The following is a 144,179-nucleotide window of genomic DNA, read 5'->3' as shown; positions in this document are numbered from 1 at the left end:
CGGCATAAAGGGCGAGAGGAGAGCGAGAGAGACGGACACGCTGTGATACAACACAGACGTGGCCACCTGCTTTTCTCGAACTCTCTGTTCCTCACTATCAGAGCCTTCACGTTTCAACACCGGCTTGATGCTTTCCTGAAGGAGTCAGAGAAGAACAAAAAAGCCAGTTTAGGGAGGAAACTCATCAATCAATGATTGTAAGATCCATCAGATCATGACAGCACTGCAGTGCAGATCATACTCACCAGATAGACGTCACACAGACTGTGGAGCCAGAAAGAGTGCAGTGCAGACGTGACCGTGTGGAGCTCGAAGCTCTCGAAACCCTGCTCACACTGCTGAACTGTGCTGTAGAGACGCGAACATATCCACCTGTCCATGCTGGATAATGGATAGGTCTGAGAGACAAATTGAGAAAAATATTTAAAATCAATATTAGTAGTTATTCAATGTCGGTATTTAGGATCTACAGATTCAGTCAAATTTCAGACTCGATTTACAGTACTGTTACAAATTTTGGGGTTGGTAAGATTTTTTAAAATGTTTTTGAAAGAAATCTCTGAATTTATTTGAAAATTCAACTATACTTGAAAATGTCATTTATTCCTGTGATGTTAAAGCAGAATTTTCAGCATCATTACTCAGTCTTTAGTGTCACACGATACTTCAGAAATCTGTCTAATATGCTAATTTGCTGCTCAAGAAACATTTATTATACATTTTAAAGGGATACTCTTCTTTTTTTTGGAAATAGGCTCATTTTACAACTCCCCCAGAGTTAAACAGTTGAGTTTTGAGTTGGGTCTGGCGGTACCACTTTTAGCATAGCTTAGCATAGATCATTGAATCGGACAGGACCATTAGCATCTCTCTAAAAAAAATGACCAAAGAGTTTCGATATTTTTCCTATTTAAAACTTGATTCTTCTGTGTTACATCGTGTACTAAGACCGACGGAAAATATAAAGTTGCGATTTTCTAGGCTGATATAGCTAGGAACTATACTCTCATATAAACAGAAATTTGAACATTTAAAATTGTAACATTATAAATCTCTTTATTGTCACTTTTGATCAATTTAATGCATCCTAGCCGAATAAAAGTATTAATTCCTTAAAAAAATTAAATCTTACTGACCCCAAACAAAAAAAATATCACAGCAAATAAAGAATTCGCACAAATACTCAATGATTTCACTTAATATGTTCTCAAAATTCCCTTAACGCAAAATGTGCACTATAACAGGCTGCCAGTAGATTTTCTAACTGACATAATCACACTGTGGAGGAAACACAGTTATCAACTGATAATCTCAGTGAAGATCTGTCACTTCATCCTTCAAATGGATTTTCTGCCATTTGCTCCAACAAGTCATTTAGCACTGGCACTGTTCTTCTTCCTTTATGATTTAATCTCATTAAACCGAATGAAAGCAGAAGAAAGAATGTGAGGTTCAGGACAAAATACAGCATGAGATAAAGCGTTTTCTTCATCAGAACCTAAATTCAATCAGAACAGGAGGATGAAGATCATTAAATCATGTTGGTATTATGCAGTGAGCTGGATCCGTCTGAGATTCGACGGGTTGTTTTATTGTTATATACATTTGCTGTCGTACCTCTGCTAATGATGTCGGTAAACTTGCATCATGCAACGTGGCGAGGGTGAAGCGCACCGCCTGCCACATCTTATTACAGAAATGTCTACAGCTCAGCACATGAGACACAGACAGGCTGATGTCCTCTCCTGAGACAGGATTTGAACAAAACATCAGCGTAGGGAGTGAAGAACTCTGGGTATTTCTGATCGTAAGGTTTGATTACAGGACTCTGTAATGAGGGCGACTTACCCTGGGCTTTGTAAGAGCAGAGAGCAAACCTCAAAGCGTCTGTCCCGCACTCTGGAATCCCTTTGGGGAAATCTTTTTTCTGTAGAAAGGACAGGAAATGAGGTGAACCTGCTCAGTTGGGAACGACTGGATCACTGGAATAGAGAGAGCCTCGCACTGACCTGAGCCTCCATGGCAACAACGCTTTCTCTCGGATCCAAGTTTCCTTCTCTGACTTTCTCTTGAAGTCTCTACAGAGATCAAACCAAGAAAATGAAGTCCTCATGAATAAATGGTGATTAGAACATTAGCTGTTTCAAATAGTAAGATTTCACAATGGATTGGCTGTGCTTTCAAATTGAGTGGAGTCAGTTCTGCCCTGAGGCCTATTGAAGACATCTGACTGATAGCTGTTCACTGCCAGCTGTACAAAGACTTGTTATATTCATTAATACGTTTGAATTATTCTTTTTATTAATATACTGAGAATTTAGTGTTTGTAGGAACTAAAAAGGGAAAGGAGAAAAAAACACAGGCATAGAAAGGGTTTTAAAAGTTTTCAAATCAAGTGTAATGGCTATGAAACTACACTAATGTATAAAAAAAAAATCTGCCAAGACATTTTTTCCAAAATATATTCCTGTGATATGTGATATGTATTATTTATATACTAAAAGCTAGTTTTGAATTAACATTTATTGTTTACATTTTCAGTTTTTATTTTCAACTAAGTTTTAGTAATTTTATTGTGTTTTTGTAATTTTTATTAGTTTTTTTTTATATATATATTTCCCTTTAGCTTTATCTTATTTTTAAGGGGCAACTTAAACTTATTTCTTTTCAGTTAGCCGACAAGGCAACTAAACTTTTTAAGTTTACGCTTTTCATCTAAATAATATTTTGTTATTATTATTACCTTTATTTCGATTCATGAAAATATTTGAAATAGTTTTAGTCAACATTCACAACACTGGTCTATTCTCACTGAATATAAAGACAATTATTTATAAAATTCTCTGTAAAAATAGATTTCTCTGTTAAAATGGGAATTTTGAGGCTTTTAGTCCATGTTTTTTAGTTGGGGATCCACTAATATAAAAATTCTGGCTGATATCATAAGCCAATAATTATTTTCATGTTATGGCTAATTACCAATAAAAGGCTAATATTAAAATGTAATACTATTTTGTCTAAATAGTAGACTAAAATCAATCATTTAAATGCTACAAGTTAAATTAGGAATCACAACTTTATCATATAAAGAATGAAAATGGATATTTATTCTGAGATTTGCAGCAGTGTTGATAAATTATTTGCGTTTCTAAATATTAACTTCAAATGTGTTAAATGATGGCAAAGGTTAAGAATGAGAATGCACAATTAAATATAAGATATTTATAAACTAAAACAATCTTTAATATCGGGACAGCTGTATTGTGCATCCCTAGTATTAGTTTCGAGGCCATCCATGTATTAGCACACTCCTACTGTAAAAGCTGACTAAATAAAAATTTTGCAAATATAATCATTTAACATTTGCCTTCCAGAGACATGGACCAAGTTTATTTATGACTCATCGCACTCAGGCATTTTTATCCAGTTAAATGCTCTCCTGTATAAAAAAGCCCCTCCCACTAACACAACCTGTAATTAACTAGCAATAACAATAGCAAATTATGTATGTATTAATGAGATACTACTATAGTTTTTATTAATATTTTGAATCAGCTATTATTTCCCGTTTTCATTTTAATTGAGCGAAGTGGTTGACTAATCACAACACACTGGTCTAGCCGACCAATCAGAGCACACTGTGCTTTCGAGGGAGGGGCTTCATAGAGACAGGAACTAAACAGAGCGTTACTGACAGACTGGAAAGAGTCATTGTCAAAGTTTTGAACATTGAAAACCTATTCTAGTAGACCCCAAAAACAAAATAGGTATAATAGGTAACCATTAAAAAATAAGACAAGCCGTTTGATTTGCAACACCCAAAATTTCCAGTTTCAAAAGTACATGCATCAATAAAACATCTTAACATCAATATATGTTTTGCATGTGGTTAAAATAGGCCTTCAGGCTGAGAGTATGTGTGTATACCTCCAAAGATATCCCTGAGATGACATCAAGAGGGTCAATGACATTTCCTAAAGATTTACTCATCTTCCGCCCATATTTATCTCTCACCAGAGAGTGAAAAAGCACCTGTTTCAGACAGTGATGGAGAAGTGAGAGAAAGAGAAATAAAAGAGTCAGAGCTGCACTAAACTTTTAAGACATTTTGATGGCAAAATAGATGGTAACATTTCTCAGTGACATTTTGGATACTTTTGGTATATGACGCACAACGCAATATAAAATTTCCAATTCCTGCCAACCTTACGATATGACATTTAGAGTTATGAGCTCAGCAATAAGCCATCAACACAACCTGTTTAAAGGGCAGCTGGCCTGTCAGCTCTCTTCCCAGCATCACCATCCTCGCTACCCAGAAAAAGATGAGGTCACTTCCTGTTTCCAGAATGGAATTGGGGTAGAATTGGTTTAGGTCCTCTGTCTGAGAATAGAGAGTCAGATCAAAGCATGTTCATCTCCACATATTAAAATATAGGTGTTTTTTTCATGACGGTGAGAGAAAAATGGACTATAAAATGAACCTGCTCAGGCCAGCCAAGCATTGCAAATGGAAAGAGACCAGAAGAGAACCAAGTATCCAGCACATCTGGGTCTGAAACAAACAAACACATGGTTGATTTGTGAGCAAGTAATCAGTTTTAAGATCAGCTTTACAAAACGAATAATTCTGACTCTAAAAGTCACATTTGCAGTCATTGTAAAATAGTTGATTGTATAATATAATGTTTCATAAGAGTAGCCTAAATTAATATATTTCATGTCTTCTGACGCCATATGACAGATTTGTGTGATCAAAGTTTAATTTGTTGACTAAAAACTCTCAAATTTCATTCATGTGATTTGAATAAATGCATATTCAAATTAGGTGTGTCGCGATCAGCTGTATACAAAAACCACATTACTGAGGACAAACCTGATGTGACATTTTAATATGTGTGAACGTGAACAAGATTTAAAAGCTTGTGTCTGAAAATAAAAAAATATCAATGAATTATTTAACTTTCAGTAAATAATTTACATTTGTTTTCTTTTCACACAAAGCTGACAGAGGACTATATAAAGCATGAGTCATATAAACAAATTTTAAGGTACTTTTTGTCACTTGGGGCTTGACAGTCCTGGGTGACCATTCACCCTATTTTATGAAAAAGATCAGCTTGTATATTCTGCTAAATGTCTTTTTTTAGCTCCACGGAAGAACAAAAATCATACAGGTTTGGAACAACAACTCAAATGAGCTGCCATTCCTTAATATCTGTTCTTCAATATTTCTTCCATTACTGTAATATACACTAACATTCAAAAGTTTGGGTCAGAACAATATTACTTTTATTCAGCAAGACATTTATGATGTTACAAAAGATTTCTATCTCAAATAAAATCTTTTAACATTCCATTCATCATATAATCCTCTATCATGGTTTCAAAAAAAATATTAAGCAGCACAACTGTTTTCAACATTGATAATAATAAGAAATGATCCTTGAGCACCAAATCAGCATAGAATGATTTCTGAAGGATCATGTGACACTGAAGAATGGAGTACTGATGCTGAAAAATCTGCTTTTCTATAACAAGAATAAATAACATTTTAAAACATAATAAAATAGAAAACAGTTCTTTTTAAATAATAATAATATTTCAAAATTTTTGATTAAATAAATGCAGACTTGGTGAGCATAAGAGGCTTCTTTCAAAAACAGAAAAAAAATCTTAAAAGACCCCAAACTTTTGAAAAGTAGTCTAGATTATGAGTAGCAAAACAGAAGTGTGATTCATGTCAACTCTATGATAGTCACCCTGTGTGAGTGTGATGACATCAGGATTCACCCCAAACTTCACAGCCGCACGATGTCGAGCCTCCGCAGCACTCCTGCCCCAAACCCACTGCTCCTGCTCGAGACAGTAAACAACCGTCAAAGCTTTCGTCAAAACCTCACACAATACGATCAGGCCTAATCACGGACACATTATGGTGGAGCAAGTACATTAAAGGTCATCTTTGGGCTATAGATTCAGATTTTATGATAGTCCCCCACCTCTTCTGTGTCCTTTGAGTTTTGCAGAGTCACTCGATAGGCTGGAATCTGATGACCCCACCAAAGCTGTCTGGAAATACACCAATCACTGCAAGGAGATATAAATTAAGTTATAAAAAAATCGTATTCAAGCATGTAATTGAAAAAATATTACCAGAAGAGTATAACTGTTCATACAGACATGACCCTAAACCAGCCTAATTATACAGTCTCCTTAAGACTCACTGAGTAGTCAAATTCAGACAACCTACAAAATAGTCCATTTTAAAAATCAAGCTTTGCATATGTAAGAAAGATTTATGTAGTGTGGATATAATTAGGCTAACCTGATGTTGGACAGCCAGCTCTTCCACATTTTTGAATAAAAGTGAGGAGTTATCTGTAGATCCCCTTCTTCCACTGCCTAAAAAGAGTATTTACATGGGATGTCAGTGTGTAAGTTAACAAAATCATCAAAAAGAATGATCGCATTTCAGTGGCAAATTAAAGGTTTGTACACCATCATTGACCAGTAACAGGAATATGTACGCATTTGATATCGCTCGAGGGACTATGGACAGGGACAGTTATTAAACCACAAGCATGTCAATTCAAGGCCATGTAAACAAAACCAGGATTATGACATTTTAACTGTACATGTGCATGACTGTTCGATTACTTTGGTGAAGGTAATATTTTCAATGTTTTCGAAATAAGTCTCTTATGCTCACCAAGGCTGCGTTTATTTGATCAAAAATACAGTCAAAACAGTAATATTGTGAAATATTTAACATCCATTTTCTGCTTTACTATATTTTAAAATGCTTCTCAAGAAACATTTCTGATTATAATCAATGTTGAAAGCAGTTATGCTGCTTAATATTTTTGTGGAAACCATGATTCATTTTTTTCAGGATTCTTCTATGAATCTTTTGATGATTCTTTGATGTTAAAAAGAACAGCATTTGTTTGAAACAAATAATGATCTACTGTTACATTATAAATGACTTCACTGTCACTTTTGATAAATGTAATGCATCATGCAACCTTAACCCTAAACTTTATATAACTATGAGTAATATATAAATTATTAAATATATAAATGTGATTTAGTTATTAGTCTTATTATAATAATAATAATGTGTAATTATTAAGACATAGCAGAAAAACTGTATCCGTCCCACATACTGTGTGGTTTAGCGTATCAGCACAATTTATATCTGATGTAACCACACATTTAAAACACACTCACTCACTTGAACTGCTTTTTTGCCCATTTCCTGACAGCGTACAAACCACTGTTTCTTCAGCAATGGTTCAATGACATCTCCAGAGCGGCTATGTGGGAGGAATAAAATCAAGACAGGACATAAGGTCAAAGACTACTGGTATTTTTTTTAGTCAAATAATAATAAAAAAAGCTGCCAAAAATGTTTTAAAGGAATGGTCTGCGTAAGTACACAAAAATGTGGTGCAATATAGACAGATGATAATTCAGCAGCCTGTAATTATCTCAGAAGTGAGAAGATTGGGAAGAATTTACTGGTTTGGGGTCAAATTTACTGTGGTTTACCTGCAGATTGGTAATGACATGGGATGATCCTTCTTTCCTCTGAACAGATTCCTCTCCATCAGCGCAGTAATTACTCGTTCCCTGGCATCAAAGCGTTTAACACCCTAAAAGACAGATGCATACTTTACACGCTCAATATCCATTCCGTCAAATATAGACACACCTTAAGGCTAAAGCTGTCATTATCATTCATTTGTTGATGGCGATTAATCATAATGCATATAAATACAAAGAATGATTTAATTGTTATTTTATTTTCAGTGACTTCCCTATCATCTTCCAAAGAAGATCACTTTCCATTTAGTTTTCCTTTCTGGAACTCAGTCAACTCAATTATTACTACTAATATTATGCATAATTATATTATATTATATTATATTATATGTGACCCTGGATCACAAAACCAGTCACATGGGTCATTGTTTTTAAAATTGAGATTTATACATCATCTGACAGCTGATGAATGAATAAATAAGTAAATGTTTTATATATTTACGGTAGAAAATTTACAAAATATCTTCATGGAACATGATCTTTACTTAATATCCTAATGATTTTTGGCATAAAAGAAAAATCGATAATTTTGACCCATACAATGTATTGTTGGCTATTGCCACAAATATACCCATGCGACTTGTGACTGGTTTTGTGATCCAGGGTCACATATAATATAAATTTATATTATATTATATTATAATAAAATATTATATTATATTATACAATAGTAATACATTTTATGTGATCATTTCTTTACTTCTTGCAGTATTTTAACCCCGAGAAACCTAAGCATTGACATTAATAATGTATTTTCTTCTCAATTTAAAATTAATCTCAGGAAGTCGATAAGTTAGCATATTCAATATTGATTTTTAAGCACATTTAGGCTTTGGGTTGATATTGGTAACAGGTTTGCAGGTCTGCATAATTACAATCAAATATGCTTTAACATTCTAGACCAGTTTTCCTCAAGCCAGAAGGCTAAACTGTGGATATGTTAATCTCAGAGCCCTTTCAAACTTGTTAGTTTCATGATATTGACATATACATACAGCCCGCTGACCTCCTGTAATACAATATGTTAATGCATATATAGAGGCCTGCTCTACAGTACAGATTCTTTGACCTTTACAAAGTCTTTCCAGTGAACAAACCTTCAATATGTTCATCAGTTTCACGATCCTCACTGACCCCTGTAATATATACTGAAGATGCACATTTAGTTTGACCTTTTTTTTTTTTTTTTAAGTCTTGCAGCAAGCTATGTTTCTCTCAGAGGCCTCTAACACTCAAAACTGAATAGGTTTCATTGTGTGAATAATATAGATCAAAGCTGAGAACTAAAAGCCCATTCACACCAAGGATGATAACTACAGCGATAACTATAAGCATAAAATTGTAATAATCGTTGTTATTCCATGAGAATATGGAAGTTAACACCACAACTATAACAATAGTGACAGAGAGGAACAATATCTTTGGAATCACTTTCAGAATGTTTTTTTTTTAGCTGATGAATGATAAAAACATTGACATTAAATCAGAATCCATCCAAATTTAAAACTGCAAAGTGTGTTCTAATACAGTTATTATAATTATCGTTATATTTATAAGCATAGTTATTTACTTACCCATTCACACCAAGTTAAGCACTGAGTACTGTTTTTTTTTTTTTTTTTTTACAATTAGAAAAAATGTCTCTCAAGTTGATGTCTTAGGGGATATAATCATTTGGAAACACTTTACAATAAGATTCCAGTTGTTAACAGTTGTAACATGAACTAACAATAAAAAAAATACTTCAAAAGCATTTATTAATCTCAGTTAACGTTAATCTCAACATTTACTAATACATTTTTAAAATCAAATTTTTTTTATTTACTAATGTTTCCAAAATGAATAAATACTGTAACATATGTATTGCTGATTGTTAGTTATTGTTAATGAATAAACAAACAATAAATAATGGGACCTTTAGTAAAATGTTACCAACAAGAAACAAATTATCTACAAATACTACAAGTACTATAAGTAAAAATAATCAAATAATTACTGAAATTACCCAAAAGTCTTTACCCATATTAGTAGAATATACAGTAGATATTATTTATTTGCAATAAAAACAAGGGATCCATTTTGCTAATAGGTTTTAACATTTATGGTGGTCGGATTAAACCTTGACTGTGAAACAGGAAGTGAAAATAAAATTAACCCAAATGTGCACAATGATCACAGTCATCCAAAATTATCCCATGATCAATAATTCAATAATTGTAATGAGGTGGTTGTGTAATAATTCTGAGGACAAAGTCACCATAAAATCTAAATACACAATTCAACTTTTTTAGGGAATATTCCAGTGTTTATCATCAATTATTTATCCGTGTACATTATTATTATTATTTTGATTTATCATCCATCATAATCCTTGAACTAAATAACTTGCCCTCCCTCTTGCAACGACATCTCTTTTCTTCTCTGATGATGTGTTTACTGATGCGAAGGTGCGACAACCTGTCACTCACATGACACGACAGCAATAGCAAGCCACAACGATTTAATGATTCAATCAATATCAATTTCCAATGGACAAAATCAAGTCCTGCCCTACATTTTTTAGTTCCAGAAGCCATCTCACTCGGATATTCGTCACAATAGAGAATAAAAGGTTGGTAAAGGTAAATTATAAAATGATCTCTGTACCTCTAGCCATTGGCCACAGACTGAGGTCATGGTCCCATCTCCTCCAATCACAGTGAGGTGTGGGAGTGAATGTCTCTGAGAGAGTAGGAAGTCAGTGTGGTCATGAGCTGGTGTCAATTTAACAGCACCTATGAAGGCAAAGTTGAAAGACTTTTAATTTTAATAGTGAAATTTCATTAGATTATCAGGCAAAAAAGGTCCATTTTCCACTGACAATAGTGTAGTTATGAAGCACCGCTCACACAGAAGTCACATTTAGTCCAAGCAGCTTTCTGTTGGTCAATGTGACATATCCAGAAATATTTCACCCTCACAAGAAATTCAAGACACATGAATTCCTATTAAAAAGACGGTATATTTCCGACAAACATTCACTGAACAACGGTAACAGTGATTGCACCTTAAGGCTGTATTCACGCAATGTGAACAGTCAAGGTGAAAACTGTCCAAATTTTACATCAATATTAAATGATTAACTGATTTTCCTTTGGCGTATATAGTCTCTCTATATTTTATTTATAGGTCTCTTTTGGAAAACGCTATCACAGATTTGTTCTTTTGCTATTGTAGCAAATGGGAATTAAAATGTATATTTGCTGTCGTCTTGCATGGAAATGTGGAAAGGGCCCATTTAACAATAAATATCCAGTTATCAGCAAATAAAATTAACCACTCATCTCCAAAAATATCATGCATAAACAGATGAAATACCTGTGCCAAATGTCATATCCACCATAGAGTCAGTGACAATAGGTAATAACCGCTCTGTGAATGGATGCCTGCAGTGTTTGCCATGAAGATCCTGAAGAGAAAAGAAGATTTTGGGCTTGAGCTCTGGTTGTAAAATGAAAATATTCAGTATTCTAGGACACAATAGTCCAGAAAATGAGCACACTATGTAGTACAAAAATATCTCATTCGAACACAAGTACAGCCATGATAAGTAATATGTGACCCTGGACTACAAAACCAGTCACATGGGTAATTTTTTTGAAATTGAAACCTGAAAGCTGAATAAATAAGCTTTCCATTGATGCATGGTTCGTTAGGATAGGACAACATTTGGCCGAGATACAACTATTTGATCACAAATAATCACAAATATACCCGTGCGACTTGTGACTGGTTTTGTGATACAGGGTCACATATCATAAGAAGAGTTGACAAGAAAATCCATTTGAAAACCATTATAACTTTACTTTATATCGAGGGTCATCAGGATGGACAGCAATGGCCACGTCTCCCAGCATCGTCTCTGGACGAGTGGTTGAAACGGCAACCTCTCTTTCTAAATAAAAGAAAGAAATAAACCACACCTTAGGACTAAAGGGGTGAAACAAAATCTCAAGAAATCGAGCAAACAGAAACAAGTCCACTTACCCTGTCCCTCCAAAGGATACGCAAATGTAACCATGATCCCAAACTCCACTTTCTGCTGATAGCCGGGAACAGACAGAAGAGTCCTGCCAGACAGCTCCTTTGAGTCCACCTTAACACATCAAACCATGCCTTAGTCTACAAGAAATGTGTGGCATTGCTAATGTTGTCAGACATTTTTTTGGGCCCAGTGATGCACCTCTATATCTGAGATGGCTGACTCTAACGCACAGCTCCAGTTGACCAGACCTTCGGAACGATAGATGAGCCCAGAGTCACACAACCTGACAAAAGCTTCAGTCACAGCACTGCTGAAACCCTATAGAGAAAAATGTAATGCTTAATACAATTTTGTAGACAAAATGTCTCCTGAGACGGATGAAAACTGCAGTCGATAAAGAAGTGCGCTTAATTGTATTGAATGTGTACGTCAAATCTTAAAAGTATATTTGGTTACATTTTATTTTAAGGTGACAGTTACTTTGTACTCAAATAAGTACTGGGTGATATTAATTAACTACATGTGATTACAATAGAGTTACATTTAAGGTTAGTTACTTGTAATTATGCATAATTTACTGTTATTACTATGGTAAATACATGAAGTAATGTGTAACAACGTCACCTTAAAATAAAGTGTTGCCGTAGATTTTAAACAAATCTGTAGTTGCAGATGCTATATTAATGGAATAAATGGCACGCACTTTCAACATTGACTAAAGTGTACTTTGTAATCCTGTCAAATTAAAAGTTTTCCTTTTAAGTACATTTTAAATCACTAGTTTTAATAATCCTTTGTCATGCATTATAAAAGTACACTTATTTTGATGTCTTGACTAACAGGCACATGTAAAGTACTTGATTATAAATTTGACTGTATTATTCAATATTACATTTAAAGTTAATATATTTTAAATGTACTACAATTCAGCTTAATCATAACAAATGTGATATTACAAATAGATTTAAATAAATGACAAGCAAGTTTCAATAGAAATGAGATTGAAGTACAGTATGCTTTAATTTACCATAAATGCTTATCAGTGTATTCGGCACAATTTAACCACATTTCAAAGACAATAGAAGTAGTTATAATATTACAAACAATGGGGTCTAAAAAAGCCCTCTAAAGATCAGCTAATTGTATTTAATATAAATGTAACCTATAATATATTTTTGTTTAAATGCAATTAAATGTAATTAAGTATCAGAAAATATTAAAAGTGTGAACTGAATGTATGTATATTATTTACATATATTATTTATATTAGTATGCTATTCTAAAAAAAGCCAATGTGTGAACTGAGAAAGTCCTTTTTATTACCGGGTCCATCGTAAAACAGGCTCTGCTCCAGTCAAGAGATGCACCTAGTTTTCTCAGCTGATGATAAATCTCATCCCCTTTTCTGTGAAAAAAAGAAAAAAAAGAAAAAACATTTAAAAGAAAAGACAGGAGGCCAAACATTTAAGTTGAATTAAAAAAGACGTCCCTAAAGAGTTACTGTATGGAAATGGATAATGTAATAGTAGCAATTGTACCATAAACAGGCGCGGAACCACTGAAAGGCTCTGATATTTATGGAATCGGATAAAAAAAATACGGTAATTGCAATGTTTTATCTCACAATTTTTACTTTTCATGCAGTTGAGAGATAAAAACTCACAATTATGGCCCTTTTTCTCAGAATTGTGAGATATAAACTTGAAATTCTTGGAGTTAATTTCTCACAACTGTGAGATATAAATATGCAATTGCTAATTATAAAGTGTTCATTTGCAGGAATCAGTTTTTGGACTTTATTTCTCGCGATCTTGCAAACTGTGAGATATAAACTGGCAATTCTAACTTTTTCTTTGAGTTATAAAGACCGAATTGCAAGATATAAACTTGAAATTCTTAGAAAAATATTTTCTTGCAATTCAGACTTTTTGATACTCAATTGCGAGTTTATTTCTCACATCTTTTTTACTTTATTTCTCACAATCTCGCAAACTGTTTTCTCTCAGAATTGTGAGATATAAACTCGCAATTGTGAGTAATAAAGTCTGAAATTGCATTTTTTTTTTTTACTTTATTTCTCACAATCTGGCAAACTGTGAGATATAAATTTGCAACTCTGACTTTTTTCCACAATTGTGAGATATTAACTTGCAATTCTGACTTTTTTTCTCACAATTGCGAGTTCATAACTTGCAATTCTGATTTTTTCCCCTCATAATTGTGAGATACTTTCATTTGGAACTTATAGAGTCTAAATTGCAGGGGGGAAAAGTCTGAATTGTGAGATCAAAAGGCGCAATTAACCGTTTTATTTTTTATTCTGTGGCAGAAACAAGCTTCCATATAGATATTTAAAGAAAAGAAGGACAACAAAAAAGGAGAGACAAAGACTCACTCATTTTTCCATCTCCAGACCTGTTTGAGGAACTCCTCTCTACCGTAGTCCTGTCTGCACTTCCCCTGTTCCCTCAACAGCTTCCTCTCCACCACAGACTATCACACACAGGCACAACAGAGAGTTTTCTGAACAGCTAATACACATAGAAAATGAAATCTCAGCATCATTAACAGATGTAGAGATGGGATACCTGTGTTGCAATTCCTGCATGGTCACAGCCTGGAACCCATAGCACCTTGTAGCCCTGCATCCGTCGCCTGAATTGAAAACATCATATTTTTTTCAAAATATTATAATATCCAAGATAATATTGAACTCTGACAAAGTGTCCATTTACAGAGATCTTATATATATAAGATCTCTATAAATGGACACTTTGTCAAAGTTCAATATTATTGTGTATAATATATGTATTGTTGATGTATGTTATGTTACTGAGTATTAATCAAAGAGTTTCTTAAAATGGTACCAGCGAGCCAAAGCATCTTCTATAGCCACTGTCAGTGCATGTCCGAGATGTAAAGTGCCGGTCACATTTGGGGGTGGAATACATAAGGAGAAATATTTATCAACAGAATGGGGCTGTTTACTCTGAAGAATAAGACACACAAAAAAAAACCTTGGTTAAAAACATTCTAATATGTGCAAAAACTAAGAACACTAACAAATGTATGTCAAAAAAGTTTGTAACATGCAATAATACATCCGCTCTACTAAAAGAACAAAGTCGGCACAGCTTATGCTCACCAATGCTGCATTTTTTTGATCGAAAATAGCGTAAAAACAGTAATTTTGTGAAATATTATTATAATTTAAAATAACTGAATATATTTTAAAATGTAATTTATTCCTGTGATGGTAAAGTTGAATTTTCAGCATCATTACTCCAGTCTTAAGTGTCACAAAATCCTTCAGAAATCATTCTAATATGCTGATTTACTGCTCAAGAAACATTTGTTAATTATAATAGTTATTTCATAATAGTTGAAAACAGTTGTGCTGCTTAATATTTTTGTGAAAAGCACGATAATTTTTTTTCAAAGATTCTTTGATGAATAGAAAGTTTTAAAAAAAGCAGCAACAGCATTTATTTGAAATAAAACTCTTTTGTAACATTATAAATGTTTTTGCTGTAATTTTTGATCAATTTAATGCGCCCTTGCTGAATAAAATAAATAAATCATTATTTTAAATAAATCCATTTATATGAATTCATCATAAAGAAGCAATAAACACACTGGTTGAAGTGCTGGTAATAAAAAGTTTCAGACATACTTTAGACAAATTGTTTATAGTTTAGACTTCAGACTATTTTATTGGATTAACAGATTATTGAAGAAGATAATAATGCATATAACTACTATAACAAAGCTATAACTGCTCCCTTACATGCTGCTCAGGACTGAAGAATCCCTGTTTCTCCCACCACTGATACCAGCCAAACTCCACATATTCTGGGCTGTAGGATTGTGGGAAGGGCAGAGTGGTGTCTAAAAGAGAGGATGTTTGGAAGAGTTACAGAGATAGGGATGATAGCATAGGCATCTATAATACGGTAACTGCATTAGTCAAACATAAACCACAACAGTGGAAAAACCATTCAGAACATCAATGCACAAGAAATAATATGAAGAGAAGGAGGAAAAACATTGTTACCTTTCTTCTCTCCAGGTAAGAGTGCTTCAGTGTAGGTTATTTTCTCTTTATCAGACCAGCTCAGGTCAACATCATTCACATCCTATAAGGGTTAAAGGGTTATAAGGCTCGAATGGTTTTAAACCATATGAAATGTGCACTGTTTTCATTATGAATAACCCACACTACTGAGTATGGCCTTCTCCCTTGCTCGTCTGCGTTTGGCTTTCTCAGCTTGTGTCCTGGGATGATGTGAAGGCTGTGTGTTGGATGGGGTTTGAGAGCAGAGTCTGCAAGCCCACGTGCTCCAGGCTTTCTGTAGATCTCTGCTCCAGATTCTGGGTGAAACCACATGCACAGTCTTCCACATGTCCTGAAATCTGGAGCGCTTAAGCATGAAACTAGTGTAAAAAGACAAACAAAATTTGACTAAATCATTGTAAACAATGATTTAATTTGTGTATCACATTTAAATTCTTGAGTAATAAAACAAAATAAAATTCTCAAACATTTTTTAGACATGACACCATGGTATTTTTTGCCATGTACTTTGGAGTCAGTGTTGTTAAATAATTCATTGCAGTGACCAATAATTGGTCACTGCAATAAAGCTGAAATAAAATAAAATATAAATATTAGATGAAAAACTCAAACTAAAAAAATAATAATAATATATATATATAGGAAGCATTCAATACAATGGTACAACAATACATGAAACAAACATGCAGGATCAAAGGTGTTTGATAGTGCTTTAAGCAATCAATGAAAGTTCGCCTTTATGAAAATATTATTAATAAATGCGTACTGCAACTTTATGAAAGGCATCCTTTACAGAATTCACACATAATCTTATCATCAGAGAAAAACTGCATTTTGAAAATGACAGATAAAAAGGAAGGTACCTTCACTAGATGTGTGCTATCACTGGGCGCAGACATATTGCGGATACGGCATTGATTTTTCCCAATGATATATTTAGGTTTTTAAATTCTTTATGACTTAGAAACACAAATGAGTGAGAAATCAAAAAGCTGTCAACAGTTAAATTTATATTAGAGGGGATTATATTTCCTTCTCGATATACAAGTTCTTGTAGCGTCCGCTGTTTCCCATCGGATAGTTTTTAGAGGAACACTCAGTGGTTGCGTCTCAAAAGCTAATGACCTGCCTATCTAGACAGCATTGCTACGCGTCAAGATTGCGTTGCTCTGTCTGAGATCATAACATTTTTGACGTGTTTCGAGTAAACAGCGTATTTAGGTATACAATTCAGCTGAGCTGACTTAAAAGACTTCTACAATGCCACAAATCCAGTCTAGGTAGTCAGCTCACTAGTTTTTTTGAAACACAGTCAACTTCAGAATGTGGTCCGTCCGTAAATGCGTCCTTCCGAGGAGTGATTAGACCAGTGCAAATTCATCTCATGCATTCATCTCAGATGCATATAGCGTCTAGCTCGACATTTTGACGCGACAACCAGCAACTGAATATTTGTTTTCTAATATTCTCTAACTTGAGACCAGACTTTCATCGATCGAACGCCTCTGGGAAGGTTTATTCGGGTTTCATCAGTGCTATGGCGGAGGTCCAACGTAACGTTACATCGAGTGAGACGATAACGGAGACCGTTCAGGTTCAGACGGGCACACCGCCTCCACCGCAGCAGGTATCCTGCCCTATTTACCGTAGTAGACACCATCACTAACCACACTTGCTCGGAATGATTCAGCTACAAGAGCTGAGGCCTCTTGTAATTAACTAAGTTAATCGTTTTATAGTTAGCATATCGACTAGTTTAAATAGACTAGCCAGATACCAGCATACGGCCTGTTTAGTAATCAACATGTTCAGCTGGGTTTATGTGCTCAACTGGTTTGGCAGTGTGTTATGATCTTAAGTTAATCCCCATCACAACAAAAATACACCTGTTAATGTTTTAGCCTGTTATAGACCTTAGAAAAATGTACCATGATAACCACCGTTTTCAGTTTAGTTACAACAACTTATGTTACTGCCTTCAAAAATTATAGAAAAATTGTGAGAGCATTTTACTGCACTTACTCAAAAAGTACTGGGAATTGTACCAATTATAAAACCATAAAACAAACAAACAATAAACGTTACTGTAGTAAACATTAAATAAACATTAACTGAATAAAATAAAATTTTATTTAAAAAAAAACGTATTTTTTTTCAACTAGTTGCCATGTTGCCAACATTTCTCATACTAAAATAAAATAAAAATAAAACTGAAATAAAAAAATTCATAATGTTTGACAAATAAAATATAGTTACATACAGGTTATACCACAATATTGAATGATTATTACCATAATTATATACCATAATACATGGTATTCTACTACAGTAATTTAAAGAATACATGGTGTTGCTGTGGTGTATGTCAAACAGACATTGTTTTAACCAAGGTACATAGTAAGATCCTATGTTAATTTATTGTGTTTTTACAGTAGTAGTTTTATAGCAGAAACTATGGTTGCCGTGATAGATTTAGCTATCATCAAACCTATTAACGGTTGCTTATATCCGAAACATCATTTACTAATGTCACTAAGGGGCCGTTTACTTTACACAACACCATTTTTAACTAAAAACGGAAACCTTTTAATGCTTTTTTGGCTATTAATTTACATGACAGCGCCATTTTGGGGGCCTGAAAAGGCAAACTTTTGAAAATGGGATTCAAAGTGCATGTTTTTGAAGACGATACCATTATTGTCTCCGTGTAAACTACAAAAACGTGAATTTGTGAAAACGGTGATGTCATGCTATATGCATGTAGTGTTTCTATACAAAGTGTTATCGCCAACTACTGGCCTGACAGCAGAATACAGCATTTTTAATAGTTTTCGCAGATCCATGTGAGCAGGGATCGTTTTGACAATGTTGTTGAAAAACATTTCCATCGTGTAAACGTGCCGTAATATTCTCCATATGATGGTTTCAGGAGGGAAGAAGCTTGACCATCAAGCTCAGGAAAAGGAAGACGGAGAAGAAAGTGGAGTGGTCCAGTGACACGGTGGACAATGAACATCTGGGCCGGAGGTCTTCAAAGTGTGAGTCAGGGTTTATTAGTGTAGATCTGGTGGTCTGAATTATGGATGATCATTTAATCTGTTTATCTATTGAGAATTTCTTCTAAAACATCAAAATCTGTTTAATACTTGGAAAAATGCTGTAGGACAGGCAGATCTGGGCCATTTCAAGTCTGCTTTAAAATAGCTGACCTTAAAAATTGGGTTTAGAACGACCTGCATCTGTTTAAAGCGGCCGATTGAATTTTTCCTTCCTTGAAATAGAACGTCCTCAGCTGATTTGTCTTTTTGCTGTCACTTTCTTCTAAAAACACTTTGATGTGTCCAGGTTGCTGTATTTACGAGAAGCCACGACAGTTCGGCGAGTCTTCCTCGGAAAGCGAGGGGGATGACGAGGAAGGCTGCGGAAGTGCGCATTGTGTTCTGGGACATGGGAGAAGAGGCAATGAACAGAGGGAGGGTGGTGGGACCACAGCACCACCTAGCTCTGGGGGAACAAACCCTCACTAGAAGTTAGTGGGAGAGCCGGTTTGGGGCGAAGGGTAACGGGCGGCACTACATTCATAATCCCTCATCCTCACTCACACTGAATTACATCACACCATCACTGGGTGTCCAAAGCTTTTTGATGAATGAAAGCTTGTAGAGCAATGCAATGTGATTCGTTTTCCCCGTGGTCATTAGTGTGATGACTTGGGGGAAGACTAAACGTTTTTTTTTGCGATCTGAATGCTGCGGAAAATTGATATTTGTTGTACATATGACATTGGTTTTTATTTCTTTTTGTGAAATCTATAGTTATTTGTTTGTGTTTAACAACTTGATCTTACCAGTTTTGTGTCCACAAACAATATTTTAATGAATTAAAAACCTTCAAATGTAATTCGGGAAGGTTATACCTCCGGATTAAATGCAGTATAAAAAAAAGGAATTTTATATCTTGCTGTGTCACATTTCTAGCAGCAGTATTTCTTCATATCACTTGATCACTTGAGGAAATTCAAGCGCAATAGGTGTTGTGTGCTATAGTGAATTCAAAAAATGGCAGATTTCAGGAACTCAACCCTTTGAATATATTTACAGGGGCACATTAAATCACCTCCATTAGTTTTCACAAGTTTGATTGCGTTTTAGTGAGGCTCCCCTCAAGACAATCAGGCCAGTAAGAAACTCGGCATGTACAAAGACATTAATGTGTTTAAAACGTAGTACAGTGGACAGAAACTTTTAAATACATTCTGAATGCGAGGTGAGAACGGCACCTTGATCATTACCCAACACTGAGGTAAATTAAAAAGCAGCAGTGATATACTGATCTGAAAACACATAGATTTGGCAATTATCCATTTTATTCTCATGTTTTACATGAAATCCAGGGGAAAATGTTTTGGTGTGTGTGATTGAGAAGATCACCCTGTGACGTGTAAGGTGCCTCATTTCATCCTGATCACGATGGCTGCTTTTATTTAGCAGAAATTGGTATAAAATCCAGCTAAAAGTGGGAGAGGTGCATGCCGTCAGCATGGTGTACAGTAGTTTGATTTGAGCTTTAAGGATTGATTATTTGTGGTTTGAAAGAGCACGGGAAGGTGCATGACTGAATGCCGGCCAAGAACAAAATGCGCATAGCATCATCTCTCCACCGATGTCAGATACAGTTTACAGTTGATTCCCATCAGGACCATCGCATCAGTCATCTGTATCCCAGCATTCACATGCATCTGTCGTCCCTTTACTGTGAACGCACCTGTATGTACATAGCAAAGGTCATAGAGTGGATTTAACATGAATAAACAGATGTTAAGTTATGTTCTTTATATCTATTAAATGCTTAATGGCAACCTGAATGTGTCGTCACTGTTTGACTCCCGTCCTGATTCTGTTCAGTTCTTATATGTACATTTATGTAATGATTCAGTTGATGCATTATTAATAGAAGCTTTGGTAAAACAGATTAGAGCAGTCATGTGTAAAATGACAATCATAATTTTAATATACATTAGCAGCATTGAATGGAGCTGTGGATCAATGTTGTTATTAACTAAAACTAATGATTTAAAAAAAATGACATTGCACAAATAAAATAACACTGCTGTAGATTTGTAGTTGGAACTGAGGTGCTCATTTGGATAATGTGTTCAAAATAAGGTAAATCCATAAACCCTAAAATGTTATTGTTAATCACAGCAGCCGTTTTTTTTTTACTGTAAATTTTGCAGTGGCACTTCCTGATCTCTTTCCTCTCTCTCTCCCTCACACACACAATTTAATATAATAAACATAATAATATTAGAAATATAAGGGAACTTAATCTGAATCTGTGACCACATCTGTGGCAGTTTATTGAAGAAAGTCACTATAGACATACTCCAGACATGAAATGTGGGAAAAGGAAGTTTATTTGAGCTGTAAGAACTATTAAAGACTCGGTGTGCAGCACTTAAGAGCTGTAAATGTAGATCTCTCTGTCCCACAACCTAGATACATCTATCCTTGAGCTGTAATCCAGTTCACTCTACAGCAGACATTTCTATTCGCAGCCGTCTGGTTTCAGCAGTGGCCCGCACTTCAATGGACTCGGAACTTACAAACATAAAAAAAAAACACCACACATTTTAAAGAACCTTCAAAGGTTACGCGTATTCTTCCATTGCTCAAGGTTGCAGTGAACCAACAAATCTAGCACGACATTTTAATGCTTAAACAACTGACATGAACAACCAAGAAATTGATGAGCCAGTACCATGAAGAAAAAAGTCAACATAAGAAAAGCATTTCACAAGTTTTTCATTGTTCTATAGTATCATGCATAGATAAAATGCTATTTGTGGAACACATTCAGGAGGAGAAAGCTATTGGTAAAAGCCAAAAAACGTTTGTGCAACAAAGCATTAGATATTAAGCTTTAAGTATGCAGTTGTGCAAAATTACTTCTATTTCATTACCCATATTTCCCTGTGAACTGGCCAAAGTACCAGATATGGTGAGGCACAAAAGATATGATAATCAACTGAAATAAGAACGACAATACATTTGAAATCAATCAAGACATGCAGTTAATGCTGTAATTAAGTATACATAAATATATGCCAAACACAGTGGTTCTAATGACGTAAGTCAGTCTTAGATTTTACCAACAGGTTGAATGAACGAAAATAATACAAGAACAGAATAATGTAGTGCGCAGGTTTGCTGTGTGTAAAAGGTGTTTTAAGCTCCAATTCCTTTACAATTGCACTCAAAAAGTTCACCAAGATTGTCCGTGAGTGGACTAATGGGCTGAATAAAAGATGAGAGATATAATGAACTCAATCCATTACACGGAGGAGCACATTACAGAAATGCACAGTCCAAAGACTCCATTAGAGGCAACATCGAGCTACGAATAAAGTGACACATGCAGATTTGCATTACATACAGCGTGGAGTTGCAAAGGTGTTGATCACCATATAAAATGAATGTTTCGGTACAAACAACTAGTCGATTCACTGGATGAGCCTTCAGAATCATGCAATATTTCACTTAAGTCTCAGGGAAATTCCCTGACGATCAATCATTGCTGGTTCTTCGGGTTGGTAGACGACTTCCTGCGCAGGCTGTCTTGTGGCAGATGTTGTTTGTTGTTTATCGCTGTGGATGTAGATTCTAGTGTTTTACTCATTCACTTCTACTGCTGGTGTGCTATGTCAAAATTGTTTTTGGGAAAAACTAAAAGTACATTTTAAAGTGAGGAAAAAAAATCTCTACTGGAGGAGAGAAAGAGGTGCTGGTATATTTAGGGTCCGCTCACGTTGGTGGAAGTTGTGGGTGGTCGGTGTTGAAGTGGCTAAATCTTCTTTGAGAGAGCATGGTACTGGACTATCAGCATTTCAGCAACCTGTGGCAGAAACAGACACATGGTTAATGACAGTTGCAATATGCGGTATGAGAATAGCCTGAGGTTTGTGTGTTCTACTTAACTTGAAAGGAACAGTTAATTCAAAAATGAAAATCCTGCCATAATTTACCTTGATGTTGAGCTATGCTGGAGGGAATATCGATTAAAATTTTGGTCTGTCAGTTGCAAAGTTATCGTATGACTTCAGAATACTTTAGCTATATGAAATGAGTTGTATAGACTACTTTCATGATACTTGAAGCTTTTTGAAAGGTGATTTTGCACATTCATTCAATGCAATTGCATGGCAAAGAATATATATATATATATAAATAAATTACCCATAGCAGATCTATACAGGTGGAGCTGGGGAAGGTGGAGGGTTTCAGAAGAACTCTTGAAAGCGTGCTGCAAACTGCTATAGTGAATGCTAACCAGCCATTTAAATGTTGAGAAGCAAGCTCATTGGGTGCAGATGTGACATGAACCAATCAGCTTGTGCAAAGTAGTTTAAAAAGTAAAAGTAGCTTGTGCCATTTAAAGTTTCATAACAGAACTTGTCATTTACAGTCATAAACCGTCTTTGTCTGGGATCATGCATTTTCAAAGACTGCTCTCCTCCCCCAGAGATCATACCAGCAGGGAATGAATGATGTAAGGCTTAAAACCGCAAGCTGGTTTCACAGCTCTATGAAAATGTCACGCTTGTTTTTCACTGGTTGAAAAATATTAACCGCAACCCCCACAGCAAATGTTAGGACTATTTCTAAAAATCAAACTGTGATTCATAACATGTTCTGTTGAAAATATGAGTACAATCCATGGTGTTGTGGGTGGTTGCCAGTGTTTTGCCAAGCAACTACTAGTGTCCTTAGTGAGTTTTAGTACATTGCAATGCGGTTGCTAGGGTGAATTATATGGGATGAAAAGGTGCATTCGAGCCATGTCGGATTTACAGTAATTACGATATTTCGACTTGTAAAAAAAGTGAATGTACACATTGAACTCGTAATTACAGCTTGCAAACTCAGAATTTTCTAAGAGCTACTGTGACTTGTAAGGCTACAGCTTGACCACTGCAGATTCATTTTGTCCGAAGACAGGAACGTCACGGGTTATCATCACATAATTACGACATGGCGTGCCGTGAACACAGCAAAAATCGCAAGTTTAGAAATTAATGTTTAGAAATTTAATCAAAATGACGCTTACTGATTTTTTATTTATTTATTTGTTTACCTGCATGTCACGTGACAATTAACCGTGGTCAGAGAACTGTGAACATGCAAAAGTGTTTTTGAAATATTAATTTCCTAAAAATATTAGACTCCTGATGAAGGTCGTGTGACCGAAACGTTGTGTGTTAATAAATATTCATTTTAAATTGCAAGTAACGATAGTGTGCGGGAGTTCCTTATTTGTTGAAACGACCTACCTGTTAGGTCTTATTATCCTACGCACCTATCACTTGCAGGTGTGCGATGGAGTTTGTTCACTAATTGAAATATTAATTTAAAAGGCAGTACAAGTAAATATTTTAGGCAAAGATGTTCGGCTTACAAAAATGTTTTAGAATCCCTGGTTTAGAGAGTAACAAGATTTGAGGTATATTTTGAGGCATAGCATAAATGCTGCAGGATGCGTTATGCACCAAAGTTTAATACTTATGTTGCAGGTTTGTGATTAGTTAAAGTGGATATTTTCATAAAAAGCATAATTAGATAAAAGGAAAGCAAATCAAGAAAACAACAGATTCCACGGGCAAAAACAACTACTTACCCAGTTTTACCTCACTTTTCCTAGGTCTTCAACTCCTCAGTTTAACTCCATTTTTGCTTTCTTCAGTGGTCTGCTGTGGCTTACTCTGCTCCCATATGTCGTCCTGTTCCTCCTCACCCTCTTTGACCTCATCGTCACCTTTCCCATCATCCCCCTCTGCCAAAGCCTCATTCTGCCGTACACTGACAGAGATGACCAGGGCTTGCACGATACCATAGATCAAAGCAAACTGCAGCAGGTACTCCTGTACCGCCCACAGCAGTCCGGCCATCCCGACAGATGCCACCAGAAACATGGCCATCCCATGGAGCCACAGCTTCAGGGCCCCCTGCACCCCCAGCACGTCCAAAATGATCTTGCTTGGAGGGGATACAGTACTCAGGAAGCCCACCACGAACAAATCAAAGAGGTGTCGGAGGAAATTAAAGCAAATGTTGTAGTGCTCAGGCACAATTTCCCCAGTCCACGAGCGAGAGAAGAAGCGGAATGCTGCTGATGGGTGCTGAGACAGCGGCGTGGGGGATGGCGGGGGTGTCCCGTAGTCTGATTCCCCGTCGACTTCATCAGAGTCCCATGTCCCTTCATTCCACCCGGCACATTTCTGCTGGCGGAGCCCGGTGGACGTCGACCACCGGGGCCAAAAGAAGTATCTGGATGGAAGCATTCTCCTCCACCAGCGTGAGGAGCTTTGGGCCACTGCTTTCTCAGGCTCAACATCAGGCCCCATCGCCCGAAGCTCTTCTACTTCCAAAGGCTTAAAACTCTCTTCGGTCTCCCAGAATTCCTCAGTGAGTGTCTTTTGGTCCTTTTTGGTGTTCTCGCCCCTCCAAACCCAAGCAGTAAGTCCCCATAAACCCCATCTGCTTTCAATCTGACTGTCCATTGTTAATGGTTTCTCTGGTTTGGTCTTACTGCCCCAGGACGAGTATAGATTTGCTGGACTGACCCACCCCCAAACTCGCCCTACAACTGCTGTCATGTCGGCGGTCGGCACTATTACTTTAGAATGCACAAAGAAAAAAAAAAGAAAAAAAACTATAACGAATAAAGTGTCACTGTGTGAAAATGCTAATATTTTTAATTAATTGTTAATTAAATTGTAATTAACTATAGTATAAAGCAATAATTAAATTGCAATGAACTATAGCATTAAGCAATAATGTGGACAGGTACCTCTTAATCTAATGGCATAGTTATTAAAAAGTTAAAACCGACGGTTAGCTGCTAGTGTCCCTTTAAGACAACATGTAAAGTTTTACACTAACACACGTAGCAGCTACAAGGCATCTATCAACGACACCTCAACAGACCTGTATTAAGGCGTGTTTGTATTAGAGCAAATGAACCAGAACATAACTTACGGACCACACCCTTGCAAATTACTCGAGAAAGAGAATTTAAATTGTAATTAAATTTAGTAGTAAAAACAAAAAAAAATATCACTGTGGCAGTAGGGTTTCATACATTTTGTGCTCTACACGTATTTTCCTCGGGCGAAACGGCGTCGGTTAGCCTGTCTGAACAAGCCGATCGACTCTTTAAACAAAACTTTAAACGCTAAACTGTGTCGATGTCGAACGGCGAAACACTATCGACCGGATAATCAAACATACCTCCGACGTCAAATCTGTGATGTACAATAATAACTGACAGTTACATCTTCAGTACATCACAGTCGCTGCTCTGCTTCAGTTGCAACAACAGTTCAGATCACTTATCGATGCCAGCTTCACATTCCTGTTCACTACCGCCCTGCACAAACTTGCTCAAACAAATGTTTCAACTAATAAATAATCGACAGAATGCGAAAATACAGTCCGGTGTAATTCCCAAAAATTTCCGGCGTTTTGATAACGAAAAAAAAATGCAATAAAAACTGACTGAGCACGAGCTGGTTTAATGGACTAGTGATAGGAAGTGTGACTGTGACTCATTCGCGCGAATCGATTCTTTCAAATGGTTCATATGAAAGAACTGGTCAAAAAATAAATAAAAGTGATTCTCGTGGGATTTTTGTTAGAAAACGTCTCAATAAAACCATATGTACACATGTTTTGCTGTTTATTACGATTCTTTCGTTAATAATCAGACATAAGTGCTGAATAGCATACTATTACTTTAACTTTATTAGAGTTACGATTTTATCCAATGCGACAATACAGAAATATAAGCATTTTTTTTTTTCCCAGAGGCGTAACTATTTAAAGGGTACAATGACAGGTTTAAGAAAAGTATGCCATTATTAATATGCCTTTTCGAATATACTACTTTTACTTCATATAGTAAGTAATATGCATATATAAATATAATGCTCAATTTAAGAATGCAACCTGTCTCTTTCAAGCTTCAGTGAAAAGATCCGACTCAAAAGAAAGATTCGTTCACAAATATGGCGTCATTACGCATTAGTACGTGAAGAACAAAAGCGGTTATATTGTCATCACTGACCCAATGACCTTCACTTTGGAGATGTATCAAAGTTCATATAAAATGTTAAAGGATATTATTCACTAAAGCGTGCGCGTTTATTTGCCACAAAGTAGCCTAGTCGCAAAAAAATACATATGTAGTGAGAACGAGTCAAATATGATGAACGCCACAACTAACAGAAACAACCTGTTTTCATAATAAAAGTCCTTTGTGATCCCGATCAAACAGTGGGGTTACATGCAGAGTTCATCAAATCCACAATTGTGTGATGTGCTTGAATACTTCATAAGTCCCAAAGACAAAACATCTCAGGCTATACAAACCGACTATTTATATCTCAAAGTATATATTAAATATTTTTTTTTAATCTGACTGCTCAGATTTTTCATAAATAACCAAATTCATACTTGAAAGGTTTGACCCATTGCAAAATAATCTTAATATAAATCACAAGGTGTTGCAATAGGGTGTAAATTAGCTACATGTATGAATGCTATTGTACTATCAAAATGACTGTCAAACTATTTTTGACCCATTATCCAGCAACGCAAGGCATAGAATTACATGCACAAAGATGGACATGCAACTAAAAACTTAATATCAAGCTGTAATTGTGATTTTTTTTTATTTTAATGTAAAAGTAAACAATTTAGAAAATGCAGTTTACAAAGAACTGGAAAGTGAAAAACAAGCGGTTACTCAAACTGTCCTTGGAAAAACAATAGCAATGAAACAACCGTTTAAACTAATACACAACACAACAGAGAAGCTTGACATTGTCCTGCAGACCGGCCACAACTCTTCTGCCACGACAAACTTCTGGCCTTAAAAGAAAACAACAAGTGTATTAGATTACAAAAACAATAAAAAGTGTATCAGTTGTCTGTCAGTGTTTCAGTGCGCCGCGAGAAAGTTACTTCATTGACTTTCAGTGGAACCGAACTACGCACTCATCATTAACACAAGCTATAACCAAAGATAGGTTTACTGGACCAGTACTTACGGGTCTGCACATTCACATGCATATCCCCATCTTTGGCACATTATTCTGGCATCACATCAACCTAAAAGAAAAAGCCAAGGTCAATCAGGAGTTCTTCATTACAAATACACGTTTATAATCAAAAGCTGTGCTCAGAGAAATGTAAAGAGCTTCATGTTGTCATCAGAGACTCTAGTCTATTGAATCATCATTGCACATCACTAATAAAAGATCAGCACTGTTAGGATAACACCACCAACCTTGATAGAATCATGGGCTAAAGATATTTTAAGGTCTATGTTGGCTTCAAATCCTTCGTTGAAAACCTTGAAAATAGAAAAATTGTTAGCTCATCATGGGCCACACTTGCAAAGTCATGGCTCATGGGAATAAGAAATAAGTTATTTCTTACTGGTCGTCGACTGTTGACATGAACCATCCTGTTGGGATCCAACCTGTAAAAATAACTTAGACATTTAGAGACATTCAAGCCACTTCTATTCAAATCACAAGCTGTACTGCATGTGTTCAGTGCACTATAAAGAGCTTCATGGGTAAATCAGAGACTCTAGTCTAATGTTTCATCATTACATGCAATAATGGACCATTAGAGCAAGGTGTTCTTTTGACAAAGATTAATTGTTACAGGTTTTCACTGGCATAAACTCTTACCCATTGGATGTAAACTGCTGACATCAGCTACCTGGCAACATTTGCTTCTCCCATCCAACCTGCAAAATTAAAAATTTAGGAACATCCAAGTCACTTTTACTCAGTCACAAGCTGTACTGCATGTGTTCAGTGCACTATAAAGAGCTTCATGGGTAAATCAGAGACTCTAGTCAAATGATTCATCATACATGCAATAATGGACAATATGCTTTCCTTTGAAAAGAAAGACTAATTGTTAGAGGTTTTCATTGGCATAACCCATTTCTTACCCATTGGATGTAAACTGTTGACATCAGCTACCTGACAACGTCGGTTTCTCCCATCCAACCTGCAAAAAGTATTTTAACATTTAGGAATATCCAAGTCACTTTTACTCAATCACAAACTGTGCTGCATGTGTTCAGTGCACTATAAAGATCTTCATGGGTAAATCAGAGACTCTAGTCTAATGATTCATCATTACATGCTATAATGGACAATATGCTTTCCTTTGAAAAGAAAGACTTATAAGAGGTTTTTCATTGACAAACTATTTCTTACCCATTGGATGTAAATGGTTTGCATCATCTAGGTTGCAATGTCGGTTTCACTCATCCAACCTGTGAAAGTCATTTTGACATTTAGGAACATCCAAGTCACTTTTACTCAATCACAAGCTGTACTGCATGTGTTCAGTGCACTATAAAGAGCTTCATGGGTAAATCAGAGACTCTAGTCTAATGATTCATCATTACATGCAATAATGAGCATTAGGACAATATGCTTTCCTTTGAAAATAAAGATTGGCCTAATTGTTAGAGGTTCTCATTGGTATAAACTTATTCCTTACCCATTGGTTGGGTAACGGTTGACATCAGCTACCGGGCAACATCTGTTTCTCCCATCCAACCTAAAAAGAGACTTAACATTTAGGAACATTCAAGACACTTCTATTCAATCACAAGCTGTACTGCATGTGTTCAGTGCACTATAAAGAGCTTCATGGGTAAATCAGAGACTCTAGTCAAATGATTCATCATACATGCAATAATGGACAATATGCTTTCCTTTGAAAAGAAAGACTAATTGTTAGAGGTTTTCATTGGCATAATCCATTTCTTACCCATTGGATGTAAACTGTTGACATCAGCTACCTGACAACGTCTGTTTCACTCATCCAACCTGCAAAAATTATTTTAACATTTAGGAACATCCAAGTCACTTTTACTCAATCACAAACTGTGCTGCATGTGTTCAGTGCACTATAAAGAGCTTCATGGGTAAATCAGAGACTCTAGTCAAATGATTCATCATACATGCAATAACTGACAATATGCTTTCCTTTGAAAAGAAAGACTTATAAGAGGTTTTTCATTGACAAACTATTTCTTACCCATTGGATGTAAATGGTTTGCATCATCTAGGTTGCAATGTCGGTTTCACTGATCCAACCTGTGAAAGTCATTTTGACATTTAGGAACATCCAAGTCACTTTTACTCAATCACAAGCTGTACTGCATGTGTTCAGTGCACTATAAAGAGCTTCATGGGTAAATCAGAGACTCTAGTCAAATGATTCATCATTACATGCAATAATGAGCATTAGGACAATATGCTTTCCTTTGAAAATAAAGATTGGCCTAATTGTTAGAGGTTCTCATTGGTATAAACTTATTCCTTACCCATTGGTTGGGTAACGGTTGACATCAGCTACCGGGCAACATCTGTTTCTCCCATCCAACCTAAAAAGAGACTTAACATTTAGGAACATTCAAGACACTTCTATTCAATCACAAGCTGTACTGCATGTGTTCAGTGCACTATAAAGAGCTTCATGGGTAAATCAGAGACTCTAGTCAAATGATTCATCATACATGCAATAATGGACAATATGCTTTCCTTTGAAAAGAAAGACTAATTGTTAGAGGTTTTCACTGGCATAAACTATTTCTTACCCACTGGATGTAAACGGTTGAGGTCAGCTAACCTGGCAACGTCAGTTTCTCCCATCCAACCTGCAAAAATTATTTTAACATTTAGGAACATCCAAGTCACTTTTACTCAATCACAAACTGTGCTGCATGTGTTCAGTGCACTATAAAGAGCTTCATGGGTAAATCAGAGACTCTAGTCTAATGATTCATCATTACATGCAAATGCAATAATGGACAACAGTGGTTTTCAATCTTTTAGATGCTACGGACCCAATATGATCATCCTACAATTTAAAAAGGCAAACATATATTTGTATGTATAAAAGACCAAGTTATTTTATACTGTTACATTTAATCAATTTATTAAACTATCAATTTTAGTTTATGACTATTATTATTTATTTTTACTCTGCTTTTCTCTGAACTCTTCCACGGACTCCAGTTTGAAAACCCCTTAAAGAAAATTAAAATGCTGTAGTCTCATACTCACAGCGAAATTCTTGCAACTTCGGTCCATTTCTTTGCACTTTGGTTCTTTAACACGACAATATTCAGGATTAGTAAACATTTACAATGAACATAATATTATCAAGTCATACTCTTGACTTGGTCTATGGACTAAAGATAACGTTATCTATCTGCGACCACGAGGGCGAGGCCATAAGCGCCAAATCTTCTTGCAGGTCTTTGGTTAGCGTTACCGCACGGGCTGTCGGCTTTCCACAACGAATTTAAACTAATGCCACTAAACTATTTACATTTTTTTGTCGTATTTAGCACAAAAACAAAGTCCGTTCACCGCTAGCAGCTACCTCTAATACTACAACCAGCATCCGCAGGATGACAAGGATCGCGCAACGTCCACGCAAGGAAATTTAACAGGGTCCTAATGATGCTGCAGGCAGGGTAGCGAAATATCTGCCTGAATGAAAATATGAGCACATTTTCGTGCATGAAACTTTAAACATATTTTTTCTTATTATTCTTCGTCTTTTTTATTTTACAATTACATTTTAAATTTTTACACCGCAAAAGTATATAATTAATAATTATTAATTCAATAATATATCAAAAGCACAGCCAATACAGCATGCAGCGGTAATTGCTGGCAATTAAATTTTGCTATTAAAAAACAGAAATCACGAAAAAGGAGTTAGTAAAATTCTGTCAAAGAAAAGTTGCAAGGTGAAAATAGCAAATAAAGAAAAATATATAAAAGGGTAGAAGAATTGCAGTGTTTATTATATGGCCATTTGACTTCTGTCTGCAATATATTAGTTGCTATGCAGCACAAAGTTGTGCGACGTTGCCAAGAGGAAACGGAAATTAATCTTCTAAAGCCGCACATTTCTGCTACTGTGTGTAGATTTATTTATTTATTTACATTTTCAGAGCTACAACTGCAAACCTTTAAAATAATTACAGATGTTGGTAGACTTCTGTGGTATTTTGGCGTGTTGAATCCTGCAGGCGTGTGTTTTAACAGCACTACGGCGCTCAAGCCGCTCATCCCGCACAAGGGAAGGGAGTGACACAAACAATGGGAGGACAGAGGAATCATTGATAACACCGCTATACATCCATGCCTCTAAACAAGCCTACTACTGAAGCGGCACTTATGTGGAACTGGTATTTTAAGTGCTGGCCAGTGATGCAGTGAGAATCGATTGCCACTGTGATAAATGCATCTGAATCTGCAGTAGGGCATTAGAGTATTGTCTTAAGATTTCAGATCTGTCCTTACAATGGATTTCCCTTTCGACCTCAAAGCGCTTTTTCCCGAGAGAATTTCAGTGCTGGATAATAACCTGAGTGCAGGTCGGAAAGCGCATGGCAGGTAATGTATGTTTTAATGTGAACTATAGAGGGGGTGTAATCTGTTGGGAGGTGTGCAACATTCACTGCTTTTGTCTTGAAGCAGTGGTTGACACAGTTGTGCATTACTATACAGTGTGGGGGTGTTTTATTAGGCTAAATGTTGTATTAGGCCAGGTCATCTTTGTCATTTTCTTTTTATATAATGATAAGCTTATTGCTGTATGGACAGCTTGACGTCAGATGATGCAAATGCGGCCATGAGTTAATAACAAATCTGTTTTAATCTGAACAATGCTGATTCAGTAAGGCAGCCATAGACTTCATTGTAATCACATTATAGAGAATCACACAGTGCCATGGATGGATGGATGGATGGATGGATAGATAATACTATTTGTAATGCGCCCATCCAAGGCTCTACAACACATTTACAAAAAAATAAAATAATAAATAAATTATACATAATACAATGATAATATAAAATATTAAAAACTTAACTTAAAAAGCAGACTTTTGAGCAGTTTCTTAAAATAATCTTAAACCAAACTGATCATTCCTAATGGAAACGTGTAATGAATTCCATAACTTCGGAGCAATTCAAGAAAAAAAATCTTTTTAATAAAACCATTTGTTAACAACATATAGGAATTTGTGGGGCTTTTTCAGCATACATAATCATCACTGAATGTTACAGCATACATTACAATAAATACAATTAAATATTTTAAATGCATTTTAAAATTCACCAAAAATGATTTGATTTAAACAATAGTGTGTGTATCTAATTTGCCAACATTTAAAATGAAATCAGAATTTGAATTTTGCAGCTTTTATTCCTTCTGTGTTAACTATAAGGTAATCTACTGTATATTCTAATGTGCCTGTTATTGATTGTAAAAAAATAAATAAAAAAATCTCTGATCTAATCAGATATTTATGTAGATATTATATACAGTGCAATGCATAAGTGAATACACCCATGCTAAAGTTGACTAAAAAGAGGAATAAAAAATCATATTTTGGAAATTGAACTTAATGCCTTTGTGAATGAATAATGTATCGTAAATAAATAAATGTTCTTCCTTAAAATACATGGTGCATAAGTGAGTACACCCCTATGTTAAATTCCCATAGAGGCAGGCCGATTTTTATTTTTAAGTATTTTTATTTATTTTTTAGGATACTATGCATCCTGATAAAGTTCCCTTGGCCTTTGGAATTAAAATAGCCCCACATCATCACATAGCCTTCACCATACCTAGAGATTGGCATGGGGTACTTTCCATAAGATCATCTCTCAATGCAAATCAAACTAGCTAGGCTAACTGAAATAAAATCATGCCAATCTCTAGGTATGGTGAAGGCTATGTGATGATGTGGGACTATTTTAATTCCAAAGGCCAAGGGAACTTTATCAGGATGCATAGTATCCTAAAAAATAAATAAAAATACTTAAAAATAAAAATCTGCCTGCCTCTATGGGAATTTAACATAGGGGTGTACTCACTTATGCACCATGTATTTTAAAGGGATAGTTCAGGATTTTAGACATGAATCTCTATAGCTTCCCCATAAGCAGTGTGGTGCATTGACCATGACTTACCCCCGACAGCGTCCTGTGAGCCGAGCTCCGGTCCAGTTTTGGTCAAGATGAAATTAGTCCGGCAAGTTTGCTGGGGTCACGGCAATAAAGCTTTTTTCTTCTCAAATCAATATGTGTTCAAAAGAGTGATATATTTGCAGCACAAAACCGCTGTCTATGGAGAGGTCAGACCTCGTAATGGCTTGGCACTATTTTCTTCCCCGTCATATCACTGCGCGCTGCCGCTACCTACAGCCAGCTGCGAGCCGCGCACGTGTCACTTTGTTTACAGCTCGTAAAGAGAACGATAACATGTCTGACTACAGCAGCGACGATGACAACATTGACTTTTGACACACAGCCAAAAGGATATCTTTACGAACCTGAATACACAGATGACGAGTTACGCCAGATGGAGTTAGAAAGGACAGAAAGAGAGAGGATGGACAGAGAAGTTGAACAAGTTGAAGCTGGAGCCACAGCTGCTGCAGTGAGACATCGAGTGGCCGACAAATGGTATGTTAGCTCGTTCGTGTAGCTGTTCTGAGCACGTAAACACTGCTGTAAACACTGCCGAACAACTGAAAAAGTGGTGTGCGCCGGCGCAGCTCGCAGCTGGCTGTAGGTAGCGGCAGCGCGCAGTGTTATGACGGGAGAAAATAGTGCCAAGCCATTACGAGGTCTGACCTCTCCATAGACAACGTTTTAGTGACGCAAATATATCACTCTTTTGAACACATATTGATTTGAGAAGAAAAAAGCTTTATTGCCGTGACCCCAGCAATCTTGCCGGACTAATTTCATCTTGACCAAAACTGGACCGGAGCTCGGCTCACAGGACGCTGTCGGGGGTAAGTCATGGTCAATGCACCACACTGCTTATGGGGAAGCTATAGAGATTCATGTCTAAAATCCTGAACTATCCCTTTAAGGAAGAACATTTATTTATTTACGATACATTATTCATTCACAAAGAAAATTGGTGTCCTTAAAGGTTGGATTTTTCCTAATTTTTTAAATTAAGGCATTAAGTTCAATTTCCAAAATATGATTTTTTATTCCTCTTTTTAGTCAACTTTAGCATGGGTGTATTCACTTATGCATAGCACTGTATATATATCTAAAAATAACTGTTTATTTTTGTGTCCAAGACACAAACAATATTCAAAGGCCCTCATATCTTACTCTGGTATAATCTAAAAAAAACCTTCAAAGAACCATTACTCTAGTCTAGAATGAGCATGTTCCTCCCCATGGAACAAATCAGCGAGTAGCTAATCATGATTATAACTGTATTAAAACGACAGCATGTTGGCTATTTAGGAAAAAAATGGACAAGCAATTTGATGTGTCCCATCCAAACTCAGGCTACTTGATAAATATGAAAATTGTCAACTCTCATCATGCAATTTCATGGGATCTTTAAAGTCACCATGAAATCAAAATTTACTTTTTTTATATTTATTATAAATGATTTATCCATGCACCTCATTATTATTCATAATCTGTAATTAGAATAATTTTCCCTCCAACTTGCAACATCTCTTCTCTTCTCTGATGACGTGTTTACTGGCGGGACATCATGAGATCGCATCAATTCCCAATGGCCAAAATCAAGTCCTTCCCTACATTTATTAGAGAAGCCATTTCACTCGGCTATACGTCACAATAGAGAAGAAGAGACTATCGCAACTTCCATTTCATGCTGACTTTAAATTATAGGTGTATATCATTATAACGGCCATCAGCCACCTTGATATTAGAATCGGCTATTGAAAAACCTGTCAATGTATTACACAGCTATTTCCAAAAAGTTGTGTATTGTAAACAGGCACGCATCCATTGTGGAATCATAAATGCTGATACACATTTTATGTCTTCTTTGTGTGAGATTCAGCATGTATACCTTCTCTTTGTTCTCTAGACCAGATCCTCTTCTTCAGATCACCACAGTTATAGATGAGCTGGGAAAAGCCTCCTCTAAGGTGATAATGACTGTCTTTTGTCTCTTCTTGAGCTTGCAGATGTCATTCACTGTCAGTTTCAGTCTGTCATTATGTCGTGTGTGTGTGTGTGTGTGTGTGTGTGTGTGTGTGTAACTCCTCAGGCCCAGCAGCTGCCTGCACCTATAACCAGTGCTGCAAAGCTCCAGACCAACAGACACCATCTCTACCTCCTGAAAGATGGGGAACAGAACGGGTACGCTCTCTATTTCTGTCCCTCCCCCACCCTGTGATTCATATTTAATCTATTTAGATGTCAATATAACTGACCTCTCTTCTTCCTGTTTTTCCATGTAAACACATCCACTTCTGCTGTTAATAACAATCTTTGACTCCTTCTGTCTTCCCAGCGGAAGGGGTGTTATAGTTGGATTTCTGAAGGTTGGCTACAAGAAGCTCTTTTTACTTGTAAGTGTTCCCTCATTATTGACTCGATAATTAAATCTCGCCTAATACGTGATGCCTGAGCGCACGCTTTTTAAAGCAGATGCATCAACACACAGTATGTTGTAATTGCCTCTAGAACCAACGGGGGGCGCATTTGGAGACCGAGCCATTGTGTGTGCTGGATTTCTATGTGACAGAGACCATGCAGAGACATGGCTACGGGCTTGAACTCTTTGAATTCATGCTGAAAGTGAGTGTCTGTCAGCGGTCTGATCTATTAAAAGATTAGTTTATTTATAATTCCCAACCTTGTCCATGTGACATGAAACACAATTTCTTTTTAAGAAGAATGTTCACGCTATCTTTTCCATACAACAAAAACAATTGCAAAGCAACAAAAAGCATCATTAAAGTTTAATGAAAGTGTTCCATGTAATTCATTCACTATCCCCCGGTTTCACAGACTTAAACCTTAAACCACTAAGGCTAGTTCCAGACTAAAATGCATGTTTGAGCTGTTTTAACTGAAAGCAACTTGCACTGACACATCTTAAAATAAGTCAGTGCTATTGTTTTGTCTCAAAATGCACACCAGTAATGTTTTTTTTTCTTAGGCAAGCTACTTAAATGTCCTAATTGAACTAAGGCCTAATCCTGGCTTAATCTAAGCCCTGTCTGTGAAACCAGGCTTATATTACAAGTTTGAACAAACTGAAATGTAATTATTTATTCCCAGATAATTTCCCCCTTCACCATAGCTGTCAAATATCTTTTGCACATGCGCATATTCAAACTTGCCCCATCAATTTTTTGACATCAATGACGAAAACGTAATTGGTTTTTATGTGTTTTTCAAACTTCCTGAATGCTACATGGCAAGGTTGAATAAGCAAAATACAAGTAAGATTTAAGAGCTATGGTGAAGGCTAAGATTTATGGTTAAAAACTTAAGTAACTTACATTTTGGTGTGTTTCTCAGAAAATTCTTTTAATTCTCAGAGAATACACATGGAATGTATCGCATTAGTCATATGGACAGCTTTTATGCTGTTTATTTTGGAATTTTTGAAGCTTGTGTGAAAAACAGAGCAGCATGTACATTCTTCCTAATATCTACTTTTGTGATTACACCCCCAAAAAAGAAAGTCATATAGGTTACATTAGAGTGAGTAAATGATGACAGAATTTTCATCTTTGGGTGAACTGTCCCTTTTTTTATTTTGTCCAGTAGAGAGGTCAGTGTTAAAGGTATAGCGGAGGATTTTCTTTTTCCGGGTGGATCATCAAGACTATTGGTCCTCCTAAGTGTCAATCATTCTGGTGATATGTTTACGTAAGGCCGTCGTACGTGCTCGTGCACACGATTCACACGATGGCGTGCGCTCAAAACACAGGTTGGGCTTCCCACTGCGCCTCATTCGCGAAGTTTCTACTTGACAGGTAAAGTTTGGCATGCTATTTGGAGAAATCCATTTAAAATCACTGCTAGTAAAAGTTAATGTAAGCTATGATTAGCTCGTGCATGCTCTCTCGTGCACACGTTTAATAGGCGTTCCCTCTTGGGAGCAGGTAGAGTGTTGCGTATGTGCATTTTTTCAAAAAGAGGGCGAGAGGAATTGAGAGGGCGGTTCCTTTCTAAAATTCGGGAAAATCCTCCGCTATACCTTTAAGACCCATTTGTATTTATTTGCAAAGAGCTCTGTTAGTTTTTGCAACTCAAATTTCACATTCTCTGATTAAACAGCACAAACGGGTGGAGCCTGAGCAGATGGCGTACGATAGACCTTCTCCTAAATTCCTGTCATTTCTAGAAAAGCATTTTGATCTCAAAATCAGCGTGCCTCAGGTAAGAGTCACCTGAAATTGCTGAATGAAGCAAATCAGTCACAGCCAATCAGAGCTTGTTTGATGTTATCTGGAGTGAGATTTTGAACCTGTAATATTCCGGAAGAGGGTTTTATTCATTGACACTTTAATGTGTCATACTTGGTTAGGAGGACATGGTGTTACTCTTACAGAAATCCAGTTTATAACTGAACCTAATGATACTGTCACTGAAAACAACTTCATCAGACTCTACATGTTATGTCATGGATATAAATCCTGATATGGATTATGTCCATGACGTGAGCGTGTTCTTTTGCGCACAATACAGACTTCATACAATATTTTTTTCTTTGCAAACTAACTAACACGTCTAACATGTCTTAATTTATTGTCCTGTCACACTTGCTCCGTTCAGGTGAATAACTTTGTGGTTTTTGATGGCTTCTTCCAGAGTAGATCAGGTAATGTCTGAATAAATCTTTCTTCTGTGCTTATGTGGGTTTGGAATGTTGTTCTGGATCTGTGCCAGTGTTCAGTGACTTGTTCTCTATGGACAACAACCCCCCTTATCTTCATTACAGTACTGTATGTGCAAGGCAGCATTGTATTGAAATTCCTCCTCGTTTTACTTTTTCCAATCAAACTTTGTTTTATGGATCATTTTAAGTTTGTTATTGATCTATTGCTTTTTTGAGTATTAGGTTTTTTAGTATTAACTTTTTGTTGCTACACCTGACAGTGGTGAGTAAATACCGGCCATAAATATTTTTTGGGCGACGAAAATGTATTTGGCATTATTTTATGCATTAAGTGTTGTTAATGCTAACTAAAACTAAAACTAATACAAATAATTTTTGTATATGGGTCAATGACGTGACGGGTCATTTTTTTTGTCCAAAGGCCTTAATAATAATAAAAAAACAAATATATAACATCCAAAGTATGTAAGGTAGTACAACTTGATCTCTTTTACTGAATCCAAAAGGTTTTAATTATATTTTACTACATATAAAGGTATTTTAAAGATTTTGAAGTGTCAAAAGGTCATTCGGTAAAACCGATATAGTAAATATTTAAATGGAATAATATTGTTTTTAATAACTAAAGGAACTACAATAATACAAATATAAAGCAGATAAGGCTCTTTTTTTTACATTTCCCCTTTTCTCCTTTCCCTGTGCAATATTTTACTTGAATATGTTGGAGTGTTTAGAGTAGTCCAATCAATTATTACATTTATGAGATCAGTGATAATTTTATTTAATATTTCTTCTGTGGTACACACTATATACTATCTCAACATCAATGTCAAATCAGTGGTTAAACCGAATGACTTTTTTGGTGACACATTTTTTCCATCTTGTAAAAAATGACAAAAAACAGTGTTAATTGATTGTACAAACCACAAAATCTTATTGGTAACACCTAGGTAAACTAAAAAATGGTTTCAAATATAGTTATATCTCCATTCTATTTTTTTACACTTTTAAAAACCTTATTCGTCAATGACCCATATATGTAAATATTAGATAAATAAAAAAATTAGAAGCGCTGCCTTGTCAACTAACTGAAAATCTAACTAAAATTAATACAAATAAAAGCAAACTAAAGCTAAATAGAATTATTAAAAAAACTAATAAAAATGACTAAACCACAAAATAACTTGCATTAAAATGAAAATGAAAACTGGAAATATATAAAAAACAAAGTATAAATAAATATGTTATAGTATATAAATAAAACTGAAACACTCATTTTAAATAAAAATATTTTCAATATTTATATCATATGACAGCGGTATTATTTAGTTGTTATTCACTGCAAATTGGTGACAAACACTAGTTGTAACTTCATATAAAACTAGTCTAGCTGCAAGTGTCAAGACTTTATTTATAAAAAAATTCTTCATTTTGATGACTTTGGTTCTAGATAAACTTATGGTTATACTTTTTTTAAGGTAAAAATCAATCAACAATTTATTTTCTTTTTCAGACAGTTGACAAGTCACTGAGTTCACTTACATCATTTAGGGTTAGACGAATAGACCTTCTTACAAATAGACTTGTATGGCATGTTCCTTATAATTAACGGTGGATGATTATAGATTGAAATGTTTTGCAACAACAACAAAAAAAGCCCAGAACCTAAAACTTTACCACTATTTTTTTGCTGCCTTGCATGCACAATTTCCTTTTACAAATGCAAATTTAATTTGATTGTAAACCTTTGAGAAAGCAATTTCATTTTCCAAATGATATTTGAGCAGACTCCACAATTAAGTCCTTGTTGTAATGGTCCATAATGCCCACTGCTCTCTTTTGGTTATTTTATTGTTTTAGTGCATCTATATTTGAGGCAAGTCTATTTCCTGATTTAAACCACAGTCTGTTATTTTGTTTTCTGTAAAATGGGATCTTTGTGTTTGGGCAACCGTTTTCAGTATATTTATTTATGTGTATAAATAACTCATCAAGCCCAGATCGTGCTGTTTATAGTTGGTAGTGCAAGTGCAAACATGTGCAAGCAACTTAAAATATTCATTGTTCAAGCACTTTTGTTTCATGAAACTCTCCCAGGAACACCTCCCTCCCCTCTGACGGATCAGGGGATGTATGGATTTTTGTAAGGACATTGAATTTCTGCTGTTCCACTCCCCTCCCCTACCATCACCCTGCTTCCAGCATACTTTTAATAGTCCCTTATTGTATCCCATTGGTTTAAGAAAGAGTCTACTCACTATACTCTTCCTTTGCACTCAACCAGACCCCCATAATGTCTGCCCACATTAATCAGTCCCAACAACTTATGAACTCACTCCCTTACAATATCCTTTGCTGTTCCCCTTTAAAATTCAATTATTGATAAGTGCTAGATGTTTTCCCTAAAGTGCAGTGTAATGATAATCGATATATGCATTATGGCCATGGATATTTATTTATATGAATGTCTGTGAAGAGTGTAGTGTGTGCTGTTTAAGTGCCTGCTGTACTCCAGACTTATTTTCAGTCATACCGTTTGTTTCTGTTGGCTCTTTCTGACCACCATGGTCTTTTTACAGCGGTCCAATTGAGAAAAGTTCCCCCAAAAAAGCCAGAGGGAGAGATCAAACCATATTCACTAATGGAAAGAGAAGGTGGGTTACTCATAGGCTCCATGTCGTATATTTAAGCGGTTGGCACATCCAGACCCCTAGTAGCTGACATTTACACCAACTAACAGAATACTGACATCGTCCAGATGCTGTAATAAATAGTTTCAGCTGGAAACAGGCCTCCTATTATTCATTAAATGTCTTGATTCGGTCTATAAGTTACTTTAGAGCCCTTAGAAAAGTTATTTTCAGCAACGGAAAGGACAATTTAAAAACCTAGTTTATTTTGAGAATCTTAATCCATTTACAAATCAAAAAAGTGATTGTAAATCAAATATACTAGAGTTGGGTACCAAAAATCTGTTCTTATTCAGAGCCGGTGCCATTCTTTAAAATACTGGAATGGAATGGCTTTTGGTTGCGTTAACGGTTCACATCGAAGCGAACAAAGTCGTTCTGTGCTACTTTTTAGTTGTATCACTATTGAATAGACAGCAACGATACTTTTAGTCCAATACTAAACAAATGACTCTAATGGGCCGGTTCTTTTTAGTGATCTAAAAACATATAGCACAACCAGTGTAGTCTAATTCTTGAATGAATGATTCTTATGAGTGATTGAGTGATGATTTTTAGTGAATCAAAAAACGTAAAGAACAATCATTGTAGTCGGGTTGTGAAACGATTAATTGCGATTAATCGCATCCAAAATAAAAGTTTGTGTTTACATAATATATGTGTGTGTACTGTGTATAATTATTTTGTATATATAAATACACACACATGTGTATATATATATATATATATATATATATTAAATAAAAATGTGTTATTTATATATAAAATATTCATATATAATACAAATTATATATAAATATATACAGTATACTGTACATACAAATATTTCTTAAATATATACATGCATATGTGTGTATTTATATAGACAAAATAATTATAGTACACCCTTATTAAGTACACACACTTATATTATGTAAACACAAACTTTTATTTTGGATGCGATTAATCGCGATTATCCCTATTGCTGACATCACTTCTGTTCCACAGTGGTACGGGAGGAGCAGAGGGCTCTTCCCTGGCCTTTCGTTCGCCCTGCAGGTCTCCCCCACTCTCCCCCTCTGCTTCCATCATCTCCGCAATCCCGTTCGCTCAGTGTGGGATCCTCCCCCAGCCGGGCCCCCCACCGTCCCGTCGTGGCCCTGGGGCTCCAGCAGGGTCAGACCCCTTCCTCTCAACTCAACGACAGCTGCAGGACAAAACGCACCAGGTACATCTCAACGACACCTCACGGCCAGTTACAACATACTTGAGTCTAAATCCAGCAATTTTCTTGCAAATATTTACATTGCATCCTCTTCGCTTTTTCCATCTGGTGCTTATTTTGGGGGATGAGAGCATTGGCTCTGTGGGAATGAAAGCGAAGAGACACTGAGGTCGTTAATGTTCACTATGAGCCACTTCCTGTGTTAGATGAGTGCATGGTCGACTTAGTGGCAAGAATGTGAATTCAGCTCATTAGTGCATCATTAGTGTATCACTGTGTATCGCATAAAGGTCAGATACACTGTCTGTTTATTCTTCTAACACGTAAGCGGCCTTGACCGTTTTCTTTTGAAGAAGCGCTAAACATTTCTCTCCTCCTCTCTCTTTCTTCTCTTCTTCCTTTCATCTCTGATTATGGCATGATCATTTTAAACATTGCCTTCCCCAATTATGACTCGTGTTGTTGAACCCCTCACTTGTATCTCGTTCATTTGATGAGTTTGAACTTTTCTTTTCAACCACACAATTTTATCTCTCTTTTCCTCGTTCTCTCATTCCATGCTAGCTCTCTAAATAGATCTAGGCTCAGCTTTCATTGACCCTCAGTTTTGAACGTCACTGTCTTAAACTTCTTAGCTAGTTTCAATTAAAAGGATAGTTCACCCACACATGAAAACTCTGTGGAATTCAAACGAGAATTTTGGAGAAACTTGTGAAGATTCTTTAGAATTCTTTTTGTGTTCCAAAGCAAACAAACATAATGACACAATTTTCAGTGTTGGGTGAATTATTATTGTATGATTTTGCTTTCTTCCTTGTTGTGAGAGTATGAATAATTAATACGATTTCCTGTAAAATGATTTGATAATACACATTTGTAATTAAACTGGAATCTCTTTTGGTCTTTTCCGTACCCTTTACACTAAGGAGTGTTTTAGAATATAGATAACGTTTTTAGAGATCAGTTTACTATAGTGTTAACCCTCAGCTGTCAAACATCCTCTGTCCTGAGTAGCAAATAATAAAAGCAGTTGAAAAAATTATAGGTATTCTTATTTATTCAATTCAGTCAATGAATTATTGTAACACTGTAAAGGATTTGACATGTTATGTTTTAGATTCTACACTTAATGGTCTGAAGCTCCTCAGGACCTTGGTTTCACTTGTGTTTCAAACCAGATATTTGTCTTGACCTCAGGGTGCTGCTCTTGACCAGTGGTTGTTCATTATTAGTGTATTATATATATATGAAGAGTTCAGATGCAAAAGCCTCTAAGTGCCATCTGAAATTTTCTTCTAAAATGATCATTTTTATCAAGCTTGTATGTTTAAGTTTTATTAATTTCACTTAAATGACAATTAATAGGTAATTTTCATTGCCATTTAAATGCAATTACTGAACTTAAATATACAAGCTTGATAAAAATGATCATTCTAGAAGAAAATTTCAGATGGCACTTAGAGGCTTTTGCATCTGAACTCTTTATACATATATGATATATAATATGCTACTGCTCAAAAGTTTGGGGTCAGTAAGACATGTAATGTTTGTGACAGTTACAATTGTGCTGCTTAATATTTTTGGTAAAACTGATACAAAAAAAAATAAATCAGGATTCTTTAATGAATAGAAAGTTCATTTACTTGAAATAAAAATCTTTTGAAACATTATAAATTTGCTTTTCCTTTTGATCAATATAATGTCTCCTTGCTGAATAAATGTATTAATTTCTTTAAAATAAAACTTACTGTCTCCAAACATTTAAATGGTAGTGGGTATATATTTTTAAAGACACAATATTTATGACATTTTCAAGTAAAACATTTCATAAAAATACTTTTTTACATAAAAATAAGTTTGTTAAAACAATAGATATCATGTTAAACATAAAAAACAAAGAAGTATTTGCAAACTTTCCGGTAGTCGGACAATATACTGCTGTAAACATGATGGACTAAACACTTCTAGAAATCTGTAGATACATCCACTAAAATGCCCATTATACTAGTTAAAAGTTTACAAAATGACTTAGAATAGTTGGTTATGAGAAAAGTTTGTGCATCAAGTCTCACCCTGCTTTGATATATTATGACCTAATTCATACATATACATTCATACAGTTCTGAGTAATGCATAAGTGTTCAAATAATGTTTGTGGGCACTGTATGTTAGGGGCTGTTTACATGACACCGCTTTCAACTAAAAACGGAAAAATTGTATGCGTTTTGGCCATTCATTTACATGACAACGGCTTTTTGGAGGCCTGAAAATGCAAACTTTTGAAAACGATGCACTAAAAACAGACGACAACCGATCCCCGTTCACACGGATCTGCGAAAATGACTAAAAGGGCTGTATTATTAATGCCTGGCCAGTAGTGGTCGATGTCACTTTGTCAAGAAACACCCCGTGAACATGTAATACGCGTGCGTGAACATATAATACATGTGCGTGATGTCACCGTTTTCACAAATTCATGTTTTTGTTGTTAACATGGAGAAGGTAAAGGCATCACTTTAAAAAGCGTGCATTTTCAGGCCCCCAAAACGTTGTTGCTGTGCAAATGAACGTTTTTCGTTTTCAGTTGAAAACGGTGTTGCTTAAACATACCCTTAGTTTTTGAAAACGATACCGCTATCGCTAAAGTAGCCTTGTTGACAAGTTTGGGTGAGTAACAAAATGCACAAGATAATACCTTCAATTCCCTGTAGATGGCGGTAGGGATTTTCTTTAAGCAGAAATAAACTGCTGCAGAAAAAGTTAGGTGCTATGCAAAATATAACAACTAGTAAAAAGTCATAATTCTGTGTTATAAAGTCAGAATAGTGCGAATTAAAATCGCAATTGCGAGAAATAAACTTGCAATTCTGACTTTTTTCTCCGCAATTACAAGTTTATATCTCACAATTCTGACTTCTTTTCTCGAGATATAAAGTCCAATTCTGACGAAAAAAAGATATACGTTTTTTCTAAGAATTGCAAGTTTATATATAGCCAGAATTGCGAGATGTAAACTCGCAATTACAAGAAAAAAGTCAGACTTATGACTTAAAAAAAAAAACAAAAAAAAAAATCTGTGGTGAAAACAAGCTTCCATAGTTCAGCAATCAGGGCAATCAATCAAAATTATAGTTAAGCAATAAATATAGTCTCAAAATAGCCACTGGAACTGCGTTTGACTGCAGCTCTGATGTCCAAAACAAACTCTGATGCTAATTTGCAACATTACAACATATTCGTTAGTTTGTTCTGAGATTAAAAAGCCAGCATTACATTACACAATCATTGCCTGTGTCCTCTTTCACTGGAATTTGTTTTTATACAATACTTGAGTTTTGAATTTACGTTTGCATTTGTTTAATTAAGTTTTTATTTGTCCCCCTTTTTTCTGTCCCATTTGTTTCTTTTTCTTTCTATTTATTTATCCGTTTTCACTCTCCTACCCTCCTATTTGTATTCTCCTCGGCCCTCCGTCCCGTCCCTCTATCGCCGTTGTTTGTCCATTTCCTCATATCCTGTAGCCACAAGGGTCTGGTTGCCAGGAGCAACCTCTACAGTCGCCATATCAACAGCCGAGACCTCGGGCAGTTATTGGTGGAAAGGCAGAACCCCTTGAAGCTTCCAGGTAATAAATGCACCATTTGAACCGCAATCAACCATTTACCATGGTGCAACGTGAAAAGTTACTTTGGTCCACAGGAAACCACATTAGTAAACCATTAGTAGCTGTCGTGTGTGCTTCCTCAGGGCTGAAAGCAGTGCTCTGTGAGAGAGTGTGTGACTCAGGGGCAAAGGCAGATGCAGTGGAACACAAACACACTTCAGAAAGGTCGGACTTTTCTCACATAACCTTTGTGAGAGTCAGTTTCTTCTGGTGCTGCTCTTTGTATTATTTACATGTGTAATTGGAAGCGATTACTGAAGAAAACACCAGGGATTCAGAATGAGGTAATGACTAGGCCTCCACAGAATCAACGCCTACAGAATTCCACAGAAAGAACTGCTGAATTTGTTTGTGTATATGTTTGTTAATGAGCTTTGCTCAGCCAAGCATCACTGTTATTACAGTTCAAACTTGGGATGGAGATTTGAACAAACCCTTAACCCTGAGTGTTCAAATTTGCTGTATTGTCTCATACTATCATGCTTGTTTATGGAATGTATTTTTAATTTTTTTTGCAGGACAAAAGTTCCACCGACCAACCCTTACGAAAAATTGTGCACTTGTAGTGTACTTCAGATCTTTAAAGTATATATATTTTTAAATCTGTACTTGCACATAATATAATATTAATTCAATAAACGGCTCACGTTTCTACACACTTAAAGGGATACTCCACTTTTGTTGGAAATAGGCTCATTTTACAACTCCCCCAGAGTTAAACAGTTGAGTTTTACCGTTTTCGAATCCATTCAGCCGATCTCCGGGTCTGGCGGTACCGCTTTTAGCATAGCTTAGCATAGATCATTGAATCGGACAGGACCATTAGCATCTCTCTCAAAAAAATTACCAAAGAGTTTCGATATTTTTCCTATTTAAAGCTTGACTCTTCTGTAGTTACATCGTGTACTAAGACCGACGGAAAAATGTAAAGTTGCGATTTTCTAGGCTGATATGACTAGGAACTATACTGTCATTCCTGCGTAATAATCAAGAAACTTTGCTGCCGTACCATGAGTGCAGCAGGCGTATATGATATGACGCAGCGCCTGAAAATAGGTCTAATAGGTTAGACAAACTTAGTCCCGGTCTCGTTGGAAGTTACTGACTATTTTCAGGCTACAGAAGTATGCTATGTACTTCTTTTTCACAAGGGAAAACATTGTTTTAATAGTTTCTCAAGCTATTTATAGCTATATATTTTTTTTGTATAGATCTTGTTTGCATAAAATGTCATGGTTTTTGCTTTGTTTACCTTGGTGGATGAACAAAAAAGGGTGAAAATTTCTATTGACTTCCACTGAAGAAGGGATCTAGATACTAGAATACAAACTAGGATTGTGGCAGTGAGTTTTGCGCAGGCAAACGACTCTCACATTTTCTTCAGAAAATGTAAAAATCTGGTGTGTTCAATATTTTTTGTCAAATATGATAATGCTCTTACTTGCCACTAAGAGTCTAGTTCTCTCAGATCAGTTTACCATGTGTATCGTATCTGAAGTGTGGCATTTTACATATTTTCATTTATATTCAGTGCAGAAAATGTGGGGGGAAAAGTGTGTTCTGTGTGGGCCTAGTTATGACTCAGTGACAGGAAATGGAGTATGTGCATGTTCCTTTTTTTATCATTTCATTTTCCGATACATTCATTTCTGATGCAAATTTCACTTGCTTCTCCTCAGCCCTGACCTTGTATTTCATTGTTCTGAAACCATCTTCTCTGCTGCTGAGTTTCCTTTTTCTTGCTCTCCAGCTTTTATTGATTTTCATCTTCTTTTCCAGACCGCATCTTCAAGGCCAGGTTGTCGCTCTTCCTACACTTGCTGCCCCCAAGAAAGATCATCTTCAGGAGCAGACCTCCATAACACCCTTAGAACGCAATGGAGAGCGATGCAGCGACCTGAGGGCCAAAGTGTCACAGAACAGAGAAGAGGACTGGAGGAAAGGTGGAGCGGCCGAGATCTCGAGTGGCGGATGTTCTTGGACGGTTGGGGAGAGCCGCTGTACGGCACAGTGGGTCCGGCAGAAACAAGAGTATCGCAGCACGCGACCCTGGTGACAGGACGCCATTGAAGCAGGAATATTTTAAGAAATTAACTGTTGGACATTGCAAAGGAAGCTAGGATAGAAGTAAGAACAATAAAGGGGGGAAATGACTTAATAAACCACAAAAGTGAAAAAGACCTTTAATGAAAGTAACATCAGCAGTTATATGTAACTCCATTAGATTTGTGCTTGTAAGACTCTTTTTAAATTTTTTAAATCAGTCCTATTTATAAAAACATCAGCGAATAATTTTATGGCTTGTGCTTTTTTTTTTTTATCACAATTTTATAATCTGATCATTTATAATGTTTTTCAAAAACAGGTCTATGCAAAAGTACAGTTTCGTTTTCATGGAAAATTAAATGAAATTGTTGACATTTGTTCTGTTAGATTCATTTAGATCGCTGCTCTCAAACAACACAAATACTTTTACAGTAAAGCTGATGCTCATTCTTATACAATGATCTCATAATTACCTCAAACCCTTCATTAATCACTTATATTATACTTAGAAACAAACAGATTAAACCCTTGGAAACATTTGACCAAGGAAATTAGTGCATGCAGCTCCTAATATCATGTCTAAAGTTATGATACATGTACCGTCTAAATGTCTCAGTCTGTAGACATCATCAACAAACACTAAAAAGGGGGTATATAAGTACATATTACAGAACCTCACATCTTTTCAATCTGAAGCGGACAACCCAGACACATATACACATATACATTTTGAATGTGTATTTGGTGTTTGTGCACAGTAATAAGAATACAGTGCTTTTCTGATAATTTCCTGATGCCATAGAAATGTGTGTGTGCTTACTGGAATGGTTTAAGTGCTGGCACCCATTCCTGCTTAAGCAGGTTCCACATTTTAAACCTGTCAACCGGTCACATTTCCCAACTTAAAGTATGAGTGACATTCACAAAATTCTACAGTTAAAACAACAACAAAACAAAAAAGAGTTCACACTACTTGATTTTAGAAAAAATCTGTGGCAGACCTTTGATTTCTTCAAATTTCTTCTTTTTCTTCAAATTAATGAATGTTAAGACAGCTTAAATGTCCAATCTGTAACCATAAAGTAAAAAAATAAAAATAAAAAGTACACCACTATACTAATGCGCATGGTTTAAAATATCCTTTTAAACACAAACCGATAAAGAACTGGCCATCTGTAAAGACTACAAATAAGTTTTTTTCATTTAAAGTACTTTATATGGCTTATTTAGATAACGGCCTATTTTAATTTTGTCAGTGGGATCTTGACGTTTTGTTTAAATATGTATTTAATTATATTAGAAAACTATTCACGGGAAAGTAAATTCTAGAAATAAGTCTGAATGAGAAATGAGTCAGAAAATGGTTTGACCCTGATGTCACCCATAATGAGTGCTTGGGCCTTTCACTGAACAGCCCATTCTTGCCAGACGTGTTTTCCCTTTGTTGCCTGTCAACACACCATTAATTCGTCCTTATCGGCCTGTAATGTTTTCAGTCTAGCAACTGTAAAAGCCCAAATCAAACTTGTAAAATGTTAGCACCTCAATCCCCATTGCAATACCTTTTAGATGCATTCAAGTTCAAGACAATCGCATCATCCCTGCTCATCGGTTTCCCTTTTTATTTAACTAAAACCTTCTTCAGTAGTTACAATTATTTTTTTCATCAAAAGTTCTCACAGAGACATGTTTGCTGTCTCCTGTCTTACAGTCCAGACATGATGTCTGTACAGTTTTAGGACGACCTCACTCTTATTGGACACTTCGCCAAATCCTGTTCTAGTACGAATCCCTCAGTAGTGTGAAGTAGATCTCCGACTGGAGGAAACGTGGGTAACAGTCCATTTCCAGGAGGCAGTAGATGCGCTTTTGGGCATGTGAGAGGGAAGTGTGAGAGGGGGCTTTGAGGAGCTCTATGGTCAGTTCTCTTGTCTTACTGTCCAGATTCACCTAAAAGTGGTGGGAAAAAAAATCATAATTCACAAATATTCACACAACAGCTAACAAAGAGTAGTTCAATCAAAAATGACATTCTAAAGGAAGTCCAAAAGTGTTCTATGCTTTAATAGGCACTAGGACTGTCAAGCTCCAAAAATGACAAAAAAATTTTTTTTTATTTAATTTCGTTAAATTATACAAAAATGTTTTGAAATTTACTTTGGTTTTATAAAAGGCACTGGGACCGTCAAGCTCCAAAAATGACACAAAAAAATCTTAAATCACTTTTATTTTTAATTATACAAAAAATTTGCTATCTTTCTTTAAGTCTTCAGATTTAATTTGAAGTCATCTTTTTTTGCGAGGAAAGGACTGAAATTTCAAGGTGAAGTTTGAAATTTCTGCTGCATTCGTGGAATTTGCAAAAATAATGAAGTTTGGAAAATCAGTCCAAGATAGTCAGTTTAATTCAAATTTGGCACGCATAAAACCTGACAAAAGATTTAAGACCTACAGAATTTTAGTTGTCATGTTGACTATTTCTATGGTACTTTTATAGTGTTTTTATTTTTTTGTCATTTTGCAGTTCAGAAGCCCCAGTACCCATTTATTTACATTGTATGAGAAAGAGCAGCTTGGGCATGTTGGGTGAAATATTTGTTTACACGGTAAACAGACAGCTAAATTTAGATAAATCTACCTCTCTGGAAGCACCTGGCTGGATGTAAGTCTCAGAAATCATTTTTGCCCTCCTATGCAGGCTGAATTTGTTGGACGACTGTCTGTACTGCTCACAGGCCAAGTAGAACTGCAGGTTTTCATCACTGAACTCGGATCGCAGGAATGCTTCAAAGACTGTGACTCCCACTAAAGGATACGTGAGACGAGAGAAGGAAAAAGAACCCTTACGAACATTGGGGAAAAAACAGCTATTTCTGTTTACAAATTGGAGGGGTAGAGGCTCAGATGACACGTTCACATGCATGTTCTGCCACACACCCACACACGTCATATACAGTAGCACTTGCAACAAATATCACAGGAGGAAAAGCTTTGGACGTTGAAATCTTGAGGGTTTATCTCACACCACATACCTTCCTACCCTCTGATTTTCTCAAAACCCGTGAACTGCGGGGTTGCGACACTCTGAATGTGAGAAAATAGAAGTAGGACGGGGACAGGACTCCGTAGTTACAACATACTGGTGGTTCCAACATATCAACCAGTCCAGACACCAAAACAAATCCACCACACAATTTAAAAAAAATGCTTTAAATGCTAAATTAAATGATGTATAATCCACACTAGCATGGCCCTATGCGCTGGCATAAATAAATATGGCACAAATATTTAACTTAAAATGCTAAGAAGCTTTAAAAAGTCAAATTTTAGTAACTGATGACCTTATTTTCACTAAATTACACTATAACACTACAATTTGGGTTATGATTGCAAAATTAAAATGCGATTTTTGTTTACTTCTCTTTCCATCATGTTGTAGAAACAGTCTAAAGGATGTTACTTATTTGGTGTCACAATTTTAAGAAATGTTGCTTTTTTGTAATGCGGGAAATACATGCGATAGCAAGATCGATTAAAATATGATGTTTTTGGTAATTAAAATAAGTTTATAATAATCTTACACAATAAATTGAATATGAATTTAACAGATTGTCAAAATTATGAAAAAATGTTAATAACAGTTAAATATCTAAAAGTTCCCTCTCTGAAGAATATGGGATCTATAAAGCACATACCTATTAAGTATGTGTGGAGAGAATTAGTTTCCAAATTAGCTATAGCAGTGACACAGAATGGATTGAATTCCTAACTCCATGTTATCCTTTGTCCAAACAGTCTTACCTGTAACTGCAAAATGTGCTACGTGTGTATCAGTGTATTATTAGATTTTATGAGGTGTGTCACACTAATCAATTGCTTCCGGTTATGAGTGAGAACAGAAATAAAAAATGCCAACAAAGCAGGTAATACCAACAAAGATGCTGTTAATCATTAAGTCCTTTTAATTATAATAATAAAACAGATCACTGGAAACATGACGTCTGGTGTCAAGACAAGCGTAACGGTGTCCGTTTTTAGTCCACTGTTTATACATCACAAGGTGCACTAATAATGTAAGCTTAAAGTTTTTTTCAAGTTGTATTTTACTGTTTGGCCATGTCATTCTCACATTTGAGGTCAGCTATAATTATTAGTGGTGCTTTCTATGGCAAATATTATTATTGCCCCTAACATATATAGTAAGTACTAAACATCAACAGACCATGCTAAGAACATGAATCATACTTCGAATGATGTGGTTTGCTGAGAATAGGAGTGCTACTACTTTTCTAAGAGATCTTAGACTAATGTTTACCTACAATTTCACTCAAGGGACTTGAATCATATCAAGAGTCCTTGTGGCTGGTCTCTTTTTTTTTTTTTACCAACCACTCACAAAATCCTGCCATCATGCTGTAAACTTTTCATAGGCAAGCACCACTCACATCTCCTTCTGAAAATGTAAAAATTTTGGCGGTTTAATCAGTGAAATTGTACGTCAGAGCTCTCACCCTCTAGGGGAAAAGACCATTATTCCGTTATCTCGTTTCTTCATCTCGTTTTATCATTAGGGAATTCTCCGGAAACCCATGCCTCAAGCTACACAGGAAAGTGGTTCCTCAATGTTAAGAGGAAGCAGTTTCAATGATGTAATAGATGGGTTTCACTACAGAACCACAGAATAGTACTGAGCACACACCAAGCTAACCTACATTACCACTCAAAAGTTGCATTTATTTGACCAAAAATACAGTATAAAGGCCCCAATATACTAAAAAAAACTTCACTTAGAGATATAGGATTCAAAATAGGTTACCAGCAATATACTGTTAGCGAACATCCCACACTGCTGAGAGGGACATTTAGATGAATATGTGCTGCACACTTTTCTCTCAATAACAAAATGAACACACAATAAAATTGAGAAAACAACAAGCATTTTTAATAAAGCATAAGAAAAGCATCTGATCATTGTAGCACGAGTTCTGCAATTCAGCACTGACTCTAGTAAAGTCACGTCACGTTTATTTATATAGCACTTTAAACAATAGATTGCTTAAATTCAAGCAGCTTTACCGTATTAAACATGAAAAACAGAGTCAGTGTCTTGATTTATCAGAAGTACAACTTAATTTTCACCTTAAAAAGCTGTTTACCAGCCGTAGCGAACTTCCAGAAAGTTCGCTTTGGCAAGCTGTTTCAAACGTTTTCAAACATTTTGTTCGAAATGACGTCACATCAGTTCGTTCTTCGATTTCGCTTGAAGTAGCCTATCTCAGGGCCGTTGGGGCGGCTCACACAGAACGCGTTTTTGCTGTTAAAAATGAAAGACGCAGGTCAGTGGAACGAAAAAAAAGCCAAAGGTCTAGAGATGCGTTTTTCAAAAGTTTAACTTAACTTGAGCTCCACGTTTTTAGAATGCAGAGTCATGCGCGAGACGCTGAAAAAGACGCAAGATGCGAGCGGTCAAACCAACCGTTTTACATAGAAAAATAATGGAAAAATAGTGCAGTGGAATGGAAATATAGGGTAGAGTGCAGTGATGTATGATAGATGAATAGTGAAGTCTGTAGTTTGAGATCATAAGTTATTTATAAGGAAAATAATTATATTTAAAAAATGAAACATTTTTTTAAAAAAGTCATAGCTTGTGGGGTAAACCTACGCTGAGGGGTAAAACGCCCCCCTGGGAGCATAGTTTCTCTCTATCATAATTACTATAATAAAATATTTCTGTCTATCAAATCCTTTGTTTTACACTTAATGCAGTATAACTAGGTGGTAAAATCAAAATATTTGAACAAAACATGAAAAAATTACCTCAAGTGAGCATTAGCTAGCTTGCTAGCAAAGTTAGCTCACTGATGGAAGGTAGTTAAATTTGGCTATTTTGGACATTGCTGAAATAAATATTAATATATATACATGTTTATACATTACTTGCCTTTTACTTTTAGAGATTAAAAACTATTGTCTGTTAATTTTGCTGTTGATCTATATCAAGCAAACTGGTTTGTAAGAAAGGGGGCATTTTACCCCACCTTGGGGGGCGTTTTACCCCACCGCTGGGGCAAAACGCCCCCTTTGTACAAACATATTTGCAGTCAAAATGCTAAATTAATTATGAAGGCTGAGCAATTTTAATATTTGGTGAATAACTCCTGCCATAGTCACTCAAAACCGGGATGGCAATTCTAGTCACATTTATGTTTTGTTTCATTGTAATGTCACATTTTCCTTAAGGGGGGCGTTTTCCCCCACTCTACCCTACATTCTGTGATGACAAAGCGGCTTAGTCTTTAGTGTAATTATTCCATGCTAATTTGGTGCTCAATAAACATTTCTTATTATTATCAATGTTGAAAACAGTTGTGCTGCTTAATATTTTTGTGGAAACCATGATTTTGTTTTTCAGGATTCTATTCTTTGATGAATAGAAGGTTCAAAAGAACAGCATTTATTTGAAACAGAAATCTTTTGCAACACTGTAAATGTCACTTTTGATGAATTTAATGCATCCTTGCTGAATTAAAGGTGTAATTTATTTTAAAATAAAAATCTTACTAACCTAAAACTTTTAAACAGTAGTGTATATTAAAAAACTACACCATATCAGACAGTAGGCTTTATGGTCCGCCCTGCACTTATTTTCATAAAAACAACATTTCAAGCATGGGCGGGGCGGTTGGCCACAAATATCTTGATTTCCAAGAACAGCGTTCCAGGTCAAAGTTACTAGAACGACAGCTTTCCTTTTCCATGTGACGCTATGATGTCTCGCAAGCGTCCTTTGACCAGCTGCCTGGCGAGTCAAGCAGTTTAAAAAACAAATGACTGAGCGCTCACCTCTGCTGTCCAGCAAAGCATCAAGGGACTTGGCCCAATTTTCCATCTCCTTCCTGCTGAGTTGAGCTTTGGCGTGGCCCACCTGACTCCACTGCCTGAGGAAAGGCTTTCGAGAGCGCCTCTCTTTAGCACTGAGAGAAACAAGAGGGTTAGAGGATATGTGACAAAGATATCCAGCAACAACAACAAAAAAGTGTGGAATCAGTAACAGTGGGCCAAAATAAGGGGCTGGGGAGGGGTTGTTTTGCAAGTGGCGGACAGAGAATAGGCCAAAAGCAAAACAGAAAGTGGAGCAAATCCACATGAGATTGAGGAAATATGTGCCTTGATTGTTTGCTGAGATTTTACCTGGTTATGTTCTCTCTGTGCTCTGCACTTGTCAAATTTGATTGCGAGGAGTGCGGTGAACCCTTGTGTGAAAAAATAAGAGGTCACTGATATGCAGAACACTGCCATGAAGATAACTGACTTGATTTGAGACTTTAAGGAAGTGTAATTTACACAAGTGTTCCATGACTTAAATGTCATGGAGGCGTTACGTCACGGAAAACATTCTGACAATGCCAGATGTATCAGATATTGTAGAAAATGAAAGATTTTGTTCCATTGTCTGTTGTGATTTCTTGCCACACTATTGTAGATAAAAAAAAAAAAAAAAAAACATTTTGCATCAATAGTGTGATTGCCTTATAGAGCACTAGAACATTCAGTTCCCCTTTCAGAGTTTGCTTCTTCTTTCACTGTTTGGACAAAGCAACATTATATCTCAAGGGGTGGCACTGATTCAAACTGAACTTAACTAATTATGTAATACCAAAAGCACTCCTGACTTTTCACTTCATCACACTTGGCTTGTAAATTCTGAATAAACAGTATTGTATGCTGGAACTGAAGCCCTGCTGCTCCTAATGTATGCAAAATACATGTATGTAATGTACAAAACATAAACAAGGCTCAACAATAAAGATGGCTCGATGGCCCAGTCCCAGTGGGAGAAGTTTCAGGCTAGTTGAAGGAACTGTCTTTTGCCATATAGGCCCAGTGCTTACATTGTTATACGATCTTCTATTTATTTAATTTCTGTGATGTTTTAAATGAATACTTTTAGTAATCAAAGATGCATTACATTGACAGTAAATTAATTTATAATGTTACAAAAGATATATATTTCAAATAAATGCTGATCTTTTTTTACTTTCTATTCATAAAAGAAAAAGAAAAAGCATCACAGTTGCCATAAAATCAATTAAGCAGCACAACTGTTTTCAGCATTGATGATAATAATAATAAATGGTTCTTGAGCTGCAAATCAGAATATTAGAATGATTTCTGAAGGATCATGTGACACTGAAGACTAATAGATTAATGATGCTGAAAATTCAACTTTGCCAATATGTCAGCTGAAAGTAATCACATTAAAGATTTGTGTGTGAACAACTTCATTAACTAAACTAAATAAAGTCTCCAAACTTACCTGTCCAAACAAACTTTTAAGGTGTATTTTAGCAGCAGCCAGTTTGGCCCGAGCTTGCTGTCGGTGATTATGAGGAGGTTTTGGGGAGTTGGACATATGGTTAGATTTCAGTGAGGATGACGAAGAGTGCATGGCATCACACTTTCCCATACTCTCAAAGCTGCCTTTGGCATTGGCAGCGAGCTGGCTGTCACTGTAAGCTTTAAAGCTCTCATTCAGGTTCGTAACTCTCAGTAAACCAGATTCCTTCTCCAAGCCGACCAGGTTTTCCACACTAATGCTGTGATCTCTGTTAAGCTCCCCCTTTCCATCACTTCCCGACATTGCATCTGGGGTGCAAGGATAGGATGCTGAGGCCCCAACCGTATCATCATCCGAGGAGCCCGGGGTCCCATCTCTATCTACCTGCCCCCAGGGCGAGTAGTCCAGCTCCAACAACGCACCCACTGAACTGGACTTACGCATCATTATGCTGAATTTTAAAAGAAAGAATGAAAGGAAGATAGAGAGAATGCCAGAGGCCTAAAGATAGAACAACAGAATGAACAAAAATAATTCAATTAAATGTATGAATAAATCTATTCAGCGTATCGCTATCTATCCGTCTCTATTCTATGAGAACTCTACAAACATCTACTAAGCTCATAGATAGAATGACGGAATGATAGATAGATATATAGATAGAATAGACATCCATAAGTTTGATATACATACATAGACAGATAGGTGGACAGATAGACAGATAGATAGATAGATACTAATAAAAATGTAATACATTAATACTGTGGTACTAGGTAATACTGTGCAGTACTACAATAATACAGCACACAGCAATGTGTATTATAATTTAATTGCTTTCTTACTGTAAAAAATAATTACAAGTATAATATCTCGTAAAACATTCGCAAAGTTTTGCATCAGAGTAGCAGTGTTTGTTGTTAAAAACTACTTAGTCTGTTAATATCACAAAATATATATAATAAATATATATATAAAATATAACCAAAGTTCTGCTTTACACTTGTAACAAACGAGTCAACTCACGACAAGACTCGAGACGCCTCATGACTGGCGTTACGTTACATGAAAGACGCGACACGACAAATCAGAAAGCTACCATTACAATCAACAAATGTCTTTACACTGCAAGCGCGCGAAATCGTTTGTTTTAATAGGAGAGCTTCAGTTTGCCGCGTCGCGTCTTTAGCGATGCGTGTAAACAAACAAAGCGTGACATTGACGGTTCACATATGTCATATAAACATACCTTACAATAAACCCGTTTCTCGTCTTTTCATGACAAGTCCATGTACAGGTCTTTTTATATCCAAAAGATTCGGTTCGTCTTTCAACTGGAGTCCGTATAGACAGAAACACACAAAATTGGATTCGAAGCGAGACAGCTTTCTTCGTGAAGCCGTCAAAATCTCGTCTTGCTTGTCCTCCTTTTCATTTTACTCCTGAATGACAAAAGCAACGCCTATTTTATTTTTGTCACACCCATAGTTCAGTCTGGACTTGCCCTCCCTACATACTTGAAAAGACAAGTAGCATAATGACACAAGCGTGTATTCTTTATGGATTCAACATGGTAACTATAGTTCACGTCAAAATACCACAGTTGCTACAGATATTACTACAACAACGCGCTGTAAGCCGCCACATGTCATAGAGATTTAACACATTTACATGTGGGTTCTGTAAGCTTCTAGTACTGTTTGAAGAAGATAACATATAACAAAAAAAAAAAAAATCGTATTGTTTTACATTAGTACCTTGTATTAATTATTATTGGGCGTAAACCAGGGTAACCATGGTACAATTTTACTAAGGCACACACATACAGAACAGCTGGTTGACAGTAAATGGCGCCTCTTACTGAACAATAAAAAGAACATTTTTGTTTTTGTAAATTTTATTACTATACTATCATATTTTATTATATTAATTTCTGAAGGGTCCGTGTTCGTGATAAATTCTGATTATAAGAGGTGTTTGAAAATGCCACGCTTGTAGCCCACTCGAAGAGCGCTCTCTACAGGTCATGCATATTATTATTTCCTGATACTGATAGGACAACAATAATGAAACACTTTCCCCGTTTTGATGGGATGAGCTATTATTATTAGTTTTTATCATTTTAGTTTTTTAATTATTTATTTTTTAAACAACATGGTATAATTACAATAAATACATTAATACAATCATTCGTTTTAAGAGAGCGGAGAGACTTGTTATTAGGGACTTTTATTTTGGTACGTTGAGTTTTCTGCATGTCTACGAATCTACGTTTGCCCAGCAGATGGAGTGGTTACACAACACAATGTTTTAGAAATCAAGATACCAAGTATCAAGGTAATTTTAATCAGGAATTTTTAGATAATTGTGAGAGACAAATACTTCAAATCTAATTCCATTTTTATAAAATATTATGTTCAGATTTAGTTGGATATACACTCTAAAAATGCTTGGTTCCATCTGTTGGGTCAATTTACTATCTTAAAATAGTTAATTAATTTGGGCTTTTTATGTAAAGATAAAAAACTGAGCTTCTATTTGCAATTAAAGCGACCATATTTAATTTATAAAAAAAATAAAAAAAAAAAAAAGCAAGCAGTCTACTTCAGAATGACTGTAATGTGTAAATGAACATAGCGATCATACACATTCACATTACAGTCATTGCAAAAACTATACACTCACCACTGGTTCAGTATGGCTGGTCCTTTCTGCACGGAACCTCTGCCTTTCTGTCTTTACTAGGGGTGCTGTGTCTTTGCATGTCTCTCCACATGGGGTCCCTCAGTTCCAGGACCAGATAAAACAACAGTTATAGTTCCCATTGGCTCTGGAGATCCTTTATGTGCAGAAAGCCTTCTCCCATCAATTCATTGTGTTTCAGCCTCGAAATAAATCACAAAGTCTCTGAAGAACTTTGCATCATCGTTCAAGAAGAAATGTTGCGTGACTGAGCTGTCATTGAGCTAAACATATGATCTTGGATACTAATGTTAATGTCACCAGTACTACTCTAAAAAAATATAATCATAGTTTGTAATAATGTCTGGTTATACAGATATTTCATCTCAGTATTGCAACAGATTTCAGTATTTCATCCCTTATTTTGCAACAAATAAGGTCTGAGGCTGGCATTGAGGACCTTGCAAAACCATAACCCATAGTTTATTTTACTTTACATTATTTATTTTTTTACTTACTATAATACTGGAAGATATATTTATTATGTATTTATATTTTTATATTATATATTTTATTTAATCACTTTTTATTTTAATAAAATAAATTATTTGCATTATTATTATTTACACTGTTTTTCTCTGAACTTTTATATGGACCACTAGTGCTCCTTTGTGGACTCCTGGGTCAGTTTGAAAAACTCTGGTTTATGTTACTTGTTTGTTTAATTTATTTTGTTATAAACCAAAATGTTTTAACTATTTTATGGTACTTTTATTGGGATTAAATTTTTACTGTATGGGAGAACTGTTGATTAAAGTCGACCTGTAGTCATCTTTGATCACCGAAATTACATATTTAAACGTTTTTTCCTTGAATTTTCCTCGAATTTCCATTTTTCTTCATGCCTTAAAATAGCTTGAATGTAACCTTGCTTCATTTAGTAGGCCTACACACGGTTCAATGAATATGCAAATTGGTCCGCCTCCACTCACTCGCAATAGCTCAGAGATCGACTCGTTGGCGATCACACCTTGACCTGATTGGTTACAAGGTAGTCTGTGACGTCAGAAACACCAACGATTTCAAACCGCCTTATTGAGAGTCTTTAGGCTTGTTCGACTTGAACCGGCGCTGCACAGAACGATCGGTGAATGACATCAAAGTACCGCGAGAGCGAATAGAAAGTAGACGGCTCCTATATGCTTTTGAATTGCTCTCGCGGTACTTTGATGTCATAAACCGATCGGTCTGTGCAGCGCCGGTTCAAGTCGAACAAGCCTTTAGGTTCAGTCTTAAGAAGAAAAAAACTCAGCAATGGTGTTGACTTATGACTTTGCACATGGTTTGTTTCAAAGCATATTAAAAACACCACGTAGACATAAACAACATTAAAAAAACTTGATTTTCACAGAGGGTCTTTAAATGTTTATAGCCCTTCACAGCAGCGGCATCTTTGATTTTTTTAATGGGAAGAAAAGCGAGCCTGTGAGGGATATGCATCTCTTCAGTGGGTTGTTCTATTATTAGAGGTGTTTTTGGATTATTCTGTTGACTAAACACTGCAAAAATACCTTTCCAAGAAACTTAAGTAGACATAAAACTTCAGACAACATGAGCTGTGGAAAATGATAAGTGATCTAGGAACTTTATAGCTTTTTCCAGCGAATGACATTGAAAACACGGTAAGTCTATCCCTCACATCCTCGCTTTACCTGTCATGGCGATGCTCGGAATAAGGTCTAGTTGGGCTGTTTCTTATATAGTCTAGTATGTACTGTTATAGTTAACTAGCATCAGAAACCAGTAACAATTATAGTAATTATAGTTTCTACTGTTATAGTCTAGTAACTTTCCTGACAAACAGAGACATTGAGCTATTGATTACTTGTGGGTGAAGAAATAGATGCAAGTAAAGTGGTTTCAGTTAGAATGAATGATGGTTAGTGTGATGATCTAGACTAGATATATAAAAGCCAATCTGTTTCATCATTGACTGGTCCATAATACTAAGAGATTGATTTTAAAAATGGTTGATATCCCTTTGTGAAGTTCAGAACGTCAAGTGTGTTTGATGAAGGGAGAAGTGAAGCGTGTCTGTCATTAAGCAAATTATATCAGTTACAGGCTTCTCTCAACTGCTTGAGAGAAGTCGGCATGAAACAGAAGTTGCGATAATCTTTTCTTCCCTAATGTAACGTATATCCAAGTGAAACATCACTTTGGAACTAGTAGCAATGACAGCTTGGGGGTCTTCAATTGGGAAATGCAATTAATTGCAATAAATTACAGCAAATTGTGCAATTAATTAGTTTTTAAATAATGAGTGTATTAGTAGATAAGAATAGAGTATTGGGAGAGAGAGAGAGAGAGATGCAAATATTATTGTCTCAAAACATGGAGCCAGATACTACCAAGGCTACAAAGTTGCTAAAGCATTGTGGGACCACACATATCAGCCTGCTAGATGCTAAGCAGAGGGAAGAAGTGAAGGAGCTTCTGTGACATCCATTGCAAGATCCTTTGGAGAGGGCCATGGTTAGGAGCAGCTTTCACAGGAACTTCTGGGAGGAATTCTGACCATGACATGCAGCTCTGCCATACAGTCTGCTGTGACAGGGAAATGTTGTACTGTTCCTAGGCAAGTAATATCACCAGATGCTAATATTACTGCCACAAGCAAAGGGTCGCCAGCCAAGACATGGAGGGATGGTCACTTGTTTTAGGCCACCAAATGCTAAGCTGACTCAAGGAACTTTAGAACTGTGGCGGTAAATAGTGCAAATAAAGTTTCTAATTAATTTGCACTATTTACATATTTCTCTTCATGTCTTATTTAGTGACCAAAAAAAAAAAATTGTTTCAGTTCATAAAACATTTTTAAAATCTTTAAAATGAATAGTGAATATATGCTCAAAATAATTTGTAGCTGATCTTAGGCTCAGTACCTTAAACCATTAATGTAGAAGGATTTTCCTCAAATCAATCCGTTGTCTTGGGTTTTTCTGCAGGAGGGATCGAATCAGGTGGCAGCATTCTGTGCAGAACAATGGAAAAGAGATTATTACCTTGGACAGACTTTACACCTGCTGTCTTTGTATTAAGTTGTAAGATTTGCTATTCTATACTGCACGGTCAAAAAAAAATCAGGAAGAATTCCTGTATTATCCATCTTTTTTTTATTTATTTTTTAAGCCACTTGGCTTGGATGTTACTTTTTTCTCAATTTTTTGTGCAATTTTACAATTGATTATCTTTTTTTGTGATGAATGCCATCTTACCGTTTGACCAGCCAGACTCAGACCAAATGTCGTCATAAATCATCTCCAGGTCTTTGGGTTCTGGAAAGTGTCCACACACCAACAGGAATAAGAGCACTCTCAGAGTCCACACAGTAGCTGGTTTACTGTGGTACTTGCCCTCTGTTGAGAACTCAGGTGGGCAGTACTCATCTGTGCCTAGAAAGAGATTTGTCTGATGTCTGAAATCCCATAGCATGTTTTCTCAGTAAAAATATCTAGTGTTATTTAATAAAAAAAAAAAAGTTGCCTCAAAAGTGAGATATCATACCAATTTAACTTGTCACTAAAATTTAAGTCCCAAACTACAGGTTTGATTCATAATAGTCAAGTCAAGTCACCTTTATTTATATAGCACTTTTTACAATACAGATTGTATCAAAGCAGCTTCACAGTGATAACATGAAAATAAAACAAAGTTTTACCGGACTGTGGTAAACCTCGGATAAACAGAGAGACTAATATTAGCGTAGACGCCATCCTTCTTATGATGTAACAAGTACATCAGGATTTATAGGGAGTGTTCCCGGTTCCGGCTGACCTAAACTATGCAGCCTAACATTGAATCATAGAAGTCTATAATGTGTTATGTGTATGCTGGGCCAAAGAGATGTGTTTTTAGTCTAGCTTTGAACTGACAGAGTGTGTCTTCTTCCCGGACAATGTTAGGAATACTGTTCCAAAGTTTTGGTGCTAAATAGGAAAAGGATCTACCGCCAGCAGTTGATTTTGATATTCTAGGTATTATCAACTGGCCGGAATTTTGAGATCGCAATAGACGTGAAGGACTATAATGCGTTAAAGGAGAACTCCGGTCAATTTTAACATTGAGCTAATTTTTTGGTCAATTTGGAGTGCTGTCAGTACAGAGAACAACGACAAAAATTGGTGTTGCCTACACCGTGTTATCCTCTTTTTAAAATTTGCACCCTGTTGACTTAAATGGGGCAAGTTTTAAACCTGCTTTTAGCCTCTTAACATCCTTGATGTGTCATTACAAGTGCCCAGCCATGTGAGTGCTTCCTTCTAGAGTGAACACGGTGAATCTGACTGCAGTAGATGTGAAAGATATGAATAAAAGTGATGTTAATTCAGCCAGCGCAAATACCTGTATTTACATCCTGTTTTCGGTCGAAGTCCACAGTAGTCGATTGTCGAGTTCATGCGCGTGATCATAGCTAACTAAGCAACAGTATGAGTTCGACAATCGACTACTGTGGACTTCGACTTTTATTAAGATTATTAATAAAGCAATCTTTAGTGGCAGAAGTGATAGGTCTAACATATTTGTAACACGGAGTCGGCTTTGCAGCCTTTGCTAAATGAAGTTTACACGAGACTAGATAATGATCTGAGATGTCTTCGCTCTGCTGCAGAATTTCAACAGCATTAACATTGATTCCGTGTGATAATATTAGATCTAGAGTATGATTACGACAATGAGTAGATCGTGACATGTTGTCTAACTCCAATAGAGTTCAGAATGTCTTTAAATGCCAGTCCCAATGCATCTTTTTCGTTATCTACATTTCACGAATTCACCCTTACATATCATTTTGAGGGAGTAAGATTTAATTCGTATTTGGCGTGCTGTCCGGAGGGAGGGCTCCGAGCTCGGAATTCAGCCCGAACCCAGAGTACTCCCCCCGCATGTAAGTGTTTAGAACTAGAAGTGTGGAGAAGGGGTGGTGGGGGGATGCTGCAAACTGTCAATGGATTGAGGTAAGACTGCTGAGCCTCTTATCATTGATTGCTGAGAGCTATCCACTCGTGTTAATTATCTGAACGTGCTCCTCCTGAACTTAGTTAATAAAACTTCATGTATATTAAAATCACCAACAATTATGACTTTATCTGCAAGTCACCAGTCTGTATGGTGCCCTGTACCGTGCCCTGGTGGCCTGTATACAGTAGCCAGCACAAATCTCAAAGGTGATTTATCATTTACACTATATATTGCTACATTAAGCACCAACACTTCAAAAGAATTATATTTGAAACTATACTTCTTAGTAATTCTAAACATATTCCTATAAATTACAGCAACACCTCCCCCTTTGCCTTTCAGACGAGGTTCATGTTTATAACAACAATCTTGCAGGGTGGTCTCATTTAATAAAGTAATGTAATCGTTTGGTTTTAGCCAGGTTTCTGTTAAACACAGCACATCTAGATTATAGTCTGTAATCATATAATTAACAATAAGTGCTTTTGAAGTAAGGAATCTAATATTCAGCAATTCAAGCTTTATCATTTGCTCATTTGTATTATATCTGTTTTTTATTTGTTGAACATCAATAAAATTTTTACCCTTAGATGGGTTTGGAAGTTTTTTGTAAGACCTAATTCGGGGAACAGACACAGTCTCTATATGATGATATCTAGGTGAAAGAGGCTCTATGTGATGGGATTTATCTGACCTTGGTGACGTGAGACAGCTAGCAGACAGTCGGTTTAGCCAGTCTGTCTGCTTCCTGACCTGAGCCCCAGACTGTCATGTTTAAACTCTAAGACTATGTGCCATATTACTAGAGAGAAGAGCAGCACCATCCCAGGAGGGATGAATACCATCTGTTTTCAACAGGTCAGGTCTGCCCCAAAAACTTTTCCAATTGTCTATGAATTCTATATTATTTTGTGGACACCACTTAGACAACCAGCCATTGAGTGAGGACAATCTACTAAGTATCTCATCACTCCTGCGAACAGGAAGGGGGCCAGAGCAAATTACACAGGGTACCCCCAGGATCCTCCAACTTAAATTCAAGGCTTCTTAAGACCTTTTTAATACCATTTCAAATGAAATTCAATGCCAACTTCGTACCAATTCCGACAGAAGTATGAGGGGAAAATGTCAAATCTGTATACATTTTAAACCCTAAAAAATAATTATGTACAAGTAGACTATTTGAATTAAATAAAACATTTTATTGCGTTGTAGCGTGCACGTGTGTAGGCCAATGTTAATTTTGGCAGCCATTTTTGATTTAGTCTTACTCCTCATCTTCAGACGAAAATGCTTATTGGTCTTAGTCACATTTGAGTCATTCTGCCTTTCATAGTTTTAGTTGATGAAATGTGTTTGCATTTTTTGTCAACTTTTAGTCATTACTTTTAGTCAAACTGCAGTTACTTTAATTTTGGTAACTATTTTATATGTAGTCTTTAGACAGAAAATGTCATAATTATTCTCTCTAGGCCAATTCGATTAAGCTTATGAGAAATTAAAATTAAGCTAACAGGCTGTATTGACATTGCACTCTTTAGCAGTAGCACTTGTGCAATTCTACATATCCCTTTTCCTTAGTTCTCCAATTTTTTAGAGTGCCGTACCCCCTCTCTTCCACGACTGCAGTCACATCTTTCCATTAAGGGACAATATTTGCCCCATTTAATCGATTTTTCCATTTCATTTTTCACCTTTATAATACTTTTAAAAATAAATAATGCTTTAAATAAAACAATGTTCAATAAATATTCAGTGTTAAAAAACATTTAATATTAATAAAAATATGATATTAAAATCTCCAGTAGGTGGCGGTGACTCATTGTCTTTGTCAAAGCCACAGATTTAGTCGCACAAACAGCGCAAGCGGCTCGTGACAGATATTCTCAAATTAAGACCGCTGAACTCCAGCTTGTCTGTGTTTTCAGATCATCCGCGCTTCTTCAACAATGTAGAGAGAGCGCGCGTGGATGGTTGTGGCCAGATACTACTGAAAAGACCGGGTAGAAAACATGCTCTTTTAACAGAAAAGCTCTGATTAGTAACCATCGTAACTAGGGCTGTCAATCTTCCTCTATAATACTATTCGAATTCCATTCCTTATTTTATTTAATATTCGAATAATATTCGAATATTAAATGCTCAAATTCATCCTATTATTAATATTTACGACATTACACAGTCTTATGGATCGCCAATGCGCCGTGATGTTGATCGGTCTCATATCTTCACAGATAAACCGTCAGTTTGTCTGTTATTGCCTTTTGGCGGACAGCTGGTAGCAGTTGAGCCCCGTGATGAGGAGAGAGAGAGAGGCAGAACATAAGTAATTCTTGCCTGTTTTAGCGGCGGTTCCTCGGACAGATCGCCTAGCTTGTCAGGTTGTAAGTTGTCATAAAAAAAAAAAACGTATATTTTCCTCTCCGTTTTGGCCTTCCGTCCACAATGTGGACGTGCATTACATGCGTTTTTATTAATGAAAACGCACTCCAAAGTGGATATATTTGAAGACGCCGTTTTCACGTTGTAATGTGGACTGAGAATCAAATTGTTGATCTCCGTTACCGTGGAGACATTCCTCTCCGCGACTTTTGACAGTTGTTATGATGATACAGCGTGGATAACGTGCACAATTGTGTTACGATTCAAAAACTTTGTTTATCAGACGAAACAAAAGCATTTAATTTTCACATGTGTGTGCCAAGGCGGCGAGAAAGGCAAGATTGCATTAAAAAATATATATATACATAAAAAAGCAATATTCGAATAGGAACTTCAGCATTCGAATAGTATTGATTTTTTTAATATTCGAATTATATTCGAATTTCGGAATTCGTTCCAACAGCCCTAATCGTAACGGGTGCGCGCGCTTTCGCGCGTTCTTCTATGACGTGAAGCGCGAGGTGCACTCAACGTTACGCGACTAATTTTTAATAAGTCTACATTAGTAACAGCTAATTTTGTTACGGTATGAATTTAATCATAGAAAAGGCAAACAAAAATTAAGACCTTTGTAACGAAATTCAAGACTTTGTATACCAAATTCAAGGCTTTTAAGGCCTTAATTTGAGATTATCAAATTTAAGACTTTTTCAATGCTTTTAAGACCCCGCGGGTACCCTGATTACAGTGCCTGACATCGTACTTGCGAGTTCACACACCTCTTTAACATTAATTTTGGTGATCTCTGACTGGCGGAGTCGAACATCATTTGTGCCGACGTGAATAATAATCTTAGCCAGCACTTTTAAATTTGCTTTGATGTCAGGCGCTCTGGCTCCCGGCAAACATGTGACTATGGTGGCTGGTGTCTCTATTTTCACGTTCCGTGAAACAGAATCGCCAATAAATAGGGCACATTCAACAGGATTCACAGTGGGTGTTTCACTAAGTGGGGAGAATCTATTTGAAGTTGTAATCGGAACGGAAGAGCGGTGTTTTGTCCTGCGACTACAGCGTCTCACCGTCACCCAGTTGCCCTGCTGCATGGGCTCTATTACAGCCGAACCGAACAATGTACAGTGTTCACTAAGCTAGTACCATCCAAAGCCGTAAATAAAGCCCTTACGCTCTTACAATTAACCTCGATTAAAGCTTGGATGCGTGTCTCTAGTTCTGAAATCTTCCCCATCAGCATTACTTTCTCCCTGCATTTATCACATGTAAATCCTGTGCTGACAGAGAAGGATATGCTAAACATGTTGCATGAGGTGCAAGTAACAATAAGAGATGACATTATTGTTCTTACCGTGTTTGTTGACTGAGTAAATAAAGAGCGCACGGATGGCACGCTAACAGGCTGTGCTAGCATTAACGATTTAGATTGAAGCTAGCGATGTCAGGTTAATGTGTGTTACGGAATTATGTGTAATTTCGTCTAAAATGTTTTTTGTTTTTTTTATATTGTTTGTATTCTTCGTTATTGTTATTTTTGTGTTTTTTTGTTATTTGTTATTGCTGTTTGTTCTCAGCAGGATCCTCTGATCAGGTGCGGGATGGCTCCACCCCTAATTGGCGTGGGTTTAAAACTACAGCTTCCGCTTTCTGAAGTTGAGCTGTTGCGATTCCGGGCCGGTCGCACTTCTCCTGTCATCTCTCCAGCCGTCAGACCATTATTGTATTTGATTTAGATTCTGTTATGTTTGTCTTATTTTCAGTGGTGTTTTGTAGGGTTGACCTGCCCTTTTCTTTTGAAATCACGTTCGTTCTGTTTTGTTAGACTATTGAGGGTAATTTGTTGGATTTTGATTTGGATATTTTGAGGGAAGTTAGTTTGATATTTTGTTTATTATCCATTTTGTTTGGGCCTTGGGTCTTCCTGAAGTTTATACACCTACTGGTTTCTGTTACTCTGACAATACTCAATCTTCTATATGTTTATTTTCCTTATCTTAATAAAGCGTTTATCGGTTTCTTGAATTTTGTACTCTTTTGTATCTTTTGGTCTGACGACTGGGTGTGGGAGTCATGTCAAATTTTTTTTGTTACGATTTAACCTAGACGGATCGTAATAATGTGTGATGTTGAGTAAGCTATATTTAGCAGTATAAACAACAAGGAATGATAGTAAATAATGATTCAGAAAGATATATACAAAGCTTACAGACGCAAACCAACGCAACAGCAGCAGCAGCAACGAGGCAGACAGGAGCAATCGATCCTATGGAGAGGCTTGTGAATTCTCTAAAGAATATAGTCTCAAGTAGATAATACATACCACAAAATCTTTCATAGCCAGATTCTTGCAGGGAATCCCTGCACCCGAAGTCAATCAGTTTTACCTGAAGTGTTTCTGTGTTGATCAGGTTTATCCACCTTAATGCCACTGTGGAAAACTCCACGGCGACAGCACATGTGAGTGGCCATTGTTGCCTGCGTCATGGTAAACCGTGACGTTTCCTCATTGAGGATGCCTTCGTGATGATCCAAAAAATTCCACAGATCTTTGCAGGGTGAGGGACACTCCAAGACCATGATATATTGGTCAGGCTGGTCCTGCCAGTCCAGCAGCTCAATGATCTCTTGAACTGTGAGGCCCCTATTGGGAGATAAAACGATAACGATAATTAGCGCGATATAATGATATCAAGAGTTCGATAAAGTTTATGTGCCAAAAGCGGAACGAAACTCATTTGAACCGCGCGCCACACGGACCATTTATCTGATCGGCTCAAAGTCCAAACGGCAGCGCGAGCTCACTAGAGCAGATGCGTTTTCTCTGATCGGTCTCGGTCACGAGATCCATTTAGAAGCGCTTGAATTCAGCGAAGAACACAAATGTCTTAGTAATTTAAACCAGTTTAAAGGCAGATGAAACAGCGCTGACAAACAGGAGAAACACTGTGCGCAACTATACAGTCAGAAGGCTTTTCCGTCAACAAATTCCCACCGTTTACCATGGATTTACTGTAACGTTAGCCTAGTAATATTAAGTGCACCATAAAATGTGGGATATACATATTGAATTGTATTATATTATTAATGTAGACAATGTATTAAAGCCAGGACTAATGGAATATAATTACAGTATTTAATAATGTATTTAGGCTACTGTTTTTGAATACAAATACCATAGAAACCATAAAGTTACATTTTGCCATGATAGTGAGGTGCTATAGGCTATGCCTGGTTTTATCTGTGGTTATCATGATCTAAATGCATGATACTGGATGACCAATGGTTAATTTTAATAAAACTTAAACAGTCAGAATATTACATTTTACCAAATAAAAATGAGGTTGTTACTTTTTTTTAACAGATGTTACTGTTTTTGTTAATGAACATAAATTTAACATAGTAAATCTGAATCCTAACTCAAGCTAATTCTACTGTCAACTCACTGTCAAATATGCGTTTCGAGACAAAACATGTAATATTAAAATTGCAGCCTGCACTGCAAACTGTGCTGAAGATACGTGCCATCAATGTCAGGCAACACAAACCTGTTTCAAGACTTGAAACAATATCTCCCATTAGCACATGCAGAAACTAAGAAATTAATTTTCTAATAAAGATATTTATTTTGTTAAGGAAAAATGACAAATGTTTGAATGTTCTACCTCAGATTTGTGAAATGTTCACCTGTTTGGCAAGTGTTTGTCATGATATGTTCTGACAATAAAGAGTAGTTTAAAACCACAATCAGTGCTCTGGTTAGGAGCAAAAATCTGCCTTTAAACTTGATAGAAATAAAGATTTGACATTTATCGTGATAATTATCGATATCGACTCATATAAAACAATTATCGTGATAAATTTTAGTGGCCATATCGCCCAGCCCTAGTTAACAGGCCGTCCTCTAATGGGAGGGATGCTGGGATAAACAGGCTGGAAGAAAGATAATTTGTAAGAAAATACAATACCTCAAGGCCATCCTCCAAGCGTTTCCCTTTATAAACAGAGCCGAATCCTTCCTCATCAAGCATTCTGCTGATTTCAGAACGGCTCAGAATGTCGTCTGTTAAAAGATTAATCATGTCAAGCATGGACAGCAGTGAGTGTAATGTTTGAGATATGGCAGTAAACTCACCCTCAGTTGTCACGTCCACTCTGTGACCTGGTGCTGGACTGGAGCTGGAGGGGTTTGAACCTGCTGATCCGCAGGAGGAAGGACTTCAAGACCACTGTATAGAGGTTCCTGAAGACCAGGACTCTCTAGAGCACAAGCACTGTCCTGTAGAGAATTTTGATCTAAAGCAGGGAATATCAAACAAAAGCATGTTTCAAACAAATAATTAAACACTGCATAGTCATATTATGGTGATTCTTCAGTTACTAGCTGAATTCTTAAAAAAATAAAAATTATTATGAATTTGTTCAAAATTATGGCTTTTGATATAATGTGTGATGGTGTGAATTTGTAACATATGGTAATTACTGGCACTTCATCCTAGGCAACAGAAAAATTCACCTAATTAATTAAGTTCCCATTAATGGGAACTTATATATACCTGAACATTATGCAGACTTCATGATGTACAGAGCTCTAGTAAACAGAAAACAGTTACATATTTTTAAATGGTCATTTGATTTACCCTAAGCATGTCTCTCATGTATCTTGGTCTGAGCTACCGCTCCGGTCACAGAAGTGAGGAGACGGCAGCTTCTCAAAACTATCCATCCTCTTCCTCTTTGGCATCTCATTTTCCTCACCAACACTAAAATGCTGATGGGTTTCAGCCACATCAGCACATCAGTGTTGTGCACATTAGTGCTGGATGTTGAGGATGTGCTTTCGTGGAAGTCGTACACCTGAGCACTCCGATAACTTTGTTTTCTCTTTCGGCCAATGATAAAAGATGTCCGCTTGGTTTCATCTGTGTTTAAAGATATATGACATGCCCTGGAATAAAAATCTGATCATGGCCTTGATTTAACTTCAACTGATTTTTGATCAAATGTGTGATGGTGTGGATTTTCAACATATTGTAATGAATGACACCTGGTTTCCATTAATCTATCTGAAAATGATGTAGACTTTATAATGTACAGAGCTCTAATAAACAGAAAACATTTACACATTCTCAACTGCTCATTGGATTTACCCTCAGCATGTCTCTCATTAGTGGCTGCAGACAGTGGTCTGATCCTCCACTTTCTGATCCTTTCAAGAACTGATTTTCACTTCCCTGACTAACAGGCCGCTGATATACAAACATTACACATAAAAGAGATTTGACCTTGATTTCTTCCAATATCACAATGAACTAAGAACATATAAAACAAATGCACAAAAAGGTGTCTTCCAAATATTAATATATATCCAAATTCATTTGTAACTTTTAGGGTCAATACTCAATACCTTAAACCATTTATGGAGAAGGACTGCCCTCAAAGCAATCCGCTGCTTTGGGTTTTTCCGCAGGAGGGATCGAATCAGGTGGCAGCATTCTGTGCAGAACGATGGAAGAGAGTCAGATTATTACCTTAAACTTTACACCTGCTGTCTTTCTATTAAGCTGTAAGATTAGACTATGCTATACTGTATGGTAAAAAAATCAGAAAGAATTCCTGCATAATTCAAGCAGCCATCTTTTATAAAGCTATCTGGTTTTGGTGTTACTTTTACCTCTTAGTTTCATTTGTTCTATTTTGGTGATATAGAATTACAATTGATCATCTTTTTTGTGATGAATGCCATCTTACCGTTTGACAAGCCAGGATCAGACCAGATGTCTTCATTAATCATCTCCAGGTCTCTGGGTTGTGTAAAGGGTCCACACACCAACAGGAATAAGAGCACTCCCAGAGACCACACAATAGCGGGTCTAGCGTGGTACTTGCCCTCTGTGTAGAACTCAGGTGGGCAGTACTTTTCTGTGCCTAGAAAGAAAGAGATTTGTCTGATGGGTAAGCTTGAAATCCCATAGCATGTTTTCTGTAGATGATGATACACAGGGCAACTTTTTGAGCAATGTTGCTGGAGAATGTTGCCGTCAATAGGCAATCAGGTGAGACGTGGCCGGCGACCGATCTAAAGTATCCAGATAAAAATGTGTTGCTCATGCTCAATGGGAAAGCGCCCAAGCAACATCACTCAGCAACATTGCTCAAAAAAGTTGCCCTGTGTATCATCACCTTCTGTATCCATTAGAGTAAATAAATAATTTAGTTATTTTTATTCACCATTGTGGAGCGTTAAAAAGTGAGATCAATCCATGGCCAAACCAGGCGTGAGGCGACATATTTAGTGAGAACATATTTGTCTAAATTTTAAAAATAAAACTATTTTCAAAACTTGATTCATAATACATACCACGGAAGATGTCATAGGCAGCCTCTCGCAGGACAAGCCCGCACCCAAAGTCAATCAGTTTGACCTGAAGTGTTTCTGTGTTGATCCGCAGGTTCTCCAACTTAATGTCACAGTGGAAAACTCCACGGCGACAGCATATGAGAGCGGCCATTGTTGCCTGGTTTCTCATGAAATTTGCGGCCCCTATTAACAAGGGTTAACAGGCCAATCTCTAATGGGATGGGTGCGGTATGACCAGGTTGGAAGAAAGATCATTGTTAGTTGGAGGATTTTTAGAATATTTTAGAATAAGAATTTTTGTCCAGTTTTGGAATTTTTTTATGTTTTCATGTTCTAAATTGAAAACAGTCAAAACACAGTGAGTGTCGCCTACTTACAATTTTGATGTATCTACTGCTCTCTGACTTTTGGACAAATTTCACTGCCACCTGTTCAACAAAACAAAACATTTACATTACAATCACATCTACAACATGTCAATTGCACCACATAGTGAACATCTACAATAAAAGGACTTGAAATGGATATAGTGAGACAAAAGAATTTGCTAAAACTTGTAAGAAAATGACTATACCTCAAGGTCATCCTCCAAGCGTTTCCCTTCATAAACACACCCTAATGCTCCCTCACCAAGCATTCTGCCGATTTCAAACCGGCTTAGAATGTCGCCTGTTAAAAGATTAATTGTTAAAGTTGACATGAAATGTCAAGCATGGACAGCAGTGAGTGTAATGTTTGAGATATGGCAGTAAACTCACCCTCAGTTGTCACGTCCACTCTGTGACCTGCGGTGCTGGACTGTGGTGGACTGGAGCTGGAGGGGTTTGAACCTGCTGATCTGCAGGAGGAAGGACTTCAAGACCACTGGATACAAGTTCCTGAAGATCATAATCCTCTAGTCTAGAGCACAAGCACTGTCCTGTAGAGAATTTTGAGGTGTGTGGAGGAGTCGGTCCGAATTGGCGCGAAAATTCACAAAATATACGTCATGCGCGTTCTCGTCTGCTTGGGCTTACATCCGTACGGCACGTAACGGCAGCCATTAGTAAGCAGTGGCAATAGCAGTAGTGTTTCAAATGGACTCTGCGGACGGAAAGAAGCGACCAGCCTCCAGCACAATCCAGACCCACGGAAACTCCTCGTAAGTTTAAAAAAATAACGAGCGTGCGCACCGAGAACGAGCATGAGACTGGCTGCAGTTTCTCTAACGGCCACTGGTAACGGTTAGAAATTTCAGAACTTACGCAATGCTCCTTTAAAAATAAAAAGAAGCAACATTTTACAATTTTCAAACATAATTATCAAACATAAAGTCATTTTTGAAACAAAACAAATTAACAGGCACATTTAAAATGGAATATTTTAATGTTTTTAAATATAGTTAAATAAAATAATAAATTAATAAATCACTTTAAATTGAAAAATAAAATTGACACATTTAAAACTGTTTAATTCATGTTTTATAATATAGTAAACAATAAAATAGTAAATGAATTTAAAAATAAATAATAATAAATGCACATTTTAAAATGTTTTGAAAAATTGCTAGTTCTGTTTCCTTGTCCATTCGCCAATTGCTTTCTTGGTCGTTTTTTTGGTTATAACCATTTCTTTATCGCTTTCCAATGTTTTCCTGAGGTTTCCTAGCAACCGCAGACGCCGAGTTGTCACTGTGTGTAGAAATTTAACCTCTCCAGTGATAAAAGTGCGACTGTTGTAATGGACGTTTTATCCGAAGCGAAGTCTAAACCACTTTCCTCTCTGTCTGTATTCAGCTTTATACCAGCCAGAAGAACAGAGCCCAAAGAAATGCGTTATTTCAACTGCAGCCCCAAGGTAAGATGCATTGCTCATTTTGGCGTTTTCTTTTTTTTTAAAGCAACATCCCCATAGACATTCTCTGCTGCCACGTATATCGCGCTGCTAAAATATCAAGCCACGTGGCATTTGCAAATAAATTACGCTGGAACAATAAATATTTTAGTAGCATTTATCTGGTAAAAAAAATAAAATAAAAATAAATGAATAATAATAATATATATGGTTCCTATACTTTAACTACTAACATATTTTTGTCTAGATCTTTATGGCTTTAGGTTTTGTTATCTAATGCATAGGTTTTCAATCTTTTAGACGCCATCCTAGAATTTAGAAGGCAACTATATATATTTATGTATAAAGACCAAATGCATACTGTAAAAAATAAAAAAATACTATAAAACATATGCATAAAATTGTATTTGTAAAATATTTTGTTTCTTTTACGTTACATTAATTACTTTTTTGTACTCACTATATTGCTCTGCTGTACTGTAGATGTAGGCCTAATCATTTATTTCGATTTATTATTTATTTAAAATCAATTAAAGTTTATTTTAATACATTTTATGTATCTTAATCAGTTTCTTTTAGTTTAGTCTTATTTATTTTTAGTGTTTTTTCTTTAGACTTATTCCATATACACCCTAGCACTCCCTTGTCTTTGAAAACCCCTGATCTAATGCAATGACATTCATACATTTTTAAGTTCATCTCATATATCTACATAGCACCATGGTATTACCTTCTGATATCATTGTACCAAGTTGATTCTGTACATTTATTTTCAAAATAACATTTTCTAAAACCGATTTTGTCAATTTCCTCGAACAGGCCCCAGAGAGGTCTCTATATGACTGTTTACATCAGAGCACTGAGGGCTATGATAACAAACTCCACCGAGATGACAGAGCGCACGCCAAATCCCGAGGCCTGGACCTCTTCAGTGAGGTGTGTTCTCCTTAACTCCCGGTGATCCATCCATGAAGGCTCAGCAGTTCATGCATTGTCTGTTGTTCTTTAAAAAAAAAACAATCCTCACTAGAGGATCCCATTCTAGAGTTAATCCCTATACGTTTTATCTCATCCTCTCATTTTAGGAATCATCTAGACCAGCACCCGTTCTGTCGTCATCAGAGTATGGCCAATGTTCTCCACTGCAGTCCGACTCTGGGGGGAGCTTTGCTCGTGTTGCTCACATTCGTTCTGATTTCTACAACAAGAATGGAATCACCTGGAATGTGGAGGAAGGCTATGGATCTGTGACACCTGTCTAAACGTGTCTCTTACTTTTGGTAACATCTTTGAGCGCACATTACAGTCAATGTCAAAACAAACGTCTGTGCATTTACTGTATGTCTGCTACATGCACAGCAGATTGTTACATTTATACAGTATACGCATTAAACATGCTTTTGATGTTATTGGATGAATAAAAAAAAGTCAAAAACATGCTCAAGTCATGCTTAAAAATCAATATAATAAAAACTAAGAAATTATATGTTGCCATATATATATAATTTCATAATGCAGAAAAAAGTCCTAAAATGCTTCATTTTCCATATTAAAATGATGAAGCCTATTATTAATATAATATCACTTTTCACATCATAGTAATGGGGGGGGGGGGGGGGGGGGGGGGGGTGTTTACAGTAATTAACATGAAAAAAAGTCACAATGCAAAAATGTAGTAATTGTCCTAAAATGCTTCATTTTCTTTCTTTTCTTTTTCATTCATTTGCAAAATACATCATCATCCATTTTTTTTTTCTTTGACTTGTTTCTGTTCGGTTCTTTTTGTGATTTTAACACATTTCCCATGAAACCTATGACAAATTCATAGACAGACACTTTGACGTTATGTATAAATTTTAATGGATAACAAAATGATAGCATCAAAACATGGCCACCTTTATATTGTCTTTATTTTACAAAAACGTCCGCTGCTTTAAATTATGGATTGAGCAACACACAATTACAAGTCTCGGTTACACAGAGCCTCTTAGCCATCCATTACTTATAAAGCAATGCAAATAATCTAGTGTATGTGGTGCAAACAGAATGCTGTAGAGCTCCACTATAATAGGCCAATGTTATATTAAACTGTACATGTTTTTAATCGTTACCAAGTCAACGACTGACTGGTGTGTGACTGAGGTTCAAGGCATTACATTCCCTTGTGATAAAGATCGTGTCATCTCAGTGTGAACAAAGAAGGTTTTGAGATCCCCCTTGCCCTTCACGTTGATGATCCCACGACAGGAACACATATAACCCAACGTCTGTAAGATCCGACTTGTCTCCTCAGTGACCTGAGGAAGAAAGCAAGCTAGATGTGATCCTCTGAAAAACCATTAATAATTCACCAGGCATGCAAATGACTTACAAAGTAGGTCAGAACAAGAATCTACCTGTATTTTTCCAAGCACGCCTGTGCTGTCCATCCTACTGGCTACATTTACAGTGTTCCCCCAAATATCGTACTGTGGTTTCTGTGCTCCAATTACTCCTGCAATCACTGGACCGTGGTTTATTCCTTGAGAGAGAGAGAGAGAGGCCGGAAACATTTAAAACGCCCTAAATGTGTGATGAAGTCTACCACATTTTGAGACTCTGCCAAAGGCAAACAAAATGTTGTTGGGTGTGAAAGCGCTGATAGGCCCTGCTTACCGACTCGCAGTTTAAAGTCATTAAAGGAATGTTTGTTGATGACATCCAGCTTCCCCACCAAAGCAAACGCAAACTCCACCATTGTTCCAATGTGCATGTACTGCCGGTCATGTTCCTTCAGAAAAAGAACAGGAAACTATCATTGCACTTGTTTGAAATTCAGTACTGACTACACCCTGAGACTCTGAAGCAACACACCTCAAGCACAAATCAAGCGTATTAGCACCACAATCAATCCAGTGTAATCTTTACAAAAAGATTAGTTTAGAAGAGCTTAACATTGTACCTGTGCGTACTCTGGTCCGGGGGTCACATTCAGCCCCGTAGCAGCCATGTATGTGCTGCCAATAGTTTTGATCTTCTCCACTCCACTAAATTTGGGTTTTGACAGCAACTGTTGAGAAAAAAAAAATCATTAAGTTTTGGGGAAAAAATAATTGGAGAAGAAAAATTTGCATTTCATTCATGACATCTCTCGGATATGACGATGTTAATGCATTTGGTACTGGCGAACGTCACTCTTAAAGGGATAGTTCACCCAAAAATAAAAATTCTGTCATTATTTCCTCACCCTCATGAACACAAATGAAGATCTTTTTGATGAAATCTGAGAGCTTTCTGTCCCTCCATAGACAGCTATGCAATTGAAACTTTGACACTTCATCAAGTTCAAGAGATCGTAAAACGAATCCAATATGAATTAAACGGTTTAGTCCAAATATCCTGAAGAGACTTGATTGCTTCATATGATGAACAGATTGAATTTAGGCTTTTATTCACCAATAAACATTGATCACATGTGAATAAAAGCCTAAATACAATCTATTCATCATATAATGCAACAGTGTCTTTACAGAAAATTTTGGACAAAACCGCTCAATTCATACAAGAAACTCATACAGGTTTGGAACAACTTGAAGGCGAGGAAACTGACACAATTTTCATTTTTAGGTGAACTGTCCCTTTAAGTTTAACTTTGCACAGAGCCTATAAAAATAAAATCAAAATATGGATGTGCCTGTGAGTGTACCTCATCAAAATCTGCAATAATCTCATTGAGGAGCCTCAGACACTCCAACCCCTCCTTATTAACGTCAGATTCTGTGTAAAATTCCTTGAAGTCTGGGATGGACGCGAACATCACACACACCAGATCGTACGACTGATGGTAGAGGTCCTATTAAAAATACAGCAAATAAAAATATATCTGGTGATGAAAATGACTAATAAACTAGACAGGTCCAAAAGATTTTTGATTAATTATATATTTTTTAAGAAATTGAAGAAGACATATAAATGTGAACTTTGTAAAAAAAAAAAAAGAAGATATTTCTCAAATAGTTTTAATTCAACTTTTCACTGAAATTGTAATGCTGATAATATAATTAATAAAAATATAAAAAAAGTGAATACATTTGGGAAATTCACAATAGAACGTCTCTCACCTCATTCTTCCAGTTACGACCCAGGAAATGTTCCGCCACATGGGCAGGTAGAACGTTCTCCAAAAGCACCCGGTTCAGGTTCTCCATGGTCTCAATCTCCTCGCACTCCTTCTTAAACTTGTTCCTCCAGAGGAAGTCTAACCTACAGTAATATTCATTCTGTTACAAGAGGACACAGAGGTAAAGAGATGGTACACATCTGATCACCGTATTTGGCTTTCAAGATGACAAAGAAAGCATAATCATACGCACACAAGGACATTTCATCTTATATATTTATGGATTTTTCTTGCACAAAGGGCTGCTATCATGAAAAATTGCTTCAATTTTCTCTGAGTTGGAGCCTTCTGTTCCAGCAGACATACATCACAGAAAAGATTTCAGTGGAAGTGGCACCTTGAAAGGCATTAAGTAGCCTATGCACTGCCATTCTCACCTAGTCTATATTTGCTTTTGATTATTTTCCATTGCTTTGGAGAAAAATCAGTTCCCGGCTAACCTATCACCTGATCAACCCGAACTTTGCATTACTTACTTGAATAGATAAATTGATTGAATTCACCTAACTGCACAATTCAAATATAGAGTTCATCAGACAGACCTATTACCTAGAGATAAACAGTCTCTCGAAATTAAAAGCACACACTGAAAAAAGGAAAGTCTGACTGACAGCTGGCCTTCGGAGATTGTGAAAAGTCTTCAATACAGACTGAAAAACATACAATACTTTCATGATTGTACTATGACATTTTTTTTTCTTATAGTGGTATTATTAAAACCTTTTTGGAGGGAAGCTATTGTACAGCCAGAGGCTGACGAGAGCTTATAGTAACTGAAGCCTTGGAAACTGGGAACACATTTATACTGCCACAATACTTTGAGCTTAATCATAAAATGACCAGAAAAATTCACATTTTAAGCTGACGAGTGACTGTTTCAAGATTAGGCTAACCTCTGTTGTCATTGGATTAACATTCAGGCATCTGACCTTAATTAATTAAAGGAAAGTTATGTGTTACATACTGTACACGTTTAGCTCATTACCACACCTTAACGATGCACTTACAATGGAAGTCTATGGTACACAGCATTCTGGAGGCTTAACAAGCAGAAATGTGCTTAAATTAACGTGAGTCTTAAATTATTTTGTTATACGTGGATCTTAGTTCTTTAGATGAACTTCTCTCTCTCTCTCTCTCTCAAAAAAGAAAAAAAGAGCAAGTATGATAGCAGTTAAAGCACATCTTTTTGTATATTTCAGATTGAGAGACTCACCTGCCTCGCCAGCACAAGCAAAGTGACGAAGAAAATGAACAATGACACGGAGCCCATGGTCTTCAAATCTTTAAGAACACCCGGCCTGAGGGGGAACAAAAAGAATTTTAAAACTTAAAAGGTCAAAGAAAGATGACACAAAAAAGGCTAAACTATTGTGTGTAGAGTAGGACACGGACTTCTCAGCAACACTGTTCACTATTCAGATACATAATGCCAATGTTGTATGGGCAGTTGCAGTAGATTATTTAACCAAGTACTAAATTTTACTCCATTCATAAATGCCTAATGAAGGCATGACAAGGAAAGATCAATAAAAGAAACAAAGAAAGAACAATAAACATAGAAATAGAGAGAAATACAATAGGTTTTCTTTAAAAAAATATTTTTCTCATCCTTCAGTCATCCAAAAAAAGACTAATCCTCACAAAGCCTGCCATATCAGCAGAAGCACCTGTCATATATATTCCCTGGGGATATTGAGAGACCTTCTGGACAAAAATGTGGCACAATTCCTCATTCCTTAAGTAAATGAACACTTAAAGGGATTGTTCATAATTCATACAGGGTCATAAGGGTGAGTACATTATGACAAAATTTTCATTTTTGGGTGAACTATCCTTTTAAAAGACACTTCCGAAATGCTTGAATGTCACTGCATTTGATAACAAAATATGAAACCAAGTGGAATCTACAAATAAATGATGCGATTGAGAGATTTTTGGAGACTTTTTGAGGTCACTGTATATGGGAGTATATGGGAATCCAGTACCGGTCAGGATGCTTGGCTTTGTAGAGGGCGGTGCTGTAATCATCCAGTATGGAGGCGTGTGTCTGGAGAATGATGATATTATAACCCACTACAGCAGCAAGCATAATTATCATCTTCAGCTCATAGTTGATCCTCAGGAACACGGAGCATGAGATCAATCCCAGAATGCAGCTGTAGATAAAATACTGCCGGGGCAGAGACAGCCAGTTAGATTCACATCTGTACATTTGTCAGGGCCATTCAGTCTCACAGAAAAGAGAACTTTGAACTTTCAATATTTAAATGCTAAGAATTTAATACATAATATAATCATTTTTTTCAGATTTATGCATTAGATTTTTTATTTATTTATTATGCATAGATTTAATTCATAGTAAAATTCCATCAAATTGAATTGAATAATAACTGATTAAGGATTAATTGATTAGGTTCAATTATTTAATTAAAATCCGTAAGGATCATTCAATTCAATTTTATGGAATTGTACTATTAATTAAATTGCGTAAATCTTTTTTTAAAAATCAGTGCAGAAGAACACAATACAAAAATAATTATATTTATAAACAGCATATGTCTCCTGAAATATTATAAAATGGGTGATCCTTAGAAAAGCTAAAAAAGAGGCTATAAACACCAAGATTCTTATTTCCTAACCAATATAACATTCTAGGAAAATGCTCGAGGATGCTTTTGTCCAGCATCTTGATATCTGTAAAGATCTAATTTCATACAAGCACTACATAGCTCTCAGTGCACAACTATATTTTCCAGTATATTTTTCAGCTGTGAAATATCGTTACAGAGTGGCCATACATAATCACGCACAGTATAAAGTGACTTATTATATAGTAACGCAATAAAGTGAGACAAATTGGTTTCTCATGACACTCGTGATTTATCACAAGTATGTTCTGTATGTTCTCAGACACTGAGAACTTTTTATTTTGAAACCCACATCTCGGCAAATGATGTATGTTTATGAATATGTTTTCATGTGGGACTGTAGATAAAAGGTTATTCAGTTCACACAGTTTTTTTCCTGAGAAGCAAATTACCGAGGCATGAGATAAGATTTGTTGCAACTTACTGGCAAGTAGAACTTGTTGTTTGAGGAGTTAGTGGTCTGACCATATGGACCATCCATACTGCTGTTGGAAATGTTGAGCTGAGTTGATGCTATCGTTCTATCTTCAACTAAGAAGAACTTAAAACCCAACAGATGGAGAAAACAAAATTTAGAGCATTACAACAGAAAGACACCACCACTCTTAGCTAAACACATCTGTTGCTTTTTGTAACAAAAGTCCTTTTTTTGCACAAGAGAAAAATTCAACAAAAACCAATGAGCTGCAAGCAGATGGGAAAAGCAGATAAGATGACCAGTTGCCAACTTTTTGTCCAGTTGGTGCAGGATTTAATTGAAAAGATGCATGCTAATATGTGGTGTATGCGACTAATAAACACTTAAATTCAGTTATATATATAAATAGATATATAAAAGATGTTTTTGTTGAATGTCACTGCTAGATAACTAAATATATCCAACTACTCCAACTGGGTCAAAAACTGGTGACTGATTTATCAACCAACTATCCGTCATGTACAGGGCTTGACATTAACTTTTTTGGTCACCAGTCACTGTGGCTAGCAGTTTTCCAAAGTTACTAGCCACTCATGTCGATACCATGGGGAAAAACTGCCATATAGATATTTTTAATATTATCTCATAATTAGGCTGCTCTCACTTTAAGACCTGACACACGGATCCATTATGCTATTACACAGGCGTTTTCTTTCTCAACTATTTTCACTTAAATAATGAATATATATAAAAACAAGATTTTGTACCCAAGGAATGAAAATTGCGTACCATTTAACCAAGAATGTGACTGGTCTTTATATCGCTGGTCCTTATGTTGCAGTTAGATCACCTGATCTACACTCTCAAAGGTTAATATGATAAGAGCAGGACCACACACAAAGATTTTTCAGATTATCTTGAAGGTAATCACATCAATTGCATGCGGGGTTCCTCAGGGTTCAATGCTTGGTCTCTTCCTGTTTTCTATATAGCCAAAACTGCTACCTATAGCAGAGCTTCAATTGCGTAGTGATACATATAAATATACAGTATATATATATACAGTATATATATATATATTTTTTTTTTCATTGTGGGAAAATATAGGTCTTATAGGTCACAAGAGGTTTGAAATTCTAGGCAAGAAGATTTTTTATATTACCATATATACTTATATATGGTATATATTTATATACATCTAAAGAGTTCCCTAAACTACCAAGCCATACAGCTAGCAGGCTAATATTGACAAGCAAGCAGAGAATTACTGAACATGGTCAAGAACAATAATGAATTATATGTGAATATAATAAATGTCAGTCATTTTAAAAAGCAGATCAATGTAGCTGATAGACCAGGTACTGGGCAGTTGTGATGCTCACCATGTTGAATACGGCCATGACTAGGATAAGTGCAGTGGTTGCCATGGTGAGTGCAAGTCGTATCCAGGGCTTGTTGGTGATGACTTTAGAGGAGCTGGGGAGCCTGGGCATTGTGCAGGAAGCTGCTTTGCCCCATTGCTACGGCAACAAGAGAAAACAACAACAACAAAAAAAACAAGCTTTAACTCCCACCAATGTCATTAGCATATCTGCTTCTATTCCAAATGCTCAAGGTTATGATTGTGCCCCACAAGTCAGAGACACATTAATAAACATAACTTCAGAGTGAGTGAATATAATAATAAAAAAGAGCCATCTATATCAACTTTGAGTAGAAGCCAACATGAAATGCCATTCACAATCCATTTTATTTCCATAATTTCCCTAAAAATTAGGCTGAAACATGGTTGGTGTAGATCCTATTCCCCTGCTGAGTCAGAACCCCCTTGGACCAATAGCAATTACATTGGCTAAGACAACTTTTCCCTTTGTTTGTGTTTTCGATTAGTCTTCAGTTACTGAGCTTACTGCTTTGCATACTACTTGCATACTATCTTAGCATACTGCTAGTTAGACCCAGCAAACTTTTCGATTAGCTATAACAAGAGGATAGAATTTACTCACTTTGGGGGCTTTTGAAACAGACGTGAAGGCTAAATGTGACCAATATGCTTGTTTAGCACATAGAAAACTGTATACAGGTTTTGGATAGACATGAGGCTGAGTAAATAATGAGATATGTTTGCAAAACTGACCTTGTACATCACTTTACAAAACACTTAACCTAGACTTCAGGCTTAAAACTAAGAGTAAAATAGGCAGAGGGACTAAACAAAAAATCATAAAACCACCTCGCCAGTCAATCATTTGTTAGTAACATCACCTATACAAAAGAAAAAGAAAAATGGCTTTAAATATTTAAACACAGCACTACTATAAGATTACCTTAACCCCTCTTTCGTATTTGTGAATCTGTGGGCTGAATGTAGGACAGTGCGAAATCTCACATCAGATAAATGGGAAACAAACTGAGAGAGAAATCTTGACACTCATGACACTGACTGCTGTTTGTGAAACCAAAAGAGAGCCTCACTATAAAAGGAACACACAACATGAGTGACACAGAGCTTCATAAAATGGTCTCATACCCACAATCCCCAAACCTGTGGGGACTTGACTTTATTGCTATCCAGCAAGAAAAATAGATGACAAACAACTCAGTCAAATTATCATCACTCAAGCTGATTTTCTCTTGACACACACACACACACACACACACACACACACACACACACACACACACACACACACACACACACACACACACACACACACACACACACACACACACACAAAAAGAAAAGAAAAAAAATAGGAGGGGGCAGGAATGGGTTGGTATAGCGCAAGGTTTCTATTCAATGTGGCCTACTTTTATCACCATAAATTCTTGGTTAATTAGCGAACTGGGGACAAATCAAGTCGAGCTGGTGGGTGAACGGCATGCAAACCCTTCAAGTACTTTGGAAGGTCATGCCTTCTAAAAATACAACTTGGATGCTTCAATACAGGTTACTTCAATTACAGTTGGAATTCCATGGAATGAGGTTGAATCTCACAAGAGAAGAATCTCACAAGAATCCCCCCTATTCAAGTATAAATACAATTCATTTGTTTTGCATTACTGTAATGAGATTTTTACTTGAAATATAATACACCTTAATGGTCATAAAAACAATTGTCAAATAATTGTCTTGAAGAAAACATAATTTCTTGTTAATTTCTTTTTCGTTTGGGGTGGAATATGACCACAAAATGAATGTTGAATAAGCCATTTCATTCTAAGCTTTTATAATATATTAAGGAAGAAAGAGCAGGAGAAAGAAAATAGAGAGACATGCAGGTGACATTTGCCTAAGGCATTTATGTTCTGCAGGTCCAAAGTAGCTCGTAATTTGATTATAGACAATGCTCTCTAAGAGCAGAAAAAGAGTGTTGTTCCTCCGGCTAAAACAGGGAAAATTTCAATCTTGTTTTGATATGGTGTTTTTTCTTCCCGGTATGACATTTTCTCTAACAAGATGAGGGTCTCAAATGTGAGGAAAGCTCGACTTATTAAATGACATTAGTATACAGTTATTTCCTCCATGGAAAATAGAATGAACGAAACATGCCAATCTGCTTAATTCACTCTCACAGAAAGCTACTTTATATTTACTTCTATATTTACCACTTACCATTATGTGACCAGCAAAACAAATGCCGAGGATCAAGGCGAGCAAAAGGAAAGCCATTCCGAATGATAGTCCAAGGACGGTGGTTCTGTGAGAGACAAAATCATCAGCGATACTCTAAAGCAAGTCACACACGAACATCCAATCTTTATTCATTCTCTGACATGAAAAGAGAAGATCATAATGTATCATAATGTAATGCCACATATAGAGATAAGAACTGTTCCTCGGCATGCTTGAACATTGCTAGATTTTTTCTATGTAACAGGATTTTTGGAAGTGCTTGCCTGTGCAAAACGTGATGCTGCAATGCTATGCTATTGCGGTCAGTTGGTATGAGGTTAATAAGGTGTTCTGAGGTTGTTTTTACTAGTGCATTGCTATGCCATTGCTAGGGTGTTTAAAGTAATTGTTTATTGATTGCTACCTGCTCCAGGTCAAAAGAGCCCACCTTAAAATACAACATCAAGACTTTTGAAATGATGCCTTAGCAATTAACTGAAATAAGTTTAAGTACTAAAATGACTACTAAATCTGAAATAAAATAGATTAAAGCTATACAGAAATATATATATATATATATATATATATATATATATATATATATATATATATATATAAATGACAAAAGCACATAACAGATTTACCACAACTTAAATACTACATTAGAATATAAATAATATGAAAATAACACTGATCTGGGCCATATCTCGAGAGACTGAAAACACTTTTTGCTCTCGAGATATGGCCCAGATCGGTGTTATTTTAGTTTTATTTAGTAGTCATTTTTAGTACTTAAACTTATTTCAGTTAATTGCTAAGGCATCATTTCAAATGTTTATTTAAGATTTTTAAGCTGAAGCTTTTCATCTAATATTTATATTTTATTTTATTTAAGTTTTATTTCAATTACCAACAACCATTTTCAATAGTTCACAATAACAACACTGGCTCAGATGCCTGCTTCAACGTAGATCTTTAGGATTTTGCACCTGTTTCATTGTTTGCTAGGTGAAAATCATAAGTCTAATTGCTTAGAAGAATAATAGAACATCTTTTCTCATTAAGCTGCATGATTAAGTAGCATTCATGTCCATATAACAAAAAGTGTGGACAAATATGATGCCAAAGTTTAGGGTTAGAACTTAGATTTGAATAGCCTAAAGCAGGCATCACTAATTCAATGGGTTTTTGAATATAGGAACACAAAAGTTTAGCTCCAGTCTTTGCGGTGCCAAACATCACCATAAATGTGATATAAAACCAATAACAGAAAGTGAGAACACAGCTTGAGAAAACTGTTGTGCTTCTGGCTCTTGTGAATGTGTTCACGGTCAACATGAGCAGTAAATTAGGGTGACGTCTTGCATAGATTTTTCTGAATTCATACAAAAGGAGACATCATTTCCAAACCAGACTGACCTCTGATTAAAAAAAAAATCTATAACTGTCTGCTCAGGGCAGTCTTTTTCAGACAGGCACTGATGTCCCCATCATGCCATTATTTATCGGTGCACTAATTTTCTTTCAATTGTGTAGATGTGGTAATATTATTATGTGTCAGTAGGTCTAAGTGCTGTGGGAGACAGTGGCTGTCTGCGTAATTGCGTTGTGAAAGACAATGGCATGCTTTAAAGATGTCGTGGAGATGGTACTTACTTGGGCAAGACTAAAACCTGCACTATAAAGATGCAGAAGAAAATGAGACAAGCACAGGTGACGTAGTACTTGAAAGCCGGCAGAGTCGTGGCCCTGTACTGTTAGAAGAAAAAAGAAAAAAGTTAAATATCTCAGCTCTTACATTTTTCCTAGACGTCTTTGCTTTGATGGCCTTATTTCTGATTCTGATGTGTTTTTCTCTTCACAATGAAGCACCTACAGTATTAGTCATTCAATGGCACATACCACACCTCAAGAAGGGATGTACCTCTTTTTCGAGTGTCTTATTGTGAAAGAACAGAGATATCCTTTGAATGTCCTCTGACTTCAGCCACTGTCTGGTGGAAAGAAAGCATAAATAAAGTAATTTATATCAATTCAATTCTCATTGTCAAGGTGAATCACTATTATAATAGCCTCTTTGGTGGCACTGATGCAGGAAATGCTCTGAAAGTGAATTGTAATTGACAAATAATTGTTATACTGTATATCAGGGTCCAAAATCTGAGACCACGGAAAATCCTTCTATTTTGGAATTTTCTATTATATATAGTATATAATAATTTAAATTATTTAAAAAATGTTAAGAAATATTTGTTTTACATGTTACACGTCTTAAAAAAAATTCCAGGTATAAATTAGACACTTTCATTGTGGGCTCAGATTTGATCCTTATTATCACTATTTCTTGTGATATTTTGCAGAGAATTCATGTGTTCCTCCATATGGATAAGATGCAGAGCATTATGGACACTCACTTCTGTGAGTTGATGCCATCAATAGTGCGAATGATTCTTTCATTCAACACTTCTTCAAATCTCTTCTTCTGCGATTTTGTTCTGAAGGGGATTGGAGAGGAAAAAGGAGAGAGAGAGACTTCAAACAACCATAGAAATGCAGATGAGGTCAGTGTAAATGTTCTGAAAGGTTATTCACTTGAATTTACATTTTTGCTCTTTTTTTGTTTATAAAGCAATAAACAGTAGAAAAAAAAAAACAGACCTTTCGGACCTTTGCTGAAAGTTGAATTGCCCTAACGGCACGTCCTGTAAGAAAAAATGAAGCAAAATGGAATTAAAAGAGCACTATTAAGCTAGTCCTGTTGACTGATCACCATTAAAATCTTGAATCAGAATCACTGTTTTCTTTCCATGTGCTCAGGTTGACTCACGTGTGTGTTGATCTTGCCATTCTCATTGGTCATGCTGTCTCGATGGTGGAGGTTAGCAAAAGGTTTGGCTGCTCCCCAGGACTCAAGGTACTGTGTCATACGGACAGACGCCCTCATCTTGACTCCATCCAGAGTAGTGCGAAGACGAGGAGGAAGCGGGGGACTCCGTTTTTCTGCCTAAGTAACACCATAACATGAAGTACAAGTTTAAATGGATGTGTTACAGGCTAGAGGCATAATCCCAAAAATCGGATAAGAATATGCACTGAAGTGGTGGGTCACAGGTGTGTTTTGTAATACATTTTTTAATCAAATGTATTACATGATCTGATACTGATTTTCAGGACATTTCTGTGTTTCTTTTGGATGCTAAATGAATTTTGGTACTTGATGTCTAATGTAAAATCTGGGTCCTGAAGCAAAACCTATTGTGAGCCACTGGTGTACAGAACAGAATTTTCTAATGTTTTTTTGTTTTGTTTTATTATTATTATTATCATGATATGGATCCTATCCAAATGGAATCAAATATGAACATTCCAAAAATCTGCTAAGATACAAATACGGTCATACAACTGGGACCTTTTGATTGTAAGCAGGGTCATCATCAAACAAAATTTTCTGAGATTTTAACAGAGTTATGTGTGTTGAACATCATAGAAGCCAATGTTACAATACGTTAGTTTTGATTGTTGGAGGAAACTAGTTAATTTTAAACCTTTTTGTGCTATTTTCAACTTCCTGGTTTAAATGCATCTTTGTGTCAACGTCACAGGATGTGATGTTTTCTTGTACTATAATACATCGATGACTCATCGGTCTCTGATAATTATTCATGAGACTGTGTGTCCTTATCCAATGAGAAGATGCAAAACACACTATATGGTAAAAAAAAACCCTAATAGATATCACTATACTCTCTCAGTTGATTGATTACATTAAGAATTGCAAATATTTTTTGCATTACAAGTTTTTTCAGAAATGTTATGTTTAAATATGCAAATGAGGCTTTATCTAAATGAATATGCACTCATTTGCATACATTTCTAGAACAACATATTAGAGTCAAAGGTTTTTACAGAGGGTCTCTTTTTATCTCTTTATTATCAGAAAATACAGTCAGCCAGAAAAAAACACATTTTCAAACAAAATTAGGAATAAAATGTATAAAATCAGGCAAATTATATAAACCCCTCTGTAAAAACCTTCAGAATATAAACAGGAATAAACCTGTAAAGTTTGGTGTTATGTAAGTGCTGGTGAAGTGGAGATTTCTGCCTCAGAACAGGAGAAAACACTCATTTTGAGAAAATGGCCTTTAAAGATATGTACTGTAATTGAAATCTACAGAGGCAAATAGATAATGTGCTATAATGTGCTTCCAGTGTCTGAAAGTGTATTTTAAAAAACACTTTATGAAAATCCCAAAATCTCAAAATTTAAAGATGCATGAAAAAACAGTGTTTTTGCCTGTAGTGTCTCGGTTTAAGATTAAATGATGGTTCCAAACTAGGGTCCTGATTCCATTAGTGCACAGTAACATGGGATGATTATTAGTGATTAGTAAACAGCACAGGGGCTTTCAAACTTGTGTCTGAAAACCGTAAAGGGGTGCAATGTGGAAAATTTTGTTACTAAATATGTTTAACTAAATTTTTTATTTCTGTTCAGGTTTATACATTTAACAGCACTAATCGGTATAAAAAAGGTATTCTGTCGACAAAGTAAATATTTTCCAGATAATATTTTAATAATTGCCTATGGCTTTAGTACAGTGACAATATAAAAGGCAATTAATGCATTTTAAAAACATGTTGTCATCACACAATATCACACAGCATAAATGGGGTCTTATACCTGAAAATGGGAAGAGGGGGCTTTATACGTACATGAATGAATATGTATTTTAGTCATATTTGTGGGGTACTTGACACCAAAGGGTAGAAAACCCCTGCTATAGTATTTAAGATAACAGAGCCAATATGTACATTCTACTTTACACCAACTTAACTCAATGGCCATAGTTCATCAGAAAAAAAAGCTTACAGGCATCAACTAAACAACAGGTGAAAAAAGACAAGAGAACAACTAAACAAACAAGCAAAAGCCCTCCAAACTCAAATTCAGTCATCATATTGGGAATGTGAAGGGAGTGGGTGTGCAGTGGGTTGTTATGATAAGAGGGCCGAGAGGCTCAAACCGAACAGAAATAAATGTACGAGTCTCTTATGAGAAAGATTTGCTGCTTTTGTTACCTCGGGCAAAGCAAATGCATTGTTGAAAAGTAAATAAAGCACTGGATAAATAAAACAATAGCCATTGTTATTTGAATAAATTATACCAGGCATTATGATATCTGTGGGCTGAAAAGCCCACACACACCTCAATGGACGGATATTCTGAGTTTTGATAAACAGTCTTTCCAAGGTTGTCACATATGACCACAAAGTCACATTTGTGTAACTGCAAAGTCTAAATAGTGTAATTATGCTAATTAGCGCTCAAGGTGAATTGAATGCAATGCTAATTAGCAAAGTAGTTGCATAACTAGACATATTGTGATATGATTAATTAAATATCATACAGAGGGTTTGTTTAGCTATTATTGATACTTTTGTTTAACTCATTTTCTGGGTAATAAATGGATTGCTTTTGTTATTCATAATTTTAATTATGAAAACAGATGATTTTTTTTGTTGCCACAATTATTCTTATAGCTGAAAAAAAAGGTTAAAATAATGAATTTGCTCTAAACCCCTACAATCACTTGTGCCAGTAAGAAACCACCAAGATCACTTTTTGCATGTGTGATGTTCTTACCTTCGGGTTGATGACTAGGTACGTGATGATGCCGTGCTCTTTCAGGTAACAATCTCTGCTTAGTCCGTTGCCTGGCTCAACTTTATATGCCCCTTTCAAATGTTCCAGTGTTACAGAAGAGATGTGAACCCGTCTGGAGAGGAGCACAAACTATTATAGACTGGCAAATGAAAGGGCACTTCACAAAAACAGGTGCATTATATGAGTATTTCACAAATGTTCCAAAGCCTGCAGAGACAATAGAGTTAAGATATGAAAAATGAATGTACCCCTTTGCGTTTCTGTTATGTTTTGGGTTATTCAACGGAACATTCATTAGTAGCACAAAAGCACATTCATTGTGCTTTCAAAAGAACATTTCTATTAACGTCAAGAACCCTCCATGAGCATAATAGCACTTGTAGCAAATATGTGAAAATTCTGAAATGGGGAAAAACAAAAGTCATATGCTGATCTTACCCAGGTACACCCCCTGCCTCCATGTGATTGGCCAGGGTGACGTCATGTGACCAAACATCATACTGCCATTTCTGGAGGCCAATCACACCGCAGAGAACATTCCCGGAGTGAACTCCAACACGCATGTTAATGTCAACCCCAGTGGCATCTCTCACTTTCCTGAAATAACGGGAAAAGTATTAAAGGTTTGGACACACCTGCTCATTCTTTACTATTACTAATAAAAAAAAACGTTAAAAATGTATATAATTATATTTACACACCTGCAACATTAGTGTTAGAGCCTTTCTGTGTTGTGTTTGTGATAAATTTGATTAATTAATCAGCATGTTATGTCATTATTTCGATATAATTTTTTAATCGATTAACAGTCATTATTGAAATAGACAAATTTTAATTGTGCCTTCACATACATTTCTTTTTTTTTATCTTTTTTTTTTTTGACTACTAACTAAACAAATTTTAAGCATAAACCTTCAGATAAAAAGGTCATGATAAACATAATACTAAAATCATAATAAACATAATACTGGACACTCTTGACTGATTTACTCACTAATATTACATGTAAATAAAGCAAGTTTCTCCCAGTGTCATGAAGATTTTTTTTACAGCACATACACACTTCAGTCTCTCCCTCCATCCTTTGAAATGACTGAAACAGTACCATATTACACTGACATAATTTAACACCAGAAATATTTATAGCAAATTAAATATCAGAAGGTGCCAGGATTGTGGCGGTACGTGTTGGTTTCTGAGGGAGTGTGCCTGGTGCCTGTGTATATATTCATTCAGCACACAGAACATCTTGTGTTTTAGATAAGGCAGCTTGAATGTTACGATTTCCCAGCTGGAAAGAACAGTTTAGGCCAGCATGAATATTAATGCAGGCTGGATTACGCTAGTTTGTTTCCGGTCTAGTTTGTGGTATAACCATATAGTATAACCATGCTTCACCTGCAACAAATTCATGACCTTGCTGGTGAAACTTGTTGACGAAGAAACGAAACGAAACAACAAAACAAAACAAAACAAAACAAAACAAAACAAAACAAAACAAAACAAAACAAAAAACAGCCACTGGTGCTCCCTCCAAAAAAAAAAAAAAAAAAAAAAAAAAGGTGCTTGGCACCTCTGGGTGTGTGTGTGCGTGTGTGTGTGTGCGTGTGTGCGTGCGCGCGCGCGTGTAAAATAAAAAATTTAAAAAAAAACGAACAAACAAACAAATAAATGTGCATGGCACCACAGGAAGTGTGTTGCTGACATATCATTTCAGTGTACCGGTCACACACCATACTTATTTCTAAGAGCCCCTCAGCCTGAGCTACGCCATGTTGGAAAATACACTGGAGTGTCCTCAATTACCTCCTCAAATGGATTTGTGTGTGTGTGTGTGTGTGTGTGTGTGTGTGTGTGTGTGTGTGTGTGTGTGTGTGTGTGTGTGTGTGTGTGCGTGTGTGTGTAACAAAAATTTCAGTACGGAGAGTGAATGTGTAGCAGAAGAGCGGAAAAATGAAGAATGGGTGAGGAATCGTGAAAGGGACTGGAAAACGAGGCTGCACTTTGAGATGGAAAAAGAGAGGAAAAGGAGAATGTGTGGGTTTCAATAATATCACACATCTGAGCGTCTTGAGAATCCAGGTTATTTCAGCCTCAGAGAGTAGTGCTTGAAAAGACAGACACCATGGGAAAAAAAGACACAGAAGTGGTCCCTGGTAGATGATGAAAGGGCATAATGTGAATAAAAGCTCATGTGTAGTGGTTTTAGGACTTTGTAGCAGATACAATTCAAAGGGTCTTTATGTTCTAATGAAGAAATGGAAAAGTATGTAAGGGATAATGTGCATCTCAAAATAAACCCTGATAGGCACTGGCTTATGGGACACCCTGAAAAATGACCCACAGGCTAGCAACCTCAGGCATTGTAAGCCTTACCAAATTTTGGTTAAATTTGCTTATCAGGACTGAATTTTACAGTGTTTGCACAGACATTTAAAGGGGTCATATAAAGCCATTTTTGTACAAGCTAATATGATTCTTTAGGGTCTAAATTAAAAGTTTGTAATATACTTTAATTAAAAATTCTCATTAGTATTGTAAGAAAACACTCATTTTACCTGGTCAAAAACAGCTCTGTTTTCAGCACACCGTTTAAGTGCATGTGTGTCTTTAAATGATAATGAGCTTTGCTACACCCAAGAACAGAACACCACAATCGCTTATCAATCAATCACAATCGCCACAATCACAATCGCACAATTGACATTCTGCTCATAGACAGTGCTCCAGCGTATCAACAATGACCGCGCCGGTCCGCGCGGACTATGATTGACAGCTCGCTCACGAGTGAGGGCGGGTCTGTGTTGAAACGCTGCTGTCAATCAACAGTCGTGGGAGGGGCGTCGATTTTGTTTTTCGATTTTGGCTTGATTTGAGATGGGGGAAAACATATAAGATGAAAAAAAAAACACTGGATGGATTTTTATCATTTTATGATGGTTGTGTACAGGCACTGCCAACACACATTTCAGTACAATCAACTTGTAAAAGTGCATGTACCATTATATGACCCCTTTAAATAGCAACAAAGGAAAAGAAACAAAGGTCAATTAGTCCATTTAGTGGTTATTGAACAAATATATTTGAGTGCATATAGCTGTGATTGACCAATTAGAATCAATTAGTATTTCAGAGAGCTGTGTAATAATTATGTGTGCTTGAAAAAGACAGTGTGTTCTTTTACTTGATGGCTTCACACATGTCCAGCCCCATCTTCACACAGTTATTGGCATGGTCGGTCAAAGGGTCCGGCAGCCCTGACACACAGTAATAGCAGTCGCCCAGAATCTTGATCCGCATGCAGTCGTTGTCCTGCATCAAACCAAATTAGACAGCAGTGTAGAAGACATTACATTCTGTACAGGAAAAAAAAGCTCACAGGAAAAAAAAACATACATTGACTACAACATAATCAGTTATTAATATTTTGTTGGTTCTCTTTGTTTTTGCATGTGTTCATCATTTCTCTGTATTACAGCCAGGCCACAAATGATGTCCGCACAATTTAGCATGTTTAATTTATCACAAATAAAACAATTGACTCTAAGCACAACTACGCAATATGCTTACAAAGTTTACCAAATGTTTCATATTTGAATAAAGGGTGAAGATTTTCCTAGGCCGACATCACTTTTGCCCACTACTGTACTACGTATGTATGACAATCAGATCTGGTGTCTCCTATGCCTGTTAGGACTTATGATACCTTGGCTATCTGGTCAAATTTGCCGAAGAGCTCATTGAGCATGTAGACTAGTTCTCCAGGTGAACAGTCACTGGCCAGACGCGTGAATCCAACAATGTCTGCATACAGAATGCTGTGGAAAATGTTCGAGAAAACTCAAAAGGAGACTTATGCAAACTGTTAAAGAGCATGAATTATTTTATTTTTTTTGTACTGGAAATAATACACAACTTGCACATTATTATTTTCTTAATAAGCATTTGTCCTGTGTACAAATATCTGAACGTCCTTAAACACACTGTAGTGCTGATATTTAAACCAACAGCATGATTGTGTGATACTGCTTTTATACAAAAGGTCAAAAAAACTAAAATTATACTGAGAAACGTACATTTCAGATACAATTTTAACAGTTATTTTGTCTTTTTCACAGCCACAGAAGAATCAACTGTTACATCTCTGAGCTGAATTAATTAGTGACTTGAGGGAGCGATTCAATGACTCACTCATAAAGACACTTAATTAGCCCCTGAATTAATATGTATTTTTGAATAAATTGGATAAGTAAATTATTCTATGACTTATTCATAAAGAGAGTAACTTGCTGCATTCCTGAAAAAAAATCTGTGTTTTTGAGTGAATCGTTGAGTGAATGATTCGTAAACGAATCGGTTCAAGTAAATGATTAAATGACTCACTCATAAAGTCATTACCTTGTTAAAGTATCAATGTACCATTCAGAAAGAGTTACTGAAAAAATGTAAAGGATATTATAGGGGAAGGAGAACCGCTTTGAAGCAGATAGCAGTGTTGCTTTAAAAACAGCAAAGCACTACTTGTCCTTCAATGCATTTAACAAAATGACATTTGCGTTTTGATGAAGAGCCTCTTCAACAGTTTGCCCTGTATAGCAGAAGACTGTGTTTGCTTTTACTTTTTAATAGAAGCATACAAAAGTGTCTAGGCTCTTTTAGATGAGAGCTACTTGTATCTGGGTTGATGAATAGCTTGTTTTTTGTGTGCAGACTGAAAGAGGGCAGGAGGGTTTGACAGGATCTATTGAGGGTAGGACAGCTCAGTGGAGAGCAGGTGCAGTGTATAGGAAATATATATTATATTATATATATAGGCTGCCTAAAATAAATCAGCTGACTGCACAGATACGCTAGTATGTGTGTCATAAGTCCTACCTTACATTGGTGTGTCTCTGTACATAGAGGTTGTGGAAGTTGTTGGTGTTTTCGGCCTGGCCAAAGTTAGGACCCTTCAGCCTCTGAATGATCTCTGCCTTCATCACTCTCGCGATGTGGGCGGGCAGCAGGGACAGCAAGAGGCGCTCCTATTGGTCGTAGAGAGGAGGATAGTTATACGCAATTCCTTTGAATGGTTTCCTAGGCTATGTTTGTAAATTAATTCAAAATCTAATTATTGATATACTGTTCAAAAGTTTCTAATTTAGATGTATTTTTATATTTTAACATTTATAATTATAATGTAAAAGAACTGTTTTCTATTTGAAAATATTTTTAAATGTAATTTATTCATGTGACGTCAAAACTGAATTTTCAGCATCATTACTCCAGCCTTCAGTGTCACATTTAGAAATCATTCTAATATGCTGATTTGCTGCTCAAGAAACATTTCTTCTTATTATCACTACTGAATAGAGTTGTGCTGCTTAATATTTTTGTGGAATCGTGATACACTACCATTCAAAAGAAAAAATAAATAAATACTTTTAATTGATCAAAAGTGACAGTAAAGATATTTATCATGTTATAAAAAAATCAATTTCAAATAAATGCTGTTCTTTAAAAAACAAATTATTAACCAAAGATGGAAGATTAAGTTTGACGCACTGCATTTCTCAGAACAGTTTGCTCTGTTCTTTTTTTTGGTACTACGTCATCCAGATATTCTGTTCATACAGAATTTGCATTTTTTCACACTATAAATGCTACATACATACATACATACATGTACAAGTAGTATAGTAGTATGTTATTTAGAACAAAGCCCTAATCTTTGAGCACTTTTAAATTTTTTTTTTTGTTTTTTTTGTTTACAAATGATGGATGGCAGGTGGAGTGAGAGAGAAAATGAGAGAAAAATGAAAACTGAGGTGGATGAACAGATTGAATCATAGCAGTGTAACAGATGTCTCCTGCAACTAATGAACTACCCTGATTGTAAAAGAAACATTTGTGATTCTACCAAAGAACATTTAGAGTTTGTTTGCTCAGATGCTGTTCAATTTTATTCTATATTTATTGGGATATTATTTTATTATTTCAGCCAACCTGTTCTTTAGATAGCATATTGGCATTGGACATATTGGGAGAAGTAAATTTTTGACCCTGGGTTAAGCAATTATTCACACTTAAAAGAGGGTTAACACAGGGTTACAGTGAATAAATAACCTAAAGAAAATTATGAACAATGGGAAATATGGAAAGTCCATTAATTTCTCTTTTTATTACTGGGTCACTCATTTTTTTTCTCTCTCTTCAGATGACATACTGCTTAATGAAGGTCAAAAAAATATATATAATAATAATAATAATGGGGTGTGTGCCATGTGCAGATTGTGACAGCAGGAAAAAAGGTGAAATCCATTAATGTACTATTATAAAAAAAGAAGAAGAGGCAAATCAAAGCAGGTTGTCCACACTAATGGGTTCAAGTACTGCACGTCCTCCGGTCTGGGGGAGTGATTGCTAAAGGAAATGATGTCATTAATCCATTGTGGTTCTTTCTCTACAGTATAAATTAATATGATTTCTGCTCTGTTAAAGTGCAGAAATATTAATTAGCAAAATTGGATGTTATTTTTGGACATCCTATCATATGAATATTACATATGCAGTATATCACTTAGAGGTTTTTTGTTTGAAGAAGATGTGGATGTGAATATTGTGGCTGGAGTGTTTCTGTGGGCTTGCTTAGGGGTCCAGTGTGATTTTTAGGGTGTTGCTAGGAGGTTGCTTCCTGGCCCACGTCAAACGTGTCCACCATCAAGTCTAAGATTTTATGAATTCTGATTCAGTGTTTTTTTAAACCAGAAAACAATTGTGTGGCGAGCAGGACGAGGTCGAGGGCCGTGGGAGAACGGCACGAGGCCGGTGGCGTGATTGCAAAAGAGTGACACCTGCGCGACGCACCGGTCTCTCGCTCTTCACTGTCGTCGCTCCTCCTTTATGCTTCCGCTCCTCCGTGAGAGATGCGAGACCGGTGCGTCGCGCAGGTGTCACTCATTTGCAATCACGCCACCGGCCTCGTGCCGTTCTCCCACGGCCCTCGACCTCGTCCTGCTCGCCACAAATTGAAACAAAAAAAAAGAAAACGATATTCTAAAATGTATTTTAGGGCCTTCAAAGTTTACATGTTAACTTAAGACTTCAATGAAATATGTTGATAATGATTTTTAAATATATATACATAATTAATAATAGTAACATACTGTAAATATTACATTAAAGAACTGTAAATTCACAGCAGCTCTTGTTTTGCTGCTTTTACAGGTGTGCTGTATAATTTTACAGTATAATTGTAGTTTATGATTTACAGTAATTTTGTAAAATTTACAGGCTTACTGGCACCCAAAATTGCCCAAAGTTGCTGTAAAATTTTACAGCAATTTGTTACTGTGTATACTTTTACCAGGTGATTTATATATATACTGTATATATATATATATATATATATATATATATATATAATTTTTTTATGAACATATAAATATATTCAATATTCGAGATAAAACAAACTTCTCAACAAACTGCATGATTTAAGGTATTCATGAGTAAGTTTAGTTGCAAATATTGTGCTGTGCTTTTTCAAACCTGAACTCTTCTAATGACAAAATATATTTCAAAGATAATGTTTTATTCACCCTTGAAATCTAAAATGAGGCATATCTGTAATTAGGCTGATGGTCTGTGCTGAACTAATGTTCTGATTTGAATGACCAAACAGTGAGCAGCCCTGCAGGAGGTAAATGAAGGAAATGCTCCAGCATGTTTTACAATATGGCAGAAAGAACAGACAGTTGATGATGAACTTACTGAAGAGCTCCATTCTCACAGTACACAGAACATACATACAAGATTCAATCGTGTTGCGCAGTGAGTAAGTGAAACATTGCCTTTGCCTTGCGCTCTGTAATCGCTAAGAAAGCCTAAAACACAACTCCGATAACATTCATAGAATAATGATGCTGGGGTATGTGCTCAACAGGCTGATATTTCACAGAGTGAGAGTGATCATTCCTGATGGAGCAGAAGTGCCGCCAGCGATCTGTCTTTATCTCGCTGCTCATATTTCACTCACTCAGCCATCACCACAGAGAAACACTTTCTCATTATTTCACACAAAACAACAATAAGCAAAACTAACCCAGGCAAGAGGGGCACCTTGTGCAGACTTCCGCCCCACCCGTATCCAACAGGAAACTGCTGGGGGGGGGGGGGGGGAACAAATGTAACTCTCGGCCCCCTCCACCTTCTAATATTAGCCACCCATTGTGATGATATAATGATCTCTTCAATACAGCTGCAGGAATGACTCATGCTCAAACCTATCCGATACCTCCCCAAACGAGGCCTACATTAACTTCCTGTTCCCTGAAGGACCGGCCACCACGCAGTTCAGCACTGTTTATCTGTTCTTTGAAAGCAACGTGGTACAGGCAATCTGTTTATCCCTCTAGCCGTACCTGCTGATGCTTCTCAGATTCCAGTTTGATGGGAGACTTGATGCAGTTGCAGGTGTCGTGGTACGTCTGTTTAAGAGCCAAATCCATCAGGTGTTTGTGATAGGCTCCCGCCACATTTCCACAGATGAAGATGATGATATTAGCCAGGATCTACACAGACACGCAAACAGCTTTAGTCAAGGGTAAATAGAGATACTGCAATGCTCTGTACTCTGGATGTTACAGAAATGTTTCTTAAAAAAAAAAGGTTACACTTTATTTTAAGGTGTCTGTGTTATAGTGTAATTATATATTTAAGTACGGAATAATAATAAGTAACTACATGTAGCCTATCTACAGTATCATCTATCTATCTATCTATCTATCTATCTATCTATCTATCTATCTATCTATCTATCTATCTATCTATCAACAATATGATATATATATATATATTTATAATAAATACACACACACACACACACACACACACACACACACACACACACACACACACACACACACACACACAAACAGCTTTTCTTTGCAAAATTCTGACATAATGTGAACTCTGATCTTAATTTGTCAAATATGTTGAAATAAATATTTTAAATAATATATATTTTTTTTAAATTACAGTAATCATTATGAAAATAATACCACAATGCATTAAATACGAATGGTCCTAAAATCTTGATGGCTTAATTTTCTTTAAGCAAAATATAATTTCTTGTATATTGTCAAATATAGTGAGAGAGACAGTGAGTTCTCAGAAAACCTTAATTAAGTGTATATAAATTATCAATCCGGTAATGGAAATGCTAAATATTTAGCACTGAATTAATGTGGAGACATAGGGCCCTATTTTAACGATCTGAAACGCAAGTGGCAAAGCGCAAGTAACTTTGTGGGCGGGTCTTGACGCTGTTGCTATTTTCCCGGCGGGAAAAATTACTCTTGCGCCTGGCGCAAATCTAAAAGGGGTTGGTCTGAAGTAGCTTCATTATTCATAGGTGTGGTTTGGGCGTAACGTGAAATAAACCAATCAGAGCGACATCTCACATTCCCTTTAAGAGCAGGCGCGCTTGTTCTAAAGCGGATTCCTATTATAACGGCGGATTTGCCAGGCGCACGACAGGAGCGGTTCACAGCCGAGGAGACCGACGTTCTCGTCAGGGACGTTGGGGATGGAGAGAGAAACACACCCAAATTAACTTCGGTTAAACAGGCGTATGATAATTTGGGTAAATGTGTAAGCTAGATGTATGCTTTTATAATAAAATGTCTATCTATCTATCTATCTATCTATCTATCTATCTATCTATCTATCTATCTATCTATCTATCTATCTATCTATCTATCTATCTATCTATCTATCTATCGTAATAATGTATGATTAGCAAAAATGATAACTGCTGCGTCTGTGTGTAGATGAGAGAATCAAAGTGTATGCGCGTTGTGCACACGCTACATTGATTAAGGCCAAGCATGCGCCCTTAAAATAGCATATGAATAACATGCGCAACACGCCACTGACTTTAAACTGTTTTTTTTTCGGTCAGTGGCGGAATTGTTTTCTAAACCTGTAAAATAGCATGAGGGAACGTTTGCGCCGGAACACGCCTCCTCTTTGCGCTGAACCGCCCCGGGGAGCGCAAGTGTATTTCTTAGTTAACCGACGTGCATCTGTGGAGGGAAAAGTACGCTTTGCGCGGGTGCAAAATAGGAATGATACATGCGTCGGTGTACAAAGTCAATTGCGCTGGGTGCAAGATAGGGCCCTTAGTGTGTATTCAATACAGCATTGACATACAGTATAAAACAAGTAATGAATGCAGTAAATTGCCTCATAGGTACAGGAACACATTACTGCCAGACCACAGACACTTTAAGAAAATATGCACAGCAACCAAATGGCTTTTGAGTTTCAAATGGCAGAAGTAAGCGCATTAGCGAAAGATATAATCAGTATAAGGATCTAGAGAGTGATGTGTCTGTACATTGATTCAAAAGATATTGATCTTCAGGAAAAGTGAATTCAGTTCAGCCCACAAAAAGCTTTCAACGGCCTCTTGCTTCATGTCAGAGTGAACAAATATCAGTGGAGTACTGAATATGGTGCTGTTATCTTTAACAAAAGAGCAGGGCGTGTTAGATAATTAGGTTTAATTGCAATAACTGAAACTCTATACATAATAAGGCATTTGAAATTTGAAATATATAATTGAATTGTATTTTTTATCAAATAAATAAATAAATATAAAACAGGCTTTTTCTTTAATAAAATTTTAATTTATTTTATAACTTAATTTGTTTTTATGAAATATGATCTGGACAGGTTTGTGACAAATCCTGAGATTTACCCATATAGTAAATGAGTTTAACAATACTATTATGAATGAATAGGTCATAAATATTTATTAGGTTTGTACGAAAGCTTGATACTATGAACCAGGTCCTGTAACAATAATTATTATTATTTTTTGGCCCCATGTACTTCCATAGTAAGCGTATTATTATTATTTTTTTTTACAAAGGGTATTGAGGGATGAGTCAAAATAATTTTCTGTGGTAATTGACAGAATACCAGAAATGCAGTCACAATAAAGCTTAATTTGCATTGAGCCTTGGAACATTTCTTTAATTTGGCCCATTTTTTAGGGCAATCTAGTCTGAGCCTCTTTTAGACTCATCAAATTTGCAACTTCTCCATGGCAACCTCTGCACACGCATTTGAGATCAGCACAGGGATTTAGTGTTAGAGTAAGCATAGCGAGTAAGAACAGAAGAGGTTGTTAAAGGCATAGTTTACCCAAAAATGAAAATTAGCCCATGATTTACTCACCCTCAAGTTATCTTAGGTGTATATGACATTCTTCTTTCAGATGAATACAATCGGAGTTATATAAAAAAAATGTCCTGGCTCTTCCAAGCTTTATAATGGCAGTGAATGGCTGTTGTTGTTTTGAAGTGCATCTATCCATCATAAAAGTGCTCCACACAGCTCTGGGGGGTTAATAAAGGCCTTCTTAATCGAAGCCATGCATTTGTATAAGAAAAATATAAATATTTAACACGTTACAAAGTGAAATATTCATATTTAACACGTTACAAAGTAAAATTCTAGCTTCCGGCCAAACGGCCATACGCAGTCTACTTACGCCTGAAGAGCAACTTATGACGTCAGAAGTAGCGTAGTGCGTCATGGCATAGCGTAAATATCAGCAGTACGTCGCATTACTCACGCAAGTTGCGCTTTACAGTTAAGTTGAATCCGTATGTTTGTTTGGCCGGAAGCTTATAAAGTATTAAATATGGATATTTTTCTTACACAAATGCTTCGCTTCAGAATACCTTTATTAACCCCCCAGAGCCGTGTGGAGCACTTTCATGATGGATAGATGCACTTTTATTCACTGCCATTATAAAGCTTGGAAGAGCCAGGACATTTTTTAATATAACTCCGATTGTATTCGTCTGAAAGAAGAATGTCATATACACCTAGGATAACTTGAGGGTGAGTAAATCATGGGCTAATTTTCATTTTTGGGTGAACAATCCCTTTAAGGTTCACCCCAGACTGCGCAAAGGCGTCTGTCATTTTAATTAGTCGACAACCTCCTGCTAATTTCACTCACTGACATTTTTAGCACATTAAACATCATCCACTTCTGGCAATTACACAACACTCTTCATCAATTAGGAACACAGTCAACAAAGAGCTTCTTAACAACCTCCCGCCATCTGAAGGTACATTGCTTGGCTTCCAGAAATTGATCTTGACTAATCGAACATTAACTTGACATACTACAGGACAACCACATTTGCCTTGAAATTCTCTCTGGCTGTGTCTATACTGAAAGCAGCTGTGTTGGTATCAGTCAGTGACTTCAACAGAAACAGGAACCTGCTTTCAAACAGGATTCCAAGACAATATCATTTAGCATTAAATATCTGCAATGTAGAGATTATCATAAACTTTGAGCAGGGAGGGAAAACTGCTGTGACTCCATTCCACTCCGCTCACATAATGTGTTCCAGACCACTGTGTGTTGCTCATAGGAAATATGGGTGGTTTTTAATGTCTAACAGTGTATGTTGGACATTGTCCAACCAAACCCAAAAGTGTATATATATATATATATATATTTGTTTTCTCTCAAAGTAAATTCTCGCCACAGTATAATTTCCACAGTATCTCAAATAATGTGTTGTATTGTGTATAATAGCATTGGGTGATGGAAATTAACTTTATGAATTTTAATATTGTAGTAATAATAGACTGACTTCTTTGTCTGACTAGGGCTAATTTCATCCAAGTTACAATTCATCCCAAACTTTAAAAAAAAAAAAACAAATTTTGCAATTTTAAACATTTTGCATAAAGAATTTCCCCCAAATTCTCACGTTTTTTCATGTCATAATCAGTGTTATTTTATTATTACTTATAAGTATTTATTCATATTTTGAACTTTATTTTTATATTTTCAATTTTTATATATATTTTTATTAAGCTTTTTTATTATTTTATTCATTTTAGTTTCATCATTTTAGTACTTAGTACTAATTTCTAAGTTTTCCATCTAACATTATATTTTATTTAAGCTTGATTTTGGATTTAGTTCAAAATAACAAATAATTAATACTTTAAATTAATACTTAAATTAATAAGTGAATAAGATAATTAATAACAATTTTAATAATTTAAATAAAATAATTTAAATAAGCAACATTTCAATAATATTTTTTATATTACAAACGTTGTATTGTGTTAAATAGCATGCTGTGATGAAAATAAAATTGTAACAGAATTTTTTTAATTCTAAACACATACAATTAAATAATATTTTCACACCTTTTTTAAATAATTTGTCAAAATTGCAGCTTGTTTGGAAATGGCACAATAACATATTCTGCTCTCAAGTGATATTAACCAAAGGCCGCATGACAAGCATCTCTCTCTCTCTCTCTCTCTCTCTCTCTCTCTAAGCGTGTGCTATTTCAGGCCTGGTCCACCTGCCATGAGACTTCTTCTGGCTGTAATCACTGAACGAGAGGAAGAGGACAGGCAAGTAAACGAGCACAGTGCCGGGTCTGTGGGGAACCGTAGCTTAATTACAAAACACTGGCATGTGACATCATCTCTACAGCTGTGTCTGTGACCCAGACAGATGTGACCCTGTTTGTTATTTTTTCAGTCTCTCTGATTATCTCGAGACCTTCCTTTGCCGAGTACGTCAGCAGTAAATGTCCTAAAAGTGACGTACAAAGCCTTTAAAGGCTCTAACAAACAAGGTATGACCTGGAGCTCTTGAGAGCACCTAACATAAAAAGGTTATAACGCTTCTAATGAGAGCGGCGGAAGCTTGATTAACAGTGAGTGCTGAATGTGAAGGGTCGTAAAGGTTGGGTTTAATGAAGCTCTTCTACTGTTGGAGAACAGTGTGGAGGACTGACTGCGGTCTAAGTGTTTACCGGTCTAAAGGAAGATTTTTTTTACGGTTTTTAAATTGGACTGGATAACAAGTTTAAAACAACATCCTACGTCCTTCCGTTACTCGATTCTTGAATGTAACGCTCCTGTCTCTTGAACACAACATGATGACAGCCAGTATTTTTGTGTTTCTGTGGACCATGTGACTAGAGTGTTGCCTTGGTAACATGCGCTGTGTTTAGGTCTGGTCTGAAATACATTTCTGCTTGAGATCTGCTTAGGAAAAATAAAGGTTCTGGAAAATCAATTGAAAGGTAGGCATGAATTATTATTTAAGAGTTACATAAGACTCTTTAGTACAGTAGTAGAACCAAAAAAACTGTGAAGGGAAGTACAATCAGTGTACATACCAACTATGTGTATTTATAAAGCTAAAAAGAGATATAGTGAGAGTATACATTGGGAAGATTGGGGCAAGTTGTCACACCTTTTACTAAAGTTGATTTTTCTCAGGAATGTTCATCTTCTGCATAGACACATATGTTAGAGTCCTGGCTATTTTCACTGTTTTTGCCCATGTACAATTAATCAACACACACTGACCTTTTATGACAACATGCAAAGGATCTTGCTCTTATGGAAGGATGAGGCAATGTTATATGAGGCAAGTTGTCAGAGTGGGAACCTGCTGTTTATTGAATTTGATTTTTTTTATTATTTTTTTATGAAATACAAAAAAAAGTTGATATTTAGTGGAATTTCAGCTAAATTAAAAAAGTATAATTATTATGAAACTTAAATTAATATGTGAAACAGCAAAAAAATGTTAAAGGCTAAAGTAAAAATAATAATATCAAAACACCATTTTGGCCAGCAGATTTGGTAACTAATAAATTAAAAATGTACGTGACAACTTTCCCTAACAAGACATAAAAATAAAAAAGCCTGCATTAAAATCTAATTTTATTTTATTTAAAAAAAAAAGTCTAAAATGAATAGATGGTGATATTTGAATTTAGTTTCCACACTTGAGTAGGGCTGAAAAAATAAACATGATTAATTTAAACACTTAGTTTCGTCCGATAAATTTTGCATATGCAGTAAGGTCAGCTGCAAACATAACCCTGTCCATGCCTTTTCCGCACTAAATTTTCACTGCGTGTCTTTAGGAAATCCTGGGAGTGTTTTTTTAACACCAGAAGAGGGTTTGCGCTGAAGCAAGTAAATGTTGTAATCTGCTGACTGGTCAGTTTAAATGTCTCTGATTTTGGTTTTGGTCACCTGGTCAAGGGAGGGATAAAAAGAAGATTGTAACGGTTGCTCTGTCTCTTCTTTTCCTCTGGGTCCCTTTCTTGGGACACTCTTTCCTTGCCTCCTCTTTTCTTTGTTTTTTTTCTTCTTGGGGGCTTTGCTCTTCCTCTCTACCTGAGCTCTGCCTTCCATCTCTCTTTCTCTCTACACTCTCTCTCTCTTTCTATCCCTCAGGTAACATTTTACAAACATTAGGTACAATTAAAAATTATATGATTTTATCATCATAATTCATTATTCATCATTAAATCCTTTAAATGACAAATTATGTGCTTACCAGTTTTGATTCGGTATTAACTTTAAAGTGCTACCTATTGCAATACAATACTGTCACACTATAGCACCACTCTCCCACATATTTTGCTATTATAACGCCAAATATGTGCGTTATTTAGCACATATTTCTTACAAAAGAAGAAAATATGTGAGTGACTTTAGGGTTAGTAGCACGTAATGATGCATCATTTATAATTATTAGTACAGTAACTACATGCAAAGTGTAACAAGGTAGGACACTGTAAATTAAAGTGTTATCAAATAAACTTCTAAATGTCTGTTCATGTTCTATTTGACAGACGGCACAAATTAATTGCGTGCTTATAATTAAGTGATAAATAATGTATATTTCTTATTGTTATTTTATATATAATTTTTTTTTTTTTTTTTTTTATTGTTATTATGAGTATTATTGTCTTAACCTTTATGTAATGTATGGTTAATTATTTTGGCGGAAAGGGTTATAAAGGGGGGAAAGCTATAACTTAAATTGTATGAAACTTTCTGTTAAACGTACAGTATGGAAAATCGCCGCTAGGGGTAGCTAACCTCTTACAATAACAAAGGCGTAGTTTGATGACGCAACATTTGCTAAGAATTATGGATCTTGTCGTCAACGTCAAGCCGACCGATCTAATAATGTTTATGGATGAGTGAATACATCGATGTTTTTATCATGACTGTGATATGAAGCAGGTCGGGATTGCTAAGAGACAGCTATCAGCTCCACACACGACGCAAGTCCCGCAGATATAAAAGGAATATGGACATTTCATTCTACCGAACTACACGCAAGTGTAGAATTACTACTCACAGGTCAGTTTATTAGACAAATTAAACTTGTGAGGTAACGCAGCGCTGTTTCACTTGGTCTAACATTACACTATCACACTAAACTGCATTTGAATGTGTTGAAATTTATGTGTTAGTTTGTCTGTATGAGACTAGTAGTAAGCTAGATCAACATTAGAATAACATACAGATCATATTCTAATATTTTATCATTGTTGAACTATATATAACATTGATTAGTTTTATGTAAATGTGCTCACCTGTTTAATAAAGTACATGTAGGAGCGGTCGAAGTCTCGGACGTGGAGCTCTCGTTTATATACTGTCTATGGGAGCTCTCGGCATCTCGAAAACGCCGCGCTGATATTGATTCTCGTTTTAGTTCTCCTTTTTTATCCAAAGTCTGCTTGCCATGGTCCATAATGTTTGAACGAAACAACAACAGCGTGCAAACAGACATCGCGAACTACACAGTTGTCCACGTCAGTCGCCTTGGTGGTTACTATCAGAGGGCTCTGGTTGCTATGGCAGTACGAGCGGAAACCAGGGACAACGCGGATATGACGCCATTGATGGCGCCAAAACGGAAATAAAGAAACGGTCCGTGTCTTCGAATTAAATTACAAATTTCTCCTGGTTTGAAAGTTGTTGGAAACAGTCGGGATAATGTAAGTACACACAAAAAAAATATATATAACATAGATAAAGTGATTTTTGTTATTTTTAAAGCAAAAAAGTTACATATTGTGCCTTTAATGTTTTGAAAAAGTTTATAAATAAATTATATAAAAAATTTTATAATTAAGTGATAAATAGCAGTTGCAAATGTTTTACAAAATACACATAATAATCTCTGCACCAATAAAATATGCAACGCTTTATGTTTTACTAACAAATTATATTCTATTTCTAATTAATTTAACTTACACTAGAAAGATTTTATTTTCTTAAATTTTCACAATTTCAGTCCACAAGAGTTCCTGAACATGATTAATGAATGAGGGGGACGAGCTTTTTCTCAAATAACGGTCTGAAGCGTTAATGCATTAATGGCACTGAACTTTGGCATTAATCAGATCTGGGACAGTCTTGCACACTTACTTCCTGTCATGTGCATGCGCTCTCAAGTGGCTAACACCGCTATATGGGTATTGGGACCATAGATATCATATATAAACGCTAGATGCCTTATGGCGCAGTCACTTCCGGCATCATCGTTCGGCCATCTTGTGACAGTGCTCTGTGCATTAAGGTGAATGATCAGCACGCACACAAATCCTCTTATCTCGCTGAAATCTTGACGGATTTACAAACGGTTTGGTTTCTTACAAACGTTATTAACGTGGCTATAATTCCGAATGCTTGAAAATGTATGTTATAATTTTTCATATGTATGCAGTGTATGTATGCAGTGTCATAACTACATCTCTGACGTTTATAACAAACCAAACCGTTTGAAAATCGGTAGAAAAATGAGCAAGTTATGGTTATTTAAAAGTACATGCACCATTGAAGTAGTGAGCGAGTACACTGTCGCAAGATGGCCGCCACGTGCGGACGTCGACCTCCATTGGCCAGCAGTGCGCACGAGACATCTAGCCTTTATATATGATATCTATGATTGGGACAGGTCCAGCAAGTTTTTGTTTGTGTTTTGCTGGCTCTTCTTTGCCCACTGATGTTATATTTTATACTGACACCTAATGGCATGGAGGCATTAAGTTTGTTTGCTAACTGCTGCCGCTTCATAAGTTTATCTTTTGTTTTATTGCTTTTCATGTTTTTCCATCTCACTCGACTGCTTGTTCTGACATTTTATTTCTCCACTTAAACTCATTTTACATAAATTCACTACATTTAGATTTGCCAAACTGGTTCAAATTTCTTGTTTAAAAGAAATTCAAAATATATTCTCAGCCCATGCAAAACTCTCCCGCCCAATGCTAAAGTGTTTAACCCTATAAAGCCTCCGTCATATTTGATACGTAAATTTCTAAGGCCTCTAAATTGTCAACATGATCAAAATTTTGCTGAAAACCCTGTTGTACACAAACTGATATATGCCTTCTGTTGTCTTTTTTCTATGAAATCTTTACTGATTTTTAGTAAATGTAAGAATAACTTATTGTTAGTAAAACATAAAAATGAACACTTACCAGACTGAAGCAAATACAATTTACTTGATTATACAGAAATAATTTTTTATATGATTATATGATATATCAGGCTTTTAAGGTACGTTTATTTGTACATCTCTCAATCATCGTTCTAATGCATTGCACTTTTTTTGTCTAAAAGCTCAATAAACTTAGATTTTTCTGACTATTATTTAATATCTCAGGCTTTAAAGAGAAGAAGATCAAGACCAAATGACACACATCTGAAAAAGCTGACCTTGTGGAATTGCACCGGATGGACAAACTTTACCAGTTATTTCTACAATAATAAGTGTCATTTTAGTCGGAAGGCCATATGATGAGCAAAACAACCAGGCTACAGGATTCTGGGATGTGTGCTCTGAGCTGCTCTCCCATGTCATCAAAGCCATATACTGTAGGTCATGGTGAAACACCATCACCCCTGACCACCCCTACAGGAAACAGAGAAGAAACATCCTTCCACATTCACTCGCTCTCTCGCTGACTCTCATTCTCTAACATATTCTCGTGTTTCAGACAACTTTTTATAGTTCTTTTTGTGTCATTCTGGTGCTAAAAGACTGTCGCCGTTTATTCTTAGATACTAGCTGTTCCTTTCTCAGCCCACACAATTTCAGTGAACCAAATCAACTGGAATGCCGTACACACACACACACACACAGTTACCTGCCAAACGAGGGCCTCCATGTGGTCGGTAGTGTTCGAGAGGCAGATGCTGAGCACTAGTGTGTGGGAGGTTGAAGTGAGGACACTAGCAATGACGGCATCCCTCATGGAGAACGGCAGCATGGTGTACACCACAAACACAATAAACAGGAAAAATGACACCTGCAAACAGAGTTAACAGAGCATTAGACTGCCATTTAACATCTGTTGTTCAGAAATACAGGACAGAGATCAGTTCAGGATGAACACTGCATTTATTATCAACTAAGCTAAAAAACAAAACAAATGTTCTAAATTAGTTTTTGCTAATGTTCCCTATAAACAAAATGTTATTATTGAATGTTCTCTGAATGTTTAAAGTTCCCCTCTTATGGTTTTTAGAATATTCTCTTTCATGCAGTGTGTAATATAGTTGTTTGTGAATGTAAACGCTCTACAAAGTTGTCGAAAGTGCACAATAAATACAGTTATTGGCCCTTTTCGGAACGTAATGCCCGAGTAGAAGTCTGCTGCGGAGCTTGCTTCAGTGCGGGCTCAGCAAAAGTGCGCATCGAGGGCGCATATTGGCCGCAAAAGTGGGTGCTCGCGATCACACTTCTGAAACCTAAAACAAAAGGGACACCCTACGGTCTCATGGACTTAACGGACACATGCACGCGGTGGCTATTGTAAGTCCACAAGACCGAAAGTGTATATGATGTGAGCCATTTGGGACAAGGCCATTGTCTCCCAAAAGAATCGACTCTGAACCGCCTAAACGAGTCATCTGTAATTCGAATCCCACTGCGTTACAGTTCTGCGTCACTAGATAAGACATTTGCATAATGCCCGCCTATGTTGTATGTTGTCCGCCGTGAACAACTTGACCCGCCCACAAACAGCATTTTACTGACGACTGCTTCTCAAAGTTTAACGCGGGATTTGCAAAATGCTTGGTCTTGAAAGATGGGTCAGTTGATGTTTATTACATGGCTTGGTTGAATTCCAATGTAGAATGTGGTCTGTTATTTCTTGATAACAGACCGCTGCGAAGTATAACACACCGTTGCCATGAAAAACAGAGCGTTGCTATGGACGCAGGATTCAAACCGTAGAGAACGGACTATTTTCGTAAGCAATACAATCGTTTTTAAATCAATAAACTCCTTTTTAAATCAATATTTTGTGTCAGATTATTGATTTATTTGGTGGGTAGCTATGTAATAAGTGGGATAATGTAGAGCGAGGCGGTTGTTATAGCGAATACAACCCCGACAGGCTGATCGGACAGACCCCGACGCGAAGCGGATCCTACATTATCCCTTACATATATTTTCTACCCTGTGTTCAAAATTCATAGTTTTGCGTTTTATATTGTGTATGCCTCTGGCTAACCAGCTAACTCATGTTATTACTGTCTTACTGCAAATCAGCTGTGGGCCACTATTAGATAAAGATAAAGATTTTAATAAAAAAATTTAGCAAGATTTGTTTTGCAAACTTTAATTTTACATCAGCCATTCACGTTAGAGCTCGGCTAACGTATGCACCATATATTGATACAGTTCCCGCATGTGCACCGCAATAAATTAGAAATATACACATCGGTTTGTTGATGGACATACACTTGTTGCTGATGCTGATCTTGAGGAATTACAGTTGGAACATCTCATAATGTTCCTCAAAATGAGTAGCGTATCATTGAGAAACGTCCTGCTCAAGTTGTCCTTGCAATGAAGTTTTCGGGTTGAATAACTAGTTCTTCCAATGTTTCATCATCGGACTCGGGCTCGGATTGATATGGTTAAATCGACATCATCGTTACTGTCTTTATAGTAATGGCCGTTTAGCTTCCGACAGGTGCTGTAAGTGCTAGACCAATCACAACAGACTGGGCCATTTGGCCAATCAGAGCAAAGCAGGCTCTCAGAAAGGAGGGATTTAGAGACTGATTAATCCTTCGAATCGTTTGAGAAACCTTGAAAAATGCATTGAAATGTGCAATGTATATAATGAGAAAATTCAAGTGTTTTTTCACCTTTGATGTATGTAAACCTGTTGTAGGAGACTCCAAAACAAAATCAGGAACCTTTAAAAGCATAATAGGGGCACACAAATGTCTTTTCTTGGTTATGCGAATGTTAAAGAAACACTCCATTTTATAATTTTGAAAACAAAGAACACTCTGTTACACCATGTCCTAACCAGACGCGATGTGACAGGCTCTCAATCAATGATGACAATTTGACATGTTTGTGTGCAAATGCCTTTATTACAGGAAAGTTTCAAGATTCATGGTGAGGGAAACTGGTGCTCAATTTGACACTGATAGTCTTGCAAATACCAACCATCCTTAACCAATCAACCACTTATATATTTGAACTAAAATCAGTAACAGACTCAAAAGTTGTTAAAAATTCTAAATGATCTCTGTGTGTATTGGTTTAATGCATTTTGCGCTAACATATTAAGTGTATAATGTATTAGTGCTCTGGCTTGGCTGTCCAATACAGTATGCATTTTTTAAAAGATTTTTATATAACAACATTTTTAACCTGCAAACTGTCGTAACAGCATGTTTACAAAGCCAATCTTGCAGCACAAAATGTGCTGCTCAAACTGTTCATTCTGAAATGATCAGGGACACTGTTAAAAATAAACTTCAGCCATTTTTTCCTAACACTGGGATCCTTCAGAATTATATAAAGCTACACACAGCTAGAAGCAGCACAAGATTTGGCAAACTTTTCCACATTTTACTCTTTATCATTAGTTTATGTGATGTTTAGGAAAAATAGGATCCTGCTTTCATCTTATTACCTCACCCAATAGGCCTCACTGACGTAAATCAGTGGGGAAAAACGTGGGAGCTCATGTGTTGATGCATTTACCATCAGAAAGTTGCCTAAATTCAGTTCAGTAAATGTACTTTTTTGACTGAAAAGAAAGATTAAAGTTCTGAAAGTTTCAGTGTGTTTTCAGTGTACATCATGCTCTTTTATCTCAAAATAGCATATAATATAAAATTAAAATAAAAAGCATTTGCAGAGTTTACAAGAGATATAGCATACTTTGCCCTTGAAAGAAGGTGAAAAGAACTATTGCACCAAAAACAGTCATGATGTAGTTTTTCATGACAATTTTCCATCCTCTTTCTGACTGTTGTTGCTACTGTGTCTTTGATATCATGATGACATATGAATAACATGTCTTTGCAGCTTAATTTCCATAAATGGAGGTAGACTGGAAAGTGAGCTTTACACTACCAACATTTACATCTGAAAATCTGAAAAAACACTAAGATAAAGTTCAATTAGTCAACGTTAGTTAATGCATTAATATAATTAAAAATGAGCAATACATTTATTATATGATTTATTACCATTTGTTAACATTAGTTAATAAAAATAAAAATATTCTTTGTTAGTTCATGCTAGCAAGTCCATTAAATAATATTAACAGAACTTTTGATTTTACTAATGTATTAGTAAGTATTTTTCATTGTTAGTTCATGTTAACTAATGCAGTTAACCTATGATGGAACCTCATTGTAAAGTGTTACTGAAAATGATATATGAAGAAAAAATGGGCAATATGCTTTATTTTTATATATATTATATTTTCTATTACTATTTCTATTTTCTATATCTATATATATATAATGTTATACATGTCTTGCACCAAAAACAGTCAAAAAGCAATTAACTATACAAGAGGGCCAGAAAACTTCTAAAAGTAAATGGACAGTAATATGCCAATATGTGCTCATGTTTGTGACATCATGAGCAACGACATCTGAATGACATTTTGCGGCTTAATTTCCATAAATATCCAAGGTAGGGTGTAAAAAGTGAGCTTTGCACTGTATATGCTTATACTATTCTGAACGATTTCAGAATATTTGTATAGCACTGCCTCATTTGAAGGTCTCTGGATAAAAGCCTCGGCTAAATGGATAAATGTAAATAAATGTAAATATTTCTTGTTTCAAAAGAACAAGAAAAATCCTGCTTTGCATGCATTTCCCCTTTAAATGACCCGTAGTCTTTTAGTTAGTGCCAAACTCCACGTTTCCTCACATTTTTAACGCTTGAAGGATGTTATACACTCATAAATATTCTAAAACTTATGTTTCACATTTTCTTACACTAAGTGCTGTTTTTTTTTTTGTGAGTGAGGGCTCAATATAGCACCGGAGGAGCGGCAGATAGGGCACTGGACGGCAGCAAAGCCTAATGGATTTCTGGCTTGGTCACTCTCACAGACCACACACACACACACACACACACACACACACATACACACTGCCAAAAAACAAACAGATTGCAGGGAAGTGATTTTTTCAGACAAAACATGTCTTGAGCCTTATCGATCGCCATTTCCACTCTGTCCGCCACAGAGGAGGATCAGAGAAGCTGTCAGAAATGGTTACATTTGGCTTGTGAAGGATAGAGAATCCCCTAGCAGACAGAATGCTCTGATGGGCTCTCGGGCCGGGGCGTCTCGCACTTTAACCTCGGATTGCTCGGACAGTTTGAGTTTTTGCTGAAGTTTTGAAGTGTTGGAGTTCAGCCTCAAGACTTGGCAAGGATAAATGGTTAATTTCTCCAATGAACTGATTGCTTGCCAGTTCCATGCCTTCTTAGGGTTATGGTCTATCTGCTCACAGGATTAAGACTGGCAGTTCAATTCAGTTGTTTTATACTACATCAGCCCAGGTTTTAGAGCTGAATCCCAACTATTCACTCCTCGTCCCAGCACATGTCTGGGAACTAGAGTCAGGAACGTGGCATCAAGCATAATGAAAAGCTGTGCCTCGATGACAGAAATCAAGCATTATACAATATCAAAATGATAGATCAATGATAAAATCCTTACACTATTTTCAAATTTAAATTAGATTCTGAATCCCATATTATCATTGTGGACTCAGACTTTTGGATGCCACTCTATCTTTTCAAATGGCGAAGGTCTTTTTCTTCTAGCCAGTCTTAGTGATCATTACTTGTTTGGCTGAGAACAAAACAGTCACAGCTGGGTTGAGCTCTGTGAAACTCTCAGATCTCATTTGGAGTGGTTTGCTCGTATTAATGAGTTATGAATTATCACAAACATGCAGTACCTGCCAATTCGATTTGCATAGGTTTTGACTGTGCATCACTGATTTCCCATTTGCACTAGATGGTAAAATTGTTCATCTGCCCGACTCAAAGCCAAGAATCCAAATATCATCAATCCAATCTGATGATATTTTTAAATATTAACAAGTCTAATTATAATTTAGCTCATTATTAATGCGTCCCTGTAGAGAATCTGATTATTTGAGTTAATAAAATATTTTATAATCATCCAGCGTGTCTGATTCTTTAAATACATTTTCAGCGGAACTATTCCTGGATCAGGGTTATTAAACTGAAACTAAAACCATAAAAATTGTCACTTGAAATACAATTAACTTTAACAGAAATAAAACATTTAAAAAAACATTTATTTAGTTTATCTTGATGTACTAAAATAACTAACGCTGAAGCTGAAATAAAAATTAAGATCTATATAAAAAAAACTAATAAAAATGACAAAAATACAAAACAAAATGACTAAAACTTTAAAAAAAATTAAAATGAAAACAGATAATTTACAAATAAAAGCTAACTAAAAATATTAAAGCTAGGGTGTGCAGTTTCGAGGAGTTTATTGTCTTTATAAAGTCTATATAGACTCTATGAGCAGGGTGCGCGGAGGTATACATAGGTTGACAGGCAGGTAGGACATCCTATCATTACATTCGGACCGAATGCAATCATTGGACGAACGGTTTTTGGTCCTGCGATTTCCACAGAAGATATACATACATTTTTTAATGTTTAGACAACTCCTATTATTAATCGCTATCAGGATGTGAAGAGTGCTTCAACCAGTATAACAATAAGTGTTTGTGAAAAACATTGACTACTATAACTTTAATACAAATTTAAATAGTATCTCAATGATACTAAAATAACACTATCCTGGATATGTCAAACAAGGCAACAGGATATTCTAATAAATGAATGATAATATTCATCATAAATGAAAATAAATTCAGATGTATATGCATTATATTTATATATATTCTATACTAGCAAATTTCATAAGGAGTGCAGCTCTAACACACACACACATATATATACAGTATATCACATTACCTTAAATTGTCTTTTTAGCATAGACTTTATATTGAGATCAGAGTTATGTTATATCATGATGTTATTGCTATATTGATCTGGTATATTGTGTTCGTATGTCATTGCTATAAGATCATCACATCAAATTTAATAAAACATATGCAAAGCATATTGTTCAAGGGTTGCTAAGGAAACAGATGGTAGTAAATTCATAAGATACACTTAGAAGGTTCGCTTTTTCATAGTGAATACGATTATGTGGTCTACAGGGATCTTAATGTCCGGTTAACCAGTCTGCACTGCTTTTGTATTAGAAAAGCAAATGGAAATAATCTGATAATCTGAAAGCCTTCCATTAAAATAATGATTATAGAACATATAACATATGAGAGAAGTAGCGCTGTCATCAAATACAGACCCAAACACATTTCCAGGACTTAGGAAGAACTGAAATAAGGGTATGAAATGGGGCTACTTATACCACATAACATTTTGGTTAAACTTTACTTTGATGGTCCCTATTAGACCATCTTGACCTGTTGACTCTAATAACATTGCACCTAATCCTAACTCTACTAATACTCTAATGAGAGTTAGTTAACATGTAGGTGCATTGCTACTTATAGTCAACAGAATGTCTAAAAGGGGCCATCAAAATAAAGTGTTACCCAACATTTAAATTATTAAACAATTGGTGTGACAATGCAGCAAATTTATATAACCAAAACTGCAAATTTGAGATATCAGTGACAGTAGTGGCAGTGCTTGGTCATTCTAAAAAAGCTGTGCGTGTATCATGACTTACTACTGTACTGATATTATTAACAACATACTGAACATATTCACATTATTTGATAGATTTAACATATATTTGTTTATATGAAATGCAAAGATTTTTTTTTTAAAGTTTTACTTAACTAAAAATATTTTAATTTTATTATTATTATTAATAATTAATATTCTATTTTCCTCTCGTTAAAAATAATCATACGATTTTTTTGCCATTCAAAGAGGTATGTTTCTCTCACAGTTTTTATTTGTATTTCATGATGTTTCGACTTATCTTTACGTTGTTAATCTCAATAGTTTCGTTCTGTTATGAGCTAAAAAAAAAAAATCACAGTGATCACTTAAAATTTAGAAGCATTAATATTAAAGGTTTACTGTTTTTACCTGATGTTTTTGTTTTTCATAGTGTGATTTTTCATGAATTGTACTGAATCCAATTAGGGTCATTTGGACCCGCAACAAAAATTGTACCCAGAATCTAACCAAAGTATGAAGAGCATCTCTGAACGAAAAGCACATTGAACCAAAATATATATATTCAATTATAATGAGTAATTTATTTGTCTAATTTAGAGCACTACAACAAAAAATGTACTACCAGAATTCAACACAATACTCAATGCAGTAACTTTACCACATCCATTCTTGACAGACAGTAGTGGCAGCTGGTGCTTTTCAAATGTAGGGATGCACACCTGTCAATAGCAAAGATTGTGTATTCACATACATTTTGTATCATAGTGACAGTCTGCAATGCTGCTAAAAGCTGCTTCCTATGTCTCACAACATGCTTCCTGTGCCATCTTAGAGCAATTGCCACTGATTTACAGATTTTACTCTGCCAGCTTATCTGAAGGAGGCATTTTCCTTTTGCCCTTCTCCTTAAAAAGTGACTCAAAGTCTGCCTCCTTCTCTCTCATCACTTCATTAGTTCCCCATCATTCCTTTACATCCTTCATATAATGCTTTTAATCTGCACTTCTGTCAACACCAAACTGTGGGAAATGAGGGTCCATGGGGCTGTCCGTGTTTTCAGTGGTCTTTTCTCAGAGTTTGCGCAAGGTTGGCGTAAAGTGAGTATGGCTGCCTTTGTTTTGTTTCTCTGCTGGCTCTGACCTCAATTATGTTCTCTCTTCTGTACAACATAAAAAGGCTGTTGGCTTTTCATTGGCGGCTCTAATGGAGAACTGCTGCTGTGGGTTAATGATGCCTGCATTACAGACCTCTGTAAGGAACAGTGAGGGATTTTCATCTGCAATAGTACCTCGACCCATGCTGGTGACAATGTCCGGGCATAGTTTTTCCTAACAAGTGTTGCAAAACAACTGCAAGTATATAGCTTATTAGCACTCAAGCAATGTGGCTGTGTGACTATAGTGGTGTTTCAGCAAAACCAGAGAGCGGAATAGTGTGTAGCTTAAAAGGCTACAGACAAAAACAGGAAATTAAATAGGATATAGCCTAATAGAGCTCTTTAAGTCTTCAACTACTGTAGACGTAGCTACTGTGCCATTCATTTAGACTTAGACTCTTTGCTAATTAGTACTTTGCTGGAGTACTTTGAGTCCTAATTAGGTGGTAGCTTATTCAGTTCGCCTGAACCCGACTAGTTCTTCCCGTCACGTATGTGAAGTCTTATTAGTAGGCTTTTTTTGAGTTTCCTCATAATAATCATACGATTTTTTTGCCATTACATAGTTCAAATAGGTATGTTTCTCTCACAGTCTTTATCTGTATTTCATGACGCTTCGACTTATCTTTACCTTGGTAATCTCAATAGTTTCGTTCTGTTATGAGCGAAAAAAAAAAATCACAGTGATCACTTAAAATACTGTTCTTAACACAATGTACAAGAATATTAACAGTAAAATATATATATATATATCTATTTGCTATTTAAAGCCAGGTAGCTATCCCGTGTATAATGTTGTGGGTCAATTCGACCAATACAAAAGTTAATTGAAAATACTGGATTTTGATGTTTGCGGGTCAATTTGTTCAAATTTATTTTTAATTTGTGAGAAGTATTAATATTAAAGGTTTACTGTTTTTACCTGATGTTTTTGTTTTTAATAGTGTGATTTTTCATGAATTGTACTGAATCCAATTAGGGTCATTTGGACCCGCAACAAAAATTTTACCCAGAATGTAAACAAGGTATGCAGAAGAGCATCTCTGCATCTAGACATCTAATGGAGTTTCCTCCATTAGAGGGCTGGTGCCCTTTAGAGGTAAACCTTCAGTCACACAATGTTGGCCCAGACTGCACCAACCTTAGGGGGTAATTTATATGGCAGTGCCCTGATAAAAATACCTGGGTATCTGCTCATCGCAATATGTGAACCTGGACCACAAAACCAGTCACATGGGTACATTTTTTTAAATTCAGATGTATACATCATCTGAAAGCTGAATAAATAAGCGTTCCATTGATGTATGGTTTGTTAGGACAACATTTGGTCGAGATACAACTATTTGAAAATCATTGAGAAAAACAATGAGAAAAATCGCCTTTAAAGTTGTCCATTTATGTTTGTGATTGTGCTGCATTCACTCACAAAAATAAATGTTTTATATATTTACGGTAGGAAATTTACAAAATATCTTCATGGAACATGATCTTTACTTAATATCCTAATGATTTTTGGCATAAAAGAAAAATCGATCATATTGACCCATACAATGTATTGTTGGCTATTGCCACAAATATGCCCGTGCTACTTGTGACTGGTTTTGTGATCCAGGTGTGGGTCACATATATGTTGGGTGGCGGATGCCGCTAGATTCTTAACTTAACTAAGGTTCAACAGTTTCAGCAGTTGGCACTGCTTGGCACGGCTACAATGATCCATACTCATACATACATACTACATACACCAGTACCAACAACACAAACCAGCCTTGAACCGATAAAGTAACAAGGTTAAGCTGGTTAGCATGGCCCAGTTAGCCCCTGGTGGTAGATGTTGTAACTACACCATCTGGCTGTGAAAAGCATCTTTCTCTACTGATGGCCATAAAAAATTACGAGTGTCTGTGGCGGTGGCGGAGCCAGAGTGCCCGAGGACTGAGGCGATGCCGGTGTGATGGAGGGCCGAGGTGCACCCGAAGGGAAGGAGGAGAGAGCTGCAGCCGTAGGGGTGGAGGAAACGGAAGATCCGCAAGTCCGTGGTGGAGGTGGTGTGACGACTGACCAAGGGGGAGCTGGTGGGATGAGGGAACCCGGTGGAGCCGTAAGGCCGAGGGTGTCTGGTGGAGCCGAAGGAGGGAGGAGCTAAGATGAAGCCGACAGGTCGACGGGCTGAGACAGAGCGAGGTGATCAGAGGCTGGAGGCGGAGTCACAGGATCTACTCGCTCAGGCGCTGATGGTGGTTGCTTTACCAGAATTGTGGCTTGTCTTTAAATCACCCATGAACAACAGATTCAAAGGCAATTTACCTTTACCCTTGTGACTGTAAACCATTAAGGGCTATCTAGAAAAAGATATGTAGTCCATATCTTCAGTACATGTCTAGCAATGTTCCTGGTCACAGCAAGCACAAAACAAAGCCAAGCAAAACAAAACAAAACAGCTATTAAGAGAGCACAATCAGATAACACAACTACAGCTTTGGGTCACTCATTAACAGACTCTTGGAATCCATAACCTCACTTCTGATGACATCTCTCCAGGGTAGTGGGCATAATTTATGGCCGACAGCTTAAAATGGATGTCATGTAGGTGCCACCCAGCTCTTACTGAAGTAGCTCATGGTGAAATGTTGCCACCCAGAGCCAGTTTGTGTGGTACATGCATATCTCATCATTTCCAGATCACTGAACCTATCCAAGTTATTAAGTCCTGTCAGGCAAACAGCCTGGGTGACTCATGGCGAGGTACATTTACTCCTGCAACGAACAGCCAATCTCTCCTCTTACAGCCACAGTAACACCATAACTCAAGAGCTGTTTATAAAAGACAACCAAATTGTAGATGTTGAGTGGTGGCTAAGCTGATTGCACCTCTTTCTCACTAACAGAGCAAAGCGAGAAAAAAAGCAAGAGAAAAAAAAAAGCAAAGTGTTCGAACAAGTCAAGCAATATTTAATACCCGATTCATTTTATGGATACAGAGGCAGACAAAAATAGTGCCAATTGTCATAATTACTCTAAGACATGCATTTATGTTAAGATTGTGTCATGGTCATTAGCCAGACTCATGTGTTAAGTGGAGTTCAATGAACTAATGAATGATTCAGTGCGCAGAACAGCTCACACACTAAAATTCATGAATTACTGTGCAAATGACTGAAAGAAAATGACACCATATTAGTGAATATCTGCATGATTGTAGAGCGCTTTCCATCCAAGCAATTTACTTGCACATCTACATATATATCGTACTGATGCAAGTTGTGTTTTATGCATAGCGAATACTGAATTCTGGGCACTTCAGTATGATAAAATGTAAATTAGGAGTGATAGCCATAGAGGTCAAAGGCAGACACTGAAGAACAATGACTAAAATGACTGAAGACTGAAATGGAGAGCTATGAAAGTGTTGTCACTCAAGTCTCACCTGGTCCCATGGACAGATGATCCCACCATAGAACATAAAGAGGTAACCCATGGCAACCAGACAGCCCCAGACGAGCAGGGAAAAAAGGCGGAGAAGCTTTTTGAAGACTGACTCGATGCAGACGAGGATGAAGATGGTGAGAAAAATGGCCAGAGTTGTGGGCACAGTCATGATGAAGGCCATGTGGTCCTCCATGTTCTGTGGAAACATAATGACATAATGACTAATTCACTCAAGCATTCACTAGCTGATAAAGAAGAGAACATTTTATTGAGATATGCTGAAAAAGAACAGCTTAAAAAAAGACAAGGCATAGTCCACTCGCACATTTACAGCAGGATTCAATTCAAAGAACTGAAAGATTTTTCTATGATTCAATGCCAAAATAGTGAAACAGACAAACTGTGACCCTAACCGTAGGCTCTTGACCAGAATGCAGTCTATTATGTTTGCCCAAACTTTTCCATTAACCTAATGGTTCTGTCAGAGTGTGATAGTAGTGTTTTTACTGTTGAATTATTAATTAATATGGACAATTAACGTTTGAAAGAATGTTTGCACTCAAACTGCTATCGGAATATGGTTATTTGAAAATAGGTTTGTGCTCATAAAATGTAATCAAATAATTAATGCACATTAAATACAACATGAAACAACATTTGCAACCCATTTCACTTTCATAATGTGCCATGTGCCATATTTTTGAGTAAAACAGGATATGCAATTAAATATTTTTGGCAGGACTTGATTTTATCAACTCAGAGTTGGTTTATATTAAGTGGGCATTTCATAAAAGTATCCATGCGACTTGTACTCTATATTTAAAGTCTTCTGAATTCATACGTGAGGAAAAGTGACATTTACATCCTTATGCACTGATAGTCAAGCTCCCTCCAGAGAGCTGAAACAAGATTGAGTTTAACTTGAGAATCAGATCAGTCCAACTTGAATTAATCATTCAGACTGATTTTGTGAACCAGATGGACTGATTCATTTAAATGAAAACTCATACAGTATGTACCACTTTTATGGTCTTTTTTAAATAAAAAAAATTCTATATAGCTTTCATTTTTATTTCAGTTGTAGTATTTAAACTTAAATGTATTTATTTCAGTTAGTTGGCAAGGCTACATTTCTAGTTCCCTTGCAAAGTGGAACCTAAACGCTGCGTCTTGGTATTGACGCTATAGGGAACGGTGTCTGAGGCATGTACGGTCTTATTTTCCGTAGGGAACTATGAGGCATAAGTAAGTCTGAGGCATGTGTAGACAAACAGCAATAATCAATGGCAGACTGGAGTTCATGATATCACACGCAGAGCAGCAGTGAGTATAAAAGGGTGCCTGAGCCTTTTCTGTCTTCAGGAGCCGCTTTTTTTGTATGTGCCAATAAGGTAAGAGTCCGTTGGAGCGTGTTCGACTCCTGAGGGAGCTGGATGAGATCATTATGTTGCATTTGCATCAAGAAAGTTGTTTGATTTTCTCCTCCACTGTCCCGTATAAGTTTGAGAGCCTTTTATCCGTTCTATATTTCCACATTCAGGTGTCAAGATGGAGGAATTTGTATTTGGTCTGTATCGTCTCCCCTTTGTAGTCAAACTATTTGCGCATTGTAGCCAATTTACAGACATGAATGCAGTGATCTCGTCATTGTAACTCGATTTCTGCAAACTCGTGAATGCTTTTTATCATAACTAACAGTACAAACATGATGTAAATAGAGATTCATTGTGCAGTGTAGACAGCGTCATTAATTATAATGTGAGTTTTGATGAGAGTGCAGAACTTATGCTGGGTACACACCAAAAGATTTTTTACATCTTATAAGATTTTCAAAATGTGATAGACCACAAACATGAGGACAAAAAATCCTAGATTTAAGCATTTTGCTCCTATAGTGTGTGGTGTGCCATGATAAGACAAAGACAGCACACCACACACAAACAGATTTTCAACCAGAGTCTCAACTGTGAACACAGGAATTCTCGCAAAATGACGCGAGACTTCAGAATAAGCATGGCGGACGATATGCAGGAAGAAATTGCGTTAGTGTTTGGAATGATTTTCACATAAAATTCAAGTGAAAAAAAACCCCATTGTACCCACCATTAGCCCATATATAACCTTTTATACAGAAATATATTCATTCTTTATTGTCTTTATTTATTCTTTATTGGATTTATTGTCTCTTTAGAAAAAGTTATAATCCCTCTTTTTTTAATCTTTTTTTTAATTGATTTTAAGAATTACAATTACAGTCAGGGGGGTACAAAGAGTAAAGCCGATAAACAAACATAAAAAGACATATACATAAACAGTGACAAACTTAAAAGTTAAACAAAAAATTTAAAATGTTTACAGATTGAAATGCACTTTGCAGCTTTCTTATTTTTCAAACCCAATATTGTGTTTAGGTATTGTAAAATGTCTGCTCTTTAAATGAAAAACAAAGGCTTGTTTCCTCCAAATTTACACTTATGAATATTAAATCTTAACACTCAGCTTCCTGCAAGTGTGTGTGTGTGTGTGTGTGTGTGTGTGTGTGTGTGTGACCGTGTCTGTCTTCCATCAGCTCGCTTTCTGATTGGATATTGTTTTGTTTCACGTGATAATCTCCAGAACTTGTGCGCGTTTGTCCTCGGGGTTCCCCTCACACATCAGGATTTCTGATCGTAAATATTAAACATGTTGAATATTTACGATTCGCGATCGGAGCGGCTCCGACGTTCTTCCGAGCAGGTTAGGACACTCTTAACACACCTCACACCAAGGGAAAATCTGATAAGATAATCTGTTGAACCATCAAGATAATCGGGACATAACTAGGATTGTCGGAAGGGGGGAAATCGGCCCAAAATCAGCCCGATTATCTTTTGGTGTGTACCCAGCATTAGTCACTGATAAACTCGCACTGTGTGATTGACAGCGCCAGTGATTATAAACGATTTTGAGATAAAGAACGTCTGACTGCAGGTTACATGAATCATTACATATCAGAAATCACTGATAACAGATTAGGCATTAGAATTTACTAATGTTGTGGCATTACTGTCGAGTCCATTTCTTGCAGCAAAAGTCTGTTTACAAAGCTTATGCCGAAATAGCGACTGATTCACCAAAGAATCCACAGTGAAACATACCGAAACAAACAAATAATGCTCTACTAAAACATTTGCATAGTAAAAAAAAACAAAAAAAAAAACACTTTACTAGCATCATGATCCTTTGGAAGGTAATGTTATTAGTAGTCCAGTAATCCTGTATCATATTCTCCTCATCTCACTAATGCGCCAGTGAGTGGGACCAAGGATGCGATGATGTAGAAGTAGGCATTGATCTGATTCTACACAGGCAGTCTTTCGTCGCACTATTGTTATAATGTGACCGAATTCTAAACTAGTCATTTTCGAGGCTTGGTTTCAATAAAAGCTGTTTTTGGACTAACAAGGAAGTTCTGAGTTCTGAAACTTACAGGATGTTTTAATAGTACAATGACCTCTTACATGTCAGAAGATCAATGAAACTTTGATTTCTCAATTCATGGCCCCTTTAGGGTCTAAGCTCCACTGTGGCTTCCTTGGGGTTTAGAGCCTGGGTGATGAGAGCTATTAGGCAAACAGCATTGTGTGCTGCTCTCGTTTGCCTCCCTTTCCTGAGTAAGGATAAGGATGTATGAGCCTTGGAGGAATGGCAATACCAAAGGTTGTAGCCTGGGCAGGACAATAAGTGGTTACCCATTCTTGGTCTATACTGAGGTGCTAATTACTGAGGTTTTTAGCACCTTGCATGCTCCCTTTGGTAGGCTGTTCAAGAACCACTTGGTAGTACCCCTTAGAGTAGATCAGGGTAAATATAACTATGATGGGCAAATCACAAGAGTCCCTCGGGTTTGTTTACCTCCAACTGTTGTTGGGTCTTGAAAAAGGGATGTATGCTCCCCTTTGGTGAGGTGCTTCTACAGGAATGGAGTAGAGGCTCCACAAGAGGCTCCCCTGCGGTGTGGTAGTACCGTAGGGTGTAGTTGGAAATGCTCTTTACGGTAGGCTGCTCCCTAAGAGCCTTGTCAAAATACTGGTACGATGTGCCTGGCATAGCTGAGGCTATGTTGGTTATTTTCCCTTTAGAGCTCTGCTCTTGGGGCCATATAGGGCTGAGGTCTGCAAGGGAGTGTAACAGCCGGGACTTCCCTTGCTGTAGAGCATAGAAGCTTGTAGATCTTTCCGAGCATCTGGGAGCATTGGCTTAGGGAGTAGTGCCACCATATAAGCACATGGGATGCGCCCATGGGGTTGACACGGTTTTTCTCAGTCGAGTAATCCGTAGAGTTAATTTATGCTATGCCCACTATGTTGTGCATATTCAGAGTCTAGTGAGAAGAGAGGCTGGCATTCCATCAGTATTGTGAAGTGGGTATTGGTTAATACCAAGACGCAATATCAAAGTTCCATTTCGAAAAGTCACTGCGTCTCGTTGTCATACATCGGGCTTGCCTGTGCGTCTTCTTCAGACAAAGGAGTTGTTATCGTGTAACTCAGGCTACGTCTACATTAATCCGGATACATTTGAAAACGGCGTTTTCGTTTATAAACGCTCTCCGTCCACACTAGCGTTTTCAAGCGTTTTCGGACGTTTCAGTGTGGATGAGAAACTTTTGAAAAACGCCTGAAAACGCGAAATTCACCTTTATTGCGCATGTGTAAAACCCCACAAACGCTCACTGATATGATTCAGATGGAAAAATAAATAATAAAGTTATCGCGCAATTCTTCTGACAGGATAATTTTATTTAGTAAAATATCTCACCATTCACTGATGCGTCCAGGTCGCACGCAGACACCATATGTTTGGTCTAAAACGCGACTGTTCTCATGTATTACCGCAGGACAGCAAATGTGAGTAAATTCTGTCATCTTTGCAGGACTGTGATATGAAGAGTGTGCAATGTAGAATATTTTTAGCAATAGTGTGAAAGTGAATAGCACATAACAGGCACAATACTGGTATAAACGTGAATACCTATTGGTACAATATGCGTCACATGACTAAAATTACGTCATCGTTTTTAAATCTCTCCGGTTTCACAGTCCACACTACAACGCAAAAACGGCGTTTTCAAATGTATACGCTTTGGAGTGCGTTTTCAAAAAGCTTCGTTTTCCTTAATAAAAACGCCGTCTCAGTGTGGACGGAAGGCCAAAACGGAGAGAAAAAGATGCGTTTTCAAACGAAAACGTATTAGTGTGGACATGGCCTCAGGTGCCCTTTTATACTCACAGGCGCTCTAAGTGTGATGCCATGGACTGTCTTCTGCCAATGATTATGTTTTCATTTAAGTTTTTCTTGTAGTATTTATATTTTATTTCAGCCTTATTTCAAGTACCTGAAAAGATTTTCAAAAGCTTTAGTTTTAGTTAGCAATAACAACGTGGCATGAGGGTGAATAAATGATGACAGAATGTTCATTTTTATAAAAGTATATATGGTCAATTTAATATCATGCTGACTTTAAAGAGGCAAACAAAACCTGTATGAAATATTTGCATGTCACCACAACCTTTCATTAAGTCTTTTTTTTACCTGTAGCTCTCGTAACCATTCAGTAGTTTTCTGTGCAGCTCAAAGTAACACACTTACAGACTGTTCATCAACTGCAGACAGAGACAGAAATAGACCGAGCTGCGGCAGGAGGATACAGTCAAAGGGGGGAATTTTAATAACTACATTATAGCTACATTATCTATGCAGATTTATTGAAGATGTCTAATGACATATGCCATTGAGGTTTTATTTCGGTTAGAATTGACTTCGTCCTCTGGCCATCATTAAAACTATTATACAATTTTTTTCATTTTTTTTTTCAATTCAGTTAGTAATTATTTATTTGAGGTATGTGTGTGTGGCTCATACTGGTACTGTAGATGTCAGTAATATGGTGTTGCACCATCGGTTCGGATGACTGTGTGTGTGTTTTGTGAATGATGAGAGAGCATTGAGCTGGCAAACTCACTGTAATATAATGCCTGTACCACAGTATGACTCACCAGCCATCAGATGAGACACCCCAGGGAGTACTACAAATTCAAGGGAACTCTGGCACGCAGATCGAATCTCAATGAACTCTCGGGGAACACACCCTTTCTGTTTCCATTAACCAGACAGACAGACAGACAGACAGACAGAGAAGAGCCCAAAACCTGCTTTAATTTTTCATGCACTGAAATAACATAACATTAATTATAACTTGATTTTGAAACTGGAAAAAAAAAAGAAATATATATATTTGATGCTTGAATGTGAAAAAATTGGCATCACAAAGCTAGGGTGTTCTGGGTGGTTGTTACTAGCCTAGGACAATAGAGTGCTGCAGGGATGACATATTTTTGTAGGCCAAAACCTGGAAACGAGTTTTTAGCATGTCTGATTCCATCATTCTGAATTAAATGGAGTTTTGAATGGGTTTTTGTTTAAATGCTAAAAATACGGTCTGTTGTGAACACAAGCTCAAGATATTTCACATTTTATTACAGTATATGACAGAAAATACATCAGTTATACCCCCTTGTGATTTTCTTTTAAAGCTTTTACTTGTCTTGAAAAAGGCAGTTGCTAACAAGTGGTTAAATGGGACTATAGAGGTTGACGGGGACATTAAACACCATCACTGGGTAAACTCATCCACTCACTAGTCCACTTCTACAACATCACCATGCTCTTGCAAACTATAACTCAAAATTTCAGGGGAAATGGTTTTAAATAAAGACTGAAAGAGCTATAGTCATGTGACCGTGGCATTGTTTGTTTATAGGATTGTTCATGTTCAGCTTTTTAGGCCTACTTCTGGCGATTGTGTTTAGGCTTCAAAATTCATTTAAGTTGTGTTCATTTGTGTGACTATCAGGATGAACAAAACTTTTTTTTATTCCTTTCTTTTTGTGTGTTGTGGTGTTATGTGTTTGTTCTTGCTGATTGAATGGCTAGTTGTGAAACACATTGCCCCTTGGGGATAATAAAGTTGACCTAACCTAAAAATACATCATAACTGCAGCATGTTTCTTCGACATACACTCTTATATCCCAGGTGTTGATTTTTATTAAGTTAAACTATTATAAACAAATTATTATTATTTATTAATCAAAATATCATGTCCACAATCATCTTGACATCACAGAATATAATTTGAGATGTGGTGGAAATGTTCAAAAAAATTTAAAACAAAGCAAACCAAAGACAAACAAAATGACAATTACAGAGAGGACAAATTTAGTCTATGTAATTAATTGTATTTTAAGAGAGGTTAAGTCCCCAGGGCCAAAAGTGCCCATAGTATATATAAAAAACAACAACAACAACAACTCATAATCTATGTCCATTTTTGTTGTCCAGAATCTTTATTCATTTGGTATTGAGCCTGATTTCTTATAAAAGTAATATCACACCTCTCCTAAACAAATAATACAATCTCTATAGCAGAAGTAATGCAAGTTACACTCCAAGGGTTACTATTTAGGGTTTGTTTAAATCCCTAACCCTCCAATATGCAATGAAATTGCTTGCCTTATCAAACACCACCAACAATGTGCACCCATCTGACGTTCCCCTTCCTCTTTCCAGGACAATTATAATTAAACGTCTACATCAAGGTAATGATTCACTGCAAACATGATTAGCCTTAAAATCCTTATTTTAGGCCCATTCCCACAAGCCCCTCTACTCTCATCACTCTTTCATCCCTCACAGCATGAATCAGACTTGGCTCCTATCAGTCTCTTTTATTCACGTTATCAAGGGCCAGAGCTCATGTAGCCAGCTGATTGTGCATTTGAGCCCATTTAAGTCCATTTAAGACCAACTCCATTTTGCAGGGTCCACAAAAGCAAAGAAACGCACACATGGGCGTTCTTTGTTACAGCACTATCCCTTCCACAGCCACTTCCTGTCCATTTGTCTGAGTGTCTCAGTTTAATGTGAGTTAGGGATGGTTTGTGTGTGTTTTCTGTGGTTCCGCCGCAGCCCTGCAGACTTGCTGATGGTACAAAAATGCAAAACATGCCACTGACCGTCAGCAGAATGCAAACTTACATCGTACCCACATACTCATGTCTTTTAACTCCCAATACATGAGCTATACTTTCATTATCTCATGATTTCAGAGAAAAGATCAAATAAATAAATGCAGAAGAAAAAAATAATTGATTATTATGACCGCCGCTAGCGTAGCTAGCGAAAGCGGTCATATAGGGATTGTCAAAGTTTTTTTTTTTTTTTTTTCGTCAATCTACTGAATTTTCCGTCAACGATACCAGGGACACCGAAACACCGGGGAACATGAAATTTGGTGGGCATGTAGTCCCACTAGACTTTTACGGAAAAATTTCGTTTGGTCCCCGGGGGCCACTCCCCCCCACGCGCTGGGCCCCCCCCAAACCCAAAAAATGCAGTTTTTCCTAAATAACTACTTGAACCGTGGAACCGAGGATGAAGAAATTTTTATGGTATGTTGGTCTTAAGGGCCCACATCAACCTAGCCCATAATCACTCATTTGTGATTTGCGCCCCTCCCATAAAAAATGAAAATGCAATATTATTCTGCTTTAATCGCCCCTATCTTCAGTGGAGATGTTCAGAACTGCACCATATTTCATGTGTATGATTAACTTGACATCCTCTGGGGGTATGCTAAGTTTCGTAGAATTTCATCCATGGGGGGGTATAAAATAAATTAATTTATGTGCACATTTAGTGACTGTACACTCATCGGCCTGTAGATGGTGCTGTTGAGCGAAGGGTTGCTGGTTTAGGATGATACTGTCACACACACACATGCAGGAATACAAACAAACGCAAGCATGCACACACACTGACATCCACACGCACAGACACACACCCATACACACACATACAAATCCACATGCACAGACAAACACACATGCGCACACACAAACACACACACATACACACACACACAGACAGACATGCACATACTACTACTTTTTTTAGGTATATACATAAACACGCAATACAGCCAAATTGCTCCACGTCATTTATTTTTGTGGAAAGCCAGTGCAGGCCTGAGCGGCGGTCATATTTTGTACCGCCATGCGGTAGATCTAGTTGAAATACATTTTAAAATGTGCATAATTCCACCGCTGTGCACCTGTATTTTTTGGAAGAGTATGAAGTCATGCATTTTTCATAATCTTATTATTCTTCCAAAGCATTGACACACAAGCATCTATTACAGCTTGCTCATCAGTTCTGTTCCCATATTTATGCTCAGCTTTAAAATAAAATAAAAATAAAGTATATTTGAAACATATTTGAATACTCTGCCACACTTAAAAATGTATGAAAGCTACTATATTCCCTAGTGAAAAATAAATATATTAAATGTTTTTGAAATACATTTATTTTATGCTAAATATACTACAAATACATTTACAAACTTATGTACTTAATATAAATACCCTGCAATTGTACCTTTGATATACTAACTTGGTATCCTTAAAGTGTCAGGGTTCTGTCACTTCTGTCTGGTTTATATCTTGGTTTGGTGACAGAGCTCTGACACTCCCGGTTTGTCATGTGTTTGTGTATAGTCTGGTTTGTTGTGAGCACATGGCTTGTCATGTATTTCCTTGTGCCATGTGCTCTCCTGTCAATTGTTTAGCCCCTCCCATCTTCTTACTTGATTATTGATTAATTTGCCCCACCTGCTTTCCTCGTTACCCTCTTTTGTTTGCTTTCCTATTTAGTCTCCCTGTGTTTGCAGTCCTGTGCTGGTTTGTTGTCTATGTTCTCTCGTGTTTCCTGTTCCTGCCAGATGCCTGTCCTGTTTTCCCCCGGGGGAGTTTTTGTTTTTATTACTTAATAAATATCCTTATTCCTGCACTTGAATCCTTGCTTCACTATTTCATCATTCTGTGACATAATGAACCAGCCACAATGAGGATTCAGCAGAATGAGGATTCATGCCAGCCACTGGCCTCCCCTGTTTCCTGCCCTCACTATTCACTGTCCCACAAGGCCTGGAGGCCATGCCCAAGCTCCTAGCCCTGCTGGCTCCGCCCAAGCTCATGGCCCTGCTGGCCCCGCCCATGTTACCTGTCAAGCCTGAATCTCTTCACGTCAGGCCTGCCAAGCCTGAGCTTGTTCCCACGTGTTTCCTGTTCCTGCCTGTCCTGTTTTCCCCCAGGGGGAGTTTTTGTTTGTAGTTTTTTGTTTATTACTTAACTATTCTTATTCCTGCACTTGAATCCTCGCTTCACTATTTCACCATTCCGTGACAAAGTCTGCTAAATTGGAACAACAAATTTTGTACTTAATGTGCTTTAGTTATCCAGAAGCAGCTGCCACACAACTCCTTGTCCAAGCTCTTTTCCTATCCAGACTGGACTATTGTAATTCTCTCTTGGCAGGCCTTCTAGCTTGCACTGTCAAACCTCTGCAACTGATCCAGGATGCTGCGGCAAGAGTGGTCTTTATCGAGCTGAAGAGAGCACACGTCACTTCTCTCCTGGTTGCCAATTGCCGCTCCCATTAAATTCAAGGCACTGATGTTTGCCTACAGAACAACCACTGGCTCTGCACACCTACACCTAAAATCAAAGACGTATGTGCTAAAAAATTATATGTAAATGTAAAACTGAGTACAAGTATAGGCCAAATATACTTAGACTTTTCTGTCTGTATAAGTCAAGTATAGCTAAAGGGATAGTTCAACCAAAAATGAAAATTCTGTCATCATTTACTGACCCTCATGTTGTTCCTGTATGAATTTCTTGCTTCTGCTGAACACTTAAAATCTTAAAATATCAGATAACTTGACCTTAAGGCAAGGTTACTCTAGTAAAATGTGGAATGCCCTGTGGTACAAGCCCCCCCAAAATTGTAAGAATAATTAATTGTTGATAGTTGTAAATAAACATTACCTTTGAAATATATTTACAAATATTCTTTTGAAAACAATAATTAAAATGTGTACAGTCACATATATTCAAGGTGTAAGGAAAATGTTATTTTGCGTCATGCATTCAATTCAAACTTTTCTTGAAAATGGTATGAAAGCCCAACATGAACTCAAGTTCTGGTTGTCTAAGTCGAAGCAGCACATTATTTAAAATGACCGTAGGATCTATAAGCAATGGCAAAAATGTCTACGAAAACCATCATTTGTTTGCAGATGCCACTGGGCATATGATGTTTCTAATGCAATGACATTCAAACATTTTGGGCCCTATCATACACCCGGCACAATGCAGCGCCAAGCGCGACGCAAGTGTGTTTTGCTAGTTTCAGCCCGAAGCAGTTATCATTTTCACGTTCTGCGCAACGTTGTTTAAATGGCAAAAATGCATTTGCGCCCACTTGTGCGCCCATGGGCGTGCTGCTCTGAAAACGAGGTGTGTTCAGACGCATTGTTAGCACGTTGCTATTTTGAGGCAACTGAAATAGACTGCGCCATTGACTTTAGACCAGGTTTTAGTTGGTTTTCAGTCACAATATTTTTTATGTAATTAAAGATCGCATTAGTAATGTGCGCCTATAGCCGGTCCACAACGCGCATACACTCTGCTTATTACACACACAGGGACGCACAGCAGCACACAATCATGCCAAATATTACAAATAAAAGAATTACAATGTAAAAGATTCATATTGTGTACATAAAGATATGGTGGAATCCGCCTTGTCCCGTAGATGGTCTGCTCGCGCGCTTTAATCTCGTGCACGAGCAGATCCATTTGCGATCTGGAGACGCATTCAGTCTTTCCGCTTGCAAATTCCGTCATGTAAATAACAATCCGCCAAGGCGTGAGCGCAACAGGCTTTTAAAGGGAATGGGGGATGAGACTCTGGTTGGTTTATTTCACGTTATGCCCAAAACACACCCATTACTCATTAAGAGACTAAGGAAACCCCTTTTAGACCATGCGCTGCGCACACCGACCATTTTTCCCGTCGTTAAACTAGCAAAAGTGGATTCGGACACACTTCGCACTTGCGCCCTGCACTTTAGACCATGTGCTTAAATCGTTAAAATAGGGCCCTTTAAGTGTGACTTATGTGTCCTAATAGTTTGTGGCATCAATTAAGATTTCTGTTCGCTATCCTAAAAAATGTCATGTAATAACCTCATAATCAGGCCCTTCAGATTTCCAAAACACAGGGTGACTGTGATATATTGCATCTCTTTAAAATCTATTTAGATGGTAAAAAAGCATGCATTAAACCATAGTGCTAGTACAAACGATGTGCTCATCTTACACTACATTTGTAATCAAATAAGCCAAGCAGACTGTCAGTGACTGAATTCGATATAGGCACTATTAGCGAATATTAATGGTCGCATGAGCTGGTAAGATTGGCTCAGTGTGACGCTGTCATCTCCATAACTCATCTAATTGATCAACCTGCATGTTCGCTTCATCCCACTCCACATTATCATTTCTGCTGTGTTGGCATCAGCTTTATAATGTGTTCAGCTGGGTCAATGTTGCCCAGCCCTGATCTCATTCAAAACCTCCATCCAAATTCACAATAACAACTTGCATAAATGGTCTTGAACTGTAACCGAGTAGAAAGATTTTCTTTACGGATCGACTAAATGGAAAATGGACTGTTGATCAGGAATGTGTGCATGGGCTTGTTTGTGTTTGCTGTTGTCATTGAGGCATCTAGACGATGTGGGTCTGTGGCTCGTTCAAATAGTCTGTTCCAAGATTTGGCTCTCAGTGTAATTTGAAGAGGTTAGAATGGGAAGCCATTAGAAATTAAATCTTGATAGTAACAGTCTTATCTTCAGGATGTGAGGGAAAAGGTGTCCATTTTGTCTCACCATCATTTATAAAGATGGTATCAAGTGTGCTGCATACAGCATAGCCTACTGGAAATGATTATTATTCGTTTAAGTTACCAATTTGCGTTTTTTTATCTTAAGTAACCAACCAGATTAAACTAATGTCCAGTTCCAAGGTCAAAAGCACAATTATAGAAGTGCAGGATTATGTTGTAATTGACTTGTGTTAGCAGTACAGATTTGCAACAAACGTGAATGACACTTCAAAGCATGTGGCTTGATGAGAGATTGATTACTTTCTTTTATGATCAGACTTAAGATTTTCACTTGGCAGATCATAAAACATGCACAAAAAAAAAAAACTCATCTTAATAAGTGTAGATATATGAACACTAGTTTTAGCAACACACGGCCAAGCACCACTCGAAATTTCTTAAGAAATTGTACAAATCTAATCGTATAAATCAAAATCGAAATAAATCTAAGCAAATAAATGGATAAAAATAAACCTAAAATCTGTTTAAAATTGCCATCACCATACACTCATTCTTGAGAACAATAAATATTTAGTATAATCTGTGACAGTAAAGTATTTTTACTTCATCACTGTACTTCAGTACATGTTTCAAGTGACAGAGTATCAGTTTTGGGAAACTTTTACTTCACTACAATTCAAAGCATAATATTCTACTTTTAACTCCACAACATTTCATAAAAGCTAATCTTTTCTTGTTATTTTAAACTGAAGAACTCGACATCCTCTCTTAGGCGTGATATTGATGTAGAATTCGTTAACAATCTGATTCTATTCAATAAACCAGCTAAATAGTTTTGCAAATCACAATGAATGATTAATTTGTGAACTGGACTTGCAGCTGTTCTCGAGTCAACAACTCATCGAGTCAGCTGTTTCAATGATCTGGTCAGAGTGAATCTCTAGTTAACAATTCACTAAAATGTTCATGTCTGACTAAAAAATTTTGCAAGAACTAGGAGATCCTCGAAGCAAACAAGTGAAAATAACCAAATATAATCAAGGTTTTTTTCAGTGCGGCAATGCATCGCTGTTTGCTAACAGTAAAAAGCGCAGGAGAAGAAGAAGAGACAATCGATCGATATGTTAACATCTCTCAACCAGTGTTTCAACTACGGAAAAAGACATCAGTAAAACAGTTTGAGAATAATATCTCATTCAGCATTACATTTACCTCAGGCATTTAGTGTCGACAGCAGGTTGTAGTTCACTAGAGAAATGAACTCTAGAGAGAAGCATTTTGTATACGCACTATATTAGCATATTCATTATATTTACTTAACCTGTTAGTAATGTCTTGATTATTTAACGTAGGTTTAAATAAATTTGTCATGAAAACAAGTTATGTCAGCCAGTGTAAATGATTATATTTCAAAATCTTTGAAATAATTAGATTTAGAAGTTAATGCAAAACCTACCTTATGTGCAATTTACAGTACATTTTTATTTTATTTGAGTGTTGATTAATATATCTAAAAATAAATAGCAACTGAATTTCATAATTTGGGCTCTGTTGTTAATTGTAACCTTTAGTATTATAGTAATGTGTAATTGAGGGATCCACATAGTTTACAGCATTGGCTAATATTTTTTTTATCCTTTAGAACATTTTAATTATAATATCATTTATAAAAAGAAAAGTGTAATTAAAAAAAAAGAAAAAGAGGCAATTTTGTGTTTAGTTTTCTCCCCCCTGTTGTACCTAACCCGTACCGAACCGTGACTTCAATACAGAGGTCCGTACCAAATCGTCATGTTTGTGCAAGTATAACTGAAAATAATGACTTGTACTTTTACAGGAATAATATGTTATTAGGATATCTGAACTCAAGTGTTTGATTTGAGTAGTCTACAATTGGTTATAATTAAATTCCATATAACTAAAGTTGTGTTAAGTGGAATGTATCGACATCTCAAGATATTGAAAATGTGTGCAATGGCCATAGTAAAAATATAAATGTTTTCCTTAAAAAATAAAAAAGGAAACCTACTTTCATTAATCAGCGCTTCGTCGCTTGCACCTGATTAATGTGTCTTTCTAATTGAGTGAACTTGTGTTCTTGTTTTCAGACGTGTTATCACACAACTCCACCACAACTCCATCAATCTTTGGAGCGGCAGCGGCAGCAACACAATCTTTAGACAGAATTTGCTGTGAAAAAACAAGATAAGCATTCAGAGAGGAGAAGGCAGAACTTCCTGCCCAAACCTGAAACAAAAAGTCACGACGGACGGAGAAACAACGATAAAGCAAAGTTTGTGTTTTGTGACATTTTCCGGCCCCATTAGCCAGTCTGTGTAAAACAGACTGCTTTTTCCAAGATAAGAGCCTCAGCGCTTCAAACCAACATACCCGCAGTTAAACCACAGGAGAGTGATGTCACCACACACAGGCACACATAGGCTCTGCGTAAAGGAAGGATGTGGTCCCTGAGCACTGAGCAGTAAATGTGACCGTCTGAAAGAATGGGGTCTAGGGATGGTCATGACAGTTGACCTGCCGTCCAGTGGCTGTGACTAAGTCGAAGATCTTATTATTATTAGCGCTGAAAATTTTATATTTGAATATAGATATGTGGAAAAAGTGATATGTTTTTTTCTGGATTCTTTGATGGATAGAAAGTTAAGCATTTGTAACAGAAACTTTTGTAACATTATACATTTTTTTATTGTCACTTTTGATCAATTTACTGCATCTTTGCTAATTATAAGTATTATTTTCCTACAACAAAAAGAGCAGTAACTGAGGAACAGTAACTCTCTAACAAATGCATCTTTTAGGGTCAGGTGAACCAAAAGCCCTAATAACACAGGGCTTTCTTAAGCCGATTAGTTTTTCAGGTAACCAACTGACAAGTCAATTTTGATATATAGTTTTCCCATCTCTGAGGAGAATCAATAGACGTTTTAATTCCAAAACAGTTAGAAGAACAGGTCTTCTAACTAGTTAAATTAAATGGTCAAGTTCACCATATTTAATTATGCACAGAGATTAGTTTATTACTTTGAGGCAACGTTATAGGGTTGACAGTGCAGTTCAAATGCACCGACTGCAATAATCTACAAACCCATTACACATAAACACAGACAACTGAGCATCTGGTGAGAGAGAAAGAGAGTAAGAGAGAGAGAACGAGTGAAACAGTAGGTGAAAATGAGGGTTGCAGAAGTGCAGCTCACAGAAACAGCTCACTTACCAAAGAGATTCACACAATCTGCCACAGAGAAAAAAGGAGACACACACAGACACAGAGAGAGTGCTGCACTCCCCACACGCAAGTAAAACACTCTCTCATAGACCAAAACCCCATTTATGCAGCGTTACCACAACCACAACTGTGGGACGAGGGAGGAAGATGAATAGCCTTCCAAAATAGGCTCAAAACAAAAACATCTTAAAGGGACAGTTTACCTAAAAATGAACTTTCAGTCATTGTTTACTCGCTCTCATGTCATTGCAACCTGAAGACTGCCTAAGAAGAAATTCTGCAAAAATGTGCTGGTCTCCACGCAATTACAATGGATGGGAACTGAAGCTGTCAAGCTTCAGAACTGACATAAATGTATTATACAAGTGGTTTTTAGGACTATTATTCCAAGTAAACTAAAGTCATATGACAGCTTTATGTAAGGAACACACTGAAAATCTTCCCCACTGATCTGTTAACAGTCAGAAAATGTAATTTGTGAACCGTGTATTTCCGATTCATGAATGAATCATTCAGACAGTTTTGTGAACTGGATCAAATGATACACTAAAAAGAACTCAAACGAACAATTTGTTCAGAAATTGGGCATCTCGACTTTTCTCAAATACTGACTTGTATTTTGGTCTGTTACTCACAGAAAGCTATGGTATGACTACAAAAGTCAAAGAACACTTTTATGGTACTTTTGTCTTTTTTTAAGCTTGAAGGCCTCAGTACACATTTATTATAATTAAAAGAAAAAGAGTGACCAGAACGCCTTCTGTCAATGTCTCTTTTTGTGTTTCACGGTAAATGCAAACAACCACATAATTGTGTATAGTTAAAGAAGCAAAATAACCCGGCTTATCAACTTTTAAGAGGAAAGACTGAGTGCTTCCCATGTTTTTTTGTTGTTGTTGATGAAAATAAGTGTCCAATCAAACTCAATGTTATTTTGGCACAAATTCATCTGTAAGCTAGCCAAATTAGACGCCAACATGGACAGGTTGCACGGCATATAGCCTCATCCTGTAAACCATGAACGGAACTACGTGAGGTTAAAGAAAAGCATTTTGGCACCACAAATATTCAGGTTTTGGATTTAACTGTTGGGTCACAACATGATGTCCAATAAAAGTCCTGAAGTGAAACCAGTTGATAACCATTGACTTAAGATAGAAGGAGCATTGTGGTCCAATTCAAGACAAAAAAGTATAAAAAGAGTAGTAGGTGGATAAAGGAAAGAGTCTTACCAGTCCAGAGCCAAAAAACACGGCGAGCAGAGCCAGACACGCTCCCATGACGATGAGCAACAGGAACACGATGAGCGGATGCTGCTGGCTCATACGGTAGTAGGACTCGTACACCCAGTCTGGAGACTTCAGCCCCCCGGATGACACCATGTCCTCCGGACCGTCCAGCAGGTAAACTGTCTGTTGGAACATGTGGTCCGGCTGGACCCCGGCGCTCACCCCCGAGACTTCGTCTTCGTCCTCTTCCTCCTGCTGCTGCCGTTCTGGCTCGTCCTCTTCTGTAAGAGTGCTCAGCGGCGGCGGGTGGGACAGATGTGTCCTGCGCCAGGGCAGGAGTGAGAGCGCTGCCGCACGCAGCATTCTCCAGCCAACATGATGAACTGAGCAGCGGAGAACGACTGAGGCACGCACGAGAGAGCGTGTGAGAGGAGGAGGAGAGAGAGAGAAAGATACGGAGAGAGAGAGAGAGAGAGCGCACGGTAGAACACCAGTGTTTGCTTGACAGCGAGGCAGAGCGCAAGCTCTCAGAAGTGACTTCTTGGAGTGTGTGTTGGAGAGAGGAAAAGAAAGTCTTCAAAAGAATGTGAAGGGAAGTGAAGAGGAAAAGGGAGGAGAGAGGAAAGGGAGTGGTGTGCTTGACAGAGATCCAGCAGGCACAGTAATGTCTCCAATGTAGCGTGTGGCAGGTTCAGTGATATGGTTTAATGGTGTTGACTGATTAGACACCCAGAGGAAAATGTGTTTTCTGATTTTATGTTATTTTTTAAGTGGTTAGCATAGCTCAGATACTTGGTCTTGGAAAAATATTAAGAAAATGTTTTACTTCATACTGATATGTCTGATTTTTCGTCTGATTTCAGACTTTTGAGAATCTTGGCAAATCCGAGCACAGTTTCAATCAATGTGGTCTTATTCGCCGAAGTAAAATCTTAGAAGCAGCAGCCTCAAGCCAGTCTTCATTTGCACTCTATGTAATCTCATTGCAGTCTAGGAGAAACAATGGAGGTATTAAAGAGATCTCTCTTTAATTTCCTATGGGGAGAGACTTACAATAAGAACAATAAAAACATTAATGAATGAAAAACCAAAGACAACAGACTGCTTGAGAAGAAAAAAGAGGAAATAGGAAACACAATAAAACATTTCCTTATAGCTACTGTCACCAAGAAGGACAGGATCCAAGATCCTTGTTGGTTCTGGAATAACATTCCTATCAAGGTTTAGCAATTCCTTCTGACTTTAGGAGTAGCTAATGGCTAGGGATAAGGGATAGGGTTAGGACTTGACATGAATTTTGTTCTGGGACCAACAAAAGATCCAGGAACACATCATAGTGGTTAAAATCACTGCCACCAGCTGTTTCTCTTTTACCTGCAAGTCTCTTAGACTTAGAAGACACTCTTTTAGTACCAAGTAATCGTGCTGTATTCCAGAAGGTCTTTTGAAGCTGCAGGAGGTGACTGTGATTACACTCTTGAGAGGCAATTAGACAATAAATTGTCTGCTTCAGTTGAGTCAGCCGCCGCACCGGTCAAGAGCTCTGTGAAAAGAGAACCACCCAGTTCTTAATGCCTTTTTTTTAAGTCGATGCCACACTTGCTAAAGAAAGAGCGTTCAAATAACATGAACATGAATTAAACGTCACCTCTTCACTAAAACAAGCAAGTCATTTTAGCTGCCCACCAACAATGTTAACAAGTGTTAACAAGAGACACTTGAGGTGAGAGTGCACTTGTGGGCAAAATCATGGCGATCAATGATTAAGCATTCAACGGGAGAAAGCTGAAGAGAATAATTCAGAATTAAATGAATACAGGACTATATTCCATGCGCTCATTTCCCGTCTTATTTGGTGTGTGTATTTGAAAGAAGTAAATATTGTGAAATATTATTACAATAAAAAAAAACTGCTTTCTATTTGAATATATTTTAAAATATAATGTATTCCTGTGATGGCAAAGCAAAATTTTCAGCATTTTCACCGTCTACAATGTCACATGAGACATTTATTATTATTATCAATGTTGAAAACAGTTGTTCTGCTTAACATTTTTATGGAGACATTTTTTTATGATTCTTCAATGAATAGAAAGTTCAAACATTTTTATGTTTTTTTTTGTTTTTGTTTTTTAATTTCTGTCACTTTTGGTATATCTTTACTGAATAAAAGTATTCATTTTTAAAAATAAATAAATAAAACGAATAAATAAAAAACCTCACGACCCCAAACTTTTGAACGGTGTCTTCTTACATCCTCATCCTTGCGCCAGTAAAACAATGAACAGTCTTCTTTGCTTTCATTGTTCTCCAAAACATCTGCTTGTTGTTGTCAGCCAAATTGCCATGCACTAAGGACCCGAAGCTCTGAGATGGAATGGATGTTACAATCAGTGGTTGATGAGTTACACTTTTTTAAAAAGCCTGGTTCAGCACCTTGGAACCCATATGGAGTCCAAATCTGAGGCTTTTTGTTCATATGAAACACATGCCAAGCACTGCACAGTTCAAAATGAGCACAAGAGACCATCCATCGTTAGACAGCCCCCATTAAAGCGGTCCTGGCCTAATGGCTGGATGAGACTCTGGCACTCTGGTGAATTTTGACTCCACTGAGTCTGTCCAGTGAAATGGGCTGATGATCTCATTAGATGTGCACATCTGAAGAGCTCCACAGCCACATAAATGCAAGTATATATACACTCGCTGAATTTAACGAACATAGCCAACCAGTGCAGCCTGAAGCATGACCTTCTTTTGGTGCTGCGAACCTCATCTCATTCAAGTGCTTGATCCATCATCAGTAATCCCTAGGCTCCAGTAATAGAGGTGACATCTCTCCATTGCTGGAAGCTCGTTGTTGCCATGTTGTGTGGCATTATCATCAATAGACTTCGATTGGAGAGCTTATAAGACAAGCTGTTGTCCTTCTGAGCCTTGACAGGTCTGTATCCCGACTATCTTTTGGTAGAACACCTGAAATACAAAGATAAACAAAATGTGAATTTTGTGTCTTTTGAATCAATGTACACTATTGTTTGTGGTTGGTAACATTTTTTAAAAAGTCTCACCTTTGTGCTCACCAAGGCTGCATTTATTTGATCAAAAATCCAGTAAAAAGTAATGTTGTGAAATATTATTAAAATTGAAAAGAACTTAAACATAACATGTATTATTATCAATGCTAACAGCTGTTCTGATTAATATTTTTGTGGAAACTGTGTTAAATGTTTTTCAGGATTCTTTAATTAATTGAACATTATTAATGTTGTTACTGCCACTTTTGATTAGTTTAATGCATTGATGAATAAAAGTATTTCTTTCTTTAAAAGAAAATCTTACTGACCCCAAACTTTTGAATGGCAGTGTATGTAAGCTTTAAATGTATCAATATGATAGCGTACCTCTAAACATTGAGAGAAAATACACTTTTAGCTGAGTTCACATTTAAAATGTATAGACCAAAAATACTGATGACATCATCCAGCACTACACCGATTTTAATTCAATCAGATGTAGTCTAAAATGAGAATGCTACCGCAACAGATCAGCAAATCATAGCTCAAGTGACGTAACTAAAAACTATCAGCTACGTTAGAAAAAATGGCTTCCCAAACTTCCTTTTTTAACAGGAAATACATTAACAACACAGGAAAGAAAACTGCACTTGCACTTTTTACACAAAAGTAAAAGAAAAAAATCTGCCATCGTTTACTACTTTTGTTCAAAACCTGGCTGACTTTCTTTCTTCAGTGAAACAAAAAATTTGTTTTCGTCCATACAAAGACAGACTCAAGAATTATATCCATACAACTTGAACAAATACAAGTTTTCTGAAGTCCTTCAATGGGGATAAAAATTTCCTCTCCACTGAATCATTAACTTGAGAACTACTGTAAATTTGAGCCAGTGAGAAGAATGAAGGCAGTCTAATTCATGAACCAATTGTTTAGTATGATGTGTAAACTGGAATAAGTGGTTCATTTAAAAACGGCTCAAAAGGACAATTTATTCACTGATCTGTTTCACAAGTTCAATTCACTGACACCGGTCACAGCTGCTTTTGATTAAACAGCTTCCTGGCGTGGAAGATTATCAGTGAGTAATGGCTTATTCCATTTTTTTTCACCTCACTCAATTCTATTTTTCAGAAGACTTGGAATTTAGCGCATAAGTAATATGGACTACTTTTATGGCACTTTTTTTTATTTTCTATTTAAATAAAACTGTAAAAGTCAACTGTAATTTTAAAGAGCTGCATAAATATTCTTCAAAATGTTTCCTTCTGTTTCAACACACAAAAATATCAACATACAGGTTTCAAAGGACATGAAGGTGAGAATAATGACAGAATTGAGTGAACTATTTCTTGAAAGCAGCAGCTTAAATCATTCAGGGAGTCACAGCACCATCTCTGGTGGGTTTGAAAGTCTAATTTCTCATGTTCTTTAATACTTCATTCCCCGCTCGAGTCTTCCATCTCAGTAATAATCTGCCTGAAGAGCCTCTTATCTGCAAGGACAGACTGCAGGAATCTCAAGATGCTCAAACCAGAATTTGTCTGTAATCTCACATTCCCCCAAATCATTACTGGTCATTACTAGTCACCGCACGATGCATCCTCTCGATATGGACAGAAAGCCCACATGAAAGCTAAAAGGTCAATGAAGTCAGACAATCTTTCAGGATCCATACAAATGTCAACTACAGGTCAAGAGGCCAATTCCATAGCTAAAAAGTTCAAGCCATTGTTAAACTGGTTCATTGTAGAAGCCGAAAAGGGCTGGAAACAATCTGACCATTTGATTGGTGGGTTAAGGACATTTAGGAAAGTAAAAGAGGTAGGTGTCTCCAAAGTTCTCAACAGAGAGCTAAAAATAGATCTTAAACAGGCCAACAAGACAACATGAGGAGGGAGAATTCAGAATAGAGTTAATGAGGCGGGTAGCTGGAATTTTTAACTGCGGACCATTTTGTCGGGACACTTGTTTTTTTTTTGTTATACACACCTTGGGTAATTTGAACATCTCCCAGTGTTTATTTCTTTTCTTCCTGTAACTGTGAAGTGATGCATAACATCTGCTGGGTGGAGAAGACAGAATGGGAGCAGGGAATAAAGAAACGACTCTCAGTGTGTGTGATAATATATTAGCCTTCTAATATAAGTGCATATACGCACATATTG

At 36.6% G+C, this 144,179-nt stretch overlaps 7 protein-coding genes and 1 long non-coding RNA gene across 13 annotated transcripts in view; 3 read left to right on the top strand and 5 right to left on the bottom strand.

The window, feature by feature from the left end:
* vars2 (valyl-tRNA synthetase 2, mitochondrial) overlaps nt 1-16,789 on the bottom strand; it is a 20,170-nt gene extending 3,381 nt beyond the window's left edge. Inside the window, exons 1-26 of the mRNA XM_084422690.1 lie at nt 16,571-16,789; nt 15,850-16,066; nt 15,687-15,768; nt 15,420-15,520; nt 14,500-14,621; nt 14,221-14,287; nt 14,028-14,125; nt 12,956-13,037; nt 11,831-11,950; nt 11,635-11,743; nt 11,454-11,542; nt 10,966-11,056; nt 10,255-10,382; nt 7,555-7,658; nt 7,238-7,319; nt 6,329-6,405; nt 6,003-6,090; nt 5,763-5,856; nt 4,485-4,555; nt 4,259-4,384; nt 3,928-4,032; nt 2,010-2,078; nt 1,849-1,927; nt 1,618-1,745; nt 246-398; nt 1-135 (exon numbers count right to left, since the gene is read on the bottom strand). The exon at nt 1-135 is cut by the window's left edge and continues 102 nt beyond it. Of these exons, the coding sequence (XP_084278816.1) occupies nt 1-135; nt 246-398; nt 1,618-1,745; nt 1,849-1,927; nt 2,010-2,078; nt 3,928-4,032; nt 4,259-4,384; nt 4,485-4,555; nt 5,763-5,856; nt 6,003-6,090; nt 6,329-6,405; nt 7,238-7,319; nt 7,555-7,658; nt 10,255-10,382; nt 10,966-11,056; nt 11,454-11,542; nt 11,635-11,743; nt 11,831-11,950; nt 12,956-13,037; nt 14,028-14,125; nt 14,221-14,287; nt 14,500-14,621; nt 15,420-15,520; nt 15,687-15,768; nt 15,850-16,062 (2,613 nt within the window). The 5' untranslated portion in view covers nt 16,063-16,066; nt 16,571-16,789. The remainder of the gene's footprint in view (nt 136-245; nt 399-1,617; nt 1,746-1,848; nt 1,928-2,009; nt 2,079-3,927; nt 4,033-4,258; nt 4,385-4,484; nt 4,556-5,762; nt 5,857-6,002; nt 6,091-6,328; nt 6,406-7,237; nt 7,320-7,554; nt 7,659-10,254; nt 10,383-10,965; nt 11,057-11,453; nt 11,543-11,634; nt 11,744-11,830; nt 11,951-12,955; nt 13,038-14,027; nt 14,126-14,220; nt 14,288-14,499; nt 14,622-15,419; nt 15,521-15,686; nt 15,769-15,849; nt 16,067-16,570) is intronic.
* ppp1r11 (protein phosphatase 1, regulatory (inhibitor) subunit 11) lies at nt 16,776-20,565 on the top strand. Its single transcript, XM_084422691.1, has 3 exons — nt 16,776-17,334; nt 18,637-18,745; nt 19,053-20,565. Exons 1-3 carry the CDS (start codon nt 17,245-17,247, stop codon nt 19,232-19,234), a joined length of 381 nt encoding a protein of 126 aa, XP_084278817.1. The 5' UTR covers nt 16,776-17,244; the 3' UTR covers nt 19,235-20,565.
* Nucleotides 20,566-21,105: 540 nt separating this feature from the next.
* cUnh6orf47 (chromosome Un C6orf47 homolog) lies at nt 21,106-26,092 on the bottom strand. Its single transcript, XM_084422629.1, has 2 exons — nt 24,381-26,092; nt 21,106-22,601 (listed from the first exon to the last, which is right to left on the bottom strand). The coding sequence occupies exon 1, from the start codon at nt 25,357-25,359 to the stop codon at nt 24,409-24,411; it is 951 nt and encodes a 316-aa protein (XP_084278755.1). The 5' UTR covers nt 25,360-26,092; the 3' UTR covers nt 21,106-22,601; nt 24,381-24,408.
* A 1,294-nt stretch (nt 26,093-27,386) lies between these two features.
* On the bottom strand, nt 27,387-31,289 carry LOC311300440. 3 transcript variants are annotated; one of them, XR_014629312.1, is made up of 13 exons: nt 30,868-31,288; nt 30,399-30,458; nt 30,126-30,185; nt 29,837-29,895; nt 29,567-29,625; nt 29,294-29,353; nt 29,005-29,063; nt 28,734-28,792; nt 28,465-28,523; nt 28,205-28,247; nt 28,053-28,118; nt 27,814-27,874; nt 27,390-27,629 (listed from the first exon to the last, which is right to left on the bottom strand). It is a non-coding gene; the product is annotated as an uncharacterized lncRNA (long non-coding RNA). The 3 variants fall into 3 exon arrangements; XR_014629313.1 differs by having other exon boundaries at nt 27,392-27,634; XR_014629311.1 differs by lacking the exon at nt 29,837-29,895 and having other exon boundaries at nt 27,387-27,634; nt 30,868-31,289.
* A 572-nt stretch (nt 31,290-31,861) lies between these two features.
* Nucleotides 31,862-48,197, top strand: atat1 (alpha tubulin acetyltransferase 1). Its single transcript, XM_084422485.1, is given in 14 exon segments — nt 31,862-32,214; nt 35,702-35,762; nt 35,885-35,976; nt 36,131-36,188; nt 36,304-36,417; nt 37,912-38,013; nt 38,410-38,455; nt 40,571-40,616; nt 41,053-41,127; nt 42,151-42,370; nt 45,889-45,992; nt 46,094-46,106; nt 46,108-46,196; nt 47,811-48,197. Coding segments are annotated over 14 exon segments (1,389 nt in total). The 5' UTR covers nt 31,862-32,122; the 3' UTR covers nt 48,088-48,197.
* Nucleotides 48,186-58,035, bottom strand: LOC311299105 (uncharacterized protein). Of its 2 annotated transcripts, none has more exons than XM_084422487.1 (6): nt 57,665-58,035; nt 56,398-56,919; nt 55,272-55,333; nt 54,924-55,054; nt 50,716-50,882; nt 48,186-50,027 (listed from the first exon to the last, which is right to left on the bottom strand). In XM_084422487.1, the coding sequence occupies exons 2-6, from the start codon at nt 56,863-56,865 to the stop codon at nt 49,857-49,859; spliced, it is 999 nt and encodes a 332-aa protein (XP_084278613.1). In that variant the 5' UTR covers nt 56,866-56,919; nt 57,665-58,035; the 3' UTR covers nt 48,186-49,856. The 2 variants fall into 2 exon arrangements, with proteins under 2 accessions (XP_084278613.1, XP_084278612.1); XM_084422486.1 differs by having other exon boundaries at nt 56,398-56,869; nt 57,665-58,011.
* A 15,117-nt stretch (nt 58,036-73,152) lies between these two features.
* cfap90 (cilia and flagella associated protein 90) lies at nt 73,153-76,111 on the top strand. 2 transcript variants are annotated; one of them, XM_084424770.1, is made up of 4 exons: nt 73,153-73,232; nt 74,650-74,710; nt 75,527-75,643; nt 75,793-76,111. In XM_084424770.1, exons 1-4 carry the CDS (start codon nt 73,195-73,197, stop codon nt 75,967-75,969), a joined length of 393 nt encoding a protein of 130 aa, XP_084280896.1. In that variant the 5' UTR covers nt 73,153-73,194; the 3' UTR covers nt 75,970-76,111. The 2 variants fall into 2 exon arrangements, with proteins under 2 accessions (XP_084280896.1, XP_084280895.1); XM_084424769.1 differs by lacking the exon at nt 73,153-73,232 and having other exon boundaries at nt 74,558-74,710.
* A 434-nt stretch (nt 76,112-76,545) lies between these two features.
* adcy2b (adenylate cyclase 2b (brain)) lies at nt 76,546-139,560 on the bottom strand. 2 transcript variants are annotated; one of them, XM_084423180.1, is made up of 25 exons: nt 138,998-139,560; nt 121,727-121,924; nt 110,236-110,397; nt 99,619-99,768; nt 96,095-96,243; nt 94,926-95,037; nt 94,404-94,531; nt 91,658-91,816; nt 91,199-91,331; nt 88,379-88,555; nt 88,210-88,253; nt 87,966-88,046; nt 87,476-87,545; nt 87,208-87,305; nt 85,552-85,636; nt 83,318-83,455; nt 81,942-82,058; nt 80,855-81,039; nt 80,083-80,167; nt 78,808-78,966; nt 78,393-78,539; nt 77,649-77,756; nt 77,363-77,477; nt 77,104-77,228; nt 76,546-77,004 (listed from the first exon to the last, which is right to left on the bottom strand). In XM_084423180.1, exons 1-25 carry the CDS (start codon nt 139,355-139,357, stop codon nt 76,852-76,854), a joined length of 3,438 nt encoding a protein of 1,145 aa, XP_084279306.1. In that variant the 5' UTR covers nt 139,358-139,560; the 3' UTR covers nt 76,546-76,851. The 2 variants fall into 2 exon arrangements, with proteins under 2 accessions (XP_084279306.1, XP_084279305.1); XM_084423179.1 differs by having other exon boundaries at nt 76,547-77,004; nt 88,219-88,253; nt 138,998-139,540.
* Between the last annotated feature and the right edge of the window lie 4,619 nt (nt 139,561-144,179).

Source organism: Rutilus rutilus (assembly GCF_951802725.1).
Source record: "Rutilus rutilus genome assembly, chromosome: 11".
Taxonomy (NCBI): Eukaryota; Metazoa; Chordata; class Actinopteri; order Cypriniformes; family Leuciscidae; genus Rutilus; species Rutilus rutilus.
The sequence above is the reverse complement of the archived record's forward strand: the minus strand, read 5'-3'. Positions and strand labels throughout refer to the sequence as shown.

What these genes read in the sequence shown, in the direction of transcription:
- cUnh6orf47 (XM_084422629.1), bottom strand. Translation starts at nt 25,359, where the DNA reads ATGACAGCAGTTGTAGGGCGAGTTTGGGGGTGGGTCAGTCCAGCAAAT.
- LOC311299105 (XM_084422487.1), bottom strand. Translation starts at nt 56,865, where the DNA reads ATGATGCGTAAGTCCAGTTCAGTGGGTGCGTTGTTGGAGCTGGACTAC. An exon ending in TTAAAAGTTTGTTTGGACAG is followed by an intron (nt 55,334 to 56,397) that starts GTAAGTTTGGAG and finishes TTTTCACACAAG; the next exon opens with GGTTCACCGCACTCCTCGCA. An exon ending in AGCCAGGTGCTTCCAGAGAG is followed by an intron (nt 50,028 to 50,715) that starts GTAGATTTATCT and finishes CACCACTTTTAG; the next exon opens with GTGAATCTGGACAGTAAGAC.
- ppp1r11 (XM_084422691.1), top strand. Translation starts at nt 17,245, where the DNA reads ATGGCGGAGGTCCAACGTAACGTTACATCGAGTGAGACGATAACGGAG. An exon ending in CACCGCCTCCACCGCAGCAG is followed by an intron (nt 17,335 to 18,636) that starts GTATCCTGCCCT and finishes TGATGGTTTCAG; the next exon opens with GAGGGAAGAAGCTTGACCAT. An exon ending in GGGCCGGAGGTCTTCAAAGT is followed by an intron (nt 18,746 to 19,052) that starts GTGAGTCAGGGT and finishes TGATGTGTCCAG; the next exon opens with GTTGCTGTATTTACGAGAAG.
- adcy2b (XM_084423180.1), bottom strand. Translation starts at nt 139,357, where the DNA reads ATGCTGCGTGCGGCAGCGCTCTCACTCCTGCCCTGGCGCAGGACACAT. An exon ending in TGTTTTTTGGCTCTGGACTG is followed by an intron (nt 121,925 to 138,997) that starts GTAAGACTCTTT and finishes ATGTTTCCACAG; the next exon opens with AACATGGAGGACCACATGGC. An exon ending in GTCGTAACTGGAAGAATGAG is followed by an intron (nt 78,540 to 78,807) that starts GTGAGAGACGTT and finishes TATTTTTAATAG; the next exon opens with GACCTCTACCATCAGTCGTA.
- cfap90 (XM_084424769.1), top strand. Translation starts at nt 74,594, where the DNA reads ATGGACGTTTTATCCGAAGCGAAGTCTAAACCACTTTCCTCTCTGTCT. An exon ending in ATTTCAACTGCAGCCCCAAG is followed by an intron (nt 74,711 to 75,526) that starts GTAAGATGCATT and finishes TTCCTCGAACAG; the next exon opens with GCCCCAGAGAGGTCTCTATA. An exon ending in GCCTGGACCTCTTCAGTGAG is followed by an intron (nt 75,644 to 75,792) that starts GTGTGTTCTCCT and finishes CTCTCATTTTAG; the next exon opens with GAATCATCTAGACCAGCACC.